This window comes from Corvus moneduloides, chromosome 6 (assembly GCF_009650955.1).
Source record: "Corvus moneduloides isolate bCorMon1 chromosome 6, bCorMon1.pri, whole genome shotgun sequence".
Classification (NCBI taxonomy): Eukaryota; Metazoa; Chordata; class Aves; order Passeriformes; family Corvidae; genus Corvus; species Corvus moneduloides.
This window is the reverse complement of record NC_045481.1, coordinates 43,621,076-43,765,254: the sequence shown is the minus strand read 5'-3', so window position 1 is coordinate 43,765,254 and position 144,179 is coordinate 43,621,076. Positions and strand designations below refer to the sequence as shown.

The 144,179-nt window shown below is 39.4% G+C and overlaps 4 protein-coding genes across 8 annotated transcripts; 2 read left to right on the top strand and 2 right to left on the bottom strand.

Annotated features, from left to right (window-relative positions):
- Positions 1 to 1,504: 1,504 nt before the first annotated feature.
- On the bottom strand, positions 1,505 to 24,667 carry TRAF6 (TNF receptor associated factor 6). The gene is made up of 7 exons (XM_032111439.1): positions 24,579 to 24,667; positions 16,371 to 16,697; positions 10,614 to 10,764; positions 9,815 to 9,973; positions 8,800 to 8,871; positions 7,424 to 7,501; positions 1,505 to 5,917 (listed from the first exon to the last, which is right to left on the bottom strand). Exons 2-7 carry the CDS (start codon positions 16,664 to 16,666, stop codon positions 5,036 to 5,038), a joined length of 1,638 nt encoding a protein of 545 aa, XP_031967330.1. The 5' UTR covers positions 16,667 to 16,697; positions 24,579 to 24,667; the 3' UTR covers positions 1,505 to 5,035.
- A 3,489-nt stretch (positions 24,668 to 28,156) lies between these two features.
- Positions 28,157 to 34,286, top strand: RAG1 (recombination activating 1). Its single transcript, XM_032113173.1, has 4 exons — positions 28,157 to 28,243; positions 29,391 to 29,523; positions 31,090 to 31,259; positions 31,320 to 34,286. The coding sequence occupies exons 1-4, from the start codon at positions 28,157 to 28,159 to the stop codon at positions 34,284 to 34,286; spliced, it is 3,357 nt and encodes a 1,118-aa protein (XP_031969064.1).
- A 7,387-nt stretch (positions 34,287 to 41,673) lies between these two features.
- Positions 41,674 to 44,178, bottom strand: RAG2 (recombination activating 2). The gene has a single exon (XM_032112703.1). The coding sequence runs from the start codon at positions 43,990 to 43,992 to the stop codon at positions 42,385 to 42,387; it is 1,608 nt and encodes a 535-aa protein (XP_031968594.1). The 5' UTR covers positions 43,993 to 44,178; the 3' UTR covers positions 41,674 to 42,384.
- Positions 44,179 to 44,263: 85 nt separating this feature from the next.
- IFTAP (intraflagellar transport associated protein) lies at positions 44,264 to 85,594 on the top strand. 5 transcript variants are annotated; one of them, XM_032112706.1, is made up of 8 exons: positions 44,343 to 44,443; positions 48,552 to 48,640; positions 55,492 to 55,628; positions 68,890 to 69,047; positions 70,602 to 70,673; positions 71,616 to 71,670; positions 77,901 to 78,031; positions 84,524 to 85,115. In XM_032112706.1, the coding sequence occupies exons 2-8, from the start codon at positions 48,627 to 48,629 to the stop codon at positions 84,689 to 84,691; spliced, it is 735 nt and encodes a 244-aa protein (XP_031968597.1). In that variant the 5' UTR covers positions 44,343 to 44,443; positions 48,552 to 48,626; the 3' UTR covers positions 84,692 to 85,115. The 5 variants fall into 5 exon arrangements, with proteins under 5 accessions (XP_031968596.1, XP_031968595.1, XP_031968597.1 ...); XM_032112707.1 differs by lacking the exon at positions 44,343 to 44,443 and adding an exon at positions 44,850 to 46,783; XM_032112705.1 differs by lacking the exon at positions 48,552 to 48,640 and having other exon boundaries at positions 44,264 to 44,443; positions 77,904 to 78,031; positions 84,524 to 85,594.
- Positions 85,595 to 144,179: the final 58,585 nt, after the last annotated feature.

The following is a 144,179-nucleotide window of genomic DNA, read 5'->3' as shown; positions in this document are numbered from 1 at the left end:
AAGCTGCCCCTTCCAGATGGAATGGGCAAAGGCTCAGTGGTGGCAAAGGATGAGGGTGAGACTGGTGCCAGTGAAATGTTTCCTTTGGTAAGTTTTTGTACTAGCATAAAAATTTCCTATTTGAGTGGTATGAGATTTTTTGGGTTTTGTTTTTTTTTTAATCCAAGATGAGTAACAGGCAGAATTCATCAGCCCTCTTACTCATTTCATCCAGACAGGCCTAGATTCCCTTCTCACCATTTTTGGTCCATTAACCTCTCCTTGTATTGCCTTGTATTTGCTGCATATGCCAATACCACACTCGACCTTTCTGGGGCTAATTCAGGAAGTTTTGTTGACTTCTGTAAATGCTGTCCTGGCACAGGCTAAATAGTCACAGCTCCTAAATGAGAGACAGCACAGAAGAGCTGAAGTCTAGCACTGTGTGTTCCTCCCAGCACAGTGTAGTAAGGAATGGCATAGGGAGTCTTCTTTCCAGATGAACAGCTGGAGTGGTGGGCTCGTGCTTTTTGGGGATGAGAAAGGCAGAAAAGCACCTAGTTTGGCACTAGTGGAGGATTTTAGCTAAAACAAACACATTCTTCTTGTGAAGTCACTGCAATGAACTGGTATTTATCCAGGAAAATATCCAGTCAGAATATCCTGGTCCAGATGTAGTTTAGCCACTTTTTTTTCAGAAATGTACAGGTACATGTACATTTGTATTTACATGGGTGTGAACATGCTCCTATATTGCTGCTCTTCTGCTTCTGGACTTTCCATTCCTGGGGCAGCTGCAAATGCCAGCTTCTTCTGCTTAAAAAAAGGTCATTATTACTCCATCTCATCAAAAGAAGATTTTAGTGCACTTAAAATGTGGACCATTAAAAATAGATTAACACAACAGCTAACCAATGTCTGAGCAGGCCTTTCTCTCCCTCACTTGTGGAACCTATTAGGACCACCTGGATGAAAGATAAAGTCATAATTAACTTGACATTAACTACACATTACTGCAATACCACTAAATTTACTCAGAAGAATCATAAGGTTTTGAATATCCCTTCCTGCAGATGCTATTAAAAAACAGAGCCAGGCTGAGATAAATCAGACTGCAATAAAGCCCACACTTCTCTTACTGACAGAGGAACTCCCTCTGGTTTCTGATCTGAGTATCCTGCAACAAAGCTTCAGTCCATAGTTGCTTTTGTGACAAATAAGCAAGCAGATGTGGCAAGAGAGGTGTGCAGCTTTTTTGAGTTACATCTTATTACAGGATGATTATGAGAACCCTTAGTTTATTATCATCATACAGCAGCTGTATCGTCTAGTAATGAATAAAACTATGAATACCCTTTATAAATGTCAGAAGGTTTTTATCTTGAAATACATTCTTTGCCTTCTTGGTGCTCTATTATACCAGCTACCTCTGAAACCCACAAAACAGAGAAACTACCACAGCAGTCCTGTATCAATTAGTATTTCTGAATAGCCCTCCATATGAATAAATATGCAACATGCAGTGCACAGTTTAATTAGTTTATTTTTTGAAGTTCTGTCAGAAAAATAGCTGTGCATTAATTACAAAATATATTAAACTATCAATCAATACACCCAAGGGAACAGGAGTACTTTCTTTTTGTTCAAATGCAAACCAATACAAACCTTTAACATTGACACAGAATAATCTTTTGCATCCATCATCAATGTATTTGGTCTGCTGCCATCTCTAAGAACAGAAGGTCATCCTGATTTCATTTCATTAGCAAGTTTAATCCCTTGATAGCAAACATGACCAGACATATCATGAGACCGCTTAAAAACCAACTCTATACAATCTCACATTATCTGAGCTCCCACATATACATTACATACCAACATTTTTAGCAAAATAATTTTCCCTGCCCTGCAGGGGAACATTCAGAGGCAAAGAGATAACACGTTCATAATATATTATAATTGGAAAATTTGTGCCATAGCAGCTTTGCAAATACACATAAGAATGGGTGACTTAAAACATGTTAAAGACAACAGAAATTTGGAAGATAAAAGCAGCTAAGCCACTTTATAACCACCTTGAGATCTAGCAGTGCTGCAAAGCATTAAGTTACCCCATTGCTGAACAAGTTATATGGGACGTGGGTTAAATCCCCATACTTCTTTGTATCTGTTATAGAGACAACTCTGCAGACCTTTCTCCTTCCATTTAAATAGTTCTAGCAATTATACCTCAATCCACCATGGTAAAACAAGTTCTCAAAAGCAGAGATTTGGAGAAAGGGAAAAGAGGAAAATGAACTCGTATGTGAATAAATATTTTGTTAACATTTATAATCTTTTCATGACAGTAAGATTTAACTGACATTTAGCAAATTAGTTCTGAGAGTCTCTCATGTAATACTCTGACATTACAGTAATTTGACATCACTCAGCATTCTAGTTGGTAATATAAAAACACAAAACCAGTAGAACAGCAGCAGTGAATAAAGCATCCATATTACTACAGCCAGTACAGTATTATACATGCAGTAGCCTTCTATTCCCTATTGGCTTGTGCTGTTGTACAATTTCAACCTGAATAATTTAAACCCTGCCTCCAAAGGGAGTCTCCTCCTCAGAGGCAGAAGTACATCAGATCTAGCAGATAAGGCTCAAAGCAAAAATTGCATTCAGAATGCAAATCTTCAAAAGCAAAGAAAGTATTAATGCATTTAGTGGGTCTTGGGTATAAATGATTTGAACAGAGAATAAGGACATTTTTCTTATTGCTAGGGTTGAGGAAGGACCTGGAGCAGGAAGAAGCTCTCAAACGAGTGTTTCTTCTGACTGCTTCTCCCTCCTGCCCCCAAAAAACAAGAAGGGGAACAAAAGAGAATGTCAGTTTTTGAGCATCCTGAAAAAAACAAGGATAGTAACACAGCTTGAAAATGGATTACACTGTACTTGTGTACAGTGCCTTCTGTGTAGAGTGGCTCTGTGCACTGCCATGGACATTGACAGCTCTTAGGTAAGAACGGCTGAACTACTGGGAGGGCTCCAAATGAAGACACTCCAGCACAATGCAGCTGAAAGGATGAGGCTATTCATTATAAAATCTACTTTGGTTTTAAAGCTGAGGTCTTTCCATAGTTTGAGTAATATATGCTCACCTGTCCCCTAATGACAGAGAATACACTAAAGTCACCAGCAACTAACTGCATTTACCATTAGCCAGGAAGTCCATGTTTCAGTAATGACAATACTCCATTGACCACAATCCCTCTTCCATCTAATAGGTTCTACTTGCAGAAGAAATTTTACTCATCTGGATATGATGAACAAAGTGGTAGGTTGGGTCCTGGAACCTTTACCTCTCATGCAGGCAGGCAGAGTATCCTCCCAAACCACCGAAGTACAGCAGTCTTTCTTTAGTCTTGTACATATTAAGCAATGTGCCCTTTCCCCACTGGTATTGCTCTGATGAGGCCACACAGTTGGAACACTCTTCAGTATATCTTAAGCTGCAGTGTCTCAAGTCTTTAGGTTGTTTCACTAGCTTGGATAAATAATACACATAAGCTCATGCATCGCTTAATTCTTTCTTCAGTATGGGAATGTGTACTTAGGTTATGGGGTGAACAAAATGTTTTTCTTCCCTCCTTTTAAAGACAGATTCAGAACTCTATCAGCACCATGATAAGTTAAAATTTTTAGCACCAGTGAACTTGAACTATTCAGCTTTGACTGCTCAAAACTAACATTTACATGGCATACAATCAGTCAGTACAGAAAGCAATAATACACACAGCATTAGGAACCTCATGAATCCTTGGCACAGTGAATCTAGTGTTTGATAAATGAGTAACTGTGGAAGCCAGATTTTCTTCCTAAAAGCAAACAGGATTACACTTTTTCCTCACACTGCCGAATTAGCAGGCTTTCCTTATCGTCGAAATTGCTGAGTTGGCCCAACTCCTATTGTCTAAAGGGACAGGAAATACCCTCAGCAGTTGGATGCCAATATGGCCAGCAGCCCACGGAGAATTCATAGGGGATGACATGAGTTGTACATCATCCACAAATCCAAGAGATCACTTCAACAGATGCAGGTCAAAAGTTCAGATTTTGTACAAATTCAGGTTTCAACAACAGTAAAACAAATTCTGCATCACCCTCTCTGGTGCATCCCTTTACTCATGTGTCCACACAACCTGAAACATGTCCAGCACTAGGAGATTCCACCAGCACAAAGGTAGTTCATTCAAATGCTGAACTTTTGTATCTCTTGATGATTGTGGTTGACATTCTGGGCCTAGAGGACACACTTACAGAAAGATTTATCAAAATAAAGAGAATTAGGGAGGCACTTTCAGACCACATTACAAATATTTCTTCAGTGAATGCAGCTCACAGTCATTTAAGCCTTCTCCACAGCACTACCTCATGTCTTTTGGAAATACCAGCATCAACTCTGCATCAACTCTACATCAACATGCAACTTCCTGAAGGAGGAAAGGGTCAAAGCATACCTGAACCCTTGGTGACATGAACAAAGTCCTAACCCTAACTTCAAACTTCAAGAGAGACCTAGCCAATGCAAAATTCTACATAAGTCAATACAGAAACTCTCTCAACTTTCCCAAGCTCTGTGAAAAAAAAAAAAAGAAAAAATTCCTCATCTTTATTAATTTTGCTACTTCCTTCCAACAGCATCTATTTCAAGGCACTGAGGTGAAGACTTACAGATCTATTTGATATGACTGAAGTTTTACCAAACCGAGATGCACAGGTTCTACAATAGGATTTTCCTGTAGGCAGTTAAGTTTTGATTAACACTTCATTTAGTTAGCTTGCTACAGAAGTAGCTTATTATTTCAGGAGAGAACCTTACCAAATATTTAAGCATATGACCTCATAGAGAAAAAAATATACCAGCAACAGCAAAGTTCCATTCAGGTGAAGATCAACTATGTTGGCAACACAGCCTTTGTGGAAAATGAAGCACAAGAAGATCACTTTTGTGATCTGTGTGGAACAGCGTGAGTAAGGCTCCATTCCCCTGGTTAGGACTTGCAGGCTACATGGCTCCATCAGTACTGCGGGCCTGGAAGCCTTCTCTGCGGACACTGTTCAAGTCCAGGCGCGTTAGAACCTCGCAGCGCACCAGGAGCGTGTCATCCTTGATGAAGGTTCTCTGTTTCAAGTTCTGCAGGTGCATGAAAGTCACATAACCAAAACCTTTGGGATTGCGGTGAATTGTCGGTCTCTGGAAAGCCAGTAGCTCTGGCTTGGCTTCCATCACCTCTTCATGGTTCTGCCTTTCCGGCCCTTCTGATTGATCCAAAATAGAAAGTCGTATGGTGCCTTGGAAAGGCCAGGGCAGGTGGCTGTCATATTCCCCTTGCATAGTGTGGACGAACAGAGAGATAAAATTAGCGCAGCGCTGAGCATTTGGTAACTGGATATGCAGGCGCAAGCACAGCTTGTAGCCAGGCTTCCCCGTATAGAAGCCAGGACTGTGCATCACTACAGGTCTCTCTTCTTCCTGGGCTTTCTGCAGTCCACTGAAGTTCTCAATCTTCCAGATATAAATACCATTACATTGCTGTGCCTCCATTTCAGTAATCTTTCCCTCCAAGTTTCGGATAGTACGTTTGAGTTCTGCCATGTGAGTGTTCTGAGTCTCCATTTTAGCAATGAGTTCCCTGATTTGGTGATCTTGTCTTACCAGACGACCTTCCAACTGCTGAATAGTTTCCTTGAAGTTTTCAACTTCTGGATTGCAGTCATATGCAGCATGTGACACATGTGAGAAGAGGGCAGGCTCAAAGGGTAGGCCATTGATGAAGGGTACAGGATTTGCAGCAGTGACACTAATGTTCTGGAAACTCTGAGCCATCATTCTCATGTGAACCTGAGTGAACTCCTGCATATGTCGTGCCAGTTCATTCCTTTGCATCTAGGATTTAAGAGATATGGCATTAGGAACACATCAAACATCTGCAATCACAGATGTGATTAAACATGGCTCTGAAGAAAATCAAACAAGTAGTTGCTTTTGTCATGTGAGAAAAACTGCAGTGTGAATCAAGGACAAGGTGTGACAATAGGACACTACCAATGGAGAGCTCCAAATTTACGATCACTGTTAGGAAAAATGAAAAAAGAAGTTCAAATACCAGTGGACAAATTGCACAATCTTTTAGGTTGGAAAAGACCTTTAAGATCATTGTGTCTTTGCCCTGATGTTGATAGAGCTGGGGTTCAACAGAAGTGTATATATGAGGTGGTTTCAGCGTGGAATTGTTAACTTGTGAACTTAAGATAGAACTGACATAAATGACTGCAATATAAATCAGATATGTACATTATTGTTTTTGTTGGTTTGGGACTTTGAGATGTCACAAAAATATTCCTGATAGAATATTTATCATTAGTAATAGCATATTGTATTGTTGCATAATTCTATGTGATATTTAATAAGGGAGCCTTTGATTGTATTTTTACAGAAGCTGTAGCATCTCCAGGAAAACAACAAAATTTAAATTCTCCAGAAGAAACTGAGAACAGCTTCTTATTAAAGGCCAGACCCGCACTTCAAATGGAAGCAATTTTGAGTAAAAGACAGCAAGTATTTCAGTAGTACATACAATGAGAAATAGGAACAGTATATTTCAAACTGTGCACCTGAAAATAAAAACAATATTTTATACTGAAAACACTCTTGTCAAATATTCCAAAGGCAAGCACTAGGTGTTTATTCAGGGTCACCTTCTTGTTAATGAGCATTCATGATAAAAAAATTCAGGTTTTGTAGGAGTGATAATTTCCCTATGAAACCATCATTAATTACGGTGTACACTTTCAGTAACATTGTTCAACTCAAAATAAAGACATGGTGAAAGACTGATAGTGATAAATATATTTAGAATTTTTCCTGTGTTCTAAATCAGCACTTTACTCCCTTCATTGATTTCCTAAAATGCTTCACAGTACCAAATGGTGTATGAAAACTGATGTGCAAATGAAAGGGAAAGACCCATTTTTACAAAGAGGTATTAAAAAACTAGAAATAAGAGTATCTAGATTAATAATTTTAGAATTTAATAAAATTGATTTTCTTTATGGAACTCTAGGACTCGTAAGTGTATTTGGCCACAGCTTTGGAAGAAATGCTAGAAGCTACTTTATTGACAAGAAGGCTGAGAAAACATGAAATAATAAAAGCAAGGTCATCAAGCAAATTGTTCACAGAGCTTTTTCAATTTGAAAAGGCAATTTTGAAATGCAATGTATCAACATGTAGGTTTCAGAATTAAGATACCTCAAAACAAAAAACCTACAACCACAAATCATTGAAGATTTTGGGTTGGTGAATGAGACAAGAATAGGAGAACACATTAAAGAACCAATAGACAAAATCATGCAGAAGGTCTGCAATCCATGGTACTGATAGAAGGCTTACCTTTTCAGGACACCCAAAGGCACTGTAAAAACATGGTACCGGGGCAGTAGGACAATCATTGTCATAATGGTTAGGCATCTAAAACAAATCAGATTTGATATTACTTCTTCATCAAGAGTATTCTCTTATAACATCCAAAAACGATACAGCTGGATGGATTCTGAAGAGGTACCTGAAGTCAGATCAGCTTATACCTACATAATTTCTTAAAGGAATATGGAAGTTTGGAACAAAAATGTTAGCTGATGGTAAAAATTCTACATCCTAGTTGTATGTACTGTAACAATTCATTGACTTTGTTCTTACGTTAGGCCTCAGAAAGCATTCAAGTTTCCTTGCTAGACCAAACACCTTTTGTTTCCAGCCTATCCTCCAGCCAGATCGTGTCCGTTTCCTTCCCTTCTGAAGGGCTACTTGCACATACTTATTGTGTCTCTCTTCAATTTTTTTTGTGGTCCCTGTTTTCCAGATCCAGATCAGTCATCTCACTGCTCTGGATCCTCCCTATCTACCCTCCCTCAAAAGCATGACAACTTCAGTTGATGCCTTACAAGCCCTAAAGAGAGCAAAGGAGAGTTGTGTGTTTCACAGGCAGAATCCCTGTTTATATAACCCCAGGTGTTTGCCTTGTTTCAATATCATCATGAAGCACAACACAAGGCTAATACAGGTCAGCTATTATTGAGAATGTTTAGCATTCTCTGTTCCCCACTTCTGCAGTTCATTACCTGACAACAGACCTTTCCCATTGTCATTACTAAGCTCAATTCTGTTTTTCAGGACTTTAGAAGATCATTCTTTATTTTAACCCAGGCCATCAACACAGTTGCCATCCCAAATTAAATAAATCAACAATTACCATTTTCCTGCCAATGAAGTTAATACTGAATAGATGAAATAATAATGGCTATTACAATAGTAATGGACAAGCAGAATTCCAGCCAGCATCTGCAGTTTCATAGTGAATTTACTTATAGCTACTTTCCAACAGTGGCTTTCAAGTACAAATGCTCTCCCCATCTGCCCAAATCAAAGCCTCCTCTTGTAATGTCAGTCATAACCACTGGCAGTTGTTGGCATTTTTTAAGTTCCATCCAAGATCAAAGACATGCAGCATGGCCCCTGTCAAGAAGCAGTACAGCTGAACAATGTGATGTGCAGCCAAAATCCTACAGGGGTTTGCCAGACTGCAACTGGAAGCTGGAACAGCATTTAAGGGAGGATCACACCTGCGCTGGACATTTTCAGAGAGAGGCAGGCAGTGCTTTATTAGCTAGCAGACAAACTGCATCTCCAAGTTTAACTTCAGATTAAAGAAGCAATGTAAATATGAAACATCTGACTCAGAATAAACAGAGAAAAAGGGAGTCTCTTACCTGCTCTCTGATGAGCACTGTGTTGCAATATTCACAAAATACATTGGCAAGTGGGCAGGTTTGGTCATGAAGCTTAGTGATCAAACAGAAAAAAGAAAGGGGAGAAAGCATCAGTAAGGTTACCCAATTTAAGAAAGGGCTAATCACCCTTGATCAGACATTATAGATTTTTATTTATATTCCAAATTTTGCATTTAGCTGTATGCAACTGTGAAACAAAACCAATCCCTTTACCCTGAACAGTATGTTTTCTATTACTGTTTTTTCCTGGACTTACACAAGAGATTCATAAAGTTGCAGCTACTTTATTTCCTAAAGCTCTTATGCTCCAAAGAAGTCTGAATTTAACCAGAAGTTTCTAAAATTCACATTCAATTGTACTGGAGCTATATGAAAGCTTTTTTTGTTTGTTTTTTATTTGTATTGGTGGACTATGTTAAGTATGTTTGATTGACAATTCACAATATTAATATCATGACATTTAATAGTCCTTGAGATAGAACACATCCATACAGAGATAAAGAAATGGTAACAGCAAAAGGAAAGTATTATCCTCAGTATCACCCAAGTGAAAAAAGCAGAGCCAGGAAAAGAATTCAGAAATTATCTTGGTCTTGTGTGGAAGCAGATATCCCCAAAAGATTTCTCTCCTGATACATCCTCTCTCCCAGGCATAAAATCTGCAAATGTAAATACTGCTTTTTGTATTCCACTGGCAGTAGATACTGGCCAGTCTGATGGTAAGGTCAGAAATCAATGGCTCTTACACAAGTCTCCTCACATCACATGGTTCTCAGTAAGTTTGTATTTAAGGACAATCTCTCCCCAGCTTTTGCCTGTTCTAGGCTCATGTCCTGAGTTTGTAGCTTCTCAGCTGTGCAGCAGCACAAAGAGCTCTTCTACACCAAAACCTTTCAGTTGTTTGGTTTTTTTTTGGTTTTTTTTAACTGCTGTTGCCTTTCCAAGCAAACCCACGTGAATGCAGGTTGACAAACTGAAGACTCCTGCTAAGTACCTCTTTATCTTCATAGGCCATAGATGTGGCACAGTTTGGGCAACACACTTGGCGCCTTGGACACTCCTGGGTCATGTGCTCCTTCAGATGGTTCTTCGGGAAGGTTCCTTGGCACTGTGGGCATTCCACAGTGGAAAAATCACACTGCAGCTGGTGGTCCTGCAGGAGGGCAGAAGAGGGATTTGATATTTCAAACAAGAACCATCATCTCATCCGTTTTCAAGAGAAAGCACAGTGCAAGACAAACAAATCACGATCTTTCCTTCATGCAAGGAAACCCTTATACACTTATGCTGACTCTACCAATAGCCTGTTACTGTCCCATTACTAAGGTCAGGGTTTCATGTATTCAGAGCTTTAAGAAAGCTCTCAGTAAAAATTTAGTTTTATATTTATCCTTATAACTGCATATATTATTTTCCAAAACAATTATTTCAACTCATATATGTAGCTACTTCAAGAGACTATTAAACTGACTTTAAGAAACGTGTGAATACAGACATAGCTGACATACTCTGTCTGTACATGTGAAGTACAGACATAGCTGATTAAAAGACATGAATGATTCTCAACAAAAAGCTGCATTAGTACAATTGTCATGCACTATGATGTTCACTTGAGAATCCCCTAACTACAATTAAATACTCATCAAAAAACAAATATGTGTAGCTATAATCTTGAAAGAAAAATGCACTGAATCAGCATAAATGAGTACCAGGTATGACCGTCTATTTAAGTTATTTGGAATTTTTACTTCTTTGTGAAAACAAGGTTCCGTATTTTCAAAACTAATTCTCACCTCTAAGTGCCTGAGCTCCATCTTCATACTGCAGCCCTTGTTGGGACACTTAACCATTAATGAAAGGATTTCCCGTTTGGCGAAGTTGTCAGGAAAAAGTTGATTTTCAAGCAGAATTTCATTGTCTACAGGACATTTGTGACCTGCATCTCTACAATGCAGAAAAGCAAGGAAAGATATTCCAGTATTACCAACAGATCTCCAAGCCCTTAAATTTAAAATATTTTTACACCAGCAAGACATTAGTGGCCAAATAACAACACAGTAAGAAGATCTTTGCAAACAATGGTATTTATGTGGCAATGACCAGAAAATATGGAAGGTATTTCAGAAAAATTGAAAACACAGTTTCACTGGAGGTGGCATGACTGGGGTTGCAGCACTTTTCAAACTCAAACACACTTTATTTGTACAAATGCCATGTTAAGTACTCTGGAAACAAACTTGAGGAATATGTAAATACACTAAGAACTTAAGAGTCCTGTTTCTTTAAGTACTTCATACAGCTCAAACATCAAAGAATATTTCACATACTCCTGCAAAAGAATTCTTTAAACTTTCTTGGACCTCCTCTCATTTCTTTCTCATTTTATAAACAGCCAAGGTGATCACAGCTGAGAAAAAAAGCAAAACTGTCTTTTTTTCCAGTTTCACTTCATCTGTTTGGCATTACATCACACATTGCTCAGTTTGCTGGTTTTGTTATACAGCCGTTTGATCAGCTGGTCATCCTTCAGTTTGATTATACAGCAAACAGGGTGAAAAACTCCAGACACAAAAATTATTAGTAACTATGAAAATTACGCTGGATTTGGAACTGGGTGTGGCATCTGAAACCATTTTAACAGCCAACAGACTGGAAGTCAGTGCTAACTGGCGAAGGTTTGGAATCTGATGGAACATGAACGCATGCAACCTGCACAAGGTAACTAACAGCCTGTTCCAGTTCATCAGGTTCTGTCTACCTGCATTTATATACAAAAATCATTAGAAATGGAGTAAAAAAGGGGATCATCTCCATCAAATTTTCCACTATCAGCTAATTCTGAAATCAGTAGGCCAACATATTGATTCACAATTAAGTAATGCAGTTAAAGAAGCATAAGGTATCAAAGCTCCTGAGTGCTAACGGAAACAGCAATAAAATGGAAAAATACATGGGGTGGAAAAATGTCAGAGAGCACTTGTGGTGCAAGGATCAAAGGCCAGATCATTGTCACTGCCTGCAAGCACGAGGGGAAGTAGAACCTAGTGGGCTGTGGAGACCAGGAGGGAATTTATGTTCTTTGTTGGAAAAGGAAATAATCGCTCAGCAACTCCATCAGCAATGCTGCTAGAGGAAGTAGAGGTAAAGTTGTGACTTCAAATAGAAGCAATGAACTTCCTTTCACAGCTTTTGCTTGCAGAGCAAGCTCACCATATGCCTGAGTCATACTCCTAAACAAGTGGAAGAAAGAAAACAACTTAGCTTGCCTTGCTTCAGAGCTCCCTGAGCTATGATCAGTGTGATCTTTGTCACAAGCCAGAATTGTTCCCTCACTTCACAACCTACAGGTAATCAGTTTTCACAGGTATAACTTCGTTACAAAAACCCTGTTTAGTGGAGTATAGAGATAGCTCAGTAGGACTGCTGATAAGACAGCAGCTTTATTTCTACAAAGAAAAGCTAAACATGAATGAGAGCAGCCAACAACAAGTTAATTTGAAATAAAGATTATCAAGTCTCCAGTTTATATAACTAGCAGATAAAGGGCAAAATAAGAATGAACTGCAATTTTCCAAAGTAGGAAAGTGTAGTAAGGAAAAAGCAATAACCCATTGTAGGATATTAAACAGGCTTCAAATCTATTTACAAGGATCAGGATTGTGTCTAAAACATTTCTTAGATCCATCTACAGACAAAGATGTTGCTATACATTTCCTGTGACAGAACTGAGTTTTTGCACCTCGATTCTAACTTACATTACAGTGAAGGCTTTCTTATGCTGGAATTATTTATCACACTGCACTCTGCCATTTGCAACAGCACCTGGGAAACAGTGGCCATCTGCTACAAAGTACAATGAATATTGCTATAATTTTCCTTGAGATTAAAATACAGGTATCAAGAGTAAAGCCAGAATAACTTTGAAAGAAAAGCCTGCTCCGTGATTTTAACAAGTGAGCGGTTTAGCTGAAAAGCTGACAGTTGGTAGAGACTTTAAATGCAGCCATGCCAGATGTTGGATGAACTGCCAGCACCCAAAGATTGCCCTGCTGCCCCTTGCTACCTCACAACTCTGCTTTTCCAATAAACAGAGGTTCTGATATTTGGCAAGCTCTACTACAAACCCTAAGTCAGCTTTGCCCTAAAATATAGGAGAAGACTGGAGTGAAATTGAGTTAGCTATAGCACCTGAAGTTAGTTCTTCTAAAATTTCCAATAATGTATTTTGTTGACCAGTAATGTTTGTAAACTCATTTGTAGTTACTTAGGTAGATAAGCTTCTCCCCTTCCATGACTTATAGCACTTCAAAGCACTTCAGACAGCTTTCTTTAAAAAGCTGCCAAGACTTTCTGGGAGGCAGACATTTACTGTGATCAAATCTCATCTAATCATGTCCTTCACAGTGCAAGATAGAAGAGCCCAGTTTTTAAAAGGTTTTCAGTTTTTTTTTCTAGTACAGCCACAACTTCTTCAACATGAACAACTAAATTCTTTGTGGAAGTCACAAGAAGCAATTACTCAAAAAAATACTTGTCCATCCTTCATCATTTTAAATCCTTAATCTCTGTGTTCACTTGAGCTAAGACACTGGGGAAATGAGGAATAAAGAGAAGCAATTTTTTCTGATCAAATGAAGGCTGCAACAATCACTTAGTGAAAAAAACAGTACTTTGAGAATGTAAAGTATCACTTTCCATTTTCATTTTAGTTCTGTAGAAGCTTCTCAATATCTCAATCAATCTGGTACTGTACACAGTACATACTGCAAATCAATATTGTACTGGAGACACTACATAATCCAAATCAATAGGTTGATCCATGGATACCAATTAAGCCTGCAGTTCAGCCCTTCAGGGATTCTGAGAGGTCTGGCACTTCAAGCTGTCCTCCCTGCTTCCACAAGCATTCACTAAAACTGTCCTCCAAAGACAGAGTTCAGTGGGGAATGAGGGAAAACTTTTACTCTCAATGAAACATCTGAAATATTACACTGATGATCTACAGTCTTGAAGGAAAAAATACTTTCCACTTTGTTCAGTATTCACTGCAACAGTCATCACTATTCATAGAGAAGCAGTATAAAAGAAGCAAAAGCTTCTGGTCATTGAAAACTGTTTGCAAACCTAAAACTGAGCAGAGGAAATGTTCTGTTAATTTAAAAAGGAAGAGAAACCATTTCCCATGCCTGGGGTTTAAGAAGGAAGTTTCTCTACCCGTTCTGAGCTTGGGTTCACCGCAGTTTCTCACCCAGTATTGCTGTAAATTCTAACCAATGACTCTTAACTGTGCAGCTCACCAGCAGAAACATAAAGATTAAAAAAGAAGATCACCATAGCTCTTAAAAGATGTGAAAGACTGGAAATGAGACACCCATTTTTGGTAATTTTGAGTAATTTTCCCCTCAGTTTTTAACCTAAGAATTCTGTTGTCTTTGCTGAGTAGACATTTCTAAAGCTCACTACATTTAAGTACTAATTTACCTTCAGAATTTATAGACATCATAATCCCACGAGAAGGTTTAAAGACTTATTATCTTTCTCACAGAAATCCCCAAGTTAAAGAGGAGTATAAAACTGCTACTGCCAACAAACAGAGCAAGCTCATACAAAACAAGTAAGGAATTCCAAAATTAAATGGTCTTTATCTGTACAACTGCCTTATAATGCATACAAGCATGCATGAAATTACGAACATTAACCTCTTGAAAGACTTCAGGTTGGAATGTGCAAAGCAAAGGCCAGAAAGTGAAGCCAGCTCCTTGTGCCAAGGGAACTCGATTACAGTCAAAGCTGACTCTTTCAGGTTTAGGGTTTTTTGCCTTCTTCCAGGCACCTGAATAACATGAATACCATTGAGTGATGCAGTTGGGTAAAGCCTGATGTACTTTGCTCACAGAAATAGGAAGACAATGAACAAGGCAAGGGACTAAGGGAGCAGGGGATCTCATGGTATAGTTAATGGAGAACTGAATATCTCTCAGCAGGTTCTGCAGAATCAATTCTCAGGGGGGAACACTGGTGGTGTTCTGCATTTTCTGGATCCGTTTCTCAGAAATATTAATGAAACTGATGCTAACAAGAACTGTGCTGTAAATACACACAAACTTCTGTGCTGTCTAGAAGGAATCTGATATTGTAAGTAGGAAATACAAACCTAAATTTGTCTTTTCATTCTCAGCTCCAACATTTCATTCCTTGTTCCAAAAGGAATGCCATGACAAAATACAGCAGCATATGCTACAACCGTGACAGAACCACAGAACTGTTCAGATAGAAAAGATCATTAAGTAGAACCTTTGACTGATCACCACCTTGTCACCTAGAGCATGGCATGAAGTGCCACATAGAATTGTTTCCTGAACACCACTAGGGATGGTGACTCAATCATCCCTCTGGGCAGCCCATTCCAATGCTCGACAACCCCTTCCATGAAGAAATTCTTCCAGAGAATTTATGTAGCAGAAACGACAGAGAAGCCCACAAAACACACAAAATACTGTATTCAGAGAACATCGTTGCTGGCACTCTATTAATTTAGTGAGCTACAAATGATGGAAAGTGAAGAAAAAGAAATGGAATAGAACTATGGAAAAATGGTATGAAAAACCAATCAAGAAAGCACTGTCCATTTTGCATGCTAAATAGAAATACCAGGGAAAAACTCAGTAACACTGAACACAGTTTAATGATCTCTACACAGAAGTGTGCAAAGTAAGGTTGACAATGAGACAATTCTCGATATGGGTCACACAGAATTGAATATATAAATTCCTACCAAAGTGACATTTGAGCTAAGTGAGCAATTGCTAAGAAAAAAATTGGGCTTATGCTGAGAAGGAAAAATCCTACAGCTTAGTATTTATCAACGTAATCCAACACTAACTTATGACTTCATTCCAGGTTTAAGGGAAGTACTCTCTACAAGGTACTCTATGCCCTTTCTTGCTCTTTCAATCATCCATTTTTATAAGCCCAGCCTGCTTTTGCCTTCGTATCTTATTCCCGCTCCTTCATATGCCACCTGCTTTCCTCTCTCAGTGCTTTGTCAAGACTATTCCCTCATCACATTCTCCTTCCAGCTCAACAAGGAAGCACCTAATTTCAAGTGAAGAACTGAAAGCATGAATTGCCTTATCTGCACCAAGAAATCAGATTGTAGTTTCCTGTAGTTATCAAGAGAAACAATCATAGGAAAAAGACAGGTTTTATAATCCTGGGCTGGAAATGGAATTTATTTGGGGGATTTGTCTACTTCTTTTTTTTCAATTAATATTTGAAGTTTAATAAATTTTTAGATTGATAACCTGAGTAAATTTGTAAAAAATGGCAAAATATCTAAAGCTCATAAAACTTCCAAATTTGTGACATTCTGGCCATATATAGTATTTATTAGAAAGCATCTTAAATGAATCATAAATTTCCAGAGTTCTATTAGCACTCACTGGTAATGCACCTTGGGCAGCTCTATGCAGTTTAGATTGACCTTTAGATTGAACTGCTCTGGTACATGAATTTCTTCTTCAAAGCAGCTTCCCTAACTGTTCCTTTACCTGATTGATTTGACAATGCAGCCTTTGCAGAAACGGTGGCCACACGGGGTCTGCACTGCTTCCCGGAGAGCCATCAGACAGATGGGACACTCATATTTACTTTCCAGGGGCGGATCGAACTCCACGTCGTATCCTTGTGTTTCCTCTGAGAAAGAGCTGGGCGGGTTGCCAGCGCTGCTGCCGACACTGGAGCTCTCCTCCTTGGCTCCCGCGCTGCAGGCGCTGGCCATGGCTGCGCAGCAGCCGCTGTCCCCGTCTCGGGCTCCACAGCTGCTGTCACTGTGCAGCAAGCTCATGGCAGCTGATCGAGGGCTACACAGGAGTGCGCTGCAACAGGGCAAAAAGATGCGTTAATTTAAAATATTTCGAGACCCTCCCTCCCAGGCAAGAACAAAATTTATTTCCGACCAGAAACACTAGAACAGAGTTACAGATTTGGTTCTACTCAAAATCACTGGTTTTGTTTTGTCCCCTTATCTTTTTTTACTTATCTTGTGATGTGTAGGAAAGGACACTGCATCCTGTCAGCATAGTTCGTAATCTTTTTCATCTGACTATCTGATTCCTGTAAAAAGAAGAATCCTCTTTGTCCTTGCTATGCCTACTGAAGATGTTTCTTTATCCCTTCTGTATTATTTACTTCTAAGGCATTCAGATAGATTTTGCACAAAAAAATGCTGTCCAGAATCAAGTTTTATTGGAGGGCAACAGCTCAATTCCGTATTTTCCTTGCAGTGTATGTATGTTAGTTAGCGTTTTCTGTATAGAGCAATTCACAATATAGATTTCAAATTAACTTAGCTGCAGGACCACAAATAAAATAGAAGTCCAAGTACCTAAACCAAGCAGCTGTTGTGCTGTAAATGAAATTCAAATATACAGCACTGCTGATAACATTTTAGAACTGCCAGTAGGACTTTAAATTGAGTAAGAAGCTACACATGAGATAAGGATAATAATTCCACAGCTCAAAAGCTATCTACAAATTGCTAGTACTCAAACAGAGCTCTTGCTCTCCTTTCCCTCTTCCAGGCTAGCTGGCAGGGAGGACAAGGGTCTTGATTGTAAGAACAGAAGATAAAAGTCGCCTTTCCCTCAGAGTGGTGGATGGCATACTAAAGCCTGCGTTTACAACACTCCTCCAAAGCAGGGTGAACTCATAGGTATGAAATAAAAAAGTGCTGGTATCCCCAGATTGCTAGTGTTTCTACACTGAATGAGAGAACCTTAAAAAAAGGTCTTAACAACAAATACAAATTCTAAAGACCAAGAAACCTTCCCCTCCCTTGCTTTTTTAACAGTTACAATAATTTTCTTAGAATCCTACTGTGGTTAGTTTTCTATGAATGGCATTTCTTTGAAAAACACAGATTATCACCAGGTGCAAGGCAGTATGAGTAGTCTGAAGGGTAGGGAGCCAGGCATGCAAAACAAGCCCAATAAGCCTGGATTTGATAATCTTTTGCACAGCAGTACAGGCAAAAGTCTCTTGCAGTGTTCACCTAACGAATTCCCTGTAATACCATTATGTCATTTAAAATATATTAAGGATGGAAATCCAATCAAGAGATGAATTGTAAGAATTGTTTATCTGCATCACTACTGCAGATGCTGGGGGCAGCAGAATGAATAAGGTTACCTTGACCACAAGCTCACAAAACTGAAAATTTTCTTGCCTATATCAGAATTTGCATATCACAAGTCATTTTTACAAAATGTTCATGGATAGGAGGAAGACATATGGGTAGTTTTATCTGGGTACTTATTTTACAACACTTGAAGATTACATCAAAAGAAATACTAATCACACAAGGCCTCAACTAGCATTTATGGAAAATACATTTTGGACACATAAAACATCACAGAAATGTGCTTTAGGCCATCCACATGATAAACAACTAGCAATACTGCCCATGCTAACACTCTATGAGCTATTTTTTTCCAGCTATCCAGAGTAAAAAAAAAGAGGCAGATCTATCTAAACAAAAACAAAGTTACCATATTTTGGTTAGATATAGTTAGAATAATCAAAACTGAACTTTTATTCTGTTGTATAAATACGTGACTTTCCATCTTGTTGCGGTATGCAGAGGTATGAGAAGTATCTGAAGAGCAGCATTCTTGACATTTCCAAAATACCATTAAGGTACAGAGCCTCAAAGCACAGGATGACAGTTCTGAATTGTACTGAACCTGTCAGCAATGCTCACTTTCTACAGAAATAACTCTAGAGCAGAGCTGTCTGGAACTGCACCCAAAGTGCTGCTCACTTCCACTCCTGTTTTCCACCCCAATGTATTGTCCCTATACATTATCTACCACAACTGGCTTTATAACTGGGGCTCCTAAACACAACATCAATACAAACTAAACACTAAGAATGCTCTCAGCAGCTGCTCCAGCCATAGTCCAGACATGACCAGTTTAATCCCACAAAAGGACCAGCTCCCCCAATGACTTAGAATGGAAGCAGAAGAATCAATGCTTAGAAAGATGCTCTATGACAGAGATCTTTGGTTTAGACTGCCATCAGTAGCTCTCTTCTCTCTGCAGAAAAAACCCAGCTTGTTTCCACTGTTAACTAACATAACTTATTTAACAATTGCTGCAGAGGATGATCAGTCCACGGGCCACATCTCATGAAAAACTACAGGAACTAAATTGGGTCAATGGAGTGGGAATGTTGGTATGCAAGATATTAGAATCCAGAGGCCAGCCTAGGACTGAAAAATTCACATTACTCTAAGCCACAGGGGTATATTTAGTGAGACTAAGAAAGGGAAGAGGAACATACATCCCTTTAGCAATGTCACAACGGAATTCAGGAAGTCACAAGAAGAAATATAGAACAGCTTTACTCAAATTCAGCTGTCACATTAATTGCAAAGAAGTGTGTGACTCTGCTCTTGGGCTGTTCCTAGGAAAAAAATCCCATACTATTTAAAATACTGTTCTTATAAAAGAAGAAACCAGGACCTGACTCGGTATAATCTCACTAGTTGAACACTTTGTAGGCTTAAGTGCTGTGCGAGCAGTGTTCTCCTTGCCCATTTGAATTGTTCCTATAGACATAGCAGGTAGGTATATTCAGTTTACAGAAACAAAACTCCCTTACCAGAGTCAGTTTAATGAATGAGTCAGTGCAATCAGTCAACATCCCAGTCTCACACAAAAAGCCCCTTATTCAGTGATACATTCCACTCCTACATGGAGCTTTTTATCTGTATATGACCAAGTGGTTCACAAAAAAAGAAGTGCAAGTATCTTTTTAAATTGGGAAATTCAGGCACAAAGAGGCAACTTAAACAAGGTGATTAAGAGCCAGATTTTAAACTCTGTTCATATTTTACCTAAGATAAGATGAAATGGATAAAAGTAGGAGGAATCCTATCTCTGAGCAAAATCCTCCTTCTTCCAGACACATTTTAGGTGTGGGGCAAGGTACAATTTTCCAAATCAAAATCCACACTGCTGTTACTCAGACAATTAACTAAGGTCTTATTATTTCACCATAGTTTAAACTAATTTCTCTATAAGTTGTAACTCCTGTACTAGTAATTAGATCTGTTTCTTGTGGAAGTTACTTTACCCTCCCAGACTGCAACATAGGTTTAATCTTTTTGGATAGAGCAATGCTAGGACAAAAACAGCTACAGAAAAGTGTACTTTGAGTGGTATTGACAGGTCTTTTCCCCAGTAAAGATAAGACAGTCTGTGAGCCTACTGTAGCAGTTTTTCACCTTCCTCTCCTGGGGAATTAAAAAAATGCTCAGGCTGGAAAAGGATGGATTTTAACGCCCTAACTAGGATATATCCCAAAATTCAAATCAAGTTGCTACCCTTTCTTTTTGACTATGAAACAGATTTCCAGTGAAATAAAAGTTAAGATCTCCTAAAAACCACATCAGTTTTTCTTCTTACTGATAAGAGCTGCTATTCTTCCTCTATGCTGAACAAAATTGAGTCAAATGCAAGTACAACAATATCCAAATAATAATTTAAAATATCTTGTGTACACCACAGCCTTGTGAACTTATCCTTTTTTAAAATGTTAGTCGTTTAATACATTAAACAGTTTTCTAGACTGCTCTCTATACCTTTTTTTTTCCACAACATCCAGCTTTCAGATCCAGGAACAACTGCAATTAAACTGGATCGTTACATAGTAATTCTTGCTTTCGATAGTGTGAAGTTTCTCAAGCAGAGAAAGTCTTAAACTATGTTTGGTAATGTACCTGAAATGGCCTTTTCTAGAGCTAGGAAGTGCTGTCAGACCTGCTGACTCTGGAGATAATGGGCTTTAGCTTGGGCACAGAGGTATCCAGGCCTTGGGCTGGCAAAAGTTGATTTCGCTCTCCAAGGCAGCAGCTGTATTGCTTGCCAACAGAAAGGAAGGTGCTTTCCACGCCAAATGGTAATGGACAGAACTTGTTTGATAATTACCTGTGCTGCAGAAGTCTGGGAATGCCCTAAGGATGAAACTTTCACGCCCCAGAAAAGACAGTTAAGACTACAGGAGTCCCCATCCCACTTCTCCAACTTTAAACCATAATGAAACCTTTCTTCACTAAGTAACCTGTGCTCTGTTGCTATTTACACTGCTACATTACAAAGTGATTAGGCTGATGTGAGATAGCACAGTCAGCCCAGAAGAGCCAACTCCTGCAAGAATAATGTACCTTACAAATAATGTACCTTATGATAGATAAAACCTATTTCAAACCAGAATTTAAACTGCCCATATTTTAAATTAATGCATGCAACAAAGCTCAGTACTCTGATTTTTCGAGTCCCATGGTATAATGAAGCTTAGGTAGGACTTCTACAGATTTTTGAGCGCCAAACTCCTCTAAATCAAAAAAAATCACTGGTACCACAAAATATCTTCAGATTGCCTGTAAAACCCCACTATCCTATTAAGAGTATTAGGGAGGAAGTAAAAGTAGGCATTGTATACTATTTACAATGAAATATGAAATGATATTTTCAAGCATGTGTCAAACTTAAGGAATACTGTGCAGGGAAGTACCAGCTGCTATAAGAGAAAAATTTTATTATGAATCAGGAAGTACTTAAAACAATTAATTTCCACATGACCTTTCCTGGAAAATTGACACTGACTACCCATATAAATACGGAATCAATAGAGAGAACTATTCCAAATCCTTTTTCTTACTCAAAGTTCACAAATATAATTAATTTGCTTGCAGCCTGGCCAGGACACACCCACCAAGGCAAATGCCTTTAGCACTGCATCGACAGCAAAACTGGCCAACTTTTCTCTTTTCTTCATCTGCCTTGCATATGTAGGTATAGATTTCTGGGTCATGAGACTGACAGACCAGTGGAGTGACTTTGGATAATTTGTTTATGGAGTAATACTTGCAAAACCTATTCCCAGGCACATTAATCCATGGTCTACTGATAACTGATAAGCACCATGTGTTTCCACTATGAGGTTTGTAGCTATCATCACTATGGCCTCATCCAGGCAGAACACATGAAATTATGCTAATGCCTTTTAATTAATACTTATAAAACACTTTCATTTCAAAGCTATCAAATGGCTAGACAAGCTGAAGCAATAGGAGATTCGGGCAGAACTTGTAACTGCAAAAACTAAATTCTGGTTTCTTGTAAAACTCTACAAGCATGTTGCTAATACTCTGTTGAGATACGAACTTTCTTTTTTGCTAATAGCAGTAACTGTTAAGACATCCAGGTCTTTAGGATGACCACCATACTCACACCATTTTAACATGTCAACTTGAAGACTTGAAAGAAAAATTTTTGTTTGAGGCAAACACAATCATACAACATTCAGAGCTCATTAGACTAGCAAGAGCTCCTGACTAGAGCAGAGCAGCCCTTGGGGGTTTCTGAAGTTTTCCAGGTGATTTCTCTTTATTTGTAAAGAATGCTGTCAGGCTTTAATCACATAAGTATTTTCATGCTAGAATGTTACTTAGGAGACTAGATGGTGGCACACTCACAGTTACATTCATATTTTATCCTACTTAAGTATGTCGAAACAAATTTAATTTTAGTGAGCAGTGGAAGCATACTATAGTCTATTTAACACCAAGATACTCCATGGATTTTTCCATAACAAAAAACAAACCAAAGCCAAAATTCCCTGAAACTTTCTTCAATTTATCAACTTTTAGACAGAATTTACTGGGAACTGTTCAGAATAACAAATACAAGGACAGCACTGCTAGTGAGAAGAACAGTACTGTTTAACTCTTTACTTTGGCAGGGACTCTGGCTTCTGTTCTCCCTTTGCACACTGAGAACACTTTGAGATATGCATTATGTCTTTCTATACCTCTCAGTACATCTACAGGGCACGTAAGATGCTGCCCTAGTGGGGACAAAGTAAACACCCATAAAGCACTTCAAAAACAGGCAGGAAGAGGTATGGCTGTGAACTAATGTAATTTCTGCAAGGTACAGTCTCCAGGCTACATTCAATTCCCATCCACCTCTACAGGCATGAGGCTTGTATGTGGCATTAATGGAACGATCTGAGATCCTGGGAAAGCAAACAATGAATTAAACACACACATTTTGAAGCAATTAAAACATTTCTCCTTTTCACTCCACCTTACATTTACTTTTATTTTCTTTCTGACACACTTTATGCCTGGAATCTTTTATGGTCAGTTTTCACGGTCTGGAGCTAAAACTTTTTTTTTTTTACATCTACTTAGCTGATCTGTGTTACTGAGATACAAAAGTTACTCTTGACATAGTAAACTCATGGAAGTTCAAGGGGTAAAGAAAAGCATGTACGTTCACCTCAGATATTTTTTCATGCTGAAGTTCTGTCAGCATAGGTACCTACTGTGTGCCTTGTCTTTTGAAATACAGCAGCACTTTTTAAAGATAGAAAGCAGTATTGCAGTGTGGCAGTACTACAAAACTTAAAAAGCCATTTATGTCCTGACAAGTTCTCATTCAACAGAGTCTGACTGAGATCCATAAATGCTCACCTGGGAAAAGCTGAATGTACTGTGGAATATGCAAAAGAATTATGCCCAGAGTGATACCACAAAAATAATCCAAGTGCTTTTATCAGCATACTTCGGTGACTTTTTCCCCCCTTCTTTTACTAGAAGCACAAGTTTTACAGCTTTTTCATTCTACAGGAAGACAAAGCAGTCTGCTTGCAAGTCTTTTAACAGCTGGTGAACACACCGCAAAATGCACCCGAAGTTTCAAATCAATACTTTATTAATCACTCAGTAGTATCTAAGACACCACAAAATCCACATAGCTGAGGTGTAGCGCTGCAGACAGCGTCAGAGGCAAACATGGGAGAATACTTTCGGCAAGCTTTAACAACTAGGTCTAAGGGATATAATTAGAACATTTTCCTCCCACCTACAGCTGAGATTTCCGTTTAAGTACGAAAAGACTCAGCGTGACCTATCTGAGACAGACGAAATTGATGGAAATTACTACCGAAGTTATAATTCATTACTCGTGTTAATAAAGTTACAATAAATATTAAATACTGCCAGTCTCTACTAGAAAATAAGAGCTACAGGGTTTAGAAACAGTAACACTCTTGCAAATTACTCTTTAACGTGTTCTCGGAGCATTCACTGAGTATCTCCCATTTCACAGTGGCAAACACAGAGCCCACGTTCAGCTGATGTGCTCGAGACAAGCTGCACCACAGCTCGAGAGCCACCCGCTGCTCACGCTCCTCCCGCTGTCCGATGGCACCCCCGGGGCAGAGGCAGGACAAAGTCACTCCAGCCGGGCTCCCACCCGGCAGGCCAGCCAGCGTGACTGCGAGCCCCGGGCCGAGCGGCACGGCCGGGCTCGGCCCCGCGCCACGGTTTCAATTCCGGAGCAGCGCAGGCCGGCGCGCCCCAGCCCCATCAGCGCCCTGCCCCAGCGCGGGCCGCCCTTCCCGGCAACCCCGGCCCGGCCCGGCCGAGCCCCGAGCCCCGAGCTGGGGGCAGGGGCCGCAGAGCTCCGCGGGGCCGGGCAGGAGGCGGCTTCGCTGCCCAGCCGGCAGCGCCGGCCCAGGGGAAAAACGCTCCGCGCCGGGCGCCGCCACCCGCCTGCAGCGGCCCGCGCCGGCCGGGCCCTCACTCGCAGAATGCGGCCGGGCCCTCGCTCCCCGGGTCCGGCCGGCCGGGCCCGCCGCAGCCCCCACCCTCCCGGCCGCCCCCCGCGTTCCGCCGGACTCACCGCGACCCGCGGCCGCTCCCCGCTCGCCGCCGCTTCCGCTTCTCCTCGGGAAGCGCCGGAGCCGCGTCTCGGACGGAGCGCCCTCTGCCGCCGCGGAGGGGCAGCGCCGCGGGGGCGGGGCGGGCTGGCAGAGCCGCGGGAGCTGCGGCGTCGGTGTCACTGTCACCCCTCCGCAGCGTGCACAGAAGTGTCGCCACCTGTGGCTGTGGCAGCGCTGGGCTGGGGTTCGCTCCGCGCTGCTGATGCTTTTGTGACGAGCCACCAGGATGCGCTCCGCTCCGCTCTGTCCTGAGCGCTGTTCGAAACAAGGCGCTGAAAGCCGGGGGGTGGTGGGGGTGGTGATGTGTGTTGGGAGTCAACAGAAAGCCGTGCCTCAATGCAAGCCAAATGCTTGTTAGAAACAACTTGCTCTCCCCCCTCAGCTGTGCCTTGGGGACTCCTGCAAGCACCGAAGCCGGGTGCGCTGCCTCCCCCAGCGCGAGCGCAGAGGGGAACCTCTCCCGGTGGCTTGGGACAGCGGGCGATTTTAAGGAAGTGAAATACCGGCACAACGTGAACACAGACAAGTTCATTTCCGTAGGAACGAACGAGGGGAATTTCGTTGGTTGCACTAGGGAGTTTTCTTGGCGAAAACCTCTGATTAACACACATTAAAATCCAACGAACGCTTCTGTTCCCACTGTTTGGGGGGGATATAAGCTGGGGCAGCTGGAGGCCACTGAGTTTTCCAGTTATTTTCAGTGTTTCTGTCTGCGTGCCATGCTCCCTGGGAGCTGGAAATCAGCGGGTTGTTCCATGGTTAGAGTGCCTCTCTCCCTCTGCAGGGTGCTGCTCTCAGAACCAAGGCCATGCCAGACCCTAACGCACCCCTCAGAGCACTGCCTGTGTCCAAAACATACCTTGTTTTGTTAGGACCTGCCAAGAAGCTAAAGAGTTAGGGTAGAGAGATAGCTGGGCCATCACATAGGGCTCCAAAGTATCACAATAGAGAAATAGCAACATTAAGGATAAATCAATAAAGCAATCAATCAATCAATAAATAGAAACTTTGTGGACCCACTCCTGGACAACTGGCTGAATTTCAGAGCTATCCTTTTTCTCCTGCCAAGTGAACATACTGTATGCTACTTTCATTATCTGTAAAACAAGGAAATTTATCATTGCATGGCTTTGTAAAACAGATACCCTTAGTTGAAGGGGTTTGCATGTCTGAAAAATACTATTTTTAGTAATCTGCGAGGTGTCAAGGGCACTGATGTCCAGCCTATTTTAACTGAGAATTCAAGGAACTCATCTGGAGTTTATATTCCAAGAATAATGAATTATTTTATTCAGAAGAGTTTCCAAATCTGTATGGCTTAGGCCCATGATCATGTATTAATGCTCATGCTGTAACAGAAAAGAATGCGAAAATGCTTTTCTCCACTCGGTGGTGCCAGCTGCACAGGGAAAACATTTTCCAGTGCTGGATCTGTGCAGCTCAAACTGTTCAGAAATTGTGCTCTTACAGATATAAAACACATCCAAAGCTGCAGCAATTTGAGATCAATTAAAATCTTTAGTTGCCTGCTGTATCCCTACGAGACAATATTTTTCCAAGGTGATTTCCTGGGTACTTGGAAGAAAAGCACTTGACTAGGCTTATGTATGCTCATGTGGTTCCTTTGATAAGGAAGCTGATGCCTGTGCAGTGCAGTTTTGCATGGGAACTCAGGCTCCTGGGGGGACGGGACAGGCAGCCAGCTACCTGGGTGAAGTTTTGAATAAGCACCCCAGAGGCAGAGATCTGCTAAACTTCTCAAAGAGCCTCAAATTCCTCAATAATAACAATGCATATCGTCAGGGAACAGTGCCTGCCATTTCAGGATAAGAGGAAATCAGTATGTGACTGCAGAGAGCGATTTTGATTGATATCTGGCATTGCAGCTCGACCTGCTATTTTTTTTTTTAAAAGGTCTCTCCAAATGCTAGGGAATGAATAATAAAAGTAGGTAGGTTGTTAGGAAGTCCAAGCAAAACAGCAGAGTAGTGAGCTCAGCCATCTAATGTTCTCAGAGGTCTAGAAATGCCTCAGCCGTGACATCCTTGTCCCACACTGCCTTGGCCTGGAATGACATCTATGACTTCTGTTCTACTTTATCCTGACACTCCCATTCAGATGTTTCTGATTGGGATTTATTTCACATTAGGGTTTTGTGTGTATCAGAATCTGAGCAAGGATATCAAGATTTGTTTCTGAACCCTTTTACTTTCTCCATGCATTGCATATTCCATAAATACGTTGTTTCCTTTCTCCATACATTACTTGCTTTGGCATGAATCATTACACTGGTTTGTAGGTGCTGTTAGCCTCTCGTGTGGCACAAAGACTCAGGACTAACCATTTCTCCAAGACATCATCTAACAAGAATAGCTTGAGTCAGAATGGCTGGAAAAGGACCTGGATGTGCGGGTTGACAGTCAGCTCAAAATGAGCCAGCAGTACCCAGGTGGCCAAGAAGGCTGATGGCATCCTGGCCTGTGTCAGCAATAGTGAGGCCAGCAGGCCCAGGGAAGTGATTGTTGCTCTGTACTAGGCACTGGTGAGGCCACACCTTGAATCCTGTGCTCAGTTTTGGACCTCTCACTACAAGAAAGACATTGAAGCGCTGGGGCAATGAGACTCGTGAAAGATGTAGAGTACAGGTCTGATGCAGCTGGGGTTGTTTAGCCTGGAGAAGAGGCTCAGGGTAGACCTTATTGCTCTCTACAACTGCCTTCCTTTCAAGGGCATTGTACCAAGGTTGGGTACATAGAAAACAGGTCTTATGTGTGGAGACTGAAAACTTTCAGGGTGCTGTTGTATGACAGCATCTTTCCACTTTGAGTCAATTTTTGAGATAGTTGCTCTGTGGAAACTAAGCATGGGTTTTCTTCTTGGGCTTTCAGGAAAAAGACTCTACTGGCTACTGTTTGTGGCCACCTATGGCCCATACCTGGTGTAATACCTACCAGTTACTCAATAAGTATATAACTTTTATATTGTTGATTTGTCCTGCCTGCCCAGGGCCTTCAAGACCTCAAATACACATTACTAAAGAGGTAATATCCATGAAAATTAAATACTGGTATCAGAAGCAAGGATGTTTTGTGATCCCTGTTGTCATTCACCTAAACCTCACAAGTGGGACATTGGCCTTCAATAAAATAGCTTTGACGTGGAACACCAGTGTGACCAAGACTAGATTCTCCTCTCAGAGAGTTAACAATAAAGAAACCAATTACGAAACTATAAAGAAGAAAGCTAAATGCAAACTTTGTGTTAAAAAACAGTGCAGGTGCTCCTCAGAGAGAGTCTGCATACTTATCTCAGAGCCCAGGAGTCTCACACAGGACGGGCTTGTTTATATGAATTTTGTGGTTAAGCCTCATAAATTGCCAGGTGCCACCTGGATTTGAGAGTTCTGTATTGTGTTCAGTTCAAATAAGCTGTGGTTTGCACCAGTGTTGTACGGGGAACTCAGAAAGAGAGGGATAAGTGAGATAAACAGCACTGCAGTGTCTTTAAAAAGCAGAGGGAGCACAGAAAAAGTGAGAGCATGCATGAGAGAGAGCAAACAAGCTTGACATTTGGAACAAACTGGGCAGACATAGCAGCAGCTCTACAATCTGACAGCGAGCTGAAGGTAGGCTAGCAGTATTAATGACAGCATCCCAGATGCTTGTAGGACATCCCAGTGTTGGTTCCTTGTCCTGGTTTAATGGGCAGCTCAGTGATTTTATGTGTGCTTCCTCACTTCACAGGTCGTTCTGTTCATTTTGGTGAGCCTTTTTATAAAGCAAAGTCATCCTTGATGTGAACAAACGTATTGCAATCTTGCTTGTCTTCAGAAATGTATGAAATATTGTGATCTGGGGGAAAAAAGGGATTTCTTTTCCCTTTTCAAGAGAAAATGAGGCGATACTGAACACAGCTGTTTGAGTTGATTAAATAACCATGGCTGGAGATTCACGCCTGGGGTTCCCTCTGTAAGAATCTGAGTGGGGTAGGCAAGGTGAAAAAAGATTGTTCAGCATGACCTCCAACTAGAATAACAGAACACAGGCACATTTTGCATGAGTAGCAGGGAATATTCCTAGCACTGGGAATATTTCTTGCTCTCCCAAGAGAGCTGCTGTAACCTCCACTGCCTGGGAGCTAGACAATTCAAAAGCGTTTAATGAGTAGCCTGTTGGCAACAATTAACTACTGCAGAAGGTGAAGGTCTGATAACTTGAGAGGGCTTCTTTGTCATTCATTTCTTCCAGGACATGTTCAATGAAAGAGAAAAAAGTAAAAAAAATCTTGAACTTTCCTTTAGCACGGGTAAACCCTGTCTGATTCATTTGAGTTGGTGATTAGTAGCGAGAGTCAGGTCATGGGTTTGGAGATGAGTATGGCACTGCAGTGGCACTTACTCAAAGGGTTAGAAGAGCAGGAAAGTATTAAATATTTTGCATTAAATGTACTCTGTGCTGGCTGTTTCTTTACAATGACTGAGATATAATCCTGAAGAGGCATTACTCATGGCTTAAGAGATTCTGAAGGTGCTGCTGGTGATGGTGAAATTACACAAAACTGCATTGGGTGTTATGTAGAAGAGAAGGATCTGTGGGCAGTATAGGGTAACTAAGTATTCAATTATTCTGCAGGTGATAGGAATACAGAACTATTCAGGGGAAATGGGTTACTGCTCAGAGCATAAATTTCACCAAGTCTGTCACAAGATGCAGACAAGAAAGTGAGACAGTAATAATGCTCGGAATACATCTGTGCACAGCTGCACCTCACAGATCTGTGAACGGCAGAATACAAGCACGCATGTGGCCAGGCTGGATCAGCAATGGACCACGGGGGACTGCAGTGCAGACAGAGATATTTCAGAGTGCAGGCAGCTGGACGGAGCAATGTGGGCAGATGGGGACAGTGGGACGGGCAGCTTGTTCTCAGTGGGATGGAATGAAGAGAAGCTGGGAAGAAAACAAACCTAAATTTTAGTTGCCAAGCCTAATGAATGGTTTTAAAGTAAAATTCAGCTCTTCAGGAAAGAGCTAATCAGACTGGTATGTCATTTTGGATGTGGAACTTAATTAACTCATGCAGTCCTCTCCCAACAGACTCTGAAGGGCTGTATTGAAATAATGCTTTATTCAAAGGTTATAGATGAAAAAATCTCAGAAACCCAGCACTTTGGACCATGATTTGGATGTATTTCTTTATGAAGGACACCTTCTGAAAAGACACCGAACTGAGATTTCTAGCAAGTTGTGTGAATTGCTAAGTGATGATATAATCAGTTAAAGAAACCACAACCATGTCATTTCTAGTTCTAGTACACTGTCTTAAGTTATAGTGTTCCTCATTTTTATTACTCACACCAATCAGATCAGTAAAACCAAAATAAGTCAGAAAACATAACTGAATTTTCTCTGGACTGTTTGTTTACCTTGTGCACTTCTCATAGCCAGGTAATGCAAAATAGGTTAGTCACTCTTGTTGTTTCTATACAATTTTATATTCTGAGTCTGATGCAGTAGCAAAAAGTTCGTGTGTTTGAGGTGAAAGTCTTGTATTTATTTTTATACACACCATATTTCCATGGAAACCACATTGATATTACTTTTGGCTTCACCTCTATGAAAGCTAAAACTGGGGTCAAATTTAAACAGACATTTTCCCATTTCCAGCACCAGTAATTCTTACAGATAGAGTTCTCAGCAAGGTACTTAAACAGACGACTAATTTATAATGTATAATATTCTCTCTCAATCAAATCTGCAGCCAGTGTGCATTGCTGTATCTCCTTTGGACTTCAGGGAACTGTAGTGCTTTGCATCAACAGAGGATATACTCCTCCTGTTTTAATGGAGCTACTCATATTCATTAAGCCCATGCTAAAGTACCTTACAAAACTGGGGCCTGAATAAAGTCAACACTGGGATTGAGTGGTATGTGCTGCTCTGCTCACATGGAATGCCATGGATGAAACACTTCTGACCAAGTTCAGAAGTAACAAGTAGCACGAGAGCAGTGGCTTTGCTGATTTAGATCATATAGCATGAACACACAAAATTCTACCTTTCAGACACCAACTGGGTTCAGTTTCATGTTAAAAAAATCACCAGCTTTCAGAATGTAATGCTGTTGTCTATAGTAGCTTTACTTATGGGAAGCTCAGTCGAGCGTAACAAGGAAGGGGCAGATTTGGATGTTTACTACTAGATGACTAATGGCTTCATGTAAGGTGCTTGGGTGATCAAATAAACATGCGATGCCTCAGGATCAAAGTCAAGATACATTCGGGAATTCATCTGACATATTGAGTGCACAGCCTTTTCCGGGCCTCTCTGTTCAGCAGATGTCTTGGATGAGTAATGCACTTGCAAAGTATTTCTCAGTTAAAGTGATAAGAACTGTTCTACTAAAAATCATGGAATTATTATTACTTTTGGAAAATTAGCTAACTTACTTATCTATCTTTCTATTTCTCAGGTGATCTGGTTTCTGTGGGATTGCAGAAGTCAGTAGCATCACAAATGGACCTACCTGAAGAACTTCAGCATCCGTATACAAAGTTTTCTGAATGGAAATTCAAGCTCTTTAAATTGCGATCATTTGAAAAAACACCCTCTGATGACAGCCAGCACATAAACAAAGATCAGGCAGAAGAGGCTGTTTCTTTGACACCCTCTGATGACAGCCAGCACATAAACAAAGATCAGGCAGAAGAGGCTGTTTCTTCAAACAAAGAATTCATCCTGCATAAAGATGAAGCAGTGCCAAGAGGAGAAAAGATGGAGTTAATGGGCAATAGGCAGGGACTTGAGGAAGATGCCCATGCGATGCAAACACAAGACAATAGAGCTCATCAGAACAATTTGAAGGAACTCTGCCGCATCTGCGGAGTTTCATTTAAAACTGATTGTTACAAGAGGACTTACCCAGTGCATGGGCCAGTGGATGATGAAACTCTGTGGCTTCTGAGAAAGAAAGAAAAAACAGCAACGTCTTGGCCAGACCTTATTGCTAAGGTTTTCAAGATTGATGTGCGAGGGGATGTTGATACTATCCACCCCACTCAATTTTGTCACAACTGTTGGAGTATTATACATAGAAAATTCAGTAATACTCTGTGTGAAGTATATTTTCCTAGGAACAGCACAATGGAGTGGCAACCACACTCCCCAAACTGTAATGTGTGCCGTACTACCAGACGAGGAGTCAAGAGAAAAAGCCAGCCCCCAAGCGTACAACGTGGCAAACGTGTCAAAACCACTGGGGAGCGTGCTCGGCTAAACAGAGGTGTAAAGAACCAAGCACAGATAAACAACAAAAATTTAATGAAGGAGATTGTCAATTGCAAGAATATACATCTCAGCACCAAGCTGCTTGCAGTTGATTACCCAATAGATTTCATTAAATCCATTTCTTGCCAGATTTGCGATCATATTTTGGCAGATCCAGTGGAAACAACATGCAGACACTTGTTTTGCAGAACTTGCATCCTTAAATGTATCAGGGTTATGGGCAGCTATTGCCCCTCCTGCTGGTATCCTTGCTTTCCTACTGATCTGGTAACCCCAGTGAAATCCTTCCTGAACATCCTTGATAACCTGAGTATAAGATGCCCTGTAAAGGAATGTGATGAAGAGATCTTGCATGGAAAATATGGCCAACACCTCTCCAGCCACAAGGAGATGAAAGATAGAGAGCTCTATAGCTACATAAATAAAGGTGGCCGACCAAGGCAGCACCTCCTGTCTTTGACAAGGAGAGCTCAGAAACATCGTCTGAGGGAACTGAAGCGTCAAGTCAAGGCTTTTGCTGAGAAAGAAGAGGGCGGTGATATAAAGGCTGTATGCATGACTTTATTTCTGCTAGCTTTGAGAGCAAAAAATGAACACAAACAAGCAGATGAACTGGAGGCTATAATGCAAGGGAGGGGATCTGGACTTCATCCTGCTGTCTGTCTGGCCATCCGAATCAACACTTTTCTCAGCTGTAGTCAGTATCATAAAATGTATAGAACAGTAAAAGCTGTCACTGGGAGGCAGATCTTCCAGCCTTTGCATGCTCTTCGCACTGCTGAGAAAGCCCTCCTACCAGGTTATCACCCATTTGAGTGGAAACCTCCCTTGAAAAATGTATCCACTAACACAGAAGTGGGAATTATAGATGGACTATCGGGACTGCCACTCTCAATTGATGACTACCCAGTAGACACAATTGCAAAGAGATTTCGATATGATGCAGCCTTGGTTTGTGCCTTAAAGGACATGGAGGAGGAGATCTTGGAAGGCATGAAAGCAAAAAACCTGGATGACTACTTGAACGGCCCCTTCACTGTGGTAGTAAAAGAGTCCTGTGATGGAATGGGAGATGTCAGTGAGAAGCATGGAAGTGGGCCTGCTGTCCCAGAGAAGGCTGTTCGCTTTTCTTTCACAGTCATGAACATTTCTATAGCACACGGGAATGAAAACAAGAGGATCTTTGAGGAAGTAAAGCCCAATTCAGAGTTGTGCTGCAAGCCCTTGTGCCTCATGCTGGCTGATGAATCAGATCATGAAACTCTGACGGCAATCCTGAGCCCCCTCATAGCAGAAAGAGAGGCTATGAAAAACAGTGAACTGCTTCTTGAAATGGGAGGCATCCTGAGAACATTTAGATTCATCTTTAGGGGTACAGGATATGATGAGAAACTCGTGCGGGAAGTGGAAGGGCTGGAGGCCTCAGGTTCCACTTACATTTGTACGCTGTGTGATGCAACCCGCTTGGAGGCATCCCAAAATCTGGTCTTCCACTCCATAACCAGGAGCCATGCTGAAAATCTGGAGCGATATGAAATATGGAGGTCCAACCCATATCACGAATCTGTTGATGAGCTCCGTGACAGAGTGAAGGGTGTTTCAGCCAAACCTTTTATTGAGACTGTTCCCTCCATTGATGCATTGCACTGTGACATTGGCAATGCAACAGAATTCTACAGGATTTTCCAGATGGAGATTGGTGAACTTTACAAGAATCCTGATGTGTCTAAAGAGGAGAGGAAGAGGTGGCAGCTGACTCTTGACAAACACCTCAGGAAGAAGATGAACTTGAAGCCTATGTTGAAGATGAGTGGAAATTTTGCTAGAAAGCTCATGTCCAAGGAGACTGTAGAGGCCGTATGTGAATTAATAAAGTGTGAGGAAAGGCATGAAGCCCTAAAAGAACTAATGGACCTTTATCTGAAGATGAAGCCAGTGTGGCGATCCTCATGCCCTGCCAAGGAGTGCCCAGAACTGCTGTGTCAGTACAGCTACAATTCACAGCGTTTTGCGGAGCTCTTATCTACAAAGTTCAAGTACAGATATGAGGGCAAGATTACAAATTATTTCCACAAAACACTTGCTCATGTTCCTGAAATCATTGAAAGAGATGGGTCCATTGGGGCCTGGGCAAGTGAAGGAAATGAGTCTGGAAACAAACTGTTTAGGAGGTTCCGAAAAATGAATGCCAGGCAATCCAAAGTCTATGAGATGGAGGATGTCTTGAAGCACCACTGGCTATATACCTCCAAGTACCTCCAGAAGTTCATGAATGCTCATAAAACATTAAAAAGCCAGAGCTTCACCATTGATTCAGAGGGTGGTTTAGATGACTCGTTGCCACTGGAGGTCTTGGAAAACAATGATTCAGCCGAACTCTAAAGGTACAGCACCTTTGGCTGGGTTTGTGATAGTGTCTTCCTGAAAGGAAGCAGATTCTCTTTCAGACCTGTAAAGGTACAGAGAAGTCTGAAATTTATACTCCCTGTTAAGGTGCTGAGAGGAGTTTATTTAATAAACACCATGTGTGCAGTTTCCAAGAGGCAATGCTCTGGTGCATTTACCAGTGGTTATATGAGATGAAAGCAGAAACAAATTGCAAAGAAGGGTCTTCGTTTTGTTCTGGTCATATTGTTTATAAGAGAGAAAATCAAAGCAAACAAGGTTTTATAGAAAGTTCTAGTTTGGAGGGAATATGATTCTGGGAGTTATGACAGTTGCAAAAAAGGGAGCATGGCTGTTTGTTTTGTTTGCATTTTTAGAACTATTTTGCTCTTTACTTTTCAAGAGGGCTTGATTATTTTCTTGATGGTTCTTTGGGTTTTATAAGTAAAGATTTGTCAGTGAGACACTTGGATAAATGTTTTGGGATTAAGTGCAGTTATTTTTGTACAAAATACTTACTAAAGATGCAAACTTTGATGTCTCATACTCTAGAAATATTATTATTTAACATATATATTATAGTACTGCTTAGGAGCAGATGATGGTATCATCATGCTAATTTACTATATGAAGATATAGGAAAGGTAGCTGAAGTTTTTTAAAGTTATTTTTATCATAGCCTGTTTACTCTGAAATGCAAACTTGTGCTCCTAAATCAGGAGTTACAGTGCCTTGTGGTTATCTCATTATATAAAATACATACAAGCTCTGCTGTGTAGCTTGTTATTTCATGAACATTTTAGACTTCTACGGTAACTTCAGTATATAGTACCATTTGCATTAGTACAGTTTTATTGAATGAGTTCCTGGCCTCACTGAAGTCACCAGTAAATCCTCATTAGTACTGACTGGTAGGTGCACAGTTTCACCAAGTGACTTTAGTCACAGCAGTCCCATTTCTCAGGAGGTGGTTATTACCTTGATCAGATACATGCCAGTAGGATATTTCCCTGACCGCTGCTGTATCTGAAACCAAACTTTTTCACACCTGGGATATACCACATGCACAGCCTAATTTTCAAAATCTGTAAAAGAAGGATAATATTTATTAACCTCAAAGATAGTTGCTTACATGACTAGTTAAAAAGCAATAAACTCTCTTGAAATTTTTGCATACTATATTTTTCACTATTACAGCAGTGTTAGGTGGTATTTGTCTTTCTGAAGTGATATTTAGTATATTCATAATTCATAAAATTATGACTTTAATTCACTGACATATCCATAAAACATACTCAGGTACCTGAGATGCCTCCAAATCATCCAGCCTTTCAGATTTGCATCTGTGGCTAAGAGTAATGTTTCTGAAACAAGATTAAATGCAGAAACAATCAAAGCACAGATCTAAAAGAATCCACTTTGTTTTTTTTTCATTTTGATGTGGCAGAAGTTGGTTTCTGAGTGTAAGTGAACAATGAATTTAAAAAAATTAATGGTCTGAGGTTTGTTTTGTAGTATCTTGTTCATGTTGTTTATTATATTCCTAAGGGTCTGGCATGTACCATTTATGGACAATTAAAAAATAGAGTTAAGTGCTAGTAATTAGTACAAATATTAATGTTATTCTAATTATGGCTTTCTTTCGGTTTCTATTAATTAAGTCACTATTTAAAAAATAGTCTGTAATTTAGGATTTTGGTTTAACATGATTTCTTTAAATATAATTTAACACAATGTCAAAATCTGCAGTTGGAAATAATGTCCTTTTTTCTAAGCAGTCACAAGGACTACAGCATCTTTTCTATGGTATATCATATATACCTGCACTTACTGAGTGTTCATTTCTAGAATAATTTTTTTAAAATTTCTTTAAAAATAAGTATTTTCTATATAGCATAAAAACTAGTTTTACATAAGTATCATTCTTTACCAATAAATGTAGACCTCAAATAGAGCTGTTTCCCAGGGAGTAAGAATAGCAGGTATAAAGAACACTCTCTAGGAGTTACAGTTTTACAGATATAGTTTTCATAGTTGGTAGCATATATTTCATTATACAAATAGTTGCACACTTTTATTTTTTCTCTGTATGTATATTTGGGATAGGTGTTTTACCTTATGTTGTAACCTTGACTTTGCTTGAATAAATTAGGGTTTTTTTAACAATTAACTCATCTTACAGTGATTTTCACCCCATTTAAGTGGTATATATAGTTTTCATTGCTTTTTGCACAGGAATGAATTTCCACTCCAAATAATCCAAAGTCATCCATAGCAATGCATATGTGTCATGGAGTGAGGGACCAGACTTCGTTAATTTTGCACATGTACTTTCAGTGACTCTAGCTGAAACACTGTCAGATTCCAAATTCAATTTAACATACTGCCAATATAACAGCAACTGATTTGTCTCACTGTCTTCGTAAGGGCTGAGTAAGTTATCCTTGTGCATATGATTTCTTAAGACAAGCCTTATATCCTGGGGTAACTCATCAAAGTGAACAAAACCTGAGTGGGAACAGAGAAATGCAGTGGCACGTGGCAGTATTCTTTTGTGAAATATTTTAAGCCATAAAGACGCATTTCACACACTACCAGCTCTGGGCAGGATAGCTGACAGAGAAATACTACAGTTTTTTTCCTTTTCTGTTTTTTCAGACTTGAATCTATTTTAATCTTCCATTTCCCCATTGCTGACATCTTCTGTAAATCAGTTGAGAATTTTGAGCTCATTAGAACAAACAACACTGAAGGGGTAGGTACCTGCAAGTGAAGCATTTGTAAACAGAGCTGAAATAACAATGCTGCACACACAGAGCCATGCACTGGAAGGCAAACAAATTCTGACTGCAGACAGGTGCATCATTTGCTTATGCAGCCTATTGTTAAGCCTTCTGACTTTGAAGAGGCTTTAGAAATACAGAAACACATCTATTCATGGTACTCTTTCAAACCTTCACATTCTCTTTTTTACATTAATTATTGGTACAAATGCTTCAGTAATTCACAGTAAATAATTACCACCTTGTTCTGAAATGGTATTGACTGTAGTTTTTATACAATCATATTATGTATTTTGTTTTGTTTTGTTTTATTCAAGGGCTTTGTATTGTGAATTGCCATGTTATAAACAATGTGAACTATGTTAGAAGCCATGATTCTGTTATCACATATTTTTTTTCCTCACAGGAATAATTCTATTGTCTTTAGACAAATCAGCTCTGACTTGTAGTCAGGTAGTTCAGAAACAAACTCGAGATACTTACAGGATCCTAATTTCTAACTACACTGTGTTATTTGCTTTGTTTCACTGCATGGCTTCATAATTTTACTTTTTCTTACTGTGTTACAGTTCCTTATTTCATTAAACCAGTTTAAAATAAAGGTTTTATAAATATTTAAGTTTATGTGTTTTTATTTCTTACCGTTTTTAAACGATGCACATAATTTCCTGGTGGCAGTCTTAGTTTCATTCAAATTATAGATGCTTTTCCCAGTTAGACTATTCTAATACCCAGAGGCAGCTGAGATTCCAGACCTGTCCTGGAAGTCACTAAATTAACACAAATGAAGATTACTCTCTGAATCTCCGCAGTCCTTTCAGCACCCCTCCTCACAGGCAACTGTTTGACAGAACACTAAAGTGATATAAAACCAGTTTTAGTTAGTCTGTAAATGTCTTTTGGTTCATTTAAAAATACCATCCCAGATTTTATGTAAAATCAGCCTTGCACTGTTATCACCATGCCAATACATTGTATCTTTACTGGTTTCTGTGCATCCTTTGCATCAAAGTTTGGCTCCTCACTAGAGGTTGAGCTGTAATGATTGGTTCCAATCTACCTTTCAGTCCACTATTTGTAGCTTAGCTTTATTCTACTCCAGAAGAATCTTTCTTTCTTCCCTACAATAATATCTACACGTTAAAAGATTTATGTAAACCAACTGGTTTGAGTGGAACTAATGACGAGCAAATTAAGCTACCTGGTTTCTTGTGTAATGAGATAACCAGACATCTAATATCTGGACTTTATGTCACCAACTTATCTTTTTCATATGACCTCAAGTAAAAAAAAATGTTGACCTCAAGTAAAAAAAATGTTGGATGGAAAAAAACAAAGCCCATATAAAAGCAAAAAACTAAGCCTCAGAGAGTTTTCTGGTAAATTAGGATGATTTAATTCCTTTACTCCTAAATCTGTAACAAGCGACTGTATTTTACTTTCCATGTACTCCTATGGGTTAAGATGAAGAATAATGAGGCCTGTCACTGCTCTTCTTCCGAGTACTGTCTTAGGGGACTGAACATGGTGTAATTGTCAAGCAGTTGACCAGCTGCAACTCCTAAGTGTTTCCTTAAGTGTTTAAAGAGCTATTCTACCTTTTGCATTAAGCTTAATATGGCCCATGATACAAAAAGACACATTAGAGAGGATTTAATTAACAACTTTTCCAGCAGCATCAGGAGAGAGGTCCAGAGGTGCATTTTTAATGCTCTGCCTCTGGAGATGGGCATTCTGAGTAAGTGGACAAGGAAATACACAGTAGCTACCACCTCCACAAAGGAGGTCCTGCACATCTGTGGAGTGGCCAGCGCCCTGTTCTTCCTGTATATGCTTATGTACTGAGAAACTGGAGAGTTTATAGGGTTATCGTCTTGCTTTTTTTCAAAGTAAAAATGGGCTTCAGTGACACAGTTTTTGAAGAAGAGTAACTTTCCCAAAAGTTAGTCTTGTTTGAAATGGAATAGGGTAGGAAATCAAATATGGAGGGAGCTACAGCCACCAATCATGAAAAAAAGTAAGCCAATCCTTCTGTCTTTATAGAATACATAGGTTCCAGGAGTAAATAACAAATTCCTTTTCAATCTGAATTCAATATTTTCCTTCTGCTTTGGGCTCCCAGTTGCGTTATTTCCACTCCTTTCAATGGTCTATTGGTGCAATGAGTCACTCTGAGCTATAACACATGCTTTAGTGCTACCAGTAAAGTTTGTGCTGCGCCTTTCCTGTAAATTAATCAAGTACTTCAAGGCCCAAGAACCTTTCAATAGCAGTAAAATCTGTATATTATTTTCATAGAGGCTGATAATAGCAGTACAGTGTTACTAAAATGTCTGGGAACCACGATGCTGCTTATTGTGATTACAAAACACATAGGTCAGTTGGATGCAGATACAATAGAGATTTACTTCTGAACTCAAATCTACTTCATTTTATCTGTTAATTCTAGCCTGCCTTAGGAAGAAACATCTTGTACTGATTAGCTGGTTTTAAAGACAATGAATGTGTTTAAAGTACATGACTCAGGAAATTAGGTACTTTCTGTAGTCTTGAATGCTATGTCAAATGTCTTCTTTCCAGGCTGAAGTTTGTATATCTCTTTATGTTCAAATCCTTTCAAATGTTTTCTATTTTACTTACCATTTCTTTTTCCCGCAGTAGCTGCAGTCTCTGAGCTGTGATTTAATGCTGCTTGTTCAGCCTTTCACTGTGAAGCTGGGACATGGCTTAACCAAGCAATTTTCACCTCCTACTCAAATAAACCATACATTTTAAAAAAGCACAGATCAAATACACAATACACTAATGTTATGGGCCCAATGAGGTATAACATAAAGTCTGACCATGAATTGCTTTTTTCATAGTCACACTATTAAAGTAAAGAACAACAGCTCAGGTAAGAACTGGAAGGGGTCACAATGTGTGCTTGTGCTTGCCTCTTGCTGAGCATCTGTTCTCACCTCCCAGGGGCTCAGGGAGTCACTGCAGCTGCAGCAGTTCTGGAAATTCAGAGTTGCTTCCAACATGGTGCAACCAGACCACCAGTGCCACAAGGCTTTATCTCAGGCTGAATGTCCCTTCTGCTAGGCCACTGTCAAGCTTTCCCTTTGCAAAATGTTTCCATCCTTTTATTTGTCTGCAGTAGCAGACAAATTTGTCATGCAGTGTGCTGTCCAAGGAACTTGAGATAATTACAGTAACTGAGAGAGGTAACGGGCAAAAACTCAGACTGGGTGTTGCCAGGGAATTCAAAAATTATAGGGAGCCCAGTAATTGTGGGGAGTCCTTTGTTGTTGTAAAATGGAAACAGGGTGGAGATTTTTTGTGTGAGTATATTGTCCCTTTTTGTTGGTGTTGTGATGATGTGGCTTTAATGTTGGTGTGAATTGTTTTTGTTGATGTAAATAAGTGCATGATGAAGATATATTTTAATGACAATTCAGATCCCTAAGATCTATGACTAACCTACAAAAGAGGACATTGACCATTGAATTTCATCAGCTTGCAGGGACTTTACATGAGCATGGTATTAACTTACTCCTTGGAAAAACATATAGCACTATATACATAAAGTAGCATGACAGCTTACATAAAGTAACAGGAAAAAGGAAATGGGAAGCTGGCATTGAAATCGATGAATTTATACCCATATCAGGCTGTAGAGAGGGGAATCAGGGTGATACACTTCCCATTTAGAAGCTCAATCCAAACTTCAAGCTCCCTCAGCACATGAAAAGGTTGTAAATGGAAACTTTGTATGGCTGCCCTTTACTTTTCTTTGCTGTTGACTTGGGGTGGTAAGGTTTTAAGGGGAGTAGCGTGCAGACACGTCTGTGTTGACAGGAATACTGTACTCCACACACTGCTTTGTAAAGGAGTGGCTGCTTAGGGTCTGCACACAGTGATCAAATAGCTGATAGCTGCTCCTGATTTTCTTTTTTTTATTCAGGCATCCAGCATGAGAGTTGGACTATGAATACTGAGCTGTTATTGTTGGCTCACAAATGTTGAGCTGCTGGTATTGATTTTCTGAAAAGATGTCTGGAGCAGTAATACAAATAAAAAATAAAGTCAAGAATGATGAGGCTTTATAAATAGCCAATAAAAGAATCCACAAAAACCTTAGTAAACTCTTGGGCTATTCAACCTTGACAATGTCCTTTTCAATTTGAATCCAATCTTCTCCTCATGTTTTGAGCAGCCAACTGCATTTGTTTCTACCCTCACAATGCTCCACTGGCTCAATGAATCACTCTGAGCTACAGTTTGCACTTCTAAGCTCTCACACTCTACACAGTCACCCTGGGAAAGCAGAGAAAGAAATGGGTAGTGGAGGACCTGCAGTAAATGATAAAAGTCCTGTTCATCAGAAGGAATTTCTTCTGAAGTCAATGGGAGTTCACTGCATGGGGTGGCTGTGAAGCTAGACCCCTTATCAGGCTTCATATGGACCTCCGAAGCATACATGCTGTCCTTTTGTAAACTTTAGGATTTACAGTGTTTGATTTACCCATGAATACATGAAAAAATGCAGTCATTTTTATTACAAACTTTATTACCTTACTGAATTTTTAAAAATACAAACACAAAGCAGTTGATGATCACAGTAGTTTAAAAAAAGCAGTTTAATTTTTGCTGTAAGATGATATTCCACAAAGGTAGCCAAAACTGACATATAATCATTCCATAACTTTCAAAATAAAAAATTAATTATCCAGAATTAAATGCTCCATATGTAAGCTTTCCATAAATGAAGTCCCTGAAGAAAACTGACCCTCAGTGTCTGAATATTTCATTATTTCTGACACAAGAGACTTTTTTTTGTGTAAAAGCAGAATAATTAGTCTCATTTTATTTCATTACACCAACATAAAACTGGAGTAATGCAGCTATAAATTAGGTCAAATATTTCTAGAACTACTGACTAAGATAAAAAATTAAAATGGGCAATATAATGTTCTTTATGGACAGATGGTAACAGCACTGACTACATGGGATAATGTCTTATCCTAACAGCAGTTCCATTAAACTTACTGGGGAGTAAGTTATAGCATAAAATACAGCACACAGTTTACCAATATCTGGCTGTGTGTTTGCACAGTGCCCTCTAGGATGGGTTCCCTGTCTGGATATTACAAAAATACACATAAGGGACGGAATAAATTAATGTGCTTTGAAATGTAACAAAAACATTGAGATAACTGGAATAAGAAGACCTCTTTGAGCTCCGAGAGCCCACTTTCCTTCAACCATTGCTGCCTTTGCCTGGGATTCCATTTTCTCCCAGGTGAATACAAATCAGCACTGTAAATCTATTCAAACAATCTCCGAAGAAAGGACTTTTTCGCTGATGTTGATAACTTCATGGCTTTCTTTTTGCGCAATGGTTTCATGGGTTGCTTTTTCAGGCACACCACCTTTTGGGGAGTCTGTAGCCCTTTATTAAGGTCAACGTGGTTGTTGCAGAAGTACTTGACATTTGCTTCTGAGAGACGGAGAAGCATGGTCTCTGAGAGATCCATACACTGCGCGTGGACCCAGTGGCCAGCCCCACTGGAACACAGGATCATTGCAGGCTTGTTGAGTTCTGTCGAATAGAAAGGGACCCAGGTGTTAATGTCAATATTGCAACTGGCACAGCAGGTGATCCAGTAGCCCGTTTCTGATTCATCTTCTTCATCATCTTCATTGTAAGTGTCAGCATCGTCAACGTCAAAGCTATTGGCTTCAGCGCTAAAACAAAACTCCTCCGAGTCTTCAAATGGAGTGGAGTCTCCAGGGTCTTCACTTGATGTCTGACTGCAAATTTGTGTTATTGATTCTTCTTCCTTGTCCTCTTCTGCTCCTTTGCATCTCAAAATGTAAAAGTAGTTTGCATCTGGGCTTAATTGTTTGTTGGCCCCTGGAACGCCCAGCAAAATAGATCCTTTACCCATATCACAGCCAAACCACGTTCTGCAGTGTTTAATATCTGGTGTCCACTCTGGGCTCACACTTTCAACAATCTCTACCTTACTATCTTCCAGAACTATGGTGTTACACACCAACCGTTTCTGGTTGTCAGAATGGTAGCCACCGACAAGGACAAATTCAGTATCACTTATCTGTGTCACTATAGCACTTGACACAGATACCCCCCCTGGCAGGATGCTGCAGGTCACAGCTGGGCTGCCCAGGGGCAGATCAATTTTTACCTTGTACAAGTTGGGGGACCTGGTGTTATTTTGAAGTGAGTGGCCACCCAAGATGTAGATTGTATCATCTCTGGCAATTGAAACATGGAAAGAAAGTCCATCCTGAAGCTCTGGAAGGATGTATGATGTGCAACATCCAAACTCAAAATCAATGAGAAACACAGATGGCAAGCAGTCAACTACACTGTTCCATTTTTCAGTGGTTCTTTGTGCAAGAGGAGTATATGACCTCCCTCCAAACAGAACACTCATGGTTTTACCCCGGCTATGAACTACATTAATTGTATGCCCATATCTAGCTTCAGGGACATCTCCACCCAGGTCTTTCTCAATGCATTGGAATGTCATTTTCTTGCTAGTTTTGCTTACGAGACTCATAAAGTAAATCTTATCAGAGAGGTCATTGTTAGGCGTTTTACCCCCATGGATGATATACTGGTACTCATCAGCCTTTGCATCGCTTCTGAGCATGCAAAGAGCGGGATAGCGGAGAGGGGGAAGGTAACACGAGTCTTTAGAGAAGAAGGCGGGTTTCATTTTCAGCTCATTCTGCTTTATATCGAGGAGGAAAACACCAGTGGGGCAGGATCTCTTTGGCCATCCTTTCTGACCAAAAAAGAAAACATGCCCATCAAAATTCAGGAGAGAGAAGCCTGGCTGAAGCAAGGATGAGTTACTGACGGTGGATACCATCTGCAGCGACATTTTGTCTGTTGAGTGTGCCATACTGTGGCTGATAAAATAAAAAACAAAACAAAACAAACAGATCAAACATGCATTAGATCCTATCACAATTATTTAACAGAACTTGAATAAATCGTATGTAAGTTGCCCTGCAGTTCGCACTCTGAGACCCAAAAAGACACGCTTGTCTGTGACTCGAGAGATGAATCAAGCATGAGGTTTGCACCGGTCCCGCGGTGTTTTGGGGACTTTGTGCACACTACGGGCTGTCGGCACATGCAGCCCACACACCGTGCGGCCGCAGCTCTGCGCCGGGGCGGCTTCCCGGGCCGGCTCCTATGGGAACGCGGCCCCACGGGCTGCTGGGGCCGGTAGTTCCTGCTGGGCTGCCCGGCTCGGCCCGGCACGGCCGCCGCTTGGCTCGTCCCGGCCGCCGCTTGGCTCGTCCCGGCCGCGGGGAATCGGGACCGGCGCGCTCAGAGAGCCGGCGGCGGTGAGTGCGGCCGCGGGGCCGGCGCCGGTCTGCTGCCGGCGGGGTTCGGCCCGGGGCGGCCGGGGAGGAGGGAGCAGCGCCGGGGATGCCACAAGGCGGGATTTCCTGCCCGTTTGTCGCCTCGAGGCGGCCGGGAATGCCGGGCTGGAGCCTCCCGGACGCCGCAGGCCCGGGGCCCCTCGGGTGCGGGAGGCGCATCCGCCCTCGGCGCCCCTCGTCCCGCGGCGGCGGCTGAAGGCTCCCGCCCATCCGCGCCCGGCCGGGAACGCGCCCGAGGGCACCGCACTCGGTGCGCTGGAGGGCGGGCGTGCGCTCAGACTTCAGGTTGCACGTTTTGTTTACAGGGTAAACGTCAGGATGTGTTGACTGCATTTAGAAGCAGGCGGTGCCCGCTGTCTCTCCGGCCGTGCAGGGCTGCCTGGAGAGGCACAGGCCGCGGGTTCCAGGGCGAATCTCACGCTTGCGCTGAGCAGCCTGCTCGGGATCGGGGGCTTGCGAGTCCCGCTGCTGCGGGTCTTCAGTGTACTCGAATTGTCTTTCATCTCCGCTCTTTGCTCATGCTTTCATGAGTAGGTTTCAAGGGGTATCTTTTACTTTTATAAACCTGTTTGTTTGAAGACCGAAAGGAGTTTATGTAATCAGCCTGGATATTGACTGTGAAAGAGCTTTGGAGAGCACAGACAGCAGGGAGGGAAATTAACTGGCTGATTCATTGGCACTGGCCTTTGGTGACAGCAGACTTGTGTCCTTTAGTAAATGTCCGAGGTCTCTGTCCCAGCCTTTGCCAAACCCCCAGAATTTAAAAGTATGAACTGAATATTAGGAAAAAACCCACTAAATCCTACATTTTAAAATGTAATTACTTTTTTTGAAGTCTTTAGGAGTCATATTTTCCTTGTTCCTGCTTGTCATTTTGCTGTAACAACAAAAACAAGACACACAGAGTTTCTTTTTTAAGGGAGGATTGGGTATCTTCTAGTTATGTGACATCAAAACCTGGGGGAATCTGAACAACATCGTGTACAGGAAGAGTCGCTGTAAAAACAGGGGAACTGATGACACTGACTACATCAATTGCCTTGTTGTACCATATTGCTGCACTGCCTGCCCTCAAACTGGAGTGCAAACTGGTGTGCTAATACAGGGATCTGCCATTGAATGTTTTTCGAAGGTGAGATGTTTTCAGGCCAGAGCGCACGGACAGAGTAGGCATAGCCATTACTGAGTCTGTTTGAAAAACAATCCATGGAATGGCTGTCTTACATTGTGGAGTCATCCAAAGATCATGGTTGGGTTCTGTTCACTGTGTTGCCTAATACCTTTGCCCTGAAGGTGGTAGTTTTTTCTACATTTAGATTTCTTTTCAGAAGTACTGCACTGTAGGTGAAATTCAGTTATAAGTTAATTAAATTAGTGAACCCTTTTCTAAGCATGTCAGTATACACAGCAGGTTTTGTCCTTATTATGCATGAAGAAAGACTCAGGAAATTATTTACCTTCAGGTGATATGCTAAACAGGAATCTGCTACTTGTTTCTTATAAGCATTCAAAAATGGCATCATCAGAGGAGCTTGCACTAAGTTGGGTTTACTGGATTAGATGTCATTTGTCTCTTCTTTCATATTGTCTGGTTACTTAGCTTCTTTGGTTTTACAGGATCTTTAGAAAAGTACAATGTCTTCCATACTGAAGATGCCATGAGAAAATTTCTGTTCTATATGAGAAAATTAAAGTTCATTGTTTTGTTCCACTAGTGTTCTACATTTGACTGCTGGTTTATATTTGAAGTCTAATGAGAGTATTAAAAGTGGCAAACAATTTAATTAATATATTGGTATGCATCTTATATTTTTGCATACTTAAAGAATCTCCAAATATGACAATTATTAGTGTCCACAGTGCCACAAACTGTTTCCCAAATACTGAGCAGTACTCAGTTCTGAGGAGTTTACTGTCTGAAGAGTCTGCAGATACAGAGAAAAATCAGTGAAAATGATTTGATTGATAGACACACAGAATGTACTGGTTAAGCACATTTAGACACACTTCCTTGTCATCTTGTAATATTTCTTGAACTTTACATAAGCAAGCAGTTTGGTAAGTATTGGAGGGAATATTTATCTGAGATTTTTGGACAGAAGTAGCTGCTTAGGCATTGACTGGAATTGCTTTGGCTTTCCATTTTTTTATTTTATTTAGTATTTTCATGCCAATTACAGTGTGTTAATACAATGTGGTTGCTCTTTGGCTACGCTGACCTCCACCTCTAACCTTCCAATACCACTGATTCCTTTGGGCCATGGCTCATCTAACCCTGAACAGCTTTGGGGAACCCAAAAGGTAAAGATCTAACCTTATAAGCAAAGAGTTTAAAGTATTTTTTTGTGGCTTTATGCTCAAAAACTGTCACTGTGGAGTTGGATTAGCATTTCAGCTAGTGCAGAGGGTAACAGACAAATGCCTTTGTTGTGGTGCAGCACAAGATACCGGGGAAGAGACACTACAAGGAGTAAAGATGAATAAAAAGAGAGCGGGGGAGTTACATAAACAATTGCCAGTTATGATGACTTGAGTCATGCTTCATCATATTTGGTGTTTCTATAAAAGGTTAAGATGTAAGGATTATACAATTAAATGAGAATCTCAGCATTACCTTTATAAGCCCCCTATTTGGGAAGCAGTAGAGACCTGAGCTTGAAGCTAAGCTAACAGAAAGAAGAAAACTAATATTCTCCTCGTGTTTATTTTGAAATCAAACAGTATTTTGAGCAGGTTTTTTCAGGTAAGAGTTGTTTATATGTCAAGAAGAGATGATAAGGAATTCAGATTTAGATAGCTGCATTGGGAGATGCATGTATTCTATACATGTATAGAAGGATCAAATGAAGAGAGAAGGTGTTTTTTAAAAGCAGTAGCTAATGTAGTTTGACATGTGCTTACTGTGGAAATAGACAGACATAGTTACAATTTTTGGTGGTGTACCATTTCAGAAACCATATTAAGTGTTCACCGAGAAGTACAGGAGGAACATCTTTTAGAGACAAGGGGTAGCACTGAGTGACCTAAACAGCAAGTGACATTACATATACCTTTGGATATTCTTCCTTCTAGCTGCTCCTATGGAAGCAAGTCTCCCATTGGTTTTGTGTCCTAGGTTCTAGTAAATCTAGGCTTTATAAAATGTCACTAGATGACAATGTTAAGGTACTGAGTCACTCTCAAACTGTGTTTATTACTTCTTGTCCTCTTTGACCGTATGCAGAAATTATTTATTCACCTATGTGGTTTGCCTGTTACCCAGTTAGGCAACAAAAACATTCTAATCAGGAGAACAATGACTAATCAGTGCTGCTGTTTAGTGTGACATCTCATATTTTTCAACACTGAAAATATTATTTGTAATAATTTCACAGTAATTTGAATGCTGTGAAATAATGAATGATGAATGAGTTGATCTTATGAACTGTAGCAACCACAAAGAACCTTTTTTCATTTACACAAAAATAAGATTTTTCAGCTGTACTGATTGGACACTGAGAGAATGGAATGCAGGATAACATGGAGGCTTAGCTGGTGAACAACCATTGCTGACCATTAAATTAATTAGTTTGCAGTTACTTTGGCGAAAAGTAAATTGATTTTGCAGTATTTTTTTTCTCTGACAGATCTGTTTTTTCATTTCCAAAGCAGCATACCCCTGAAAAGCAAGTGCTGTTTCCAAATTCTCCACAGTCAAAATCATATCCCGACACACAGAGAGGTTTGAAGTCCTCCATAAAGAAGCTTAAGGAAGGCAATTTTTTATATAGTATTTCTCAAGGAATTTTCTAAGTGTATCAACCAAGTTTGTTTTGGGCAAAAGAGTAATTTAGACATACCTGGCTGATAGCAGTTTTTTGCGTCCTCCGTAATCTTTCTGTGTAATTGGGATTCAAATGTGAGCAATGTGAGGAGTCTTCTGTGACAGCACAGGGGGCTCGTGGCATGGAGAGACAGCCTGATGGAGGGGAATCTATCTGCTTAATTTGCAGATGTGCTCCTGAGAACTCGATCCACTGTGGCTAACTGGCTGTGACTGGTTTTTTTTCCTTTCCTCTCTTGTCTTCAGATGGCACAACAAGAAACCCACCAGCCTCCAGAAGCTTTAACTCTTTGCAGTAGAAGAAGCTCAGAGTGACAGCAGATGCCTCTTAAATTGTAAATATCTGCAGCATACACTTCTTTATGGTTGAATTTTTTTACACTGTAAACCTATCAACCTTGTGATCATCTTCAGAATTTTGCAGTGCTATTTTAAAATGTAATTTAAAATATATTTTGAGTTAAAAGAAAAAATAATTTCAATAGGTAGCAAAAGAAAACAACTCTTGCTGATTGGCACGCTACTTTCCCCAGGAATGCTCTGCTGCAAGCGGGCAGTAACACTGAAACAGAGCAAAGGAAATGACAAATGCATGCAGTTCGCTGAGTGAGGGCTGACTAAAAGTCCAACTCAAAAGTCCACTGAAGTAATTAGAAATGTCTTTTTTTCTACTTCAGTGGCCTTCTGATCAGACCTTGAAAGACTAATAAAACTTTGCATCCTTCTGTGACATTTTTCATCAGTTTCGCAGTGCTTTTCTCCAACAAAAAATAATGAGACGCTGGGAAGTCCACTGGGAACATATCCTTTCAACAGCTAGCAGTGCTGGGGCACAGAGGATAAGCCACTTGCATTACACAGCACAACAAATAAGCAGAAAAACCTGAAAACAATTTACTCTTCATAGCTCCTGCTTTTGTTTTCCTGGCCCTACTTCACTCACTCCTGAGTTACAACATCTGCTGCACAGTATTTTAGAAATGTCTCAACTCCCATTTGAAACTGCTGTGAGAATAGAAATAGAAGGAACTTGAAATGGAATTTGATTAGTACAGCAAAGCAAACATACCAAATGTTTGCAAGAATTGTCTTGAGACATTGAATAACTGTAATGCAGATAGGATGTGGTGATGTTTCTCATCTGAAATACAGCAGTGCTAAGGCACTGTGCCCTGTAGCATCCATATGGGCCTTTTACTTCTCTACTGAAACAAAGAGAAAGGGAGACTGTAGAGCAGAGTTGAATGCTGAAGAACTTCCCACAAATTTAAGGGCGTTCAGATCACATTTATTTGTATTTTCAGCAGGGCCTAGATAATACTTGACAGCTTCTTATCTAAGTGTTTGACATATTCTGACCCTCCTTTGGGTCTGTGATCAAAGATCTACTGGCAAAAAAGATACAAATATTTAAGTGAAAAAGCCGGTCCCCCAGTTGTGTCACTTTAATATTTTACATTCATTTTACTCTTTTTCTACCAGTTGACATGCCTTATCTTTAGAAATTCTTTTTCCAATTATGTGGTTGAGAAGATGGAGAAATTGAAGTTTTTTGGCAACAGCATGTCAGTTTTGGATGAGGACATGGTCTGTCCAAGCTGCTCTCTTTAACTGTCAATGACAAAGTGCTTTGGAGAAGCTGCAGCAAATAGCTTCAGAATAATGTATCTACATGGTAGGGAAATTATGTTCAAAACTATCCAGGTCGTAGCAAGAAGATCTTGGATTTCCATCCTGAATTTAACTGGCAGAGAACCCGTGTGGAAAGGAATAAATAGACTTTTCCTTCACAATTTCTATTTTAATAACATTGACATAGGTAGTATGTTTTCAGCAGATTGCTCACTGTTACGGAAATGCTTCATTTCACTTGGTTTTCTTCTTCTATAATTAATTTCTTAAAATAATATGTTGTTTGCATCTTTTTCATCCCAAATCATTCCAAATTGCATTGAGATATTTCCAGGCTTTTCAGCATATTTTCTGCCAGTAAAACACAGTCATCTCTGAGCTGAAATGTAGCTGGCTTCCTGTGGGTTGCAGTAACGCACTCCAGCTCAGCAGGGAAAGGGAAGGCTGCCTTACTCATTTGTGTAGTATTTGCCAGCCAGAATGCAAATATGCTGGATATTTAGCCAGGACGCACAGGCTGAAATCTGTAAAAAAGGGCACAGGGAGTCCAGCATCCTAGTCTTCAATTTTCTGTCTCATCTAAAACTGACAGTAAACAGTATTTAACTTGTGAGGGAGAGGGCTTTATTTAGAGGTCTTATCTGAAATATCTGATTGAGTCCAGCTGTGCTTTGACTGTCAGCTCCCAGACAATCGCATTCCAGGGGGCAGTGGCTACTGTGGTTCGGATGAAATGTTACCCTTGCTGTGGGCCTCCAGGTTGTCTTTAAAGGGAGCAGTACTCTTGAAGCCATTGGAAATTCATTAAAAGAAAATTTTGCTCAGGTATGGGGCTGGCATAATAGCACTGAAATCCAAGAGGATCAATATGCTTGCTTGCAATTAAAGCCCTTGGATATATCCTTTAAAAACTCATGTGAGCTGGGCATGAGAGGCACATGTTTTTGTCCATCTAAAGGTCAGCTCTCAGGCTCAGTAATGCACTCAGGGAAGCAGATGCAGCTCCCATCCACACAAATTGCTGATGCATTAAGTGTGTGCCTCCTGCTGAAGGCAATGGCAAACATCCAGTTGATTTTAACAGGATTAGCTGTCGTAGATCACATTGAATTGCAAGATGTTGGAAGGAACCTTATCTGAAAGTTTTTGTCCTTTGTGACTTTTAGTTTGTTCCCCCAGCTGGGTTGACCTGCACCTGCTTGAGGCCAGAACTTGGTGCCCTTGGGTTTGCTCCTGGAGCTCTGCCTCCCCACAGGTGGTGGTGGTAGCAGGGAGGAGGAGGAAGAAAAGTAGGGCAGGAGAGTAAGGCAGGGAGGGCTTTCTTCTGCAACTGTAGATTTGCAGATGTCTAGACAAGCAGGAAGCAGTTTTCTGCCTTCAGGAAAATGGGTAACCTTCCTCTGCTGTCTGACTCAAAATGCTTTATGTCTTTCTCGAGTGGCAATTCCCAGAATCACTCCTTTCACTTGGCCTACTTTTAAAGCGCCATCCTGGGATGTTTGTTAAGGCAGCAACCATGGTCCATAGCTAATAGCAAGCACTTGTTAAGGCCAGGCTGGAGTTCCAGCTTTGCCTGCCTCTTGGCACCGTGGGGACTGATGAGCTGCACTGCAGAGTCCAGCTCAGCGTGGTGGGTGTAGGAGTACCCTGCTGCCATCTGCTTTTGCAGTGTGGAGGAAGCACAGCTTTCTGGGCCATTTGTGAGGGTGTTTCTGATGAGGCTGTGCTTTCATGATTGCATAAGCAACTATGACAGGGTGCCAAAAGGGCAGTCCTGTATCCTTCCCTTGCTCCCACTGCACGGTCCCACTGTCCCCTTGTACAGGCAATCACAATCATGCAGCTGTAAGGCGTATTAGAATACATGTCTTTAAAACAGCATATATGCATTTGCTCTGATTACTCTCAAGTTTTGTACTGATAGTTTATTTGGTCTGCCCAAGGCATGGACTGGAGTGGTAAACCAGGACGTGAGGAGGAAGTGAAGGTGGTGGTGGTGGCCTTTTTGGGAGCAGCCAGAACCTCGAGAGACTTAAATTGAGTGTGCTTGTCTGATAAAATCTCATTCTTTTTGCAAAGGTGCTACCTCATTCTTCATTGCTGTAACAATATTGTTAAAGGTGCAGTTACTGTGATAGCTCTGTGGGGAAAAGAGATGGGGCATTGTCCAGTAGTAACAGAGTATAAGATTTAAAGATAGTGTATTTATGTTCAATCTGATTTTTGCAGACATAGATTATAAAGTATTGATAACAGATAGACCTAGTGGATATTTTCCATGAACCTATAGATGAACTATAAAAAAAACATTTATTAATCAGCCTCTTTTTAAAATTGAGAATGATTTCTAGGAGAGCAAATTCATAGTGTGAAAACCTGACTGGAACCTATGCCAGAAATGCTAGTGAAGTTTTTTTTTTTTGCTGAAAAATTAAATTACATAGGATTTTATTGAGTTTGTAGAGGGGATTAGGTTATTGCTCTTTCCATTTAAAAATTCATAATCTTGATATTTCTTTCATTGCCTCTGTTGTATTTTTTAAAAAAACATGAAGTTCTTAAAAATGCAGCATAAACCAGGAAGTCTATATTCCACCACATTTTGTGTTGTTTAATAGAACTAATCACTGTATAATTGAAAACATGCTAATACTCACTTGACCTGCTTCTGCGATTCAATGTAGAGATTTCTGATTTGTCTTAAACTGCTTGGAAGAAGACAGCATTTTGAGAAATAAAATTGATTTTGCACAATCTGCTGATGATCAGCAAGGCTTAATGAATGATTGCCTCAAGTAACCTCATTAAAGTCATTTGGATGGATGACCAGGAGTGAAATGCAAAAAGAAGAAAGCGTAGTTGCTGCTTGAATGCATCACTTACTGATATTTGACTCTAAAAGTCTCCAAAGCCAGAACAAGGAAAGGATCAGATACCCTTGCTTTACTTTCCTTGAGACCTCCAAGTTAGTTTGATTCCTTTTGGGAAAAAAGAGTGTAAGCTTTTGATTTTAGTAGTAGCTATTTTTTAGCAGAACAATGCAGTAATTTCCTTCCTAGAAGTGTCATTGTACCCACTTCATAAATTGTGGAGGATTCCGATCCATTATTGTGTATTTTTTCATTTTCTCAGGACAGTTTAAAGAAGTCATTGCCTTGAGGCTGTGGATTGGGTGATTGCTGAAGCCATTTACTTACGTAGAATCTAGTGGTTAGCTCCTTAGCAAAGGTGAGAGTCTTCTGGTCAGCCTGGTTTCAGCTGTTCACCTCACTAAACTTCTCTGCAACTGACACAGTGTGGTGATTATTTAAGAGAGACTCTGAAATAAAGTAGGTGGGAAGCAGCAGAAAACGAAGTGGAATGAAAATGAAAAATACCAAAACCTTGATGGGTTGAGATAAGTTTTTGAACACCCCTCTTGTACCATCTGTCCTAACCACATGTTCAGTTTCAGGGATAGTAGGTATTCCCCACATACCATCCTCTGCACTTGCTTTCATTTAGGGCCATGTTACAGCATTGGGCAGTTCTTCAAAGTAATTGCAAATGGGGGGACGGGTAGTTCTGGCTGCCAGTCTCTCCTCTCTGTTGTTTGAGAGAGTGGCTGTTTTTCTGACAGAACCTTGGCTTTCATTAGGACCTAGCTGGTTTTTCCTCTCTGTGAGGAGATGATTCTGTAGACCTGTAATAATAACAACTGTGCAAGGGAGTATCTGAAGTGAAGTTTCCCAAATTCTGTAGGAAGTAGAAGCTGCACAGCAGAGTAAGAATTGAGATATATGATTTTGGTGTGACCTGGTCTGGATGCTGAATCTCAGGCTGATGATCTGGTGGCTGTAGAGCATGGCATTCACTGAGAAAGCTGTCATGCGGCTGGTTAAGGATACAACTATGCCCCCAAACTGCATATTAATTTTCTAGTTTCCTAGAGCATTTTAGAGTGAATTAATCTGAGATTTGCTGTCAGCCCTCCACTAACCTGTTTTTAAATCATTTAAGTTCTTGGTGACTGGATGTTTTAACCTGTTATTGGCAATAATATTTATTTGCTCTTCCTTTTGGGAATATTTTTAAGTTTATTTCATTAGTGTTTGTAAGGGAGTTGGATATCCTAGACACCAGACTCCAAAGAAAAACAAAAAGTTTTTCTTGATTAGATATATATTTTTTTCTTTTACAGTAGGCTTACAAATCACAGCACTATTTCAAATACTGGTTTTAATAACTTAACCATAATGAGGAATAGAAGGCGCTGCTTACCTCTCAAAGCCCTGTAATATACATTATCAACTCTGAGAGTCTGGTGAGTTATATTCTGCTTGGCCAGTCCACAGAGATTAATAATGGTTGAATTTTTGTAAAGCATTAGGAAACTTTAGGCCATGTGGGTGTGCTTGTATTTTGATATCTTCAGAACATTAGTCTTCTTGGAAGCAGGCAATTCAACAAAATTGAGGTTTTATGTTAGGAGTCACACTTTATTTTCTTTCTGTTCTCTGAACAATTCTCTTTCGATCTTACTTAGCTTCAATATCAGGTTGGCAGCCTTTCCTTAGAATAGTTGATTTGAAGTTTTGCTGAAGAATTAAGCTTTCATTCCCAAAATCCACTTCTTAGTGTTGTGGTAAATCAAGAGAGGAAACAGAAGCACATGCAAATCAAACACTTAGTGTATAATGCATTCTTGCATCTTGATCAGGTTTATGTGTGCGAACTGATTCTGTTAGTGTGGACCTATGTGTATAAAAAATAAGTAATATGGGTAAGTGTTTAGGATCATGCAGCTATTAACATGCATTTACACAGCTTTTATGAGTAAGGGGCAAGGTTAACTTCAGCAGACTTCACTGAGGGATGCTTCAGGGCCAGGCTCCCATAGAGCCTGGTTAAGTGATGAAGGTAGTTTGATTCCTTCAAAGCTGTTGCTGTATGACTGGAGAGTGGAGCTTCTTCCTTCATCTCTCAGCATTTGTTCCCTTCTCAAGAGTGGGCCTCACATTCCTGTGTGGCTGTCCAGCTCCAGCATGCTCTGCCTGTCCTGTGTGCTGCCTCAGAGTACACACGCACAGGTGCCATTGTGATTTAACGTGTGGTCCAAAATCTGGGTTTGTGGCTTTGATGGTACAGTGAGTAGTGCACCTGGAGATGATGGATTCAGTCCAAGTTTTGAGTGTACAGGTGTGTCCGGGTTGTCAAGTACAACATGCTGATGAGGGGTGTCGCTGTTTCTGCAAAGAAGGCAGGGGTTGAAAGACTGAACAGCTTAAGGGAATGAACACCACCAAGAGAAGCTGGCACTTCAGTGGCCCATATTACCCAAGGTCATAAATGTCAAGCATAAATGATCACAATTCCTCCGTTTGTACTTAAAAGTTCTATGTCCACATGAATTTTTGGAGAAATGTTGAATAATGTTCCATAGACAAGATCAGAACTTCCCAAGGAGAGAGGAAAAATTTTACTTTCTAGTGCCCATCTATATGAACTAGAGACTTTTCTGTTGATTTGGTTTCTGCCTGCAGATACATATATAGCTCTTTACTTTCTATTGCAGATATACCTGTTCAACTCTCAAGGTGTGGATGATCATGGGAGAACAACTGTTAAAGAACAGCATCCTTGATCAATTTATTAATAGCCATGAGCAGTCATATGAAGAGTTTCTAAATACGTTCACATATCTTTTGGAAGGTACGTAATTTCCCAAATCTCTTGTTAGGTACCATAGACAGAAGGGAAGGTAAAAAAAGAAACAGTAGTATTCAGTGTCTTTGTGCTACTCACCTGCTTTGTGACTTTAGGCAAATCCTTGTGATACTTTTGTTTTTCCACTCAGCAGTGGGAACCCTAAGGACAACTTTTTACAGATTGGTTCCCAGGCTGCTGTGTCTCTACAGGTGGTTAGCCATTTATGCTTGCTTTAGGGAGGAGGGGAAACATGCACTGTTTGGAAGGATAGATGTTTCCTAAGTACATCTTGTACTGTTTTGCTTGAGAAGTCTCCATAAAAGAAGAGCCTAAGGAAACTACTGAATAGTGATGCCTTAGGATTTTGGCTTTTATATTTTTCAGATCCTGTACTGCTTTACTGTGTAACTCTAAGACTCCGTATAGCCTGTTAGCTACTGTTCTCCCGTTCTGGTCAGAAATAACAAATCCTCTCTAGGCCTGGATTCAAGGGCCACCTTACTGTCTCAGGCCTAGAAATATGTAAACTAAGGCTCTGAAAAGGGGGAACAAACCTGGGGTAAATTACTTCATTACCTGAAATTGTAATTGGAAAATTAACCCTGATATTCAAATGGACCAAACTTCTAAAAGTACGAGAAACTCGTGAGTGTGTGATGGCTTGAGATTAGGAGTGTGCAATTTAGGTACTTTCACAGGTTTTCAACACTAGCCTGCTCTGCTATGCCTGTGTGTATGCCTTCTACAAAGTGATTGCCTTCTATGATGAAACAGCTATCTGGAGGGATTTGGATATTGTCTAAATCGATTTCAGCAAGGCTTTCAACACTGTCTTTCACAACATCCTTGTAGGGAAACTCAGGAAGTGTGAGCTGGATGAGTGGACAGTGAGGTGGATTGAGAACTGGCGGAGTGGCAGATCCCAGAGGATCATGATCAGTGGCGCATGGTCAAGTTGAAGGCCTGTCACTGGTGGTGTCCCCTGGTGCTCAATGCTGGGCCCAGTCTTGTTTAACTAATTCATCAATGAGTTGTAGGAAGGGGCAGAGGCCTCCTCAGCGAGTTCCCTGCAGACACAAAGCTGGGAGGAGCAGCCCATACCCCAGAGGGCTGTGCAGCCCTTCGGCAGGCCTCAATGGCTGGAGAGATGGGCAGAGAGGGACCTTCTGAAATTCAGCCAAGGCAAGCGCAGCCTCCTGCTCCTGGGCACCAGGACAGCAGCTCTGTGGAGGTCCTGGGGGGGGTCCTGGTGGACAACGAGCTGTCTGTGACCAGCAGTGCCCTTGTGGCCAAGAAGGCCAGTGGTGTCCTGGCGTGCATTAGGAACAGCACTGCCAGCAGGTCGAGGGAGGTGATCCTGCCCCTCTACACACCCCTGGTGACACCTCAGCTGGAGTGCTGTGTCCAGTTCTGGGCTCCTCAGGATAACAGAGACATGGAGCTCCTGGAGTGGGTCCAGCAGAGGGCTGCAGAGATTTTTAAGGAACTGGAGCATCTCATGAGGAAAGGCTGAGAGATTTCAGCCTATTTACCCTTAAGAAGAAATGAATGAGAAAGGACCTTATCAATGTCTCTAAGTATGTGACAGGAGGGTGTCAGAGGATGGTGCCAGGCCTTTCTCAGTGGTGCCAAGCAACAGGACAAGAGGCAATTGGCAGAAACTGATGCACAGAAGTTGCACCTTAATATGAGGAAGAACTTCTTTACTGTGAGGGTGAGCGAGCACTGGAACAGACTGCCCCGAGAGGTTGTGGAGTCTCCCTCACTGGAGATATTCAGGATCTGTCTGCATACAATCCTGTGCAAGGTGCTCTAGGATGACCCTGCTTGAGCAGGGAGGTGGGACCCACTGTGGTCCCTTCCAGCCTGATCCATCCTGTACCAAGCTAACAGGTAACTTGGATGAAGGTACATACAGCAGGACATCAGATAGATGATTAGGCTGAAAAGATCTCATGCTCTGCAGATGAAATAAAAAGTGGAGCTTAACTTTGATCTGAGCATTGCTGAATTACAGAATTCCAATTCTGCAGCTCAGGTTCAGTTTTTTTAGCCATGGTAGGTCAGGTGCCATAAAAATGAGTGCAAGCTACATGTTACTCACAATTCTTTTTACCACTGCTTTGCACTAGAAGTTGTATCCTCCTATTATTGCAGAAGCACTATATTTTTCAATTACAGCATGTGGCATGCCCCATTGATTGGCACTCAGAAGTCTGTCCTGTCCTTATCCTTCAGGCAGAACTAAGTGTCAGTCACAAGCATTGAGCAGAAAACCACTGGGGGAGTTGAAGCTGCCACAGAAATAATCTTGTGGCAACTTTCTCTCTCTCCTCCCTATAAAATATAGAAGAGGAAGGAAACACTGGGGGATTAGATAAGAGGATTGAAAACCCAATCTGGTCTTCTTATGTATGATTGATACACTGGGGATAGCTCCTATCTTAGTAGCATGCTGCATATCATGATGCTACTTGCAAAAAGCCTCAGTGTGTATTTCAGTCACTTTCACTGTCACTGTAACATTTGCCACTAAAATCATATAAAAGGTAGAGCTTTACCTGAATCAAATGCTTAGAAATACAGGTTCCTATGATGCTGTGAACTGAACAGCTCAACTTGTTTTCCTCCCACTTCCATTTTCCTTTGAAAATACCCAAAGTGCTGGTTTGCATTATAAACTAATGACCTGCAAAATATTCTACTTAAAGCATAACACATACATTGTCATCTGATAGATTTTTGTCTGTCATAACATTGGAAACAGAAAAAAACCAAAACTAATTGGGTCCCGTTGATTTCACAGAGTAACATATTTACAGCAGGTGATTTTCACTTGTGCATGAATTATACTAGGTGTGTAGTTGGCATTGCAAGGATATTTTCACCTGAAGTTTCTATGTTATCCTTGAAAACATCTCATAAGAATCTGATATCCTAGTGATTTTTTAGTTTTTATTCATACGGTAAATTTACACACAGTAAAGCTGTAAAGAATGTACCTTGAGTAGAAAGACCCAAGCATCCTTGACTGTTCTGGCCTAGCTAAAAAGAACCCTTCGAGGCTATAAATAGCCTGGTATGACCCCCTGTGAACACATTAGGATCTTCTGCTGAGAGTATAGTTTCATTCTTACAAATGTGGGAAACAGGATTAATGCATTTTTGCATTCCTGACTTCCATTGGACTTTTTAAGAATTGCTAATATCCTAATCAAGAAAATCACATTTTTAGAATGTTGTCTTTTTATTATATCTGAATGTGTGATACTGCGTTTGACTACTTCTATTCTTCCTTGTGCTGCTTGAAAAGATATTCTCTTAGTTCACATAGAACAAGATCTGGAGTCAAAGTAAGTCCTTCTAAATTCTGTGTAATTGGTTTTGTTATGTGTGTTTGGTTTTACTAGCACAGAGATATGTTATAACTTAGATGGACCATAAAATTACATCTTTGATATGGGATTTTAATGTTCCAGATTTTAGTATTCCTAAAAATCCCAATGGTTCTGTTTTTTAAAATATGGTTGGTGCAGTGAGAAAAGGAGAGTTCATAGACTAATTGACAAGTAAATACTGTAGTAAGACTGTTACTTCATGTCTACAGATCTGATGGAAAATGGATAAACATACATAAGTATATTTTTAAAACTCTGACCTCAGCATTTAAAACATACCTCTCCAACAGAACGTGACCTATATATATTAAATAAATAATATTCTAAAATTATAGGAGTACTCCCTCCATAAGTGGAAAAATTTTAAAACTTTTTTTATTGATTCTGTAATGGACAGACATTTGAGGGCTAGGTTAAGATTCTAGCTAAGTCTCTTATTTTTCCTATTTAGAGCATCCAAAGTGTGTTTTTTGTCATAGGGATATTAACAAGACAAATATATAGGTGAAAGGGCTGGTGAACTCATGGGAATGTAATTTGGCAATTAGAGCACGAGTCCAGAAAGATGGAATTTTTCATACTTGCTGTAAAGCTTTGCGGCTGAAGGAGCCTCAGAAGAGCTGAATTTACAAAGGAGTGGATGATACAGATTTCTGTAGATGTGGTCAATGAGTGGTATGTTCAGAACTACACACTTCCTAGAAAAACTTTGGACAAAATCTCATGGAAATGCATCCAACCCCGCTTTTGAAAAAAATTGCCACGGAGGACAAAAGTCTCTTTCAAATCTTAGGAAGAGTGTTTGAAATCTGGTGCGGAGAGCTATGATGCTCAAAATTAGAAGGCAGCATCTGCTCATTTTTTAAAACTCAGAGAAAGAATGGGAAATTTGCTGGAGCACAAAATACCTCATTTGCCCTTGTATGAAAAATACAGGAAAAAATCTCCAAATGGTCCAAGCTTCAAAATTTTGATCTAGATTTTAAATTACTCCTCTCCCACTTCTAAAAATACAGGATTCTGGATCATTCAGCTGCATACAAAAATGCCGCCATGAATAAAATTCTTACCCAAATCTAAGTTAAGGTTTGTATTTCTTTCATGGTTCTGGGCATTTTACCACTGGGATTAAAAGAGTTCCATTCCTTCTGTTAATTTTCCTCTATTTCATAGCCCTCCCACTGCCTGGCAGTGTGTTGAAGTCCAGGGACCTTGATTAAACCCATCTAAGCAAACCACGCGTGGGATCGAAACTTCGTAGCCTCAGTGCTGTTGTTTTGATGCTTCTGTGCTGAACAAACTGTCAAGTGGAGGAAGTTTGGAAGTGACTGATCACTTCTGTGCTTACAGGTGTCATGCAAGAGCCGTATTCTGTGTTGTGATCAGATGAACTTAATTCCCCAGTGAAAGCTGGGCAAGGTATTCAGTTCACAGTCCATTTGACTGTAGCTGTCTGCTTCCTTTTTCATTAACCACATTTAGGAAAAACAACTTTAAACATCCCATAAGTGTCAGTGGAGGCACTTTACAAATGTGAGTCTTCACAGCAGAAGGCATAGCAGAGAACTATATAAAAGTGACAGTAAATGAACTTTTATTTTAAAAATGGACCAGTAGGACAATGCTAACCCCAAAAGGAATTTCAGCCTATGAGTAGATTTGCCAGTAAAAAGCAACTAGACTCAATAGAGTTCAATAAAACTAATCAAATCAAATTAATCTGTCATCCCCAGGGAACTTAAACAGGGCATGAAATAGGCAAACAGCTTCAGAGCTTTTTATTGATGTGCTGTGGTGGATCATTTGATAGAATTGGTTGGGAGGCAAAATTTGCAATTTTCTATTGATCATAAATTCAGTAGCTATCTCTATGTAGCCTTTATTCAATATAGAATAAAATCAAATATCATAGAGAGCCCCTAAATGTAGAAAAAATCCCAGTCATAGAGATGCAAACTTAATAGATTATTCTTGAAATAATAATAACTGATCTGTTTTACGGATATTTGTTGTCCTGGTATTTGCTCTGCAAGATACTTCATCTCTATTTTACGGACAGAAAAAAATAGGCCTAAAGAAGGGAAATGACTCGTGTGCATTTGTGCAGTAGCTCAGTGGCAGCACCAGATAAGTACAGAGGCACTCAGACTCCTGGAAACTTGGACAGCCCTTCAACAGTAGTGCTTCCCTGACAGCAATTCCTTGTTCTTTCTGTGATGCCTTTCTTATTAAACAATTTCTAAAGATTATTTCAGATGAGAAAAAAAAAGTATTGTCATTCTCTTGCATAACTTAGATTTTCTAGAACATAGGGAAATGCTTTGTAATTTTGCTGTTGATACTTTGGTACAGGTTCTATCCTCTGGTGGCATATTGGCAGTGATTGGATTGTAGTGCTGTAAAAAGCAGTAACACAGAGTCACCTGTGCTGTACCTCATCACCTTGTCTAAAAAGGCATCGAAGTGCACTAAATGCAGCTGTTGGCTTAGTTTCATGCATTGCAGTGGGGTGAGGAAGCCCTCTTTCCATACGTGGGAATGACACAAAGCAAATAATGTCAGAGATCAGAGCTGTGTGTGATTCAACAGGACAGTCAGAAACAGAAGTCAAGTGACCTCACTTCAAATTTGTACTGAGCTCTTTGTAGTATTGAGTGCTTTTTAGTGTTCAGTATAAAATTAAATAGGAAGGCCTCATTTAAAGAAAGTATGTATTTTCCTTAAAAAAAAAGTCAGGCTTTTAAAGGATGCCTTAATGTTGTGATTATAATGTCCAAAATCAAGCATTTTAAAAACTCTTGGGCTTTCTGACATTTTATTTTGTTCCCACCTGCTGTCATCTTTTTATACTACTTGTTAAGAAAGGAATACTTTGTATGGAGATGTCAGATGCTTTTAATTATATACAATTTGCTTGTTTCTTACAGCACTTATCTACCTGCCTATTAGTGCTGAATTCTTCTAGGATGCAAGCCCACAGAAAGTTTTCATAATTGATTCTGCCCTGATTTATTAGTATATCACATGTTCTTTTAAAGTGCTCCCAACATAAGTGTTTAATGTAGTTTCTTGTGTTGAGGAGAACTTTAAGCATATTTGCAGTTTCTTTGACTGTAAAAAAAACCAAAACCAAAATCAAGTATTTAAGAAAGAAATTCAAGTACATTCTGTTTTTCTTAGCTAAGATTCAAAGTATGGCTTAGTATAACCCAAACTCAGAAAGAAGTCTGGAGTTCTTGTACATCTGCTGAAAAAAACAGGATTTTGCTTGTACAAGCTGCTGAAATGATGAAGTGCACACTTGCCTTGTTATTTAACTGACAGCATTAGTATTCAGATGGAGAAGGTATCCAGCAACAACACTGCTGAGCTGTGAAAGAACCATATGAATTTTTAAATGATCAGATGGGGTGAATGAGGAATAAACAGGAAATACTGCCCCTTTCCTAACACTGAGACTATCAAAAGCACAACAGAGACATAGATACTGATACAGATAAACACTACATAAAATCAGAACACATAGGTCCCATTAAATAAAAAGGGAGAGATACAGTAAAAAAACAGTTGAACTTTTGAAAATTAAGAGCTGTTAGTTTCAGAGAAGTATTGCTGTACATTAAGCTAGAGCAGGTGTGTGAGAGTGGCTGAAATATACTTGAGAGTAGCAGTCATTCGTCCTTCCCCTGAAGGAGCACATAAAAAAAAAGTCCTTTCCTGATTTATTTTTAAACATACTACAGTAAGTATCCAAAAATGGCAGTCAAAAGTGACAATTGAGATGTAAGAGTTTACCCTTTTAGATTAGAAATAGTGCCACTGGAATTACTTGTCCCAGTCCATGGAATATGTATTTATCCTAGCTGAGGAGATGATATAGTGTAATTTCCTTAAGAAATTAGTAAATTTAAATTAAAGAATCAAGCCCGTGTTACTGATAATAGTAGAGCTTGACCTTTTTTTTTTGAAGGGGGAAAAAAAAGCTAAAAAATACTTTGTGCTGATTATTTGTCATTTGATCAGGATAAGATCAAAGGCATTAGGGAAAAAGGCTGCACCAGCTGTATTTTTGTATTACAAATACTAATTTGCACACTGAGGTAACTGTTTTAGGCAAGTTATTTTCTCTGCTGTAGAGGAATTCTGCTTGCTCAGTGCTACTGTGAGATCACTGCCCTTGAAATTAGTGTGGATTTTGCTGGAGTAAGATTGGAATGGGCCTTACAGGAATTCAGATAGTTATGGGATAGACAATTCAGATGCTGAGTGTGGGCAGATATGGTACACTATCTGTAAAACATCCACAGCCTTTTTGGGTGGCAGCAGGAGGCTAAGCCCTTAGACTCTTAAAGCAGGACTACGTGATGAAGTTTAGGTGCCTGAATTACACCTGAATTGCTCCTGATTTTGGATAGGCATAGGACTCTAATACTGAAATCCTCCAGATACATACTGTATGGGATAACTGGACCTTTTGTGTTGAAAAGTTGGACAGACTTCATTTATTTACAGCAATTTATACATAAAAATACATGGAAACAGAAAGGTACCTGGTGAGCATAAATCAGAATGGCTTTTTTGGGCTAAGTAACTTTAAAACTCTATGTTATATTCCCACCAGGACAACATACACGCAGAGGGAGGCTGCAAATTTTGGTTGGATTACTGCAGAAAATGTGGGAGTTGCTTTGGTTGCCAAAAATTAATAGAAGGCTTTAAAAATTATCTTCTCAGTAAACTGGATTTTCAGCCTTGAAATTTCTTGTTTTCCTCTTACAGCTTGTCATTTAGGGTAAATGAACTCAGCGTTGTACAATGGTTTACATAGCTGCACAAAGGTAAATACAGGTAGTCTAGAGTATGTTACCACCTTGTGAACATGTCAGAGTGGTATTTTGTGGAAACATTTCAGTGACAGCCTTTTTTCTTGTTTTAAAATGTTTGCTGACAGTGTGTTTGAAGAATGGAGAAAGTGAATGAACATGACATTTGTACTTGTGACCTCTGTTCAAGACAGTGATTATGGTACTGTGAGTAAAATTGGATTTTTTTCTTCAGGAGTCCTGCAGAAAGTCGCTGTAATATTTGAATTCCAGGTTTTCCATCAAAGCATAACTTGGAAGAGATTTAAGGGATTCATAGGCCTTCTGCTGACCCTCAGTCCAGGATTTGAGGACAAAAAAGTAAATTGGAACTTCAAATAGTACCTTTGCTATATGGTTTTTTTTTAATATTGTTGTTTTATAGTTAAAGGGGCCTGTTTCTAAGTGTCAACCAGTTTTTGTTTTTGAAATGAATTAATTCAGTTGAAAAAAGGTGGGAAGTACCTGGTAGTTTGAATTGTTTTGTCCAGTGTATTATCCCAAGCCGGGTATTCTATGTTATGTTATTGATTGCTGTGTCTGGTCTGGCTTTGAAATGTTTCAAACCATGAGAATTTTATCATTCTTCTGGGGCTACTATGTCCTCTTAAGAGATTTCACTGACAGTAAGTTTTTCCTGATAATACAGGTAGCTCTCTTCTCTGGTTTTGTGATGACTCCATTATTCTTTGAAATATGTGGGTAATCACTAGACATTCTCAAAAAATTCCCTTTCAAACTGGAAGATAAAGAGAATTTTAGGCAATATGGAGGATAGATAGCAGGAGTGAAAAAAATTTATCAAGTTGGATATCCTTTCTGATTGAAACACGTTTCTTAAGTCTGCACCATACTCTTAGTGACACACAATTCTGATGGATACTACTCGTGAGAGACTCAGATGTACTTTTCTAGAGACCTAAGTTGGCTTGTTATTTCATTTTTAAGATACTGACAGTGAAATGACTAAAGAGTGAGACAAAATCTGTCTGCAGAATAAATATGTGAATCTTTCCATCATTTCAACTTTCTTCCTCTGCTACATTTTGTTGTGTTTGTATCCCTTATTTTTGATTTTTATCACATACTGTGAAGGCCAGTGTTTTACAACAGGATCTTGGCAGGTTGAGAGCTGTGACTGTGAATAATGAGTCAATTATCACTTAGTCAGGGGAAAGGCAGAGTGATCCTCTTGCTGTCTTGAAAGTGATCTTTCCTTCTTCCCCTTCTCTTTCAAAAGTGAGGACAGAAATGGTTGAAATTCAGAACACTATCAAAGAAATACTCTGATACTTGTCTGCAGATTGTATTTCTTTAACTTCAAGACAACTTATGTGTGTTTTTTTCAATAATATTTTAAAGTTCATTACAGATACTGCTTCAAGGGAGCCAGTTACGTGATGCATGCATTGGGAGACTATGGGTGTCATTAGCTACTTTGGGCAGCTGAAGTTGGCTCTTACTGGTCCTGAGGGACTGTGCTCAAGGCTGGCAACATGATGTTTAAATCACCTGCCCCCCTTTAATTTATATGGAATGGCCTCATTATGCACATGGTTGCATAGCTGATATTCTGTCCACAGAATAGCATTTAACAACTGCTTTGGGTTGCTTAGACATTTTTATTCTGAATTTTTCTTCACAAGCAGTCAGGAATCTAGTGTCACATTGCAGTGGTGAATGTTTCATCAAATGTAAGAGGGTTTAATATTCTCTAACCCAATAACTCTGCAATGGTCTTAACCAGGAAAAGGTTTCTGTCAAAAGTTTATGACTGATCTCTTAGGAAAAGGGATAGTGCTTCTAAGCTGTAGTCTGGAGTTGGTAAATGGCACATAAATACTACAAATGCACCAGATTTCTTACTAACTCATTTAATCTGTCTAGGTTTTTAGCTGTGACAATAGCTCAGGTTTCTTCAGCTCCAGAAAATATATAACCTAATAAAGCAAGTTTGTCAGCTCATATGTGCTGCCTAATTATAACTGCTCAACTATGTGTCATAGGTCTTTTGATGCTAAAAGTGGTATTATTTTCTCTGGAGAATTCAGAACCTGTATTTTTGAGAAGGATGATCTGGTTTATATCCCAGAAGAATGACCACAGTGGTATACAAGAAAAACATGGGCTAGTGCAGGAATATCATGTTTATTCAGAGTGTATTGGCTGTATGATTTATGCTTCAGATCATTCCGGTGATGATTTCTTTTGTCTCTCTGTTGGTCTGGTGAGAATCTTTTTATCACTTCTCATATGTAAATGCTCCTGATGTGCACAGGGAGGATACTGGGTTGGTCCTCAGGCCCTGTTGTTACTCTATAGGTCTGCAGGTGTTGGGCTGCATTATTTGCATGTACACATTTACCCCAAAATACATTAGTGTTCTTTTGTGGCTTGTCAGTCTTTAGGATAAAACTTGCAAGTTCTTAGGGTAAAACAGGAAGCCCATCCTGTTTTACTACTAAAGTAAAAAAAGATTGAAGTTTTTTGAGAAAGCCATCTAGTTCTTCCTATAAAGTAGGGTGACAGTAAAATTATCTTCAAATATTGGGTGACTGTTTTACTGGTCAAGAATTTAAAAGAGGGTTTCGTGTCTAATACTGCTTCGTTTCCATGGCTTAAAAAGAGAGTATGTTGGAAAAGTGGTGGCTCAAATGTACTGCTGTATCCAAATACTGTTTTAGGAAGGTACTTGCTAAAAAAGCAGGGAGAAGCAAGATGTTACAGAGACCTGGGATTTAGGAGTTATTCAGAGGATCCATCTGTTATCTGAGCATTAAAACCTGTTTGCTAGATTGCTCTGGTGTGGTGCAGTTTGCTTTCTATGAACCGTGACTCTTGTAAGTGTGGACTTCAGGTTATGTCCAGCCTGCCAGCCCCTTTCTGTGTGTCATAGTAACTGCAGCACAGAGCTGTCCCAGGGGATTAATAATTCTTTGCTGTATGGCTCAGTGTAGTAACCCCAAAGGCATCATTAAAACTCTCCACAACAATTACTTCAATGCTTATAATACATAATTATGCTTTGGAAATGCAATGTGGTGTTTCTTATTGTTGCAAAGTAAATTTTTCAAACTAAACCCAAAAAGCTTCATTAAATGAGCATTTCTTTTTCATTAAGAACATGTGGTGCAAAGTTCATTTTAATTGATTGTCCTATGGCTGTTCCTTATTTGATAATGGGACTTTTAAAATAAAAAGTACTGCGTTTTTATTTTGGTCTGATTACTGTATTTTTTGCCAGTGTGAAGGAAAAAACCCCTGCCATTCAGCATGGGTTTGGAAATCCATACTTCCATGCATATACTTGTCTGTAATTAGCTTCTAGATTCTGTCTGTATTGTTGAGATTTCAACTGATGATGACCTAGCTGTATCCTAATTCTGCTGGCTGCTTTGTGCTCCATGATCCTGGCTGGTAGGATAGTCAGAAGCACTTACAGTTGTCTTAACTTTGCTCTTGTTGTCCAAGGAGTTGTTAAAGGTCTGAAAGATGTCAAAAGCTATCATTGAAAGACTCAGTTCTGTTTCTGAATAGTTCCCTATTTTCAGCGAGGACTCAATATACCACTATTAATGTACAAAATAAGCCCAAGAGAAGTTATTCTGATACTCTATCAATACACTGGAAATGCATTTTTCCAGTTAGTCTTTCAAGACCAAAGGAATCCCCTGAGGGAGCAAACCCTGCTTGAACATCTGTATTTATTCTTTAATCTCAGATCCTAAACTTTGGGCAACTCAATATCACTGGCATACTGCTGTTTGTTAGTCTGATCACAATAAAAAAAAATATTTATTTGCAAAATTTTCTCACTCACATTGTCGACATGGGGAGGAAATCAAATTGGTGATAAGGTAATTCAAGAGCATTCTATAGCTGCTAAACACTAGAAGCAGCAGTGTGTAAAGAAGTCAGCTCAAATGAGGTGTTTTACCAACTAAAAATAGGGGGGTGAGATTATAGGACCTGTCAGTGCATCTCATCACGTGGTCCTGGACTGGTGGAGGTTGGGGGAGTGGTGTCTGTGGACACCCAAGGGCTCTGTGGATGCTGGCCCTGGACCAGCCAGTATCAGTATCAGCTCTGACAAGAACTGCCAAGGCTCACTTCTGTACTAGACAGCATGGGCATTTGCTCTAGTGGTTGTGGTTCACACATGGGGCACATGTTTGTGCTGATAAGCAGTTTGTGCTGATAAACAGGGTGATACCAAGATACTGATGTACAAAATACAAGGGTTCCTCCATTTTTGGCCCAAGTCATCACTGTACTGTGATCAAAATCCCAGCCCTTTTTGACAGGAAGGTACACCCTGGATTAGGTATGTAAAGGAATAGCTGTGCTTGAACTCCTTGAGATGTTGAGTGATTTTGTGGGCACAGATCCCATATAAGCACAGTTGATGGGCTTTTAAAATGAGAGCTGCAGTGTTGGGAGCGTGTGTTGGTGTTGGGGAATGAGGGTTATTTTCTGGTTTTAGTGCTAAAAGTGTACATCCAGAATATCTCTACTGACTGGGCAGTTGCTATTGGGCTCCTGTGTAGTGGTGTCTCAAAGAAGAGACTTTCATCATATATGCTGGTGTTTGCAGTGTCAAATGAAGACATGGGCACAAATGTTATGTGCATTTTCCCCAGAATTCAGAGAGAATTTAAACAAAGTTTTAAAATAAAAGCTAAGGTGCAACTTACTCTCTTGCTTTTTGGGGTATTTCAACTCTTGGTTGATTTTATAAAGTTTTCTTTATATTGCATAAGCTTTTGTGATAATGAATTCTTCAGTATTGAGGAATAGGTGGAACTCTGGGCACTTGAAGTTCAAACTGCATATTCAGTTTTATGGTAAAGTTTGCAAAATGCATGTATATGTTGTACATGGAAGCTTTCATGAGAGGAAACATGAATGTGTAAAAAAGTCAGTATTAGATCTAATGAAAAACATGCTTTTCTTTTTCTTGGATAGTGCATTATGTTTTCTGATCTGGTGCGGTTCTCCTTGCAGAGAAGGAGGGGAAGAAAATCCAGGGAAGTAAAGTGGACTCCTTAAGAAAAACTTGTTCTACCTCTGAATTACCAAACAGAAATAAACAGGATGGCTCACCTGAAAGAAGCAAAGAAATGTGGGTGTCATTTCCACCAGAGATGCCAAATGAGAATGAGGTAATGAGTTAACATTTGTCCTTGTGGACAAGCACCACATTCAAACAGATGAAATATGGAGAGATACACTGTCCAAATGTTAGAGGCTAGTGGTATTTATCCAATTTGAGGCAAATATTTAAAATACTACCTAAGTGTCAAACGCTTAGAGGGGCACCTGCAGGGATCATGTTTGGCAGTGGCATTTGCCCTGCTGAAGAGCTGCCATAATCTGACTAACAAATAAGGCACCCTGCAATGGGCTATGTAATGCTTTCACTGGAGAATGCAGTTAGTGGTAGAGGTTGGCAAAAGGGAAAAAAAATCCTGAGAGTATGAATGCCACCATGGACAGATTTAGTTTGTTTCTTGTCGATTTTAGTAAGTACAGAGTTCTGTGTTACTGAAGCTATGTTACTGCCTGAAGTAAACAGTGGGCAGGTCAGGGGCATTTTTGGTCTTCTGAAACATAGGGGATTAGGGATTTAATGTGTAGGGACAAGAGAACAACAGACATCATCTGGGGGGAATGAGATGGAAGTCTGAGTCAATTTGTTAAGAACTTCTGCCTTCCTGCCTGAATAACAAATAATTGAGCTGTGATCTAACCTGTACTCAAAATTTCCCTTCATTAAACTTTTATTAAAAAATAAGTAACAGGTCCTTTTGTGAAATACACAGAGCAACACACTGAAGTGCTTTCAAATGATGGGCCTGCCAGGCCTCTGAGCACAAGCTGCCACTCTCCTCCTTACTAGGACATGTCTTTGAGGTAGCATCAAGCAAGGCTTTTAAAACAATTTCATTCTGTCAGTTGATTGTGTAATAATAATGAGAATATTTTTGCCATTTTTTTCATAAAAGGTATTGTTTCCTCATTGGTATAATTTGTCTTTGTGTCTCTTACTTTATCCACATTGAATTGTCTTTCTGCCACATAAGGCAGTGTACAACTTCCATTATCCTTGTAATGGAACTTCCACAATCCTTTATGTATGTCTTTGTTTCTAAAGAAGAAAAAGCTTCAGACACGGCTGCACATTTTTGTCACATTAGCGGTTTAAGAAACAAGTACAATAATAGTAGAATGCATCAGAAAGATTGCAGTGTAGCAGCAGGAAGAAGCCATAATGCAGTAAATAGACCACTGTAACCTTTAAGCCTGCCCTGAGGAAGGAAATTGGGGAAAAGACAGCTGTTGAGAACAGTGCTACTGTTCTAAGTGCTGCTTTTTAGGCATGCTGTGATTACTTGCACTGTTGTTCCAAATGATTCAGTCTAGTCCCGTGTAGGTTTTCAGAGAACCTGTACCTGTTCTATTTTCAGGAGCACTCCATTCACATCTTAAATATTTTTCTATAAAACATCTATAAAGCTGTTTGAACACAATCCTGAGTAATGTGTTCAGTGGGACTCTTCTTGAGCAGGGAGAGTGGACAAGGTGACCTGCTGTGGTGCCTTCCAACCTTACCCCTTCTATGATTCTGTGAACTGTATGTATAAATCAGTAGGAGCTTTGATTGTGATTTTGATTCTGTTTCATGCGTGTAAGTACTTCTGCCCATCTATCTACAGGCAGTGATGAGTGAGAGCTCGACAGCTGGTGTCTCTGATAGAAATAATCTCAGTCTGTCTGAAAGAGTGAAGGTGAGGTTTTCTTTGATTTTCTTCAAAGTGGGGGTTATGAGCGGAACATGACTGATTTTTGCTGTATTAATTTACAAATTACTTGCAATTTGTTGATGTATTTCTTTTCCATCTGTGAGAAAGAAGAATGAGAGCAATCCAAAATTCTTTCTAATGTTAGTGAGTATGTACTTTTAAAGTGTAAAGGTTATGTAAGTCTTGATGAGAATGTTTTCAAACCAGGTTGGAAAAAATTATCTAAGAGCATCTTTAATTACTTCATGGAGAAGCCAGGGCATGTAGTAAATCCTCCATGGTAACACTATTTGCAGATAGGTTGGGAAAAAAAACCCTTTTGCTCTGACCCTGTGCGTCTATTCAGTGATACCTGAAATGAGAAATGTCTTGTCTTTTGTACGTTTTAAATAATTTAGATTGTTCAAGGGACTTTAGCCTGAGAAAACAGTAGAGCAAAGCCCCAGGTGAAATACTAGATGTAATAATTCTTAGGTTTTTTTTGCTTCCTAATCAATTCACCATTAGTGTCAAAACAGAAGGATCAAGCTCTAGTTTGCCTACAGCATGTACTGTCTTTGTGCCATATGAAATGAGCCTGCAAAATTGCGAAGTAACTTACCATGTATCATTTTCCTATGAAAATATTTTACTTCTTCATCTTCCCACTAAGTTCCCGAAAAAGTTACTGTACAGCTTGAGCTTCCTTCCCATCACTTAAGTTGATATGCAGCAATTTTGGCAGTAAATCTTTGCCTATACCTAAAAGTATTTCCTTTGGGTTACACATTTCAAAGAAAACTCATATGCTTTCTTGGAAAAATGCAGGGAAGAATGGAGAAGATGAAGCAGACAATTTACTGCATTTTTGCTTTGCTCTAGATTGTACTGTTAAGGAATGGAACTGATATATTTTAACCTATTTTCCAATTTGGGTTTTTATGGCAGTTGGACAATTACTTAAACTTGGAAGATGTAGACACAGATGAAGAGACATACAGTGGTAGGTTCTCCCCTTCATATTCACTGTCATTTTCTGTCTTTGAGTGCAAGTGTGTGAACACTGATTGAAGAACTGTTTCTCCCCTAATGGAGATGATCTTCCTCAGTTCTTCTATTGCTAGAAAATTCCCCACATTACCCCAATTCCCCAAACTGAAGTACTAACTTCCCCACTCTAAGAGGTAATGAGATAATAAATTAAGAGGAATATTTATTGTACTTTGTGCTGGTGAAGGGTTTTTTTTCAAGCTTTTCTAGAAGTGCAGAGCGCTTCTTGTTAGCAACATCTCTACATTTTTCCGTATTTCTATTTTGTATCAAAATTACTTTGATTGCAAAAGTTTTTTCGCAAAGTATTGTGGGTGCTAAGAGACAGTTCTGTAAAGTGGAAATATTTAATGAAAATGCTGTCCCTACCTATTAAGACAATTTGATCCTGGGCTTAAAATAGATGAGACCAATTTTGAATTCACAGTGAACTTCTTTAAGAATTCTAGTTACGAGCATTTTGAATTGTGTTGAACTGTTCTGTACATCTATAGTAATTTTAACTCTCCCACCTCCAAAAAGTAAGTGGAATACTAATGTCTGTAATTATAGGTCCTTGTGTGGTCTTTATTACAACCAGAACTGACAACCTTTTAGCATTTAAATTCATTTTCCTCATCTGTACCTGTGATTGTCCAAGGAAACCAAGCCACACAGATTGAGGGATTTGCTTGAGGTCACAGACAGAAGCTGCAGGGCTTTGATGCTTGGTTTCTTAGTTATTGCTACTTGATTGGTCTCTGTACTCTAATAGTGTAGTTTTGATTAGTCTTTCCTTTCTGTGTGTTCCAAGTTCCTATGAAGTTTGAGGGCTTAGAGACTTGCAGTATCTCACAAGAAAATAATAAACCAACATAAGTCAGGTTTATGGCAAGTATTCTTTCTTCAGCCTTTCAGAAAGGAGGTAGTAAAACAGCAATCCCAGATCAGGTACAGATGTCAAAGATTTCTTTTGAGTGCAGTGTTCATATATGCCCATTTTTCCCTTTGTAGGGCATTGTTCTGTGTTTATGTCTTAAATTCTGGTAATATCTGTTAAAAAACCCCTGGAGCTTGCTGGTGGAAGCACAAACCCACATTTCACTTGTCTCATAATGAAATGAGAAATGCCTATATCTAGTTCATTAAAGTATTGTTAAATATCTCTAGTTCCGAACAGGCCACAAATTGGTTGATGAGAATTAAGCCCAATGCTCTAAAACAGAGCTCTGTTTGACATTTTACCTTTAGATTTTTAGGAAAAAGAGCTCTGCTTAAGCTTGGGGATAACTCACTGCAGTCAGTACTGTGACAGACCTTGCCTCTCTCCAGCTTTTGAGTCATTTCTGTGTATTTGTGTGTGTCCAAGAGTAAATGTTAATCACATACACGTGGAAAGCCCTGGTAAAACATGCTTCATTTGAGGCAGTCTGCCTCAGTGCAGAATGAGGCTGTATCAACAATGCTCACTAACAACATTGAGCTTTTAGATTGTATTTTATAACATTGAAACACCTCCTAGCCAGAAACTAATTGCTCCTTCTAAATGCTGCAAGGAAAGTGAACAGCATCCAAATTTATACCTGGGAAACCCACAGCCTGGGTCTTGCTCAGGGCTTCTATGGTAAAGGTAGTCAGGCTGAAAAATTTCCCCTTGAGTCCTAGGTGCAGAAAATAGCACTTACAGTTTGGTAGTTATCTTACACATCAAAATCCACTTGATAGCTTCATACTAAGAGAGTTAAATCTTAGTCCTGCAGAAACCATGGCAACAAAATGCAATTTAAAATATAAAATTATGTCACCTATTGTTTGTAATGATAAAGTAATCTAGAATAGTATCACTAGTGAATACCTTAATAAAGGATTAATTCTGAAGAATTCCAGTTAGTTTATAAATGAGGCAAATTGTGACACAAATTAGAAAGACATTGTTGTTGACCTTTTTAAATGCTGCCACCTTATGTCAGAACAAATGATTGATTTAAGACTTCGTATTGTCAAAACAAGCTAAAAAATATCATAGCTTATTCTACCCAGTAAAAAATATCATACCTTGCTAGTATAACTGCAACAAACCTTTATCTCTCCTTGTTATTGGCAGCAGTTCAGCATCTCTGTGCTTCACTTGGCTTTAAAGGGCAGATCAGTTAGCTGAGTTAGCAACTGTACATAAATACAATAAATATTCACGCTTAAGAGCAACTAGCTCAAAGCTGACAGTATGAAAAGTGTGATAGAAAATAGGTGTTAAAACATCCCATCTAACCAGTGCTGTCTGGCAGATGTCCTGGAAGAGTCATTCTAGTGAAGGGTTTTTTTGTTGTTTTTTTTTTTCCCAATGTATCTTGCAAAGTTCAATGTCTTTTAAGATGTGAATGAATGTGACTGCTTCTTACGCGTAAGAAAAGCAGCCCACAGATTTGGCCAGTATGCAAATTCATTGTAGCTGCTTTTGTTTGACAGCACTGGGCTGAAAGCTTGAAACAAGGGCAGTGCTTTGCATTGTGGGACTTTGGCACAGAGAACCATGATTGGCAAAGTGAAATTGGTGCCCTAAACCATGGCTTTAATGCATCGTGCAGAGACAGCATGGGTACGGTGTCCTGCCTAATCGCTCTTTCTCCCTGAATTTAATCTCTAACTCTAAGTAGCTTAAGGCAACAATGGAGATGATCAGGCTTCCTCCAGGGATGGATGAAGGCTGCCTAGTGCCTGTGTTTTGGCAACAGAATTCCTTTCCAGGACTGGTTACAAATTTCTTGCTGTAGGGCTTGAGGGATAGCTAGGTGATAATAGGTAATATTTGAATAAAGTACAAAATATATATAAAAAAAAGTCTGAAGATCTCGAGTATGCTATTGTTTAAATAGAAGAGAAAATTAAAACAGGACTAATTAAATGTATGGGTAAGGCTGCATAGCCAAGGATATAATTGTCTCATCCTAATCCAGTTTGGAGTACTGAAATACTGCAAACTTGTCTTTTCAAGGTCCCAGTTGTCTGTAACCCCGCAGAGGCTGAGGAGAAGCCAATTGACTCAGTTACTTTGAAGCTGAGGCCAAGCATAACTATTGATAATTAAAAAAATTCTTTAGGCATATTATATCAACATCTGTTATTTTTCATAATCTGTGCCTTTCCATTTATATTTTGAGCCTATGTTTATATCCAGAAAAATCAGGTTGAGGAAGAGGATTGAGAGTTAAATGAAGTGGATTTTTTAAAGTATGGGGCTCCCCCCCAGCTGGTGAATCCTTTTCTTGTTTTTCTTCTGCAGTCTCTGCAATCCATTTAACACTGCCTTGAGATGATTTCACACTAGGCAGCTCTTTGGGACTAACAGCCTGAAGCATGAGAATTAGAGGAGACTGCAAAATTTAGCTTTTAAGCTTTTTTTGTTATCACTCTCTTCTCAACTCCCCATCAACAGCATTTTTGTGAAATGTGGTGTCTGAAAGTGGTAAAACCTGTGTCAGTGTATATATAGCTGTCAGTGTATATATAGCTGGGCATGGTTTGGCTACAGTAAAGTTATAGACAAAACTTTGAACTTCTTCACTCTTGAAAGTTAAAAGCAGACTTGTGCCAGTAGATTATTTTTTTCTATACTCATACTTGATGTCTATGGTACACAATAAGCAAAAAACTCCAACTCAGCAGCACTGACAGATATAGTAATCACTTTCTGGGATGTGGTAGGGAGGGACTAAAGAGAATTGTTCATTTTCCAAATATGCTGTCATTAAAGTATGCTGGACTTGAGTAAAGTTGTCAGCCATATCATTCAGGGAGTTGATTCTTCATGGTGTGAGAGGTGCATTTCAAAATGTCTTCTCAGTTTTTTGGTATCACTGCCTGTTCAGTTATCTCTATATATGGTGCTGTTGGCAGTATCCAAGGCTTTCCTGTTGCTAATTAATCACCTCCACAGAGAACATAATTAGCAGCTTAATTAGGATCATCATCCAGTAGTGCTGTAGCAGCAGCCTAAACAGGCTGTGAGGTACTGGCTAGAACTTACAATAGCCTGGAGTTCCTTTGGGTGCTCCCACTGAGAAGGAGGACTGTCAAAACTCTCTAATTTTTCTCTCTGAAGGGGTTTCTTTATTAAACATTATCAGGGAAAGCAGCATTTACCAATTAGACTTTCATATGCTGTCACACAGCCAGGATAGAGAGAGACAAAGCTCATTTCTGGCATGTCTACTGGCAAACAAAGGTTGATTACATTCTTACGGGGTGATTGAAGGGAATTTGAAACATTGTTTGCATTACTAACAAGCCTTAAAAAGTGGAATTGACATTCTGAGTATGACAAGCACTTGCTAAAAGCAAAAATAATTTTCCTTCTGTTGTCCTAATTTTTAAGAGTTATCTTTCTGAGCCGTTGCCAGGCTGTTGCATAACAGTGCTTCCTCCTCATCTCTCTGCAGATTGGTCTGTTGAGGGGGAGAAGCTCTTAGTGCAGAAGTAATCAGTGTTTATATCAGTAGGTAATAAAAACCTCTTGATGTCCAGGCTTCCCTTACTTTAGTAAGGGTATAGGTTTAGGTTGCAGGTTTGAAACAATAGTGAAAGATGCCATTGTCTTTAAATGAGCGTTTACATCATCTTTCTGTCCTACAAATACTTTTGACCCAAATTATGAAAAAAGCAGCTGCAGAGCATGTGAAGACATAGCCTAGATACCCGTGAACTGTGCTGTCCTTTTCAGAAAGCTTTCTCATATAACTGGTGCAGAATCAGAACAGATGCCATGCTAAGAACAAGGACTGAAAGCACTTAGATGGCTGGAGATAGACATAAGCAATCAAGAGACTAGGGATGAAAACAAACCCACTTATATGTGAATCATGAACCAAAAGACAAAAATCTAGAAATGAAGTACCCAAGGGAATTAATTCAACTCTTTTTAAAAGAACATTCTACTTTGCAATTTGAGGCCCTGTTGGCTTTTAAATGTTACACTATTCCCAGAAGAAAATTAAATTAAGAATTTGATAATGTATTTTTTACAAAGACCTAGCTGGGAAATCTTTATTTTCAAATGCAGATTCACAGGAAAATTAGAGGTCCATAACTCCATTACCATGGTAGAATTGTGCAGGTAGAGATAAATAGCCAGTTCATCCTTTTCACCCTGGATCTGTGTACTCTCTTGTTGGTTCCATTAACTGACATTTAAGCAATGCTTTGAAAATTTATTCTGAGACAAGAGAAATGTAAATGCAGTATAAAACTGTAAAGAAACTTGTGTATCAGCTGAAAAAAATAGTAGGTAGATTTACATAATCATTTGACTGAATTGCAAGACATATGGTCCCCTTAAATTCTTTCATAAAAACATTACTGAGACACGATGGACACATCTGTGCTGTGGCAGAGCTGAGATTGATTCATGTTAAAAGATATTTCTAAACCTAAGGCATATCCTTCTGATCTGTCACAGAATGCAAACCCACTAGTCCCAGTATGAAGGTTTTGCTGAAGTTTGTAAAGGAAAAGTGATTCAGAAAAGCTGTGCATTTGTGAACTGTGGAACACATCTTGCCCGTATGGAAAGGTTATGCGTCACTCCATCCCAGATATGGGGAGGTCCTCTCAAGTACCTCTTTTTGGAAAGATCAAGGAGAAACAGATGTCTGTGAAATACCCTTAGAGAAGAGAGTCATCTGGCACTGTAGTGGGGCATGTTAGTAGTTCTACCAGGTATTTTTACTTAATGTCTTATGAGAGTCATACGAAGATGTTTTGCGATAATTCTTTATGCCTATTGTACAGATGGTGAAGTTCTAACAAAAGAGAAATGAATGAGCCTGCTCAGCTCATCAGTGTCAGATGAGGTATCTTGTAACTTCTACTATAGGCATCTGTGCTGAGGACCTTCCATCTTTGTTCCGAAAGAAAGATGGAAGGTGTTCTCTGAGTTTAAGAGCATGTGCATCCAGATTTTAATTCAGCACCCTTAAGAAAGAAGAAAGCTGTCTGTTTTCAGCCAAGTTTGATTTTTCCTTAGTACAGTATTACTATCTACATTTTAGCTCAGGACTCTATGGATCTGTTTTAATGGTAGCTTATGCAACAATAAGTACATCACACTGACTAAAAAGCTACTGCCCATGTCTGAGCACTACAGGATTTTAACAGGATTATTCTAATTTTGCATTGAGTGGAAGGTTAACATTGACTATTTTTATTCAGCAGGGTCATTAGTTCTCCCAGGAGAGGTGGAAGAGACAATGACTTACTGTACACCCTTCTTTGATAAGCCTGTTCAGCCGAAGCTCAGAGCGTGGTCAGTTCCCCAGCCATCAGACAGCAAAGCCCAAGAGGTATGAGGTCAGATGTAGTCATTCAAACTTTGGGGCTTTGGCCTATTTGTTTCTTCCCTGTTGGCTTCTAATGTTATTTTCACAAGAACAGAGGGATATAGATGGAAGATGTGGAACTGCTGTGAGTTAACAAGTCATATTATTAATTTTTAAACGAATAATGAATTCTTAAATTATGTTAAGAATTGAAATAAACACTATTTTATCTCGCCCTGCAACTATATAATCCTACATTATCAAAATGTGTACTTCAATACTTCAAGTGGTATGTGGGATTTTTAATGTTTAATTTGTCTAACAGAATACTCAAGTAAGCTCTCGCACTTTTAAGCCTTTTAGCAATCCTTACGTAGAATGATGGACCATTTCATTTTCCAGTGATCTCATGATCTTACGACATACTCATTGGCTTAATATAGGAGCCATTTTCTGCAGCAGGGAGGTAGTGAATGATCCCTTTAACATGACACTTAAAATTAAAAAAACGGTTTTAGAATATATTGTGGTCAGAATTAAGATCTGGTCCCTCAGAAATGAGTAGTAGCAAGATGCTGCTGAGAAACTGCATTGTCAGGGTCTGGTGTGGAGAGGTTTGCTTTATGGACTCTGAGCCTTTTAATCAGACACAGTCAGTACAAGCTTTAATTTAGAATTGCTGTCTTCCTTCAGAAATCCAGTTCTTTTCAAACTGCAACAGAAGGTGTGGATTGCTCACAGGCTTATTTTAAGTCATTAAGCTTCCTATCCAAATAGCGTGAGCATTAACTTTTGGGGGTGTTTCTATTGCAGAGAATTCTTCACTGCTCTTTTCCCCTGCCTGGTCATTGCAATAGAGGCTGAAGTTAGCTTGCAGCTAAAGTGGGCCAGTTTTGATAGTTTCATGTGCTTATTGATGTTTCCGTGAGGCTTAAATCAAGTTTATAAATGACGCGTGACCAATGAAGGTTTGGTGTTACAGCACTGCATATGGTGCCTCCTTTCCTGGCTCAGTTGTGTTTAGTTCCTTGCAATAAACTCTTTACTATAAGGAACAAGTCTGCTTTGGGAAAAAGTAGAAGTTCTAAAATGACCTTTCAAGCTTTAATACCCAACATTCTGTGAATAAAAATATTCACTCTTTTCCCTAAGGATTGACATAATTCAAGGTTTTTGCCTTTATGTTCCATTGGACACAAAATAACACTGGAAAAACTAGAATGAGGTTTTATAGCTTTCTCATTTCATAACTTCTGTATGAAACCAAAGAAGAAGGAGGTTTGTAGCAGCCTGCAGTGTTCATAAAGGACTGCATATGATTCTTTAAACTATAGTTCATGAAAAATAGATAAAGATCCGACTGCATGCAAAATTCATTTCCATTTGAGAGAAAGTTGGGTTATGAAAGAAACTGAGTATTATTACATTGGCTATGAGTTGCTGCATTTTTCAAGAAGAAAGACAATTTTCACAACCATTTGGTTGGTGCCAGGCTACTTAAAATGAAGGCAGTCTTTCCCCTAAATTATAAACATATTTTTGCCTTCATTTAGATAATATAACTGTGGCCTGATTTTTAGAACTGTCAAGATTGAACAGGTCCATTTTAAAATCCCTCAGTGCTTCAAATTGTCATTGCCTTGAAAATTAAGTCTTGCATTGCTTATGGCAGGACTAGTTCAGAAAGAGAAAAAGATTTTCCCTGGAGACATCTCTGCTTTAAAATGAGACTGTTCTCTGTCCATCAAAACAAATCTGTTAGGGAAGGGCAACAGAATGTGGCTGCCTAATTGGTTTTCTTAGAGAATGGAAGACGATTCTCTATGAAAAATAGCAGGATGAGAAATGTCTATGCTATGGAAACACTTGTGAGGCACTTCAGGGTAAATTGTGTATCTCTCGACATATTGCTAGGGAAAATTTAAAAAAAGAAGCTCTGCTAAGACCCAGTATATAACTTGAATAATTGTTAGAGAACGACTTGTCTCCCTGAAAATGTTTTTCTGTCAAAAGGTGTTAGAAAGTGGCTTAGTGAATGACACAGAAAATTATTTCTGTTGTCCACCACTGTTGCTTCATCTTTCTTTCCTCACTTTAGACATAAATATATTCCAGGATATGAACATTGACAGTGGAGCCACAGGCCACTGCAAATTGAACCAGCATTCATTCTATGTTTGAAGTACGCTATCACAAAACATTTCCCTCCCCTACCCAGAAATTTATTTTCTACTTTAATTCTAATTAATACATTCTTTCATAAAAGATATCATAGTATTTTTATGTCTTAATGCCTGCTTCCTCGCATCTTTATTCGTTATTGCCCTCTCTGCATACATGAGTGCAGTTGCTGCATATTTTCCATCCACTCGCTATAAACATGCATTCAAAATGGGATTCATCTCACCTAACTTCAGCTTTAAATGTAGTTTTAGTCACCAAGAGGCAGAGATAAGCAGCTCCAGAAAGTGATTAATCCCACTTGCTGTAGGAATTTGTTGGAAGATGTAATGTATCTTCATCCACAAGCTCTGGCTGGGCCATTTTTGGCTAATTGACTACCTTAGTCTAGAAACCTGATTTTTTGTATGGCTAGGATTAGGAAAGAAGAATTCTGCCCTTCTATTCTTTATTTGTCTGTAGTTTGAACATTCAAAAAAGTATTCAGCATGTCTGTTATTTTATCTTAATCTGTGGCACAGCAGCGTGTATCCTGTGAAATACAACTTCCTTTGAGTTCCTTTAGATTAAGGTTTTACTGATAGGCCTCAGCTGAGCTTTGTTTCTGCCACATGCTATGCATAAATGCAACAAGAACACAGAAGAACTTAAAAGACAGCATTGACTAAGTGAGAGAAGATGGAAGAGTTATATCTTCTCAGAGGCCAGTAAAGACACAGAGATTGAAGGACTTGTCCAGAATGATGAAGCAGAAGTAGAAAAGTGGTCAAGATTTATTGACTTCCAGTCCAGTCCCCCAAGCTCAAGACAAACTTTTTTTTCTCCTAAGTACCCCAGTATATATTAAGCTTATGTGAGACCATCATAGCATAAAGCCTTCCCCCCACTTTTTTAAAATTTATTGTTAGTGAACTAGTAAGTTTTCCCTTGAGTATGCAGTGAAATCATTGGTGAGTGTATGTGCATACTTCACATAATTTGAACAAGTGAATCATAGAGTGCCATAATTACACAGAAATACAAGTTTTAGAAGGACAGAGACAAGCTGTTCAGCTAAGTGTAACTCCACACAGATTAATAAAAGAACTGAGTTGCCAATTATTAATAGATTTTTGAAAATGTCAACTTTAAGATATTCTATTTACAATATTACTTTGTAAAAAAACCTCTAGCAAAATACTTCTGTTATTAATATGAATATTACATTCTTTCCCTCCTTTAATTTGGACATGTAGGAACTGTAAATGAAAGTGATTTTTCTCTTCAGAGAGTAAATCACAGAAGCAATCTTAAGCAAACTGGCAGTTTTCTAATAGAGCAGGATTCTATTCCCAGAGAGCTCTCAAAAAGATTTCAATTAGATGTTAAATTAGACACCTGAAATTCAGATATTTCTCTCAGCTCCTTAGGCAAAAATAACAAGATAATAACTTGATCAGCTCAGAGGATTCAGTGTTCTTTTGTAAAATGTCTTCCTTTTGACATAGAACAAAATTGCAGTTTGCAGTATATAAGTTTTAGATTGCTTGTCTTCGTGGAAGTTTGAAGTCAATGGCTTCTTGGGAGAAGAAGAAAGAAAGGAATCCCTAATGCTTTGAGTATTCATTTGAGAGATGAAGCACACTGATAAATATTCAGTGTGAATAAACTTTTCAAATGTGCAATGAGTGGGTAACAGAAAAATTGTTAACAAGGTGAAGTTGGGTATGTTTTATTTTGGCATCTTATTTCAGTTAGCATTTTGGGGTTGAGTTTTGTAAACAAAAGTTTTTCCAGTATTTTGCTGCATCTGCATAAAATGTTCCTGGAATTACATGAAGGCCAAGACAAGGTCAGAGTGGATGTGTGTATACTTTCTGTAACTCTGTTGACAGAGGAAAATAGATTTGCTTTTGTAGAATCCTTATAAAAGCTTACTGTAGTTTGAACTCTTCTTAGCTCAGTTACCTTAGATGTGTGTCCTGGTTTAACCCCGAGCAGACACCAAACCCCACACAGCTACTCACTTGCTACCCACCAGTGGAATTGGGAGAGAATGGGAAGAGTAAGCAAGAAAATTCTTGGGTTGAGATAAATGCAGTTTAATAGGGGAAGCAAAAGCCACGCACTCAAGCAAAGCAAAACAAGGAGTTAATTCACTGCCTCCCACGGGGTGCACAGCCATCCCCAGGAGAGCAGGGCCCCGCCATGCGTGACGGTCACTTGGGAAGACAGACGACATCACTCCAAACTCCCCTTTTCTCCTTCTTCTCCCACTTTATACACTGATGGCGTACGATGTCATGTGGTCTGGCATATCCCTTTGGTCAGTTGGGGTCACCTGTCCCAGCTGCATCTCTCCCAACCTCCCGTGCACCCCCAGCCCCCTCACCACTGGGGCTGTACAAGAAGCAGAAAAGGCCTTGGCTCTGTGTGAGCCCTGCTCAGCAATAACAAAAACATCTCTGTATTATCAACCCTGTGTTCAGCACAGATCCAAAACACAGCCCCATACCAGTCACAGTGAAGGAAATTAACTCTACTCCAGCCAAAACCAGCACAGTATTGTAAAAAATATTGTTGCAACCAAAATAACTGGAAAATATTTGTGCCTTGCATTGTATTTTGGAAAAGTGCTTTGGATTTCTGCAAATGAAAGGTAGTAGAACCCTGGTTGCTGCTACCATTTGTTACTCAGTTGCTGGTAACCTTACTGACAAGTAATTCTATGAGGTTCTGCCAGTGGAAAAGATGAAAATGAGCATGAATATGCTGAGGAGGTCAAGGCTTTAATGGGAATGAGAGCTTGTGTACAGGCTTTATTTCCTGTTAACATTTTCCAAATGTGCTATTTATAAAAGTTAATGTTGGTTTACCTGAAATAGTATATGGATATAAGCAAGATAATCTTTGTGTGCAGAATGAATAGTGTTTTCTAGACCAACTCTATCTGCAAAGTTTTTCCCATTTATAAATGCCCATGGTCTACACATCTGCGTCCAGGATTATTTGGATGGTCCAACATCTAATGAAGCCGATGTAAGCCAAATCCCTAGAAAATTGGGTAATACAGATGACTAATAAAATGATTCTACCCCAGAAAAATTATTTCCTGATTATTCATGCAACATGATAGTTTATTAATAAAGGATGTAGATACTACCCAGATTCTCTCTGCCCTGTCTATCAAGTGCTCCACCACCAGAGAGGAATCCAGCTACCACTTCTCTGACCTATTAACTGTGTCAATGCTACTTGTTACAAAATGTCACATCAAATTGTGCAGGATACTGTGCCTTCTAAACTGAGCAGTGATCGTAGGATGCTGAGTGTTCTTCCGGCTTTTCAGCAAATACTTGTGTTCTTAATTTCAAATACATCAGTAGTCGTGGAGGACTTGTCAGAAGCTTGGAAAAATAAGCATGTGTGTAAACATTTTGCTGATTTGGTGCTGAAGTGCTTAAATCTTTGAAGCACGTTTCTAGCATTTTATATTAACTTCTCATGGGATAGGGAGCATTCCTATACGGTTTTAATGGTGAAGATGTGTCTCTTGTGTTGCCCTGGAATTCATTTTATGTAACTGCTTACCATAAACCTTTCATGTCATGGACCCTGCAGCTTCTTATCAGCATGGAACCTGCCATAGTTATTTGTTTTCATTATTTTATTTTATAGGCAGAGTGTTTATTCTGAGATATTTCAACCAGAAGCAATACAGAAATGCTATACAATATGTCAACAAAGCACATATTGGCAAATGTAGTACGATTCTTATGTTCATCATGCAAGAAATTCAAACCAGCCAATTCCATGTCTCTGAGATGGTGAAAAAAAATTATTGGAGTCTGAAAATTGATTATGTGTCATTTTGCTCATTGCAGGCCTTTCCTTCACTAAAACTGTGTTCTGGGAAGAATGTTACATTAGTATCAGGTGCATGTATGCTGAAGCTTTAGGTAATACTAACTCAAATTTTGAGGATATGGAATCTGTCTTTGAAATGTAACATAGCTGCATATAACATGTCCATATCCCCACAGTCTTGCTGCTACAAGTGGCAGGGATATAATAGATGTGTGCAAGAGAGGTTTTTAGATTCCTTGCCTTGAGCAAAATTAGTTAATGATGTTCATTCAGATACAGTACAGTACAAATGGGGCGCATTAAATGGCTTAAATTAGGTCAAATTGAATAATCGAATTTATTCTTTTACTTAAAAAGAGCTTAATCAGCTGAGAGTGTTAGAGTCAGAAAAAATAGTTTAATTAAATATTAATTAGAAGTTTACATTTTGAGCTTCCTTATTATCACTTGCAGCAATATTATTTATGTATCTGTTTTTCCTCATTACAGCTACTGGGCGATGATGTTCAACCATTCTCACTTGATGAAGAATTTGATTATGACAACGTGGCACTGACGCCTAAGTTCTCTGAAGCTGAGCTGAAGGCCGTTGTAGAGTTTTCTGAGGAGAAGAAAACGAGTAAAATGTCAAATCAGCATGAGCTAAAGACTGAGTGAAAGGTGTCCTGTGCAGGGCTGTTGGAGTGATCCTTTTTATGGGACGAATGTAGCTTCTCATTGTACCCTTATTTAGTGTTCTTATCTGCACAGCCAGTAAATGGCATTCCTGAGATTAGTTGTTTGTTCTGCCAAGGTGCCTTGGAGCCTGTATTGGCTCAGGATAGGTGTGCTGGAGTGACTTCTCCACAGGACCAAAACAACAAAACTGGTGGATTTCAGAACAGCATCATGGCTACTCTTGCTTATATCTGGTCTTGACTCACTTCCTGAGTAGTACAAAGCTGGTCCTAAAGCTGCCTTTTACCTCCTTCTTTCAGTAATGCAATGAAGAGCTTTTTAGCAGCTGACAAATCGGTCTATGAACTCTTTCCTTTAAATGTATAGAGATACATGAGTGAATAAATCTGGGAATTTTTTTTTTCTCTGTCTTTTGAGTTACTTCAGTTCTGCAAAAAAATAAATATTCCTGTTTCCAACAAACTTTTTGTGTTGATCAAAATTGATGTGGTACAACTCCTAAAATTAAAACAGTAACTTACGCTCAAAAAAACCCCCTCTTCCACACAGAGGAAAAAATAGCAATCTCATCCATTAAAGGAATTGGCATTGAAAGGCTGTCAGATTTTACATTTTTTCACAGGAGATGATTCCAAATAACAGCTTATAGCTTACACACTGCATCACTGAAATACAGCAAGCTGGAGTTGAGTAAAGGTCAGCTATATGGGTGGGAGAGAAGAGTGTGCATCTCTGTGTCCTTCTCTTCAGAGTTTAGCATCCTTTTTTTTCAGCTGACTGTAGAAGCTTTGCTATTGAGGCTTGGTTTAACATCACAATGCTGCATTGTATTATTGGTCATTTTCTGGTATAACTGCATTCACTAAAGTTTACTGACCAGCATTTTGTCCTTGGCCTCTCTCTGTTATTTCTGAAGTGGGTGATTAGCATGATAAATATGAGAAGAGTGCCTGAGCAGACTGACAAGGCACCAAACCATAGATTTGTTTAAAGGCTGTGGATGAATTCTCTGTGGCCAGTTGGCTGCTTCATTGTCAGTAATTTATAAAAGCAAAGAAAGGTGTTCTAAGGTTCCAAGGGAGATTTTCTGGATCAGTGATTTTGTAAACCATAATCATTCTCCACTGAAATCTGAATAGCATTGGTTTTGAGGAATGGTATTTACCTTGATTAGGGGATATAATTTAAGGGTGAGATTCAAAAAAAAACAGCAGAAAAGAAAGAGCTCTCACAGAAGATATTTAAGGAGACTGATACAAAATTACAAGTATGTTGTATAGAAAAACTGGTTTGTACGGGACCTTGCTGGTAGAAGGTAATGAGAATTTTTTTTTAACACTTACACTCACAAAGATGCCTGTGCTGTAGTTAAAATGGTTTTTAAAATGCAATTGGCTGTGTAGCAGATTCTGCTGGGTTTTCTGAAACTTTTTTTTTTAATGTGAATTTATTTTAATTCAATGAAGTGTTTTGTTGGACCCGAGATATTTTAAATTGGGTGGTTTAGATCCAACTGGAATTTTCCAGTGAAACCTTAAAAATTTCTGAACAGATCTAATTATTAATTCATCTTCTTCTGAAGGACGCAGATAATGTGTATACATGAGAAGGATAAGAAGTAAGTTCTGAAAGAGCTCCATAACAAATCTGGGAGAAGGAAATGGAGAAGTGCTATATAATGATAGCAAGGTCAGCCTTTGAAAGCCTCAACAGAAAAATAAGGGAGACTACCTCATTTACATATGTGTGTATAGCAAAGATAAAGTAAGGAACCTTCTGTCTGAGAGACCTCTCTGTACAGAGTTTGCTATCCTGCAGACAAAGAATCAGCCGTAAAGGTGAACTTCTGTGGCTTTGTGGAATGGTGAATTTGGTGTTTCTTGTGTGTGGTTTTTTAGAAAGGTGTGAGTCACACAAACTATAGATCAATTCTGTGGGAATCCTACTTCCAGTAGAGTCAATGAGAAAGCTTGTCTAGGGGTTTATAATATTCTTCAGGCCAAATCAGCTCTGGAATCTCTTAAGTGCATTTTCTGTTCATTTCATTATCAATTTTTTCACTGTACATTAGGGATACAGCCAGCCATTCAGTTCCTTCTCTCATAAGCAGATGATTCTTACCAAATGTTCAGAGTACCTATTATGCTCCATAAGTGTCATTCAGTATAGTCATTATATGGTTTCCTTTGATATAAAGAAACACTTTGCTGCAGAATACCCAACAAAATTGGAACTCTTTAGTGACATTCATCTTACACAGAGAAATGGGAATAATTCACTTACATTTACACCACTCATGAGTTAGATTTTTACTCTTTGTTAACAGACATGAATATCACAGTGAAGATTAGGCAATAATAGGCTACATTTTCTGAACATGACATTTTATTGGCCTGCCCCTGTGGTTGTTTTTCGCTTGTACCTTTCATTTGATTACCCTTCACAGAGGAGGCATATTTTCCTCTTAGCCATTACCAGGTTGTCATTTTAAAGAACATACTTTATGTGCATGTTAAATTTTATACTTGCTCATGGAGTTAGTTACCTGGAATTGGTTTAGTGTTTGTGAGGTGGTTTGAAGTCTGAATAATATATATCTTTTCCTCTTGTAGCTTGTATTCTCTTTAATATTTAATATTTTCAGCAGAGGTTGGAAAGGGACGTTCATCTTTTCTATTTATGGCCATTTCTAAACCTTTTTCCTGTTTTCCAAAAGAATTAAAGGCAAAACTCTCACATGGAACAGGAAACTTGGAGTGCTGCTTGGGATTGACTTAGGGGCTGCTGCAGTAGGGGACAGTTTTCTCCCTACCACACTGACAAGGATTTTGAACTGCAAAATCTCTGACACTGGGTGAACCCATTGGAAGTGAAGGCTGTGTGGTGCATCTCCCTAATCCCTTTGTATTCATGACTTCATTGATGTCTAAAGTGCAGTAGACATGTGCATCCCTATCAGTCAGTGAGCTTATCTGTGCTGAGCTTGTTGCTACTTTTGGTGCTGCCAGGAGGATACTGACTGTTTCTCTCCACAGTCTTGGTGGATCCTCAGTTATGGAGAGGAACTCTTTTGAATTTTAGGAACCCTTTGAGTTTTATGGGAAGTGAAATAATCCTTCCAGTGGGGCAGGAAACTGAAGGGTTGTTTCCTTGGCTGGCTGAGGTGAAAGGTTGGATATTGTTAATGTTCAGGGTTAATGTTCACTTTTCATGACTGTAAAAGGAACAGTAATTATTTGTTGAGATAATGGTTGTGGGAGAATGAGATGACTGAAGAAATGAAAAGAGATGTAGACAAACCCGACTCAGACGTTATTATAGGTATAAATATATTTCTATTAATGCACAGAGGTATCCTGGTATACACTTGTATACACACAATGCCACTGAAGGAAAATAATTTTAGTATGGAGAGTACCCACCAGATAATTCAGAACCTTATGAAGAAGATGGCATGGAAACAAATCCCTGCTCTTACGGAAAAGACTCTTTGATCCTCTGGCCTTGATTTTCTGCTGCTATAAACTGGCAGAACTCAACTGAGGCCATTTGTATTCATACAGAGCAGACAGGAGTCTGGTATTTACAGTCTTAGCTGAAAGAATATGGAGCCAAATCAATTCCTGATTTAACTTCATTGAATATATAGTTATGTATATGACCCATTATCATTATGGGAAAAGATTTAAATGAAGAGCCAATGGAAATGAGATGTAAAAAACATATCTTGTAACTGTTCAGATACTACACAGGTAATTTTGGAGTTTCTGTAGTTGTGTGTGCTTAGAACATTGCTTTTTGCTTTAATAAAAATATCATATATATTGTCAAGTCCTGTGCAAATCATGAAACTTGATTACATGCATAACTACTAAAGATTTCAACCTCCTTTAATGGGGTTTTTATCCCTCTTCATCTTGGCAAGGATTGGAAGTGGACTTTGCTTTATCTTGGAACTGTTTTTAAAATATATGACATCCTTTGTAAAAACATACACTTTCTTATAAAGGTAGACTCAGTGATGCTACTTTAAATGCAGAAGTAAAAATAGGACCAAATCCCTGGTTGCTCAGCAACTTCATTTACATCATAGTGTGGGTAAACAGACATTTGGTATCAAAGTGTCTGCTTGGATAGCAAGCTGATTTATGTCCTGTTGTCCTCTACCTTGATTTTTACCCTGGAGTCTAAGCAGTAGCTCAGTCCCACCAGGGTATGCATTTTCACAGCCCTGCAAAGAGACCGTGAGATAATTCAGGCACACTGACCAAAGGAGCTGAAGCAGCAGTCTTGTGCTGGGGCTCCATGCACACTCCTGTATAGTTCAGCCAGGTGTGGCTATTCACCTCTGTTCAGCACAAATTTGTGTCACATCAGTAGTGAACGTTCTGCTTCTGAAGACGTGCCTGACAAATGTTGGGGCAGAGACTCCTTGGACCCTGTTCCCTTTCTGGGCCATGCTGAGCAGCCAGCTCGCCACCCTCCTTTCCAGGCTGCAGCTCAGCCCCTGCATTTCCAAATCCCTGAGTGAGGTGAGGAAACCCTTGCCCAGGTTTCTGCTGGCCTCAGGAAGCAGCTCCCTGCCCACAGAGCCAAGTGCTGGTGCCAGCACAGGGCATTCCCACCGTGGAGTGCTTTCTTGTGGCCAGCAGTCAGTTAGCACAGGTGGGCCTGGGGTGCCACATCTGTCCCAGGCTCCTGTCGCTGAGAGCCGGCTGCCTTTGCCAGTCCTGGGCATGTGCAGCTCTCCCAGGTGCCAAATATCTGCACATCCCTTGGGAAAACAAGGCAGACAGTTTTCTCTGTAATGGTATTAAGTTGTAGAACACCTCAAAAGACGGTGAGTTTGGTAAATTTTTGACTGGTGGCTGTTGGAGGTGGCACCTTGTGTTTTGCTGGCAAGATACTCTAAGCCGGCTTATGTCGCAGGTGTATGGGCTGTGAATACCACAAGTTAGACTGAAGATGGTTTTAGTGCTTGTCTGCGACAAGTTTGTAAGAAGAAAAACAAGTGTTAAAAGGTACTGTCATTTTTATAGACAAGCTACTTTATCTGCAGTTGCAGGGCCCCACAGTTAAAATGGAAATCAATTTTAATGCCTTATGAAAATGCAGAAATATTTATCTCATTTACAGCACTTCCAAAAAGGACAGATAATAAAATTCCCCTGATTAATGATCTATAATTTTATGTACTCTGTGCTGTCTTGTTCAGTACATCTCTCCACATACACTTTCCAAAAGAATAAGTAAAGATAGAACAAGATTCCTGAATCTAACTTCACACTGAATTTCAGATTGTAGAAGCTCTTTCTCTTTGTATTCAAAGCTCTCTTTGATCTGAATATTCCCAAGCTTTGGGGAATTAGATGCTTAACTTTAAAAATCACTAAGCAAACATTTCTCTAGCAACCACATACTACTGGTATGAGCTAAAAAACCCAAAGCAGTGAGGAACCTGCCTATAGAAAAAGAACCAATGAAATGTGAAAACTGGCATAACTGCACTCTGTAGGAAGGTAATGGGTAAAAGGACTCTAAAGATAGTAGAATTAAATGTCAGATGTTATTTTTCTAGAGAGTGAACCATACTAAAATGTTCTGTTGACTTCATTCAATTCTTGAAAGCCTTTGAATGCCCAGCTGAAAAATTAGAGTAATCATTTTGTAATTCATGTGGATTTACAACACAGTTATCTCTTGAGCCATTAAAATGAGATAAAATTTGTATGTGATTCTTCAGTATATTTTGTGGCAGTGCTAACACCATAAATTAAGGCTTTAGCCTCATTCTATCATATGTTATGACAGAGTTTGTTCTTATGTGGCTGTTGTGGTTGAGGGTTCTGGTGGCAGTTTCTGGAGAGCAGGTGTGTACTTGTAGCAAGTAAGCTCTAAGTTTTCTTGAATTTGTCTGCTTTTATGTCCATATGCATAAAAACTTGTAAGGTGCAATATGAAGTGCATAATTCTTAGAAAGAAGCAAGTGTTATTTATTATGTTGCTTATGCTCCTCAGAATAACTTAGCAAGAGGACAAATTCTACTGATTACCTAAAGTCTTGATTCTGCCATTTAGATTTGCTGCAGATTGCACATTTGGTGTTTGAGAGAGAAACGCTGGAATGCATTTTTCATCCTCTTTTCCTTATTTTTGATTTTGTCTTTCCTATGTCGGTTTTGCAACTAGCTTTCCAGAAGTTGACACTACACTAATCCGATGAGCTACTTTCCTGGTGGATAAAATTTTAAAGTAAAAAGATGGAAGGCTGGTGTGTGGGCCAGGAAGCATCAAAGCACGGTTAGAATTTCGTGCTCAAGCTCAGCATTTGCTAAGCTGTCAGAACAATCAGGAAAATACAAATAATGGTCAGCCTACTTATTGAATGAAACTTTAATTCCAAATTGCCTTTGTTTAAATCAGCTGCTTACACTTTGTCTCCTCTGCTCACCAAGGATTGTCTTAACTAACATATTTCAAAATCCAAATTCAAAAATACCGACAGCTTTCATTAGCTGAACAACGTTTCCCACAACAAAATCATGATCCTTTAAGGCTCTTTGTTTCGGGTTGTGACACATTGCCTGAATCTCACGGATTTATTTCCCATTCATGAACATTAGTAATGTAAACTGTACAAAACCCCAATGGCCCAGTGGATATCCTTCTGCTTAGAGCAGGAAGAAGAGAGGTAGTGGGAAGAGAGGTTGGCTGAGCAGCCAAATGTTGCTTGTGCTCAGAGTGCGATGCTTGATATTTTGCTTTTTGATTCCTTTGCAATGTTTGTGTGAGAAGCTTGGTTGTGAAAAGAGCCAGTTGAATATCACCCCTCCCCACTGCACCCCCAAACCCCCATGTATGAAGGTGCTGGCAAGCAAGCTAACCAAAACTAGTATTCATTATGGGGTGTGTTTTACAAGGTGCTCACAACTGATAGCATTTACTAACTGATGGGATTGGGCTCTGCTCACAAATGTGCAAATGAGTGTTTATCTGGCACTGCTTGTAATCCTATACCTCCCAAAATTTAGTTTTAGAAATGTATATTCTTTTGATACTTTTCACTCTCTGCCCCAGAATCAACAGATCAAAGACATCCTTCAAAGGTGATACTAAAATAACCATGGCTTTGAGTGCTCTGAACAGAAGTGATTAAGAATGAAATAAAATTAAGTAATGTTAAATTTAGGAAAAACAGCTTGCTGAAATTCAGATTCACTAGACTCTGCAAGTATCACAAAGAGAAGTTGGTGGAGCTGATTTGCTAAGGTCAATTAAAAGAAATTTGGAAATAAATATTGGAGAACATGCCATAGGGACAGAGTAGTGCATCAGCCAGCAGCTGGATTTCATTAATATTTTTCCTGCAAGATTAAGGCACATGAGAATGAATGGTTAAGGTTTGAAAAATTTTGCTTATTGAGATTGTTTTGTCTTGAGTTCCAATTTCTATAATGGAAGAAAGGATGGTTCAGTTTAGTGAAGCAGGTTCAGTCTGGTTGTTTTAGTTCCGGAGCATCTCTACCAGCTCTTGATTTGTACACAGGCTGACAGCCCATTTATGAAGCATCACTGCCAGCATTTGCAAAAATGAACAATGATATATTATTTAAATATTCTGCTTTTTTTGAACAGTCTCACTGCATTACAATTGCACAGTAAGATAGGAGAGATGGCTTTTTTTTTCTGTTCTTAAAAAGGTGACTTAGATTAGAATTTGGAAGTGGAATGTTGGATCAGAACCTCATAAGGGCTTTGAGAAAACCTGTGTCTGTATGTAGATCTTTGGCTCGTGACTGCATGGCTCAGCCTTGAGCTCTTTGCTGAAGTAATTGACATGACATTTGATATTACTTTGGAATAAGTGAAGTTAATTTTTTTTCCAGGATCCTAAAGCTTTGTAAGATCTATATTTGCAGGGCATGCTTCTTTTACTGTTTTCTCTCCTTGCCTTTATTGGTCTCAGCTGCTGCTATACAGCAATCAATATAATATAGGGTACAGAGAACAAGCTATGGCATTGCTACATTTCTCAACAGGAAAAGGGAATCTTCTCCATACTGAGAGCTGAAGAAGCTGTCGAAACCCTTTGGCTGACCATCTGTCAATTTCAGTAGATGCATACTGGGGTAAGCTGGTATTTTTGTGAAGCATTTGTTCTACCCAAATCAGGGAGGTGCTGCTGGTTGAAATAATTCAGAGCAAAACTCAGTTCAGGCAACTTCAAAATAGTCTGTCTTTTGGTCACTACCAATTCCCCTTGATACTCCCATCCCACTGTGGCCCTATCAGAATCAACACAGCAAACACATGGACACTCCTTATCTTCTGTAGCTGGGCTTTTGTATAATGCTGCCAATTCTCTGGGACACTTCCAGGGAGCTGCAGCTTACCAAGAGACTCCTCCGAGGAGAATGGAGTTTTTGGTTATTTTCTGTTCCAAAACAAGCCTCCATGTAATCCTGCCTCACCCTGCCCTCCCCAAAAGAACGACTAGGGGAGAATACCAACATCTAGATTGATTACTACTTGTTGGTGTGACAGTGTTCAATTTTGCTTTTCAGTTCACCTTCCCCAACCTTTCTTTTCCAGATGGAATTTTTCCTCTGGTGCCAAGCACTGAGGAAACAAAAATGTGTGTTTCTTCAAACTGCCCCTATACTATTAAGATTCAGAAAGATGTTTGCTGATGTGTTCAATAGGAGAGGAAACTGATTTCCACCTCACAGTAAAGTTTCTCTGTTATAAATGTTAATTGTTTTAAGCACTCTGGGGTTTTCTGTGACCTCTAGGCAATTTTTCTTTTCATGATTGTTGATACAATCTCTCAGAAGAAGGAGAGCAAAAAAGTACTTTGCTGGCCTAGTTTCAGGTAAACTCTAAAAGTTCAAGTGGACCAATTACATATAAAAGAGCAACAACTTTTGTAAAGCTTCATTTGAATCCCAAAGGGGAAAAATGATAGAAAATCAATTAACTCCCCACATGAAAAAAGAGCTCATATTGCAAAGCTTTCCTTGCATAGTTTTCTGATTATGTTTGGAAGAAAATTGCCTTGATTATACCTTTGACGGGAAGGAAAGTCTTTTAATTAATGTAATACATGCTGTAGCAGTGCTAAATTGTATCATGGAACAATTAAGTGGGTCTACACTGATATTTTTGCTCTGTTGAAAATGGATATTGCTCACTTAGTGAGTCATGCTCTTGCTGGGTTGACGCAATTATCCATTCACTGCAGAGCATGTGACATAAAAGTTATTAGGACCTTTTATATGGGAGGGAGGCTGAATGGAGTAAACAAAAAGCCCATTTCAGTGAAGAGTCAGTGGAATTTCAGGGTTAGTACCTCACTGGGGGCTGAACCCAAACCCTCAAGCCCTAAGACAGCCCCTGCTTTGGAAATATTCAGGCTTCAGATGTATTTTCTATTGGTCCTGGACTGAAATACGGAGTGGAAGTGATTGTCTGTTAGTCATGTACTGACATGATCCTCAAACCCATGTGCAGCTAAGAACTATTGACAGGAATTTGTCGTAGCATCTAGAGTAGTTGCTGCACTAGCTGCTTCTGAAACCAGTTTTTGCATCAAGCTGAAAACAATTACATTTGTAGTGTTTGCTGCGAAGAGGATTTTTAAATGACAATTTTAATTCAAGTGTTCTAAATATGACAAGAAACAACACATTTGATTTTTTTTTTTTTTTTGCAAATCATACATGTTCTATAATGATGCTACACTGTATTGTCGAAAGAAAATAACGTTAGGAATCTTCTTGATATGTCTGTTTGATATTGGACATGTTCTTGTCTTGCTGAACTAGTACAACTGGGTCACAGCACTTTCCCTGATGGATCTTGTCTGCTGGGAATGTATTTGCCTGCATCCTGCTTTTCATGCTGAGGTGGGCCAGGTCTTTTCTGGTGAGCTGTAGAGTCAAGTATCCAAGAGCTAAGTAATAAAGACTCCATCACCAGTGAATCTCTCATGAATTCACTCATAACTGTCTAAACTCAGATAAAATATTATGACACATTTCTCGAATGTCTCAAGGCCATAAACAACGAAAAATAAAAAGCTGTACAAATGAGGAACAGTATTCTCATTGCATGCTCTCTGTTCTTTCATGTTTCTTAGAGAAGGGCCAGCTGATGAGGGATTTGTTTATAAAAGGGAACTAGTAACTATGCTTCTGGAAATACTTGAGATGGGATAGGAAGCTTTCTAGCAGCAGTGTGAAGGAAAATCTGTACTAGAAATGAATTTCAGAGGTGCAAAATCATGGCTGTGAGCACTGTACCACAGGACTGGTAAGTTCTGAGCTAGTACGTTCAGCATTATTTAGACATTTAATTTAGTTAGGAGTCTTAGATTTCATAATTAACATTTTGAATTGTGACAGAATTGGGCTGGAAGACAGCAGTATGCAAGGAGTGCTGTCAGATGCACTCTCTAGTCTTGTGTACCAATAAAAAGGTTTCATTTTGACCAGAATGGCAAAGCCAGGAACCAGAATGGCTGCATGACACTGCCTGGCATTAGGTAGAGAAGTGCAATTTGTGCCAGTTAATCCAGTAAAGATTCACTTCCTCGAGGATATGTTTCAAATTTGCTTGTGGCTCACTGAGGGTGTCAGTAGGGTGAAAGGGCCAGCTCAGTACCTGCCCCTTCCTGGTTCCAGCAGGTTTGCTGCCTGTCTTCTGGACCAGCTGGGGACTGTAGCTTCAGTGACCTTGACTGTGGTGGTCAGGCTTGATTGACTGTGTGTAGTCAGTAAATGTATCCACACTGCTGGTACAAACACATATTTGCTTTTTGCATCTGTGGCATGAATGTAGCCCTCCACCTTCCCATCAATTCAGATTATGAAACAAAAAATCTTGTTTCTTCTTTGTTATTTAAATTTGTCTTTCCTACCATCACAGACACCATATTTTTATGTACTCCTTTAGTTCTCCCAAGTGAAAAATACCAAAAGCATAGTATGCCTTCACTCTACTGTAGTTTGATTGCACTAAGGTCCTATGTTTAATGTTTAGCCTTTTTCATCAAGAAGGAGAAAAAACATTCTAGCCTTGTTGAAAGGCAAAGATAGATTGTTTGTGAATTCTATTAGTGCTGAGATCAGCATCACACTTAGTCAAGACCTGGCCTCTCTGAAAAAGACCAAGGTTGTGTCGAAGGTGATTGAAAATGTCACTGATCCTTAGAGGCAATCGTGTATGGCTAATCATTCCCACTGTAACTAGAATGTGATTTTCTTTGGATTACTCTAAGAAAGATGCTGATTGGCAGTTTCAGCAAAAATGTTAAAGAAGTACGGTATTTTTAGAAAAAAACCACTCCCTCCCGATCTATTTCAGTTCTTGAATTTTCCACTTAAGCCTGGGATCATTAATTCCTAATGCAATTCGTGTGCCCCACGAGAACAACAGACCAATAGGGGACTCCCAAGTGTGCTGCCTGCTGGCTGACTCTCTAAAGAGACTGGTGGCTGATGGGCAATGCTCCAGACATAGTTTCCCACTGCCTAAATCCACAGTAAAACAAATTTTTTTTGGGGGAGAAATGACTTACTTACCCTTAATTTTTTTTTTTTCTTTTTCTCTAAAATAACGCAGACAGGAGGGTAACTGAGCTGACTCCATAAAACCAGTTCTCGGTGCAGAGCACATGGTGGCAATGTTGCACCGCTCCTGAGCAGCTCTCACGCGGCACTCACCCAGCCCATATTCATTTACTGTGCAATAAATAGATAGATGCAGTAGAGTGCTGCTTTACCCAGGGAATATTATACTTGTACATGGTAGTGCTGATTGTGTTTTCTGGTAAAATAAAGAGTAAGGTATAGGAAAATAATTTTTCTTCCTTTCTTTTTACCACTTCTGCATTATTTGCATGCATCCTAGGCACAGAGAAACAGTTTAAGTTTTGCAGAAATAATGTAGCTGGTATTGGAAAAAGATATGACAATTTAGTTTCATTCCATAAACCAAGTACACCTGCCTTAGAGGAGCACTTAGGATAATGAAGCACTCTACCCATCATGCACACAGAGGAATCAGAAACTGAAGGCTTCTCTCTTTGAAAAGAAAGCTTTACTATTTAAACAAGTTGGCCGTGAACTCACTCTTTCAAAAACATCTCTAGCCTAAGTATAAGCTTTCCTAAATGTCTTCAAAGAAGTGGAATGAAACTGGAGAAATTCTAGGCACGTGTGAGTTCCTGCGTTCAGTGGCCATGGATGGCTCTTAGCGCAAAGCCCCTGAGAGCCAGTGTGGTTTGGCTGAACTCTTCAGTGATCACTGCAGCAGAGCAGCCAAGGATTCACGTACCTCTGGCTTTCTTCTCTGTTCAGCCTGACAGGAGGGCCCTTCAGAGGCAGACTGAGTAGGAGAGTACTTGCATTACAAAGCCAACACTGCTGAGTGTTTCAGGTCTCTCAGGCTGTTTTCTTTCATATTTGTCCTGCTTTTGGTGTGCTGTTGCAGATCTAGCAGCTCAGTTCCCAAGCCACGGTCTTCCCTGGTGTTCCTCTGCTTTTAATGATCTCTGTGCCCTGGCAGATGAATCTTTCACTGTGCCTGTCGTGGCTCACCTGATTTCCATTCCACCAACACAAAATGGATGAGGTTTTTTCTCCCTTCTGTTTATTCAGCTTTCTAGATCTAGACAAGTTATCAGCCATTGCCCGGTTATTCTAATTCTCCTTAAACAGTCTGGATTCAACTCCAGATGTTGGTGGCAGGAGCAATGAAGTCAGAAGGTATCCCAAACTACCTCCACATGGCTTCCTTGCTCTCTGAGAGGCCAAGGGGAAAAACAAAGCTGCAAGATGTCAAGATGCTGTCTTATAGAGCAAGAAGGAAAGTACAGGTTGTTTCAGCTAATAAGCAGTATCGTGCTTTGTTCTCTTCTCCTAATTCTGTCAGACACAAATGTAAACTAAAATTTAAAAAAGCAAATGTCAAAGTGTGGGAGCAAGCACTCCAAGTCAGCCACACTCAACCAACTACTTAGATTCATGCTTGGGAGACAAGTGTATTCACACTGGTTCAGATAGGTTGATTTTTGTGAGCAACACATGTTCAGTTTAGCAAAAACTACATATTAGGAATTAAATAAGTATTTGTATCATATTACTGGTAAGGTTACTGTAAATAAAAGCCATCTAAAACCACCGAAAATATGTTGAAGTAATTGATGCAGTGATACCAGAGAAATGCAGTGGTGGTTTTTTCAATGTGTAAGACCATTTTTAGGTGTACATTTCCAGGATGAAGATAAAGAGCTGTATAATTCAATGTCTTCTTTGTTGATTCACAAGAGGGATAACTTAAGTGCTAGTGGAAAAGTTGGAATGAAATTGGCCAGCAACTCTGCTAATCAGGAGTCTGGTGTGTCTTGCCTCTCCCTGCATCCAAAACCCAAAATGAAGGCCTTCAGAAATGTACTGAAGGAGGAAACTTAAGTGTCATACAATTATTTTTCAGATGTGTAACATAGCCCATATGTTATGATCATTATTTCTGCTGTCAATATTTTTTGGAAAGAGAAATAAGAAGAAATGACCATGGTAATGCATTTACTCAAAATGTGTCATCCTCGAGGGATTCAGCTGGAGCTGTAAAGGTCCCACTTCAATCTGTGCATGTGAACCAGACCTGCTGCCCATGCCACTTACTGCCTGGGCCAGACTGACACAGTTACTGATCTTTCAGTGCTGTTACCCACCCTCTCTGTGTTGCTGATGAAGCTTCTTGCAGCTCTCCATGTTCCCTGCCTCAGAAATGCTATGATAGCTCCTGTACCATGCTTATTTTATTTCATTTCTCCCTATTCAGCCTCTGCCAAGTCCCTGCTTGCCCAACACTTGTCAATAGTGTGTTGGGATTGTACTACTTTGTGTGATTTTCTATGCTTTTTGCTTTACAGCCCACACTGCTGGAGATTAACAATGCAGTGATATTTCATTAGGAGCCCTTGGCCCAGCTGCCTACAGTCAGAAGGCAAAGAAATGCACCACCCTGCTTCCCTCAGAGATTTAGCTTACCTTCATCTTTCTGTTTGGGTTTTAAATCTGAGTTTGAAAATGACAGAAACAAACTCAAACACTACTAGTAAGAAAATGATAAATCCCTTCTGTAAAAATTATCATCTGAGAAGTGCAGAGAAATAGCTAAGCTAAACATTTGTAATTTAGAAAGAAGGATATTAGGATCCTTAAAAAAATCTTGCTGGCTTTTGCAGTAAAATATTTGTTTTCTAATCTCAAAGAAGTGCTAAAAGCCCAAACATTTGTCAGTTGCTCTAAAAAAATTTGCTTTTGGCACTCTGTATAAATGGCATGGTGATCTTCTGCAGCATCTTCTGCCAATCTTTTTTAAAAGCCAGTACAAGTGTCATTTTTGCAGTGGAGGCCTGAAGTCCCTGGGAGTCTCAGCAAGGTTTCATTGGTGTGCAGATCTGTTTCCACTGAGCAGCCAGAGGTATTTCAGCAAGGGAAAGGTGCTGAAGAGAAATGCAATAGCTAGAGATAGTAAAGGCAGATGCTGTAGAGTACTGACTGAGGGCTTGAAAGTTACAGAGATTGTGATATTTAATGCTCATCGCTAGTTCAGAGCTGATGTATCTTAGCTGATGTATCAGGATGCTCTCCTACCCTGATAATATTTTACTTGGTCAAGGTTTGATGGTAACAAGCAACAAAATCCATAGTACAGCATATATTTTCTCTTCTGCAAGAGCAGCACATGGAAAAAGTTTGAACATCACATTTACATGTTGAATTAAGAGTCCTGCTTTCATGAAGTGCATCAAGAAGGGATTTATTGTGTGGGTTTCAGATGTAATATAAGCTCCTTTAGAGGCAAAACCACAGAGTAGTTCAGACAGGACCATGGAAATACAATTGTCTGCAGCAACTAAAACCAGTTTGTCCTCATAGGAAGTGACACAGGCTAGAAAATGGTTAGTGGAGGCAATGGCTCTGCTATCCTGATTATCTCACTTTATTCTTCTCTACTACCCTGCAATCACTGGGCAATCTGTTTTGTAGGAAACACCATTTGAGAAACTTTGGGAAACTCCCTTTTCATGTTTTATTACTTCTCAGTGGAAGATCCTTGTTTTGGGTGGTCTGGGCATCTGCAGCAGTATAGGAGAGCTCCTGCAAGATGCTTGAAGTATATTCCAACATGTTCCATGCTGTTCTGTGACAGATGTTTTGTCCTGTCATATTAACCTATTGTCTTGAAAATAAATTCCTATTAAAGAAAATGCAGACCTCATTTTCCCCCCTTTTCCTTACTTCAAAAATCTGTTCCAGTGTGTTACTTAGGTCAGAGTAGTGAACTATCCATACCATGCAGTAATTTTTACCTCTTCCATAAAGGTATTATATTTTTGCTTGCAGTCATATAATATTTTCCAATTTGAAAGTTTATTAAAAATCCTTACTACTCAGTTTGTGTCTCAATCTGGCTTTTTTTCTTGTCATTCTGGGATTAAGTGTATCTGGTTCACTTTACTGAGATCACTGGGGGTTTGTTTCTTCCCCAGAAGTCATTATTTTGAGGTTCTCAGTTCCAGGAGCAATCATACTTTTGCCCTTATGTTCACCGTTTTTGTTGCTACTGGAAAAAAATTAGGTTTTACTTTGTGGACTATAAACCCAATGTCTTTGGCCTCCCTGCCAGATTCCTTGCCTACTGCATGATGATCCAGTTTCTTCTCTAATTAGTATCTGTGATACAAAAGAATGTGTCTGATAGTGAAATTTACTGGTGGCAATGCTGGGAAGTGATTTAAATATAGAAAAAGGCTGGAACATCATTCAGAGGACAATGTTTTCCCTTGAAAATAGAATCATCATGAATTAGATGAAATTCAGAAATACAGAGGGAAAGGAAATTCACATGAGGAGGGATTTGCCAATAACCAGCTCTCTGGGGGTGCACCAGACTTCTCTTAAGAAGAATGGGAAGGGGACTTTGACATTATCAGCATAACAGAAATTCAGCCCAGCTGCAAGTCCAGTCTTCTATCCCTTTAAAATGTAGGCTTCCTCAACAAATAACATCTTGGCCAATAACAAAGAAATAATGTATTTTTCTCCATGGTACTATAAAACCCCATATCTGTTAATTTAATTTATTAATATCTTGTTGGTGTCTTTGCAATAGAAGATTTTTGCCATTCCAAACATTTGAAAGACAGAAAGAAAAGTCAATTGTCTAAGTTTTTCTTTTCTTTAAATGTTACCTTTGAAGGTACATGTATTTGCTTGAAAATAATTGCAAATGGCATAACTCTGATTTAAGCCTATGTGTCACCTGATGTTAAGGGGTAGGAGCACTTAAGTTGCTGGTAAACTCCAGCCTAGAAATGCTCTGGCCTTTTCAGTTCCTAAAACATATTTCATAAACAGTATTTCCCTTCTAGCCTGCAGCAACAAGATTTGGCATTTATATATTGCCCCACACATACATCACATAATATTGCCAGATTCTTTATGATTAACTGATATAACTGACTTCTGAGATAAAAAGAAATTTATGTGGGAGAATCCACAGAATAAAACAAAGTTTCGATTGTATTCCAAAGCCGAACTAAGAATGGGAAGAAATAGATCTTTCCTGAGGACAGCCATTCCTTTAGGAAAGCAAGTGTAAGAAAAGCCACTGCATCAATACTGGTGAGAAGAAAGGCATGCCAAATTTATCCCACACCTTGGCAGAGTATCAGATCAGTGTAGCACAGGGAGTGCAGGAAAATACAGAGCAGACGTCAGGGAGGTCACAGCAGGTAAGTAGCATTGTCCAACTTGGCAAGAGGTCTTCTGCCCTTAGGAAGGACTGACTGCTATTTATTCTTTGGACTAGACTTTCACTGCTCAAGTATTAGGCTTAGTAGTATCATTTTACACATTGGTCTTAATACACCTGCCTTGCAGATGTATTCCTGCTATTAAAAAAAAAAAGACTTGAAAATATACAGTGGATGTGAACATCAACAAACTTGCATCCAAAATTTCAGATCTCACATGATCTCACAGATCTCACAGATCTCACATTCTTTTACTACGTAATGTGTTGAATGGGCTTGTGTTGCTGTTACTACAATTTAATCCCACAACTAAAGCTTTGAGCACTGCTCCTAGCAAACCCTTTTAACTTGCTTTGAAACCACCTGAGCACCTCTGGGATCACAACTGCAGATTTCTATAAGAGCTATATTCATTCAGCATTTTTTTGGGAATTTGACAAAATGGGAAACAGAAACAGCAACCTTCAGACAGTGGTGTAAGCATAGCACAAGAAATCAGACAGGAGAGCAGCCATTTGAACGTCAGAAATATTGCAGCTATGATGAGAAAAGGCTTTTGTTGGTGTCCTGAAGACTTTATGGTTTTGCTTGCAACTTTTACCACTGTATGCCTGAATAAAAGACTGCCAGGATGAATGCAGTTTTCTGTTTGCTTGATGATGAAAGGGTTTTAAATTAGTCAGAAAATAGCTTTTGTTGAGTAATTTCTTTTTCCCACTGGAACATGGTGTCATTCTAGAAAACTTATCTTCCTGACAAGGACAAACTGTGAGATCCCACAACTCCAGAGAGAGGATCAGTGAGGCTGGGGTAATTTGTATCCAGGGAGTGGTGTGCTGTGCCTCCAGTTTGAAGGGTAGAGGAAGTCTATCTAACTTTCCTCACTGCATACATTAAGAGCTCCTCATTTTGTTTCATATCGCAGCTGCGGTTTGCAAGGAATGACAGACACTGCGTGAACCCCCAGCTAGTTAGGTTTTCAACTCCAGAACTGAGCTGCAGCAAAGGGAGATAAACAAGAATACTTCAAAACCTAAAGAAACCTGTTGTTCTTGTGTTAATAAAAGAAAACTGAACAAAGGAAGGAATAAGACAGGGAAGATTAAGTGACTCCTTATCTCATAGCACAGTGACATTTCCTTATCCTTCTTAGAATTCATGGCCAGCTCTAGGAGTTGTGTTAGTAAACTTATATATTAAAATTCCAACTACTTGCTGAACTTTAAAATATTTTCCCTAATGCCCATTAGATTGAAAAGAACTTCATTATTTCTCTATTTATGAATGGCTTCCTTCTATCAATGCTATTTTGTGAGGCAGCAGTAGCTGAGGCATTGCTTTACCTTTATTTATAGTGGTTGGAAATACAGAGTTATACATACTATGAAGTAAGCAATAATTTATGACAAGGTGTGCAGCATGCAAAATGGCATGTAGTTTGCAGAGATTAATGCATGAGCCAGGTGCAAATACATTAACTTAACCAACTATCTGGAAAGCAAGCTTAATGTAAGAGGGAAATGAATGGAAAATATGAAGAAAAAGGTAGTGACAGAAAGCCCCATATAGCATATGTATTAAATATAGGGACCTCTATGAATTAATAGCTCATCTCTGAGTCAAGTACAGAGATACTTGTCTTGATAGGGAGAGTCGTATAAATCAGAACAAGCCAACAAGCCAAAAACAGCACTGAAGGCTGACTTCAGCAAATCTTAGCCTGTTCTTAGTCTGTTAGGGCTGTCACACATCAAGGTATAGTATTTCAAAGTGAGTTTCTACCACATTTTAAATCAAGTGTCCATGTCTCATCCTGCTAAGTCCCATTTCTGCAATACAGATTAGTAGAAAAGTTAAAGCAACTCAGTGTCTTTGAGTCTGTGCATTCCTAATGAATTGCTGCATGTTGTGATCTTTGGGAAAGGCATCCTGATACCCTCAGGCACACACATGACCACAAATTTTTTCAGTACTTATCTGTGTTCCATCCCCAAATCAGCTTCAAAAGACTGTAGGTTTCTTGATTACACTCTAAACCTGGCATGTTTTCTGTGCTAACACCAGAATTTACACTGTAAAGCTTTGACCTTCAAGTCAGGCATTTTCTCTGAAGTCTTCTGTGTTGACACTGCTTGCCCAACTATTTGCTGTGATTGGCACACACTAATTTCAGCCTGTGCAGGCACCAGTAAATTTAGGCTTAATGGAGGCCATCAGAATCCCAAAAAATCCCACTATCAGAAACATGGACCTGCCATCTTACTTTCTCTTCCTATAGTGCCTGACTCTGTTTTCACCCCAAGACTTCTGTCTTCAAGTGCTACATCTTGTTAGACTGCAGAAGAAGCCAGTCTGTATATTCTCATGGCTGCAGGCCCGTGACATGCAGACTTTTATGTGAGAGCATGAAAGAAAGTGAGCTTGAAGAAAGAGGTTTGGAGTGAAGCATCTATTCTGGTTGGTCCCCTCCTTCTGTCCTAGAAGCCGTGGCAGTCCTGCCACGTGTACACTGCAGGCTCTGCTGCTGTGGCTTCTGGAGCTCATTACAAGCTGCCATAGGTGATAAAGATGACTAGCTATGTATTTATTCCTGCACAGTGGGCTACACTGTGAAATTTAAGAGCCCCTCAGTATATAGGAAGTCCAACTAAATGATTGAATGGGCCTTTCTAGCACCACGAATTTCTGTCTATAGATGTGTAACCATTAGGATCCTGCTTTCTGTAGGCTGTACCATTAAATTTATGGGACTTGGCAGTCTGCAGAGGTAGCTGCCATTCTGTGAGTCAGAACATATGCTGCCTGCTACACTGAAATGCACACTACATTGTTCTGAAAGTCTTGGTAGTTCATATGAGTCTGAAATAACCAATATATATTGAAAACATACCCTGATTTTAGGGGTAAGGCAAAATATAATAGTCTTGTTTGACTTAACTTCTCTCCTTTGAATTTGGAGCAGAAATCATCGAACTGTAACTGGTGGAAGTGAACAGAAGTCAAGAAACGATTCCTCACAGGGCCCTTGCTTATAATTTTATTTCCACAGTTTCTGTTTAGAGTGAAATCTTATACTTAGCTATTTAAATATAGGCTCTCTTGTCAGATAATATTCTCAAAAACCCCTTATGCAAAAGACTATCACAATGGCTGTGATAAAATTAAGATGTTCTTCACTTGCATATGCAAAAATGGAAGTATTAAATCTCACTAATCACTTAGACAGTGATTGTTTGTGTTTCAGGAAAAGATACAGTTTTAAACTTGTATGCATAATTAAAAAAAAGACACCAAGAAATAGAATGTTTTCTATCTTAATTCCTTATTTCAACTGACAATAGTGAGAATTTATGACAACAGGAACTATTTTCCATATAACTAGCAGAAAAGTAAGTGCTTTAGGAGTGTATTATACAATGGAAATTCTATATTTTTAGCAAAACATACCTTGGAAGCCATTGACTAAAATGTCACTAAAAATATGTGTGGTCTACTTTTTAATTAGCTTTTTCATAATTTCCCTAGATAATTTCTTGGTTAATATGGTAAGAAAAAAAAAGTAGACATTCTAGTTCCTTTTTTATCCTTTCACAGCACATGCCTATTGCATGCATTGAAGAACACATGAAAAAAGCCATGTCTTCTGCTCTGTCTGCTTTGGGGGCTTACAGGACATTAGTAAGGAACAACAGTAGCTGCTAAATTGGCTTGCATGAGGATGAGCAAAAGTCGCCTTGGCTAATGTCAAGCACTGGGTGTGAAGTTTATAATCAGTCCCTTTTTGGACCCAAGATTCAAGGAAGTCCCTTCAATCAAAGTTATTTATTGACTGCTTTTCTCTCCTCGCAAATTAAAGAGTTCTACATATCCTGCACTCACAGCTGTCACTAAGTTAATATATCTCAAAAGTCTTTGTGCATATTAGAGAAAAAAAAGGTCATACTCCTCTTAAATGCACTCTGAAGGCTACCTTTTGTAGGCTACCTCACTGTTAGAAAATTCATTAATTGGCTTTTCCCTAACAATGCATTCTCTCATGCCTTTTATTGTGTACACCGACTGTTTCAATTGTATCTAATCATAATTTTCAAGCATTGTTCGAGCCACAAGGGAGAAACTCTACTGACAGTAGTGCTAAGTGTTGTTTGCTTCTGGCGATCTGGAGAGATTTGATGGTTCATTTCTTTTCCTCACGGTCACCTCATGATATCCATGCTGCCTGAGAGTTCTACAGAGAAAAACATCCAAAAATACATACTTTTTAACTTTACGTTGAGCCTGTTTACCTCATTATTTCCTTTTGCATCCTTCTCTGTGGAATAACTCTTAACCTGCCTTTAAACTCTTTTCAGTTATTACTGTATATATTTAGGATGCAGAAGGCTCTTTGAGGAATCTGGGAATGATATATAAGCACTCTCTCAGGAGACAGTGGTGGTTGTGCAGCTGGGGCCAGGCTGTCTTGTGTAGAGCACTAAACTTAACACTGGGCTGTGGGCAGGGCAGAAGGGGAAGAAAGGAGGCTTGAACGGGAGAAGGACTCAAAGGGAGGAGTGGGGACTCACTCTGCAGTGGGACACTCTCACAGTGTCTTGCTCCAAATCACAGTGATGGAACCACTCAGTCCTCTTGGGGAGGACAAACCCTCCTGTAACCACTTGGGCAAGATTTGCTGAAGGGACCCCATTCTCTTTTGTTTGGATGGCTTTCAGTTTTCCTAGTGGCTTATAAACACCCAAAGGCCTTTTATATATCCTCAGGGGACATTTCCTTAGCTCTCCCTTGGCACACAGGTGAGAAGAGAGCCATCTGGATCAAATAGCTACTGTTCATAATAAGGCTACAGGGACATACAAATGAACCCAGCTATGTATGAGATCTGTATCTGCATTAATGAGTTAAGACAGAGCTTAACAGGTGCAATTTAAAGACCAATTAAGCATTTCTACTTGGTAAATTTTGGAACAGCCTCTGGGTTTGGTTGTATAGTTACAGGGTTTTTTTTGATATCCATTTGCTTCTTACGTGATTTGTGAAATTAGATGTCATTCATAGAGGTGAAATTAACAATGAGGAAAAATGCTAGTTTCTTTTATCCTCTACTCAGTAAAGGTATTGTGATTTTTCCTAATTTAATTGACCAATAAATTATGTAGCTAAACTAGTTCTGCTAATTTTCTGATAAATTTTTGATCTTATTATGTTTAACTATGTCCATTATAAACTGAATCATAATCTGCAGTTGCATCTTTGCACTCTAGGCCTGCATAGTATTTTTTCCACAATTTGTGGTTCATGTGAATTTTGATATGTAGTTGTCCACCAGTTCCTTCTGTTTCTTGAGGAATGATAGTGAAAAATACTGGAAGAGAACTTTATTTCAAGAACTTTTATTTCGATTATCTCTATTTTGTCTGCTAAGAAAAAGGAAAACTGCTTCAGGTAAATATTTTATTACTTGATCCCTTCAATTCCCATAAAATCAATCTATGAGAGATAGCTATATACCACAGTCCCTTTTGTTTCTGTTCAAATTTATCCAGGGTACCAATACGGTGTCTATTGCTTCCTCTTAGGTTCAGAACTTTTCTGTTGTGTCATTTATCTTATAGACAGAAATTGAGCCATATTCCTTTATTATTTTGAATAGTTCTTAGATTGCTTTTGGAGGGATTGAAATATCCTATAAAGCACCATCCACATGAAAAGGAAATTTTATGAATGACATTTCCTAGTTTTACTGCTGTTGTTTCTTCTTCCTCTCTCTTAGACTATCAATGGATGTGCTGACATGACAAAAGGTTCCAGCAGATACCCCATTGTGCACAGGGCTCTGCACAAATAACTGGCATGTATGCAAAATGTCCCTGCCCTTCCTTTCATCATCCTCCTTCCCTCCAAATGAAAAACTATGGAGCAAACCATAAGGGATGCTGGGAGTTATGTTTTCGAAAGACAGTAGAGATAATAGAGGGAATTAGGTTTTCCATATGGATGAGGCACAAGAGGTATAGGAAGGGGGTGACCTTCCCTACAATCTCCAAATTGGTGAAAGAAAGTCAGAGCCAGAGGGGAGAAATCTTAATCTCAGAAGATGCCCTGGGAAAGATATTTTTGTGTTTATCCTGCACAGTCACCTCATGATATCCATGCTGCCTGATAGTTCTACAGAGAAAAACATCCAAAAATTAATTCACCAGCCTTGTTTGCCACAAGATTCTTTCCTCTTTTTGGACTGAAGCCAGCTCTGCAACTAGCTAAAAATCTGCACCCTTTCAAGGACACTAAAAAACAAATATGGAGGTTCTGCTAATTTCAAAAAGGGTTCACAGCCTGCAGAAAATCTGTGATTTCAGTCTAATGTACATCTCTAGTGTTATATTTCTCTCCCCTTCCAAATGTTACAGAAATCACTGCAAAATCTTTCTGGCTCAAAAAGATCAAAAATCAGGCAGTCATGAATAAAGACACAGAGTTTGGGTCAAGTAGGTGTCAGGACATCTGGCTTCTTACATGTTTTATAATGTTCTTTCATGTAAGGGTGCACAGGAACTGCTTGTGTCATGACTTGTGAATGCTGTGGTTTTCCACAGCGTATCACAATTAGTAAAAAAAACCCTCTGGCTAAATAATCAAGACCTTAGAATTTTTCATTTTGTGTCTCTTGTGTGATGGTTTACCTGGTATAACAGACGGGTGTGTAAATCATGAACAGAAATAGAAACAACTAAAACTATATTCTCACAAAGCTATCGGTGAAATGCCCCAGTGCCTTCATCATCTTTGTAGCCCTCCACTGCCCACAGAGCTGCTTTCCAAGAGCTCAGCCCTCAGCCTGTACACTGGTGCACGTGTTTATTCCCTCCCAGGTGCAGGACCCAGCGCCTGCCTTTGTTGAATTTCGGACAGCTCTTCTCTGTCCATGGGTCATTTGGAACAGTTTCTCTGACACGTTCTTTTTGTTGCAGTGGTGGCAGCCCATTTCTCAGTCACAGACTACTTGGAGTAAAGCTTATTTCAAAAGGAAAAGCCTGCATGTTGCAGGGGCTGCATGCACAGTAACACACCAACTGAGCCCCAGTCTGTCCTTTTAGAAAACATAGGGTCTTACACATTAATCACAGTTGAGTGAAAGATGTGGTATTGGATTTTACTAATCAGAGAGGGTTTGTTTCTTAAATAATTCAGCAATTGTAACAGCCTTCTATCAAAGATTTAGGTACTTAGAAAGGTATACTATGTAACCCAGATTTGTCATTGTACTGTGTAGAATATATGAGAGGAGAGGAGAGGAGAGGAGAGGAGAGGAGAGGAGAGGAGAGGAGAAGAGAAGAGAAGAGAAGAGAAGAGAAGAGAAGAGAAGAGAAGAGAAGAGAAGAGAAGAGAAGAGAAGAGAAGAGAAGAGGCAAGGGCAGAGCAAGGAAGGAAAGGATAAAGGATAAAGGATACTTATATATATATATAATATATATATATAATATATAATAATCAGGTATTATTTCAGTCATTGTCTCAGATCCAGCTCTAACTTAAAAAGAACGGAACATTCCCAAAAAATGGGACTTTTGGTAACTGTAGTTATGGGCACAAAGCTGAATTGGCATGACTGAAATTCAGTCCTTATCCTTCCTGGAAAATAGTTACATTTGACACAGTCCAATGAAAGGCACAGTGAGGTAAGGACAGATGGGTGTGAAGGCTGTGACAGAGTTGGTGAGTGGGTAGAGCAGATGGAGGGCTTCAGCAAAAAGTGTCACTGAGAAATGTCACTGATGGGTAGGGTTAGTGTGGAAACGCAATGTGCACAAAAACCAAAAGTGGGGTTTTGTGGCTTTGTCATCCAGTTTCCAGCTGATAAATTATATTTTGCACTGCTGCCCATCTCACTGTCCTGCCAAGGCCATTATGGTCCAAAGTAAGTGTATAAAAATTAGTGCTGGATAACCTCTCTGATTCACACCCAGCTCACTGGCAAGACCGGGACTGATTCACCATTTCCACAGACTTTTCTCTGAAATCACAGAATATTCTGAGTTTGAAGGGACCCACAAGGATTATCAAGTCCAACTCTTAGGTGAATGGCCCATACAAGGATCAAACCCAAAACCCAGCTGTTTATTAGCAGCATGCTCTAATCAACTGAGCTAATCTCAGTGGCTAAATGTTAAGCTCCCAGAATCCAAATGAGAGCAAAACATGTGGGGAGCAGCTAGGGGAGCTGAGGCTTTTTAGATTGGAGAAAAGGAGGCTCAGGGAGGACCTTATCACTCTCTACAACTGCCTGAAAGGAGGTTGTAGCCATGTGGGTCTCAGTCTCTTTTCTCAAATAATAAGTGGTAGAAAATGGCTTCAAGTCGCATGAGGAGAGGATTAGAATAGATATTAGGAAAAAATTCTTCACTGAAAGTGTGATCAGGTACTGGAACAGGCTGCCTGGGGAAGTGGTTGAGTCATCATCCCTGGGAGGATTGAAAAAATATGTAGATGTGGCACTTAAGAACATAATTTAGAGGTGGACTTGGCAGTGCTGGGTAAATGGTTGGACTTGATCTTAAATGATCCAATGATTGAAATGGTCCTGCGTATGTGCCATCCCAACAGCCTCACTGGGAAGTGGGAGTGAAGCCCTTGTGTGGGCTGAAGAGTGTAACCCCTGTGTTGCCTTGGAAGCCACACTGAAGCCAAAAAGCAGATGGGCAGTTAATTCCCACTGCCCATTCCTCTGTGATTTGGCTCGGCAGGAATGAAACCGTCTGAGGAGCATGGCAGCCTTTGTGCTGGCACCATCTTTGTATTGATGTGTGCTGAGGTACAGCCAAACCTGCAAAAACTTTGCCAACCTACAAAAACGCATTTGAAAGGGAACCTATGACCTACTTCTCTAAACAAAACTGTTCTCTTTCTGGTGGGAAGAACAGCTTATTCTGAATTTAATAGCAATGTATAGGGAAAGTGCAGCTGTAGTGAAGACATTAAGGGAGAGAGGATGGAAGGAAGGAAGGAAGGAAGGAAGGAAGGAAGGAAGGAAGGAAGGAAGGAAGGAAGGAAGGAAGGAAGGAACATTTGCAATGGAAAATCATTAGATCTGTTAGACCTTTTCAGAGAGCAGGTAAGTTTCATGCTTTTGAACCTAATGTTAGAGACTTGTCTGCATAAATAAGCCCTCCTAGTATTACCCAGTGCAGTTACTGCCTGAATTTATAGATGTAATAAACCCAGGCTTTGCTTCAGATAATAAAGTCTCTACACAGCAGGAGGAATAATCCTAAGGTGGTGGCTAAGTCTAGTTTGTGGATGGTCTGAGGGGAGGATTGGGAATGGCCCCCCAAAATGAGCAATTGGTTGTCACAATGACTAATGGCCTGGGAAGGCAGAACATCAAGCATTCCTCTGTGTTTGCCTCCAGGTGATGAAGCATTCAAAGTTAGGAGCTATGTCAACAAGAAACCCTCTTGGCTTTCTACATAGCTTGCCTTTCCCAAAAGTGGCAGTATGAGAGATGAGGCTGTGTATTCTGAATTGACCTGTAGAGGCTATCTAGACATTCAGGATGCCAGGGTGTAACTTGACTTCCCTCCCTATACTGTAAATGACAATCCCTATATGTGCTGAGGAAGTCCTTGAATATTATGAGCAAAGAAGCTAAGGAAATAACTGGAGAGAAGAGGTATAGCTGGGCTCAACACTTGCCATTAGCAAATCTTGGCTGTGACTGGAACCACCTATAAAGTCTAGAAACCAAGTAGTTCTTTAACAGATAGGAGAGAAAAAAACCTCCCCTTCAACAGAGTTGAGGAAGAGATGAGAATAATTTTTAATTATAAGTTTAGTTTTTCATCTGATTGCTAGTACAGCTTAATTTAACACTGCTTCTTAGGAAAAGCAAGTGAAAAATGTAACTGTGGTAATGGATAAAAGATATCCCCTGGGTAAGCAATATCAGGAAAACAAAGGAAAAGTAATTGCTAATTGTGGATTGTCAGGGCAAAGCTCAACCAAGTAATCAAAGTAAAGGGCAACCCTTGAAAAAACTAATGAAGAGAACATCTCTCTGAAAGCACAGTGGTGCTGTAAAGACACTATTCCTCATACTCATGGTGCTCAAAACTGAGCTCTTGTGACTCTCTGGGGAGAGCCTGGCTGGGGAGCTCTGCTACAGAAGCAATACAAACCTACTGATGCAGACGCAGTTAGAAATACTATAAAATACACCACCACTTTGTCCCATACCTATCATAGTGTTTGCAAAAGCCCCAGGAGTTATGGCTTGATACCCTAATCAGCAGTGGTGTAGGCACCAAAGCTGCACTTTTGCAGAGCTGCTGGTAGAGGCCTCTCTCTTGAAGTGAATGCATGCGAAAGGTGAAATTCTGGGTGCAGCTTGCCCTGAGCTGTTCCTTTAGAGTAAATAAAATCAGGGTAGATTTTCTTTTTTGTGATTTTCACACAGCCAGCCTTTGCAGCTTTTAGAACCAGTTTGAGCATTACAGCTTGGACAAATATCAGTTCCTTGGGCTTTTATTAGTACCTGTTTACTCTGACATCTGGAGAGCCAAGTGAGTTGTTTAAGTCAGCTACAGCTTTGTATGGATATCTGCATAAAAGGCCATTAATGCCCCTTCAGTAGCTGCACATGATGTGCCCTGCTGCATTAATGGTTTCGATTCGTTCCAAGACTCTCAAGGACACATGTTGAAGCATAACAAGTCACCGGCCAGTGAAGTAGTGAATCTGAAAAGATGACATGCAAAGAACATTAGACAGTAGAAATGCCTTGTTTCTAGTTTCCTGGATAATCACAGCTTGGAACAGAACTGCTGGAATATCTTAAACCTTTCTGCAGACTGAAAACAGAGCTCATGAATCACAAAGAGGAATACTTAAAGAGGTTTCTGAAAACTTTCCTTTTGTTTTATAGCAAAAGAGTGAAGTTATTTTAATAGGCTGAAGCCTGTATGTCACCTTAAAAGGAAGAAAGCCCTATGAAAAACTGAAACAAAACAACCCAACAAAAAACCCAACCACCAAACAATGGATTTCTGCATAGGAAGGTGTCTGTAAGATGATAAACTCACTGGGAGTTTATTACTCTTTGTGAGTGTTGCAAAATGAGCTACTGAACACGGGGCAATTTATATTACCCACCCTGCAAAAGCAAGGGCATGTGAGCAGTGCATTGAGGCCATGCACCGAACCAGCAGGATTCATTCATCCAGTACATTCACTTCAGAAGGCCATGCATTTTTATTGCCAAGTTAATGCATTAGCTTTCCATGATGTAAATGGAACTGAATGTGTCAAGGAACACAACTGTATTTTAACAGCAGTTAGGAGATCGGGATTAGTAATAGGCTCATATCCCAGGACAGATTTACTCTGTTTAATTTTGTCTGTTGCAAAGGAGAGGTTAAATCTAGATACATTATTAAGCAGATAAAGCAACTTTTTATACAGTGCTTGGAAGAGCAACATCTGTTCCTGGGAGATTTGTCATCCTGCGTAGACAAACCGCATGTTTATCAAACAGCTCCTGGAGCAGCCTTATTAGCTAGAGATGGGCTTCATTTATTTATTTACTTATTTATAATAATAAATAGGAATAGGATCTGAATAGGAAGACAGTTTTCAATCATTCCAAACTCAAATACTTTATTTTTTCTCCTTTTCTTGCCTAAAATATTTTTTTTCCTCCCCTCCTTTTGTTTTTTTCTTTTTCAAGGTAGTGAGGAGAGCAAGAAAGAGGAAGAAAAAGAGACAAGAAGAAAGAGAAAACTCGACAAGAGCCCTGTGGTTAGAGGTGTTTTCTGGGCTCAGCTTCTCCCTGAATGTGAGGGTACTCAGAACATGCCTTTCACACAGGAGAATGAGAAAGTCGAGTGCCTGGCCCGGAGGTAACACCACTTAAAAGAATCTTACAACTGATCTGAAGCAGTGGAATCAATATTAGGTCTTTTCTGTGCCATCACATTGAATTAATATTCCCATATAGCTAAATCAAACTTTGTGGCAGAAAGCAGGGAGCTGCCACCAGGCCAAAGTCCTGGAAGTTGTAAGAAGAGGCAGGATCTTGCTCACCATGTGCTCTGACTAGCTGGGTAATGAGCTCTATAATGCACAATTTTGTCTGTGGTGTTCTCAAGTGCACAGCACAGTAGTAGATAGTTGAAGCAATTTTTTGGAAGAGAGGTATGATGCCTTTTCAACATATTTGTTCCCCAGATAACAGCCATTAGTTTGTTGATCTTGATCTTTGCCATGCAAAATTCATTTTTATCTGTTTTTCAGAGCTGAGCTGTTCATAAACTCTTAGAGGTCAAATTTGCTGCTTATAAGGAGGACTATTATTTCTGAGCACACAAAGCATTTTCCATCTTCACACTGACACTCAGGCACAGAGGAGAGAAAGCTTTAGTCTAGCCTATCCTCCTCCTCTTATCTCTTTCAAGTTTATTAACTATTCCTCAGCAGACAGGAGAGGCATTCTATATTTCTGTGTGTTTCCACCAAGCTGAAAGATGAACATTACTAGTGGCTTCATAAAATTCACGTCAGATTGTTGCTATGTTTTATTTGTCAGAGCTGCTGAGCTTGTGACATCCAGAGGGCTCAGAATATATCACAGGCTTCCCTGGGAGTGCAAAAAAAGCATTTGCCAAAATAGAGTGCCTATTGTCTCCTCTGCCTGCACAGCCAACTTCTCTTTGATGCTGAGGGAGATGAAGACACATATCAAAGCGATGAACTGATACCCTACAAGTTTATAAGGCCTGGGGTGAAAGATAAAAAAGCATCAGAAGGCACCAAGTTGTAAACAAACAAACACTATCGGCCTTGACTTTCAGCATACATTGAACTGTATACTTTACTCTGTGATAAAGAATAGAAAAAGCCAAAAGATAAATTTGTGTTGAAGTTACTGCACTATTTATAAAACATGTGCTTGGGAATATGCTTATGAACTATGAATTCATATACATAGCAAAACCACATACTACTAAACCCAGACAATTTTGAAACATATTCTGAGAGTAAATTTTATTTTTTAACAACAAAAATGCATGTTTGCAATGGTAATACAATTTCAGTACTTAGCCTCCTGGGGGTAAATGGTGAAAACTGGAGCTGCAGTAGAGTTCTCAGAGATGTGTTTCCTAAAGTCTAAGGTAATTTATCCAGCCTTGTGGCTCATAACAGGAAGTGTTATCTAGTGATTTGGCATGCATCTATATTTACATGGTTAGTTAGACCTCTAAAAGGCTTTTTACTGCGACAGTGCCCTGCATTTCTTCAGGTGTGTGTTGAGTACTGAGAAACAAAGTCTTCCAAAATGCCTTACCACTTTTGAAAAGCACACATTTGGCCTTCTTGATAGAGGCATAGTATCTTCTTGTCACAGGATATTACAATGTTATGACTTCATTATATTTTGTATCTAAAGCCAATTTAATCAGACACAAAACACAGAAGTCCTTTTGCTTCTGCCTTGTTTTATTTCACAGCTGTTTGCAGACAGTTTACAGCAGTGTCATTGGTCCTTATTTCTACTCCGTGTAGCCTACATTATTCATGTGCTGTGTCTTATTCATTAAGGAAGGACCCTTTGAAGTTTAGAGTGGCTTAGCTTCTCTGTGGACTTCTAATAATCCAAAAAGGGAAAAAATTTTATGGAGCTCCTCTCTGAAAATACGGGGATCATAGGATACACAGAATGCCCTGGTTGCTATAAAACTGAAAATTTCATTTCTACAAACCTCAGGGACAAACTGCAAGGAGTAAATCCCATGACAGTACCCATTTAATGGCGTGTATTTCAAAGGCTGCGAGACTGAAGTGGGAGAGGGAGAGGCACTCTGAGAGAGAGGTGAGTGTGGAGAAATGGGAAGAACTTGGCAGCATTAAATTAAATGACAAAAAAGTCCAATATTAACTACTCTGCAATAGAACTATTCAGAAGTTGCATATCAGTCTTAAACTTGGAAATGAATGGCTTTTAGGGAGAAAGATGAATGGATAGCAACTTAGTGCATCCATGTCAGCACTGCATATACAAAGTTTATGCAAGATTTGTTTATTGTGTGTTTGGATTGATGTTGTACAGGGACAGGCAGACATTTGCATAGACATGGGCCCATAGAAGGGATCTTGCCAGCATTTCAGGTGAGCAGTTTTCTGTCATGTAGAAAGTCTACTCAGGGGTCACTTCAGGCTTACAAAATGTCAGCACGACCAATTTCTTTTGCCTTGAGACTGAGAAGCCTATGGAATGCTGGGGTGGTTCTTCCTCCAGCAGCTGCCAGATCCAGCCTTGGTGGCAGGCTTGGAGGCAGCAAGAGCAGCCTCTGGTGCTGGCAGCACTGCCAGCCCTGCCCATGCCCTCCACCAGGTCCCCACTCCTTGTGAGTAGTGTGAGATACTTTGATTTTCCAGGACTATTACAAGCTAAAGAAAAAGGCCAGAAAAGTCTTCCTATTTTGCTGCCCTTGCAGGGCAGCACTGCAAAGAACTGCCTTCTTTGCTACGTCCTGAGACTTAGATTACTAAGATGGAAGTAAATAAATTTCAAGTAGGCAAAAATATGGGAGTACAATCTCTTTTTCTCTTTAAATTTTATGAGCTAGCCTGCCCAGAAGGACCAGTAATTTTTTACAGTGAAGGAACGACACTGTAAGGCTGAAAGGATTTTAAAATGAAAATAGGGGAAGGAGGGGGTAGGGAGAGGGAAAAAAATACATTATTCCAGAGCTATTAAACTATTAGCAAGAGAGGTATTTTTTTGTTATTCATGTCAGAGATTGTCTCTGCCAAATCCATCACAAGAACTTCTGGTAATTAATCCACACAGACACTTATGCATCTAATCAGATTTGAGATACTTGTTCTCTTGGCACAGATAATGTTTTCCAGTTACTTTAGACTGGTATAAATTGGCATTTAGCTGAAGCGAGCACCTGCACTGAACATGTGAACTTTTGCTTGTCAGTAAACTACCTCAGACTTTTTTGATAGAAAAAGCAGAGAGAGAGATGAAAGAAAGCACTGGGAGATGCCAAAACTTTCAAAGAATCATAGAATCATTAAGACTGGAAAAGACCTCTGAGACTGTTGAGTCCAACTGTTGAGCTAGTGCCATATTCACCACTAAACCATGTCCCTAAGTGCCAATTCCACTTTTTTTTTGAACACTGCCAGATAACCACTGGAGATTTACTGAGGGAGTAAGTCAGACTACTGAGCAGAGATCTTGTCCAGTGATCTCAAAAAAATATTGAAAATAGGAATTTTTAAGCAAGGATTTCATCATGATGCTTTAAATAATAACTTCACCTGATTTGCTATCAATAACTCATTCTGGCAATGTGGAATTGTGACATTAAAAGCATGCTGGAATCAGCAAAATAATTTCAAATTTTAACAATTTTAAAATTCATTGTATTATGTAAGGCACTAAAAATAAACTGGAATAAAACCTTGAGATCTCCTTAAAAACTTAACACAGTAAAAAATAAACAACATATTTTTAATACTGAATACTTATTCACTCTCATAAATGGTGTAAAAAGCAAAGGTTTTCTTTTTCTCAAGAGCTAGAAGTTGGTGAAAAAAAAAAATTCCTGTGAATAAATTCCACTTAGATTATACTTACTTTGATGGAATTGATTCTTTTATCAGAGATCAAAGATCATCTAATAAACAATTTTTTTTCAAAGTAAAAATGTAGCTAAAATTATCATCATAGGTATTAGTCCAGTATTTATACCTAAAATGTCTGATATTTTGAATGAAAATATATATATTTTTAAATGAAACAGTATATTATTTTCACGTGAAAAAAACCTGTCTCTAGTAATTTGTGGAAGTATTAAAAAAAATTATCATACAAGATTTCTCATAAAACTTAGATTAACTGCTCTGAGAACCAAATGCTACCATGTCACCTTGAAGCCTGACTGCATGGCATGAATTATGTGCTAAAAATCATCAGTGTGTCCCAAAACAACAACTTAGTCTCAACAAGTCATAAAAGAATGGGTGCTGCTGATTGATTGTCAATTCTTGTCTTCGCAGGAAAACATTCATCAAGCAGGAGGGCCAGATGAGTGGGCTCAGATTAGACACTGTGGAAATCCCTGCTCTCATGAATTAGAGAAAGTGAACCTCTGAATATCAGTGATAGGCTTTTAAAACAGAGGTGGCACAGTCTTTTACACTGAGCTTCCTCTAGTCACCAAGAAATGCTTTCGTTTCTTCATTGCAGACAGATTTTCAAGCAGAAGCTGCACTATTACCAAGTAATTTACATATAAATTAATCCATATTAGACCATATGAATCATTCACTCTTTCACAGGAGTGATCACCATCCAGTTGGTCTGATTGCCTAAGCCAACATATCCATCACAATAATTTGTTTTAAATCATTAGGTAGACACTCCGGTTAATGGGCCTGATGTTACAGTTCTACTGGAGACGGGCCTAACTAACAAAGTCCAGCTCTGAAGTTCAAGTTTCCAGTTATTTGGCACAATCAACAGTGATGTTTAAATGTCTGGTGCTGCTTCAGACGGTGCAGGCAAGGTCTGATGCACAGGAACACCAGGGAAAGTCTGGGCCTTGCTGCTTCCAGTACAGACTCTGGGTGAAGGTTGTGATGCTGAATGTTCCTCTCATACAACATCAGTCAATCTTCACTGCTTCCAACTTTTTCTTTAGCAACAACTGCCTCTAATTTCTGCTAAAGAAACTGCTCAGTTAATGCCTTGGTGGTAGCAATTTAATTTTCCTGGCATACATTTCCTTTTCTGAAGGAAACCTATTAATTTTATGGAGTGAAGGTGTTTTGAGAGACCAGAAATTGCTGGGTACTAGACTTATGAGCCTGATAATTCCCAAACTCACCCAGCTCCCTCTGGGAGTCACATGTTGGTTTCTATCATGGAAGACAGTATTTCAGAATTAAAATCCCAACCAAGCAACCAACCAACCAACCAAGCAACCAAACCAGTTTTGACTAATTTACTGCAGCAGATGTGTGAAAGATACATAGAATTAAGGAGCTTTTCTTTTTTTTTTTTCTCTCTATCTCTGGAGTCACGTTAAAATGGAATACTGTCATTAAAAGGTTATCTAGTGTAACAACCTAGCCAGTAAAAGGCAGAAGGAGAAGGCTGTATTATTCTGTGAATTGTTTTATAAAGTATCTCTGATACTGACAATCAGTGACCTAAATCCTTCAACAAGGAGAGATTTACAAGAACTTGTCTATAGAGGCAAAGTGTTTCTACTGACTTCAGGCAGCCCTGGGATCAGGGATTAGCAGAATTGCTCATAAATATGGCTTACAGCTACCAAATGCCACAACTGGGAGCCTTCAATAGGAAACTCAGTGTAAACATGCCTATGGAAACAGTCTTCACATTCTGATCAGGACATGTATGGAGTTTAATAGCTTCACAGACCTATGCATTGGACTTTGCAAAGGTACTTTCCTTTATTAACTCACACTATTTATTTATGCCCATACAATTTTTTTGTTCAGAGTTATTTCAAAGTCTCCCACTTGGAAAATCCCAACCTGTGAGAGTGCTGTATGGATCAAGAATGAGTGTAATTCTCTACCTAGCACTGTCTTCTTTAAAGGGCTGCATTTTTGTTGTTGCTGTTGTTTCTTCTTTTTGTTTTTCCTTTTCTTTTAATGAATGATAAGCATTATAAGATGGATCAGATAGAATTTAAATATCACAAGCTGTTAAATACAAAACACTTCAGGAATACTTAATTAAGCAGCAGTACACAGCAGGAGGTCAGGCTCTGAGTGGCTATCACATTCCTGGGATGGTACCACGCTGGAAAAGCCCATCTTATTACCTTTATTAACCATCTCAGAACAGTAGTAATTAACTAGTGCAGAAATTTACTGTCTAAAAAGCACATTGTTATCAATGAAATGAATGCAAGTTTTCACAACACTGCACTTAATGGGCATTACTGCCACACACAAAGCAGTACTGGTGAATCATTTCGCAGCCCATTTCAGTCCAGGTAATATTAAAGCTGCTACATAATACAAATTTTAAGCAGGATTCAGCTGGATAAGTAAGTGGAGTAGAGATTGCAGCTACCTGTGTGATGCTGGCAATCTGTGACTAGCATCCTTTGATAAATGAAACTCGTGAATCTTAAGTCTGGTCTTCAGAGACTGCAGCTACATCCACTCTGTGAAAATGTATTCTGATTGCATGACTGTACTTTGACATTAACTGCCAAAACTGAGGCCACTGTGGATTTGATGTGGCTACGCATATCATTACAGCGAGAAATTAATTCAAGGATCATCATGTCAGGGCAGCTTAGTGCCTGAGGCCTTGTGGACTGCTGAAAGAACTGAGCTTCCTGTCTGAGAGAGGTAAACTATCAGACCCCTACAATTAATGGTCACTTTAGTCATTGCACCCTCCATCACATGTTGGGGCTCCTAACCCCGTGTGTTCAACAAGGGACAAATTGCTTTCCATGTAAGTAAATCCTCGGTAGAAGCAAGGAAAGATGCATGCTAATGTATCCCAGCTGCTGATTAAACATGTCAAAATCTTAAATTGCCTTTCTTCTTTCAGCTCGATCCTTTTCACTTCTTGCCCTAAGCTGCTGGGAATTGGTGCACCGCAAACCAGTTACTATATGGACCTCAGGGATCATTGCTGGGCAAAGCAACATCTCCATATACTTCATTCTGTCTTTCCAGAATCCATCAGTATGCTAAGGAGTGAACTATTCCAGCCCCCTGAGCAGCTTCAAGGACCCATCATCTCATTTAAAATCTCTCTGACAGAAAATATCTCTTTCATCTTCCCTTGGAAGGGAACAATTACCCAAACCATTCATATTGAGCCCAGGATCAGCAATGGGTTTTCTAAACATAAAAATGACATCACTTTGAAGCCCATTGTCTCACTGCCTTGGTGGGTCAGAAAGCAGGATTCTTATCCTTTTTGAAAAGGGGAGAATTGTAACTTGCTAGCACTTGCTTCTGAACTCTGGAATGGGCAGAAACAGCAGATGTAGTGTCATGATACTGGCACAGTGAACAGAGGAATTTGAGAAAGGATGTTGTGACATATGCCAAGACCTGTGCTGTTTGAGTCAAAATTACAGAAACATCCAGTTTTACTTGATGAGTTATAAAAATTCTCATATAATAACTTAAAATTATCGGAAATGTTCCTGAAATTGCCTTTTTCTAGCAGGTGTCATGAAATGGTAATGGAATGGAATGGAATATGCACCAATGGAATGGTGCATGTTTATATTATGACCATTTCAAACCAATGCTCATCACCTCTTTGTGTCATATTTCACCAACATAGACTTATATATCAAGTTAGCAAAATACTCTAGTATCTTTCAGGATTGTAAACATTACATTGGGGCAAGATATTGTTATTTAATAATCAATTTAGTATATTAGTTATAAAATAAATCAGTATTCCTAGGGACACTTGCTATTTCTTGCAAACTATTTTTCCTAAGGATTTAACACTGGCTCTTTTATGCCAGTGAAAAAGACAAAAAGGAAAGACAGTAACTTGTGAACCAGGAGACATTTTTAAAACATGTTTTAAAATTATACTGCTATTTTTCAACATCTGCCTTTGGCAGCCTTTCCTCCCTCAGCACAGTTACTAGTCAAGGCATTATTATTGCATATGTTTTGAGGATGTAGGATACTCTTCAAAAGGCTTTATTTAAAAGAAATAAAATCTGTGAGCACACTCATTCCCAACAGGACAATATAAACATTTAACAGAAATAAAGCAACAAAAATCTGGGGACCAGATGAAAAAATGAGTTCAAATTCATACTCATTCTCACTGAACAGTTTCATCTTTGGTCTCTGTACCATTTATTTCTCTTATTATAAAGAAAGAGGTTGAGTCAAGAGAAAGTGTGAGTCCCTGAAGAGGGACTGAGTAGATGTTGCAGCACCCAAAAGTGATTACAAAGAGACTGATGATAAAAATAGCAGTGAATATCTTGACTGACGCTGAGTTACTGCTGGAAGTATGGCACCACCAGCTTGCCTGATGCACAGACAGATTTTTCTTTAGTTTCCAGATTCCTGCAATTATGTTGTTGTTGTAAACAACAAAATATTTCAAATAATGATAGCAATTAACAATGAAAACATACATTATGGGATTCATGCAGTGTGTTCAAGGCATAAGCACACAAGTCCTGCTTTCTCTTGATAATACAGAAATATCTTTACATTGTAAGACAGCGTTTAAGGTCTCCATATATTCTTTACTTTTGGACTTGAAATAAAAACTCTGGATTGACAGAGTAAAGTTGTCTAAGTAGGTAAAGGTGATCCTTAATGTAATTTCCAAAACTGAACTCTCAGTATTTAAGCCTTACTGAGCACCAGCAACATAAACATCTGGAAGCTTTGCACTCAGACCAAGAGCAAAGGACCAGGTGTCCAAAGTGAGATAAGGTGGCACTGATATGCCTGAAGTCCAAGGCTGTGGTCCTTAGATCAGCTTCCTGCATCTTATAGAAATGGATTTTGCAACAACATGAGCTTTTGTCAGGAGGTTTTTCTGGGAGTGCTGTTTCCAATTCCAAGGTTCCCTTCTCAGCCTGAGGAGGACCATGAGGAGCCCCAAGCCAAGTGTGTGAGGAACACTCTGACCTTTCTTGCTTCTTCAGATATCCTTACACAAGTGCAGCCCTGGATACCAAAATAAAGTGCAAAAACCACTGTCTAAAATCAAGCAAGCCTGTAAGAAATAAAAGGCATGACCTAGGTGAAATGATTTTGAATTTGCAGACTGGCTGATGAGGGACTGGGGGTGAATACTGAAACACAGTCACTCAGTGAATTGGCCAAATCTTTTTAGTCTTGAGGTATAAATTCTCTAAGAGATAGAAAAGATTTAATAGAACAGAATAATGAAGACTATTCTAATAATCTGTTTTGTTGCTTATGCCAACCAGAGTTTGTGACATGTAAGAAGTGAGAACTCTCTTTATGCTATTAAAAAGATGCTAGAAAAATTTAAGGCTGGTTGTTCTTGACACATACCTTTTACGCTGGACAAAAAGCACTAATTTCGCTTTCTCAAAGAGTTAATGATTTTAGATTCTCTTTAAAATCAGAAACTTAATAGGAAACTGCCCCTTTGTGCTAATGTAAATTTGTTTACTCACAGTAGGCGTTTAAGCTTTTAACATTTGTATTTCAAACACACACTCTTATATTCAAAGTACACAAATCAGCTTTTTTTTTTCCTTTTTATGAAGCAAGATTTTGATTCAGATAAGACTGTGGATAAATGCCCTTGGACTTGATGTAAAGGCCACTCATTGACTGCAACTCCCACTGAAGTCAGTGGGAGTTTTTTTCACAGACCTCAAGAAGGTGTTAGATCTGATCTGGGTGAATTAACCGTAGCAAAAGTGCTGTTATAAAAGCAGAATGTCATGACACCAGTACTATAGCTCATAGCCACTTTTTCTGGTCAGTCTGTGAGTTTAGGAGGCTAAATACAAAGGAAGCACTGGCAGCACAGAAACATATTTCGAGGAAAGGTTTCAAGGAGAGGCCTCATTTTTAAAAGGAAAGAAATAAATACAATGATTTAAAAGAAGTCATAAGGAAATATGTGTGTCCTCATTTGTAAGGCAATTTACAGATGCTTGAGCTGATTGAGGGAGGAATGGGGGATAGAGGTGGGGAGGAATGGGGGATAGAGGCAGGGAGAAATTGCTGGAATAACTGGAAATGAGGAGGTGGCCAAAGTCATAGTAGCTGAGGCTCTAGAGAGCACAGATGCAGATGGGGGATGTGCATTTACAGGAACTCTCATGGCTTGATGCCAAGCACAGAGCTGAATTGACTCCTTCCTGGAAAAGCCGCCATGTGCTGAAGATGCTCCCCCAAGTGGGGTCAAGAGGGCCAGGAGAACACTGGTTGTACAAGTATTTAGAAAATTTTAACTGTAGGGAACTTGTGTCAGCCTTGTTCAGGTCATTGCCCTTCCACTTTCTGCAGGAGTCACAGGCATCTGTAACTAGAAGGAGATTTTTTTCTTAATCTAGGTCTCCATGGTGCAATAACATTTAATCTGAGAGCAGGAGGTGGGGGCTGTTGACGTGCTTAAGCTAGTTTTGTGATACCCTGTGAACTGAAGATATCACCTGGAAAGGTTTTTAACCACACAAAGATTGTCTATTTCTAATTATTTATTATCTTTGCTGTTATAGAATTTTCCTGTCTTACATTTAGGACATTGCTTCTTTTGCAGCCATCTTGTGATAACATTAATAATCCCCTTTTTTCATTTGTATTATCTCCTTGGAAATAGTTATAGACTATGTTTGTATTCCCCTGAATCCTTCTTTCTGCCGAGAGAATTAATTTTGTTTCCACAATCATTCTGTCTATTATATGTTAGACCATAATCCTTCCACGGTGTCATTTTCTTGCCCTTCTATGCATTGTCTCTACTTCTACAGTATCATTTTTAATCATGGACAAGAGAACTACATTTAACTTCTTAAATATAATTGAATACATGTCATCTGCTCTTTCAACTGCTTGACTGAATGAAGTGTGAGACCAAGATATTACTTTCAACCTCCTTGTTGTGCCAGAACACTCATTTGGAGAAAATATATTGTATAAGCCTCTGAAATTATTCAATACACCTGTGGGAAAATGCAAAAGATCTGGTTGTCTTTACAGTCCTACAGAAGGCTCGCAATTCAAAATGACAAATCCAATTATTATCCATTAAGAATCTTTGACAGGCGGGATAATACTTACAGTCCTATCTTCTAATCAACATGAACAACACTACTTAAAGTAACAATATACTAACCTGTGTGCATTCTTGGATTTCTTTGCCTGCACTCAGTTCTGAACTGAAGGAGACAGATTATACTGATAAAAAGTTGTCATGTTTCTTCAGCTTTTTATATAAAAAAAAGGGAAAACATGCCTTCTTGTGTTTGCACTGAGAGAACCCCTCACTCTCTTTGTGCCAAATACGCCTGGCCATGAGGCAAGAGCAGCCACACCAACCCACATTTCAGCTCTCCTGGCACAGCAAGCAGCAGGAAATGGATGCTCCTGTATAGCACCACTCATGGTGGGACACGTGTCTGTAAGGAGGGTGACACTGGCTTTTGCCAGGAGAAGAACTGGGGGTCCCTCGTTTGATAAGGCTAAGGTAAGATGGGATGATTTTTTGGGGATGTGCTCAGCAACATTTCAAATGGAATGCTAAACTGCACTTGGGTAATTTTAGTCTCAAAATACTACGGAGAAGAGAGTTTCAGCCACACAGCATTAATGTTTCCAACAGGTAAAAAATGAGGGGCAAAAAGAATGAAACTGAATCTATTTTCATAACTTTACTTGTAAAATTAGAGTCAGAAACAGCCATCATTGATACTTTTACTAAGCCTTTTTCAAGGCATACTGGAACAATATGAAGATTTCATCTTTGAATTGCCCTTTAATACTTGATATGTGTCCAGCTATTGTCCTATAATTTAACATCAAATCCAGAAGTATAGGTTTCATTCAGATAGATGCTCTACAGAGACATACAGGTTCAGTTTAGATTAGAAAAATTACTAAGACTGCAATCTGTTTTTTTGATTCATATATCTGTTCATTTGTTTCTGTAATAGTACCACATCTACCAGCCTCATTAACCATAATAGACCTTTAAGCTCCTGGTGGGTTATAGGTTTCCAAAGTGTTACAAAGTAATTCTTGTCACTATAATTTAAACATGATGTTGTTGTTATTACTGAATCTATTTTATGAACCTTTTTTTGTAACCAGATATATGCAGAAATGCTTGGTTGTATATTGCTCTTGGCTGCAATGGTAAAAAAATCTGGGTAATTACAGTTGACGAATGGTGGGTACTGAGCTCTTGAATACCTAGAGCAACCTTCTGCCCTAGCACACCTCACAGAGAGAGTGCTGCAGTATAGTGCTAATGAAGAATATTACATACCTGTCTCTGAAAACAAGCCCAAATCGCGTTCATTATGCATGAAGATACTCATATTCACTGTCAGGAGCTTTGCCAATGCACCTTTTTGATGTGATAGAATGACAGAACATCCTAAGGCATTATTGAATCCTGCACTCAGAACTTGTAGATTTTTGCCTGTAGAAAATAATGCTGCTCTAGTCATTCATCAGTAGCAGTCACAAGAAAATGCATTTTGTATTCCCTGTAAGGAGATTCCAGTCAAGCCCTAGATCAAGATAAAGACATTGCTTGTATTCTGCATTATACTTTATCTGTGAACGGTAGCAAGCAAAATAATGAGCCTTGCTTTTATAATACTATTTCTTCATCTCATAGAACCATATTTTGTAGTTACCCAGCATTCCTTTAAAAATCTTAAAGGCTTTGTCAGCATCACCTAGTACAACCAAACAACCTCAGTGTTTGTCAAGTACGTTCACAGCTGCTATTATATACCCTAAATGCATTCATTTGTCAGCTACCCACTATTTCAAACACCTATAGTGGTGAGATGATTGTTGGAGAGCCAACCTCTAATATTCAGGATCAAGCTCCTCCAAGAAGAAGTTTAAACACAGACATGAGCTGTCATTTCTGGTCAGACTGGGTGAAAGTGGACCCAAGAGATATAACTAAACTGAAGCTCAAGAGCTTCAATCATCTTCAGTACTCATTAAAGGATTCACATTACCTTAGTTGTAAAAATGCACTCTGTTTAGGTGAAACCTGGGTTAACAATGTGAGCAACATGTTTAAATTACTCGGGAGTGTTTACAGCAAGCCCTAACTATGTCCCTGCAGATGGACGGTCAAAATCGCTGGACAAACAACCTTTGTACTTAATGGGAAAAAAATACTAGGCCATTGAATGCTGGAATTGGAGATCCTTTTCACTGAAGTACACTGAAGCATGTATACCTCATGGATTAGCTGGAAAAGCATAGGATATAGGAGAATGAATTCAGTCTGGTCCTGCCCACTATTTTTTGCCTAGAACTTAGGTTATCCTGCAAAGGTTTGGGTTTTTTCAGCCTGTGTTATCATAGTTCTGTCTTATAATCCTGTGAAGTTCTTATTTGCCTCTGAATTTTTTCCAGTAAAGTTCTCTACTTTTGCTTCTGGAATTAATTTATCCTTTGCTCTTCCGTAACACCGGTATGTAACAGATGATGGAGGACTATATAAAATCCAATACTACTGGTCGTGACAAAAGCTTTGCCTGAAAAACTACACATCTCCTTATAATTTTAATATTTGCTTATTCTCTCTCATACTTTGTGAGTCTCTCAGGAATATCATAGAGTGGCAGATCTTTAAATTTTTTTCTGTTTTTTTTTTTTTTTTCTGAACTAAAATGAAAAAAAAATTCCACCAGGGACACTGGTAATTAGTTTTCCTAGCGTATTAGCTTCTCCCCATGTTTTTTCTCTCAGTCTTTTGTTTAAATATGGGAGATGAAGAAAGAAATATTTGCAAAAACTCTGCAATTCAAAATGTCAAAATGTTCAAGGGTACAAGTGGATTATTAATCACCCGAAGAGACTCAGCTGACAATCCATAAAAGGCAAAAGTTTTTTATTTCTGTGAAAAGTATCTATTCTCTCAAATAAGTTCCTCTTGGCAGAGTGACAATATTGGGTCAATAATTACTCCAACCATTGAAGCTGATTTTGAAACCTTAAATCAAATTCAAGTAAGACCTGGTGTATAATAATCAAGAGCTTTCCTACTGCTTTTCAATACTAAATAGACTCATATAACAGAAAGTTACACACAAAACAGAAGCCAGTGGAAGCATTTTGGCTAAGATACAAGTAGTAGACCATACGACTTAACTGGAATCCCCTCACACTTTCTATTCATTTGCTGTTTTTAATATAACCTCAGGTATTCTGGAAAATGATCAGAAAGAATGTAACACTAAATAAATCTGGGCAGCTCAGAAGATGAAAGCAGCCAGAATCATATTTTACCCTGGGGACAAAACTACAAATCTACCTTCAAGCCAACAATGATAGAATTCAACACTGTATGAAAATTATCATTCATGTAGAAATTTTTTGCCATGTAGAAAAAAACCCTACAGAATGACAAGTGACTCTTGACCAACATTGGCCTACATCTTCAATCGATGAAGTAATTTTTTAAATCTATAAAGAGTAGAGAATTTTGATTGCTTTTTGTGAAAGTGTGGAGGCTCCTTTCTGTGCAGGTTCCTTCTTTTAAAAGAAGTGCAGAGGAAGATTATAGCCTAAAGGAAATGACTAAAAGCACCAGAAATAAAGCAAAAAGAGTGCTGTCTTCTGTCACTGGAAAAATGTTAGTGCTGCAAACGTACATGTTTGTCTGTGTGTATATTTTCCCACAGAGGGCATGGGTGGAAAAAAGTGAAAAAGAATCATCACACAGATTCAATGAGATAAAAAAGTTTAAACAACTTTGCCCCTCAGTCTCCCAAGCTTGCCTGAATCAACAGGGAGAGCAATAGAGTTTGGAAGGCTGTCTGGCTGTGGGTCTAAGAGCCTTTCCCAGTTGGCACAGTTATTGAAGTCGGAGGTTATTGCTGGTATTATTGCCTTTGAGCAGGGCTGTGTTGTGGCTGAACTCTTGGGTGTGTCAGGTACCCACTACTGCCCACTTAAGGTCTATGTGAAAGCAGTCCTGGCGCCCCGTGCCTAGCCAGAGCTGCTCTGTTCTGACCTCAAACAGTAACTGGGGTCTTGCAGCTAAGAGACCATAAATGCTCTGATGACAGCAGAAATGCTCCTCTGTCACCAGTATTGCTCAGGAATCATTGTCTTTAGCAAACCAGGCTTCCTACGGAGAACACACAAAGCTGAACACCTTTAGTACATATGGTATTAAAGATTACTGTCTTGTTAAGCAATCAAATAAGATGGTTTGAGATTGTTTTGGGGGAGTGGAAAGAGACAGATAAGAGCCAATTTTTTTTTTAATGTGCAAACTAGCTTAATTCTCTAGAAGTCATTAAGCAACAACACCAGATGTGTGTTGGGCTGTAAGAATTTTGTAGTGGGTTGATTCCTCCATGGGGGAAAAATGAGTGCTGCGTATGTTTGGGAAATAATTTTGGGTATGTTTTATTCACAAACAACAGATACCTAAGGTCATGTTCACCTTGTAAAGAGATTGCAAAAACAACAAGCAACCTACATATAATCAATCCATCATCAAGACTTCAGCTGGAAATGCACCTGTGTCCCAGACTGTGCTGATCAACAGCTGCTGCCTGTCTTTGTCACCTTCTTACAAGCACTGTGATCACCTTTAGAAAATATTTTACACTGGTTATTTTTTGGATATATGGATTTTTGTTATTTTGTGTGTTGAAATAATGTGTTCCTGGGGACCACACATATAGATGGAATTTAGCCCATGATATCATGTTTGCTGCTACTGGATGTGAGTATTAGTATATCACCTCTAGTACAAATCATCTATAAACAGACAAATTTCTGTCAAAAGCCACGCTCAATTATAGTGTCAAAAGCCAGTGCTCTGATTCATGGTAGTAGCAAATGTGTAGAAGGAGATAACTGATATAGCATTAAATATAATTATTTTCCTTCATTAAAAAAACTCACAGACCCTGAACAAACCAACAACACACATTTGAATGGATAGAATGTCTTTGTGCTGGTTTATGGCTTTTCTTATGGGGGCAGTGGCTTTTATCAGGTACAAAATACTGATTCAATGCCTGGGGAACCACAGTTTAAGGTTATTAGTCATCATGACGTCACATCTCTCCTACCTACACATAATTGGTATCAGCTGCTCTCTTTCCACCAAACTTTTGCTGGCAGAGCAGTACTTGAGGGGTGCTCTGGCTCCTGGTACCCTTTCTGACAGACTGGGTTCTGTGAAAGCCAAGTGGCAGCAGCAGCTGCAGCACAGCTACCAAAAACTCCCCAGCCTCCTTGCCCCATGCTGAGCTTAATCTGGTATTGGAGGAGTAGGAGCTATTAAGAAAGTTCCTTTCCCTCACTCTGCAGTGAGGTAAAACCTGTTTGAAACAGACTAAGGTCTCCTTTGGTCTGGGCAATGTTGCATTTACTGATGATCCAGGGCCCTCAGGTTTAATTTCTGTGAAAGATGCTACTGGAAGGCAAATGATGGCACATAGCCAAGTGCTGTGAGCTCTGTCAGACTTGCATCAGAATGACTGTGATATTTGATGCAAGAAAATATTTGATGCCAGATATTTCTGTTCAAAAAGAAGAAAAAATTGTATCCCTTTTCTCTCTTCCCAGCTGCTGAACAAATACACATAAAATTTCAGTGATGTTTCCTTTTAAGGCTGAAGGAAATTCCTACTAAGGATGAATCAGGTGGGGGAAAATTTAGTGAACACTTTTGTTTCTAGGAATAATTAAAGGAAATTAATTTTGGTTTAAAAGGCTGCCTTCAGGCAGAGCAACATGTTGTCTCGGGGGCACTGAGTCAGTAAAGCCAAAGAGTTAAATACTGCCAGGCATCTCTGAGTAGGGTTGGGTAGACTAAAGCCAATTTTGTTTATATATCATTTCTTTCAGAGGGTAAAGTTTAAGAGTACAATAAAGTTCAAAAGCCTTAGGGATACTACAGCAATAAAATACCACAGACAGAAGTAACAAGTCAGTATTGAATTATCACCTGACATGAGCTGTGCAGGCTTATAAAAATTAACTTCTTATGAAGACATATCTGTGCTTATTATGGATGAAGTTTCAGAACATATTTCTTCTATTTTACTTTTTAATTTTTTCTAAAAAACTGTTTTAGGTATGTTTTCAAACAATATCCAGAATTCTTTTGGAAAAGAAAAAAAAAAACCATGACAAACTCCATGGCAGGTCTGTTATGTTTGAGCATAATTCATACTCTGTGGCCATTTCTGTGTGTATTTGGTGCTCCAGCCCTTCTGTGGTAGTATTCCAAAGCAGTGACTTTTAATGTGAAATCTGAAAATTGGTACTAATTTCTCTCTTACGATAGGAACCAACAGATCCTACACTTGATGTATGATCCCATTTCAAAAATCAAGGCTTTCCAGTTTTGTAACATTAATAATTTTTCATTAATAAAGTTCAAGAGAAATTAAACCTCTCTTTTCAGCTACCTTAACAGTTTAGTAGTTTCACTGAATTGACTAGAAACCCTATTTGTGACTCAGAAGGCTCTTTCACATATTTGATTTCTGATGTTGTATCCTTAACATAATATTAATCATTACTATGTTTCTCCATACTTAGAGCAGATAGTATGTTCTTACCTAGGAGGTAAGAACATATTGCCTGCTATAAATATGTAAGTTAGCTATGTTTTGCAATCGTGTTGGTATATTCAGATACTTAAATTATAGCAATTGTCATAAAAGCCTAAAAGTTCATAATTACATTTGACAGTCTCAAAAAGTATGGATAGTTCTCTTTCACTGTAGCATAGAAAATACTTAATTGTGCACTATCTAGGCTAGGAAAATGAAATCCTCAGAAACACTATTATGTGTTTGTTGAAATTTAATGCGAAGGAATAAAGCCAGTGACATGAATTTCATTTGCAGAAAAACCAACAATGTTCTATTGACAAATAGACAGATATGTTTAGTAAAAAAAATCCCCTCTTATAAAATAAATTAAAGAAGTGTCATTGAAAAATGGACTGTCAGATTGGTGCTGGTCTAATGCTGTTCTTTCTGCAATGAACATTATACATTAGTGAGCTGAGATCAACAAGCTGGAATTATTTTGAGATACTACATATTATTTCTTTAGAATAATACAATCAGCTATTCCATCTCAGGCAAATCGGTCCCTTAAGCTATAAATGTATCCTGATTATTTATCTCATAAGCAGCCAAATGGAACAGAAAAAAAAACAAGAGTTGTACTTTCTTACAGAAATTCTCCTATGTGGTAAACATGCTTGCAGAAACAATTAAGCACTCTGAAAAGAACATCTCTCATTTCCTGTGAAGCATAACTGAATTTGGGAACCAGCGTCTGTGAATACAAGAAAATTGCTGCAATACCTGGCTAGTCTCTACATATTTATGAATAAATTGTCATTTACAGTGACCTTCATTGCTTATGAAATACAATCGTGTTTTTATCTTTTCTGTTTTCAACAGAAAACTATAAACTAGATGAAATGTTTGATGTATTTTGAGAATGTCTGTCTTTTATTGGCATATGTCTTATTTCCGTCAAAAATCTATGGAAATATTCCTATTCCTGATGAAGACAATGTGAGTGCATCCTTGTTACTCCTCACTGTGATTCCTCATTTCAAGGGATTCTCCAGTTAGAGCATTGTTCCATCATCCCAGCTGCTGTATTCTACTCTCAAATCTGAGGGGCAGCTGGGGAGAGATGCGTGCTCATCACAGAGGAGCACAACCTGGTGCAACGGTGAGGGATGCTGGAGAGCACAGTGTATGGCCTTTGAACTGCGGTGACGAAAGGCTGGAATTGAAAAGCACGTGTAAAATCCCTGGAACCTCTTTGTCCTTGTCTGTTGCAGGAGATACTCAAAAAAAGTTCATCTGAATGAAGAAGAATCCTCTGTGGGCTGGATGAGATATTGTAAATAGGATCTTGAGGAATGCAATGAGGAGACAGACTAATTAATTAGCTAATTATTACTTGGATAATGATAACGCTTATCTTCATGTCCATGAAACACTCCTGGCTAAGGGATAGCCTGGGATCTAGCAGAACTTGTACTTGCATTCTTTGCCATTTTTATAGTATTATGAAGTGCTGCTCAGAGGAGGGCTGGAAGCTGTGGCAGTGGCACTTCATGCTAGCAGGGCTTATGGGCTGGTGCCACAGAGGTCTCCCTGTCCATAGGGACACCTTATCCTCTTGCTTGTGCTGTCCTCTCCTGGGAAAACAGCTGTGGGTCAGTCAGAGCCTGGACACCATCCCTTGTCTCCCCAGTGAGGCCTCGTAGGCACTGCTGCCACATGAGCAACACAGGGGAGCAAGTGCCCAGGAAGTTAAATGTGTCTCTGGGCTGCATTTGCAATGTTCAACCACTCCAGGCCTTTCTGATGGCAGCATTTCCAGACTTGCTGTGCACTCAGAATGACCAGCTTGGCTCGGGCTTATCTATTTAAACAGCTTGAATAGGCTCATATAGGGTGAGGGTTTTTTCCAAGAATTTTCTGTCTTGGGTCTTTCCTAATATTATGAATTTCCTGAGCTTCAGTTACACCTGAGAACCATTTAGCTCTGTCTCACTAGGCAAATGTGACAGCAACAAAAAAAAAAAAATGCTAAAATTTTAGCAGGCAACTGAAAAGCAGCATTGTAACACAGAACAAAGGAGAAAGAATATTTCTGTGGAGTGCTAAAAATGACTGCTGTGAAGTTTATTTGCTCCCTGCTCTCACCTTCATACCTTGTCGCAGAGTCTTGCTGACTGCACTGACTCATGTGGACTCAATCAGAAGTTTTGAAGCACAACAATCTGAAAAATGCCTGTTTCTTTGTAAAAGGACAGAAATGGTATTGATACATTACTAGTTAAAAGTATCAGCTACTTGGAGTTCTGATATTTCTGTGTTTAATAGTAGGCGGGATGATCTGCAAAGTCAGCTGTGGACACAAAACACTCTCATGTTGGTTCTCTTGCCTCTGACCTGGCAATAAGGCAAAGTGAACAGCTAAATGTACAGGGCTGGGAAAAGCCATGCTTTAACAAAGAAGTGGTAAAAAGTATCTAGCTTTTCTTTTACTGAAGCATTTCTAAGTAGCAACGAAAAAGACAGATGCTGAAGCTGTGGCTTGTCATCTTGATTGCCTCAGGCTGATTCTGTCACCAAGACATTTGACTGGGCTCCTCTCCCCCTCATCTACAGTCGAACCACAGCATTCTCCTCTCACTTCTGAAGGGTGTTGTAAAACTTAATTAGTACAAAGCCCTGTGAGCAGAAATTAAAGGAGAGTAATGCTGGATGTTCCTCCTCCACCGACTTTAGTTTGATGCTGATACGGAGCATTGTCCTTCATCAGCTGGTGCTACTCGGGTGCCACAAAAAAGGACAGGCTACTCTCAGAAAAACCTCCTTGTGATGGACAGGAGTTTCAAAGGCATCCAGCACTGCCCCAGCTCCATTTCAGCTGGGTCCAACCGCAAATGTTGCACTGGTAGAAAAGCACAGAATCCATCTGGACAGTAAGAAGACTCTTGGGAATAGAAGAGATTTCCTGAGGAACACCCTCAGCAAAAGCCCCTTGTCTTGTTGTAGGAAGTCACTGGGTGTATTTTCATTAAATCCCCAAATAAATAAATAAATAAATGCTTTATTTTTACAAGGTTAAACAAAACCTGTGAAAAAAATCTGTGAATATCTTAATATTTAAAGCACATCCTGGAGCTTCACCCTCAAATAATTCAACAAGACAGCAGTCATAGGACCAAGTTTCTTTTATACATCATTTTATAACAAAGTCAGTGGAAAATGAATGTGAAAATTTGGGCTGATAATTCCTGCTGGTGAATGATGTAGAAAATACCTTAAGAGGTCCTAAAAGAAAGCGAGCAGAATAATGGAGAAGACGATGGGGCATCTGCGTAAATGTCACAGATGGGAGCTGCTAGAAATTCTTTCATGTAAATCAGGAATAATTCCATAGATCATCAGTACTACATGGGTAAATACCAGAGAGAAATCAGGACCAGAGTATGGATAAGAAGTGAGAGCAAGCAGATAAACATTAAAAGGTGCACGTTTTTGGCTGGCTGTGCTGATGTGTTTTAATTAATAGCAGTAATAGGATTCACACAGCTAAATCCCTGCACATCACACTGAAAATTTAGTCCTGATGCCTGCCTGCAAGAAGATGGGTGGGGGGAGGAGGAAGGACGGGAAAGGAAGAATAATAAAATGACATTTCACCCCATTCTTTTGGAGGAATCATAATTACTGAGCAGGATTGGCAAAACCTTTTAATGTTAGATTTTCTTTCTTTTTTTTTCCTGTAGGCGGGGTAGCAAGAAAGGAGGGAGGGAAAGAGGGTGAAGTGAAGGATTAGTCTGGGTAAACAATGAAGCCTCAATCTGGATGGTTTAAAACTCAGGATAATCCTAGCAAGTTGGGAACTCTGCAGTGGGATAGTTTGAAATGTAAATGTGACATTCTCCTTGGTAAATTAACAAGACATGACTGCAGGCTCTCCTTGTTACAACAGTCACATTCAAAGAGTCACTTGTTCTCTCTCTTCTCATCTAATGCTATGACAATAGACAGTCACCAGGAGCCTGCTTCAAATAAATATCAAATCAAGCCTTTATCATATTCAGAAGTGACATATGCACTGAATTATCTTTTATTCATTTTACACAGAATTCTGTTGCTATGATCACCACATAACAGGATGTGGCTGGGATGCCAGCCCCTCTCCCCCATCCCCTTAACACAAATTTCTTGCATGCTTCCACAGAAAAATGGGCAGAAGGTATCTGATTCATGATTATGAAGCAAAAACTTAAATTTTATTATGCAATTCCCTAAATGGAGATGACTGATCATGTTTTGTTCCTGAACAACTTTGAGAGATTTATTGAAATTTTTATTCTATTACTTTAAGAAACATTGAAAAAATGCCCTCACCTACCATTAAAATGCCCTGCCAATAACGATCATGAGCAATCATGTCAGGTGATAAGATGTGACATCTATACAGTACAATTCCTGCTAATTCCATCTGTCCAGAACATAGAGGAGCATTCTCCTGTTTGAATAGAAATGGATGATAGTGTTTAAACTATTATTGTAACACCTTTATTGCTTCTTGTTTTCTCAGGAGAGACCTGAGAACGGCAATGCTGTGGAGATGGCTCTTGCCCTGTGTTTTGTCTCACTCTTAGGGCTGTTTAGTGCAAACTTGTCTGTGGTCCCTTGAGGAGGGCTGCCAGGGAATAGCTGCCATACACTTATCACAACCTGTCTCTACTCGATGCCTTTTTGTCTCCAACATGCCTTCTAGCCTCTTCTCAGCCTCCAACTCACTGTTAAACTCTTTGGAGATATGCCAGAGTGGGAACACCTAGCTTTTCACAACTTAGTGGTAAGAATTTATTCTTCAGAACGGTTGCAGGACACTTCTTTCATTACCAAGTGTGTAGGCAGTGGTAGGATGATTTTCTTTGTGAACTTTATCAATAGCTCCACAATTGTGATATCCCAACATTTCAGAGGTGAAATACATTTTAATAGAATATTTTGGGCCTATCTTTTTCTCTTAACCTGAAAGCTGCCTCCCTGTGTTGCTTATAGCCCACAAGCTATCTAGAGGAAGCCTCTAGCCACGGTTGCTGCATTATCTTAGACAGCCATGCAGACATTACCTCAGTAAACCTTCCTTTAAACTTGTGACATAGTGGTGCACTGCATGCTTAAGCTTGGACATCCTCACCAGAAATAAATGCTGATCTTTGCAAAGCTCTAATGAGTATTATTCTGGTTGTACATATCTGCAGTAAAGAGATAGCTGTTTTCTGCCTGTGGCATTGGTATTACTTTTCACATGTATTTTAAAAATATGACAGAGATCAAGGTGTCTGAAAATAAATTCTCAGAAAGAAAGCACTACCAATGCTTTAGCACACTCATTAATCTCTCAAAGCTAGATTGCTCCACAACAGAAGCTGGCCAGTTATCAACAGGAATCCTTTCCCAGAGGGTTTCATGTAACTTAAGCCTTGCCCACATGCTAAATATTACTACAATTAAATTATTAATTTAAATTCATTATTAATTATTCAATTAAATATTACTTTCCATGTGCTCACATAAATTCTCATGTTTCTCAACAGAGATTTTTTTTTCCATGATGATTTTATGTGCTTCCATTGTAGTCGTTACTCCTCTTCGAAAGTGAAATATGCTTCTGTATTGTGAGTTATCTAACCTGTACAAACTGTCCAAAGGTTGCTAAAATTTAAGCTTTCTGTGTCTTTTTCTAAACTGATGGTCATATTTGGACATTCCCAGCAACAGCAGCAGTGCCATAATAAGACAAGGTCCTTAAGTGAAGGATCACAAATACCCTAAGAAATTCCAGGAGAACTTGCCTCTTCTGCGATAATCCAGGTAGCACCGCCCATCTCCGAAAGGATTTTCAAAGGTCCCTTAATGCAGTACTTTTGCCATGAGCAGAATTCTTGGTGTTTTTCTGCAACCAAGAATATAATGGAAAATATCAAGAGTTGTGACTCTTTAAAACATAATTTCTGCATTTCTGGGTACTTTGTTTACCATTGTTTTTGTGTGAAATGGATGCAGTGTCCAGAAAGGACATTTGAGAACATCCAAGTTCAAAAGACCCCTAGTAATACCGACATTCACAGTCCTGCAAAAGGGAATGGGATATACACACCTGTAGACAAAAGCGAGACAATGGTGCTCTGTGCTAACAGAAACCAGCCTCATTTGCACTACAGCACCTCTTCACAACACACACATACCTTTTGGTGTCAAAGGGTTTGGAAATAAAGACAACCACGTCTCCCAGCCTGGTTAGCTGTGGTAACAAAATTGAATCCAGTTAAAAAATTCATCGTAAATCCTGCATTACCTGGAGAGTTAGTCTGAGTTTCAGTGTTGCAGGCAAGACAGTAAACTAAGGACAGTGTTTTTTGACTTCATTGCCTGATCAAATGCCATTTAAATTTCTCTTGATCTTTTCTCAAAAGGAAGACATGAGTTTCTGTATTTATGTCCTTGTAAAAATAACATGGGTGCTAGAGATCTGCAGCAGTTCCACTGTTTAAATAGGACATCCCAATTAATGACTTGGAGAGTCTGTTTCAAGTCCTTTTTCAAGTCTGTTTTCAAGGTTTACTTGGCGAGTTGTTCAGTCAGACCTACATGCACCCGAGTGCCTCACTGAACCATGTATGAAGCTGTTGTAAGTGAGAGCTCGGCTTCTCAGTGCATCTGCAGTGTGTTCAAGCTGAGTAACTCTGCTCTTTCTAGATAAGTCTACTCAGCACAGCATTGTCCTGAGTGAATGAACTCTCCTGATGAACCTGTCTTTTTGTCTCATTCATGTGATGCTTTGCTGGGGCCAATAACACTTCTGATTCCTATAGCAGTGGCAGACCCTCTGTGCCATGCTTTACCTGGCTTTTAGAATACTGACAATGCCACAGAGGCCATATGCTGTGAGGCTGAACTAATGCACATTTGTAAAAATAACCCTTTGAGGTCTGAGGAGAGAAAGAGCTTATAGAAATGCAAAGTAGAATAGCCTGTCTCTGGCCACTGCTGTTAATAGTTCCACGACTGATTTCAACACAGGGGTTTTAATTCATGATTGAAATTTGCCCTTGTGTTTGACAGGAAATGGGCAACATCAGAGAAAGCATTGAAGTGACTATGTGCACCTACTACTAGAACAAGCAGGTTGACAAGTAATTTTAGAATTCAAAAAGAATTTTTAATGTGATGTCCTAGCACAGCAGTTGATTCATATATACCAGCTTGTGATCTGTAAGATAAAAATGCTGATTAACTATGATGCAAGAATGCTTTAAAGGAGAACCTTTTGATTTCCATATTTTTTGACAGACGTAAACTAGTTATTGAATAACATTTGCATGATTTGTCTGTCTTATATCCTTAATCAAATTAAAAGTTTTAAAGGAAAATGTATTATTTATAATGCTTTTATGTAACAGGATTTCATCTTAGCCTGGTGAGTATTTATCTATGTTAAGTACAGCTATTTTGTCAGAATTTGATACTGTCCAAAACCTGAAAAAAAAAAAAAAGGTGAGATATAGTCAGGAGTACCAAATAGCGTCTCCTTGACATGGGAATATGTGAACAGCAGCAAGAAGAGTCTTCTGAGGATCTACATTTGACAGATATTTCATCCTCTGCAATCTTTTTCCTCTCATCTGCTGCTATGTTGCAGCTGAAAATTTTTTGCTTCATCCACAACACACAGAAATGACAACTGACCAAAGGTGTAACTTTTTCACCTAGTAGTAGTTTTCACCTAGGATTTTGGACACTGTGATCAGCTAATGAAGTTAAAACCAGAATTGCATATTGCTAATGGGATGAAAAATATTATAAGTACTAGAATCAAATGAAAAAGAGTTCTATAGTAGATGACTTTCAAAGAAATATGCTTGTCCTCAAACACTGTGTAAATGGCAGGAGCAAATCTATTTCCTATTTAGAAAGATAGTACTAATTGTAAAATTAGAAAGTTTTTAGCTTTAGCCCACAAGATCATTGATTAGCCTCACTTATTCACATTGCAAATCATCCCTCCTTGCATTCCTGGATGGACTTTTATCCTGTTTTCCTAACTTATTTTTTCGTAAACGGTTATCTGACATTCATTCCTATACTATATATCAAACAGTACATAAAATGATTTACAAATCCCATAAAATCAAATGTCTCTTTTTATTGACTTGTACAGAACTTTAATATTGATATGACTTCATTCAATTTGGTTTAGTTTGATCTTTTTCATTCTGCTGTCTCACTCAACGCTTAAAAACTAAATGACAGATTTAGAGTTCACTGGGCAAAATGATTTGATTTGACATCCATGTTCCAATAAACATAACATTGTCATTGTATTTTCCTTTGGAGCAGGATTAAGCATAGGACTACCAATATTTGGATATGCCAGTATTAGTCCCTAGCAAAATAGGTGACAAATGGATAAGGACATGGGGAAGACAGATACAACTGGAAAGAAAAACTATAAACAACCTTTGCTCGGTCTGCTGCACTGCAGAGAAAACAGAAAATTTGAATCCAACCATTTCATGAGATCCCCTCCTGTCAAAACCACAGCAATACTAGGGGACAGAGTTTCCTTGGGCTGGGAAGTACTACACCTCAGGTGGATTCCATGTTTCTGTCACTTTGAGATCCTGTGGAAAAGCAGGGTTTTACTAGTTTGAAAACAAATCAGTCGGAGGCACCAAGTCAGAATAACAATTTAATAGGGAAATCAAAAAAATAAAGGCAGAAAACACTAGGTTAAACTGACAGAGTCAGGATACAACCTGACACCCTGGTAGAATGGTGGTTGCAGTCCTCCTGAAGTGGTGGATGTGGTTCTGTTGAAGCAGTGATCCTGTAGAAAGGGTCTGCTCTTCCTTGGAAGGTCCAGTGGTGGCTGTGTAGCTCCTGTCCTCTGGAAATCCAGTGGAAAGGGTTGTCCTGCTGTTCAGAGTCTCAGATTATATCCACGATGGGATGCTTGGTTCCTCCCTCTGGGTGGAGCATCTCACAATTGGCTAATGAGTCATGAGGCCAAGAGTTGATTAGGCTCATTAACAGAAGATAGTCCGGAGGGAGTTATCTCTGAGTCAGGCGGCAGGACAATGATGGGTAATTAACAGCAAGATAGTCTGGGGGGAGGAGGCAAGGAAACACTGCCCCACCTGATTTCAACAGCTCATGAGGATGGTAACAGAATACACTGCAACCCAGGACATGGGTAGAGGAACTACTCAAAAACCACAGCTCAGAGAAGCATCAACAGATCCCATCAAAACAAAGAACTTTGGATAATACAAGACCTCTTTGGAGTTTTGACTAGATTTTTCCCCATGATGTTCAGATAGATATTCCAGTGATCTACTTCTTTGCATTTATTGCACAGCTCTTCCTCTTGGCCTTGCTCCTTGTTTTCTTTTCCCTTCATGTCCTGTCATCTCCTTTTTGTGATATTAAAAGGGAACTAACCTCTTCCCTGTCAATACATATGAAATGGAACAAAACTAATGTTTGCTTTGTCAGTTGATCACTGTGTTTGTATATCATGACCCTCTTTCACATCTCTTTGTGCAGGGTAAGTCCATTTTTCAAGAGTTAAGAGTCAGTGTTGGGGAACGGAATTCCAGAGGGACCAGAGTTAGGTGGCAACAGGAGGAGAAACAGCCTCTGAGACTGAGCAGTGCCAATGCAGGGATACTGCAGGGCACATGACCAGACAGACAGCACCCAGACCTCCCTGCCCAGTGAGCCCAACCTGTCCCACCCCATAGGTAAACGAGAGAAACCCCTGACCTTGACACCCAGCCCCAAGCACCATTTCTTTGCACATATTAAAGGACATTGGAATAATTGCTCTGAAACAAAATAACTTCTAGTTGGAGAAATTTGTCTGCTCTGGGGAGAATAATCTGCACTACAGGAATGGTAAAATTTTTCTGCTACAGTAACGACAGTGTATTTTTCCATGCAGCAATCCCTAAATAGTTCTTCATAGGTCAAACATGACTTAAAATTATTTACGTGAAGACAGTTCTGTGAAATGGACTCTGGGTGCTTCCAATTAAACCAATTCATGAAGAACTCAGATTAAGACATTTTTGTGAAGAGAAACTGAACTGAAACGAACAAGCAACAGGTTCAGGCCCAACAGGATGAGCACATGTGTAAGACTCAGAAGATGGCAGGATACACTTGGCTTTGATAAATCCTGACTTTTGTCTTTGGTTAAGTCACTTGCCTCTTTTTGGTCTCATTTTCTAATCTGTAGAGTGAGATTGCTGAAATTTGTTTTCCTTCTAAAGTGCTTTTAGTTTCCTGTCTGAAAGTTTTCATCAACAGCTGGCTGATTACTCTTCAAGTCTATGTATTTTGAAATTTCCATATCAAAACCAGATCAATTAGTCTGTATTAGTTTGCTGTCTCTCAATATTGGTCAATGATTGATTCACCAGGAATTCAAGAGTTTTATAATGCATGTAATGGCATTATAGATAAAAATAATTCCCATGAGAGAACATTTCTTCCTGGCTCAAGCTGGTGATCAGCTTACGCTTTGAAGCATGTGGGCTGATAGCCCTTGTAATTTTATCCTTTCAACTGTAACTGCAGAAGCTTTTTTTACAGTATTCATATGTGTCCAATCCTTTTTTAGCATCTTGCTAATCTAGGTTGCCTCAATAATTCACTTTGCATTTGCTCAGGTTCTGATATAGGTGAAGATTTATAATATTCAGGACTGGCTCCAAAGTTCAGCTTCTTGGTTCTTCAGAATTCACAAAGAGCCTTGCTTGAAGGTTATTAGTCATGGCTTTTCAGAAAATGTTGCAATTATACAGACTAAAATGAGAACATTAAACAGCATCCCAAGTTTACCAGTATGCTTACTGTATAATGCAGTGGCTTGTTTACAAGATACAACAAATGAACACACATCTATTAACAAAACTTAACGATGAACAATTGCTGTAATTTCTCCTTGCTTGGAAAACACCTCTTGCAAATAAATTGGGTTAACAGTAGTTTGGTGATTGGCTTTATCTTGCAAACAGGAAAACGAACAGCATTAATGAATTCACTTCGGTAACATTGAGATTGTGATATAAGAAGCAATAAAAATTTGTGGGCTGTTATGGGGAGTGGGTGTAAGCAAACTTAAACTAGAGGAGCTTTTTGTCCTAGACATTGTGTTGACATTGCACCTCAATTTCTGAGGTTTGTAGTTGCAGTGGCATAGTAGAAATGGCTTAGTGAAACACCAAGCTATTTGTCTGTTCTGCTGAGGAATCCGTAAAGCGCTTGTGTTGGTGAATAGAAGGTGAATACAAGAATGCAAATATTTAACACTGACATGCAAAGACCTGGCAGAAATATGTCATATAGAATATGCATGGAAAGGAATATTACATGTTCCCTGTGTCTACATATGCAGTTACAACCTGATGTTTTATGAATAGGTCTTCTCAGACACAAGTATATTATATTTTAAAATAAAGAGGATGGTCAGAAAGATATAAATGAAATAAATTAATAAAAACATTGGAAACTCATGGACTTTTCTTATTTTCAGCTTTAGGGAATTCCAGAGCTCACCTTTGGCTGAACATTCTTCCCTGCCTAATACACAGAAGTTTGACTTTGACTTCCAGTGGGGACAAACACTTTGGTTTAGAAAATATTTTAAAATGCCAATATGACTGTTTCCTTTTTTAATGGTTAAGTAAGATATACCTTATTCAAGTAGGTGCAAGAAACACCAGTACAGCCATTGCTTGCAGACTAACACCAAGGAGGCTTCAGGAAATTCAAGCCTTGTTCTAGAGCCTAGCCTAGACTACATCAGGAAATTCACAACCCAACACAGGACTGAGAAAAAGTGTGATAAAAATTTTGATAGATGACCCCTTCAGGATTTGGGAACTTATATGACAGTATTTTACTCTATTCTCCTCTGCCTTCTCTCTTCTGTACACACACAAATGGTAAGTCTCTGTGCTGTGAACAAAAAAAGCCTCTTTCCAATCTAGCTCTTTCCTAGTAGGATACTGATAAAACAGAACCCTAAGGAAACCTGCGCAATCCCAGGAAGCAGTCATCTCCTTGCTGAAGACATAGAAGAGAAGGATCAGCCCCTGGGAGTGAAGGCTGTGGGAAGTTAACAGGTGGTCTGGGGCACCTGAGCATCATGTACACTCATACATCATTTATGTAAGAGATCTCATCCGTGATTCTTTGTGCTAATTTCCATCTTCTATTGCTTCCCTCTCCTCATTTTTGAATTTATATGTTTTTGGAAACTGTTGTGTAGCAATCCTGGAGAATTAAATTGTCTAGACATGTCCCATGAGTACTTACTGGTATGAGTACTTCAGTAGTCTGAAATTTTCCCATTTAATGGGCCGTGAACTCATCCCACTGACTGTACTTCAGAGAAGTTTAAGCTTATGTGTGTCCTGTCTTCTGCGTGTGTCTGAAATTCCCGGTAATACCCATTCTTCCTTTCTCTTGTGATTATTCTAATGATTCTGGGTATTTTGTTCAGGAAATAGCTTGACACCTCAAAATGCATTTCATAATGGCCACCACACAGGGTGGCAGGGAACCATTCTGGGCAACTACTCACTAATAGGCTGCATATTAAAAGTGCTTAGAGATAATTGGTTTTGTAATTGTTTTAGTAAAAACATTCACAATAGTTTTCTAAAGAACATACAAATACAGAGTTTCCAAGAGAGTGCCACTGTGTCAAAAAAATGGTCTCACAGGCAGTGGTGTGAGAAAAAATCATTCCTAAGCTCAGAAATGGTAATCATGAAGCAAGTCAGATTTTCAAAATAGTCCAAGAACAAAAGCAATATATACGACTTACTATGCCTGTCACAGAATTACAGAATCACAGAATTGACTACATACCAAGACCCTGAAATCCTCTGCTGTGAGTCTGACTTAGCATCAGGAAGGCGAAAAGTTTGCCTTACATCAGCCATGACAATCTGTAAATATCAAACCCAAATCCTCTTTAAATCAAATCAAGTTTTCCCCATGTAATTTTTGATGTCACTGAAATTCATACAGATTGTGAAGAAAATGGAAAAGGCTGTTCATTATTCATTAATGGACCACAATTACAGGTATAAAAGGAAACAATTTTCTTAATGTCTCTTATACTCCTGGAATGTGATTGATGGTTGCTGTTACTAAAACAACAGAGAAAAATCACTTAATGACAAAACAATCTTTTTGTTAGGCTGCAAAAATGTCAGGGAGGTTGTATTCCTCTAAAGCATGCATTCTTTCCATAAGACTCTCAAAGGATTTCAGAGCT

What these genes read in the sequence shown, in the direction of transcription:
- IFTAP (XM_032112704.1), top strand. Translation starts at nt 44,289, where the DNA reads ATGGGAACGCGGCCCCACGGGCTGCTGGGGCCGGTAGTTCCTGCTGGG. An exon ending in CGCTCAGAGAGCCGGCGGCG is followed by an intron (nt 44,444 to 55,491) that starts GTGAGTGCGGCC and finishes TTTCTATTGCAG; the next exon opens with ATATACCTGTTCAACTCTCA. An exon ending in GTCTGTCTGAAAGAGTGAAG is followed by an intron (nt 70,674 to 71,615) that starts GTGAGGTTTTCT and finishes TTTTTATGGCAG; the next exon opens with TTGGACAATTACTTAAACTT.
- RAG2 (XM_032112703.1), bottom strand. Translation starts at nt 43,992, where the DNA reads ATGGCACACTCAACAGACAAAATGTCGCTGCAGATGGTATCCACCGTC.
- RAG1 (XM_032113173.1), top strand. Translation starts at nt 28,157, where the DNA reads ATGCATGAGAGAGAGCAAACAAGCTTGACATTTGGAACAAACTGGGCA. An exon ending in AATCTGACAGCGAGCTGAAG is followed by an intron (nt 28,244 to 29,390) that starts GTAGGCTAGCAG and finishes TGCACCTCACAG; the next exon opens with ATCTGTGAACGGCAGAATAC. An exon ending in AGCACATAAACAAAGATCAG is followed by an intron (nt 31,260 to 31,319) that starts GCAGAAGAGGCT and finishes AACAAAGATCAG; the next exon opens with GCAGAAGAGGCTGTTTCTTC.
- TRAF6 (XM_032111439.1), bottom strand. Translation starts at nt 16,666, where the DNA reads ATGAGCTTGCTGCACAGTGACAGCAGCTGTGGAGCCCGAGACGGGGAC. An exon ending in TGCATTGTCAAATCAATCAG is followed by an intron (nt 10,765 to 16,370) that starts GTAAAGGAACAG and finishes TCTGCATTGTAG; the next exon opens with AGATGCAGGTCACAAATGTC. An exon ending in CCTTTGGGTGTCCTGAAAAG is followed by an intron (nt 5,918 to 7,423) that starts GTAAGCCTTCTA and finishes CTTAAATCCTAG; the next exon opens with ATGCAAAGGAATGAACTGGC.